Source organism: Myotis lucifugus, unplaced genomic scaffold (assembly GCF_000147115.1).
Source record: "Myotis lucifugus unplaced genomic scaffold, Myoluc2.0 scaffold_33, whole genome shotgun sequence".
Taxonomy (NCBI): domain Eukaryota; kingdom Metazoa; phylum Chordata; class Mammalia; order Chiroptera; family Vespertilionidae; genus Myotis; species Myotis lucifugus.
The window spans coordinates 4,760,712-4,904,890 of NW_005871081.1; the positions used below are offsets into that span (position 1 = coordinate 4,760,712).

The window sequence follows — 144,179 nt, forward strand, 5'->3', positions numbered from 1 at the left end:
TGTTGAAACCATAAATCCTCAAGGAGCATTAGCAATACAGAAAGAATGAACAGTTTCAATAGGAATGCATTTCTTCCTTCCGTTGCAGCTAGGAGTCAGAAACACCTAACATCAGCAAAGTTAGTGAGGCCCATGCAGCCCGTAACCTGCACATCTTTTCAACATATGAGAAGTGTGTGATGTGAAGAAAACGATAAAACTATAAAGAACTTTAGGGCTCTAAGCCCCTATTAATAAGCTCCATGCAGGCAGATATTTTCACCTGTGTCATCTACAGCTAAAACAGTCCCCGGCAGATAACTCAATAGACATTTCTTGAATGAAGAATGGGTGAATGAGTGAATGAATTAAAAAGTTAGTAAGTTCCAGACAATTTTCTAGGTACTTCATGTATAACAATTCACTTCATCCTGACATCCACCTTATAAGGTGGTAATTATCGCTATGCCTGTTCTCAGATGAAGAAACTATAGAGAGATTAAATAACTTATGTACGGCCACCAAGCTTGGCAGTCACCTTTCCGGGTAGCTTAATCCCCACTCTGCTCAGGCTCTCCCTGGGCAACAGCCCCCTGAATACATCGATGAGTGCCCACACTCAACGAAACGGTGCCTTCAAGTATACACTGCCACCAAAATTACCACTCAGCCCTATACATCTTCCCAGGTTTCTAGGCTTGGGGTATACCAGCCAGGCACATCTTATTATCACCCAATTAAATGAGATTTTTGTCTACTAATGTATTTTTAGCACTAAACTGAGTTGCCCATCAGTGAAGAATATTTATTAAGTAGAGCAAGTCATTGGTAAAAGCAACAAGTCCTTGAGACTGAAGGAGATTGTGCCTTGCTAATATGTTTTTTGCCTACATGGCTGGCTTCACTAGCTTCTGACTATGAAATTTTTAATACAGAACTATTTATGGCAAAGCCCCTGGGTCTACATGCCCACCTGGGTATGGTTTCTGCATCTGACTTCTTCCTGCAGCCATGCTGTTGCCTCTGCTCTTTTGGACATAGCATCTCCCAAAGATGACTGTTTCCTGACACTCTGCTCCTTCTTGAATAAGGACACTGCTCTCCTAATCTCCCTGCTCTCATTGTCTCCCTCAAATGACAGCAACTGTGACCTTTCACAAGAATGCATGGAGCAGAAAGACAGCATCTTATCACACAGACACCCCTAGCATAGGTACGATTAGCCTCCCCAGCCCAGGGCTCCCACCTGGGGGAAGCCATATCGATCACCATCAGTGGGAATCCAGACTGACTTTTCTCCTAGTCCCAGAGACAGTTCCCTCTCCCCAGTCTCAGGCTTACCTCACTGAGAGTAGCCACAGCTATTTCCTTCAGGGTGGATCCCAGGACCCACCCTCTGAAATCTAACTCAGAAGGCATGAACCAAACAATGACAATAATTCACAGAGCAATACCCAAAGTCTGGCTTATTCAGTTTTAAATAACAACATGTGTGGGAATCCAGCAGCCCAATTCCCAAAACTCTGCCCCGAGCCCAGTTTCATTGTCTCCCATCCCACACGAAGAAAGAAAACATCAGGCCTGCTTGTCCCTCGTGTCATGGTCCAGTTTTCAAACTTGCCATCTAAGGGCTTAGGCAAGAATTCACACACACACACCCTCTAGGAACAAGCAATAATTTCCAGACACAGAGACCTTAAATCATGATTCAAGAAAGAGAAAGAACATTGTATATGATTCCGCAGGAACACAATCTTGGTAAAGCCTACAATTTACATTACTCAACAAAACACCGATCAGCCCAGTGTGGCACATCTGCCTTTATGTTATAGTCTGGTATTCCGGGCTGTCCAATGGCTACCTTAGCCCTTCTAAGCCCACTCTCCCTCCCCACTCACCAGGTTCTCTGTTTGGAGTCCAGTGGGCTCCCTTGCCCTCTGAATTCCAGTCAGACTTGGCCAATGAGGAGACTGAGAAGAGAGTTAGAAACTTTATTCCTCCAGCTCCTTCTCTGTGGGGTCCCTCCATCCTCCAAAGGTGGTCCTCTCTACATGATTCTCCCAGGTCCTAGTAACTACCTCCTCCCCTTGTCCCTCTGGGTCCACAGGTGGTAACCGCTCTGTTTTATTAGCACTGGATATTGCACGATTATTTGGGGTTTCCCAACAGCCTGCCCACACCATTGTAAATAGCCCCTTTATTCACCCTCCTGAATCATCCTAACTTGAAACGCCAGCAGTTTCCTGGTGTGATGCTGATTGATACAAGGGCTTTGCCAGGAATAGAGTTGCATGACTGAAAGAGCTGGACATTACAGGCCCGTATTGGAACCCTAGAAGGTCTTCTGAAACTAAGGATTGTTTTAAGTGACTGTAGGGTAGTGTTCCTATGTCCAGTTCTTTCTTCTTCTATCTCCCTCCAGCACTCCCTTCCTCATGCTGTAGGCGGGCTTTTGTTCCCAAACACAATTAAGAGAAGTGTCTGAAAGTGAACAGTACAAGTCTTGGCACCTATAGACAAAATATATTATTATACTTGTTCTCCTAAGACCTGAAAAAGAAACAACATAAGAAGAAGAATTTTATTGAGCTGAACCCCTCCATCCTGGCCTTCCTAGGCTAATGTTTAGAACTTTTTGCTTTAGAGTCTATTTTATAAGGAACATTGGTTATAGGTGTGTGTTTTTGTCTTTACAACCACTTGCTTTTTATATGTTATTAAGCATTCAACCCTAGAGAGAAGTTCTATTGAGTTTTTAAAATTTAACATTTGTCAAATAATTTGAAAGCACCCACTTAGAGCAATGCAAATGGTATTCCAGGAAATGCCTACCACACCCTTAACAGACATTTGCTGATGTTTGGTCTCGAATGAAAGGATTAGAATAGAGCGCCCTATGTGGATACCCATACAGTTTCAATGGCCAGTGGCAGGGCTCCTGGGGACGGTTCCACTCTGTTCTCCAGCAAGCACCATGTTAAAAAAGGATGGAAATGTACTGGGCAAAACTACAATGACCAAGAAGATGTAGGAGCCCTAAACTACAAAATAGGAAAAAATAGATGAAGAATGGAGACAAATTGGCCTTAAGAAAAGAAAACTCTAGGGGAATTTACCAGGCACCTTCAGTAGTAATTATAATGACAATCTGTTACTGAGCAGCTACTATACACCAGGAACTGCGCTAAGTGCCTTATCCACATTTTCTGGAATCTTCCTAACCACCCCGTAAGTCCGGTTTTGTAATCACCATTTCATGGAAGAGGAGACCTCAGGTCAGAGAGAATAGGACCTTGTCTGCCTACAAATCTCTCTCGGTCTACCCACTGCCTCGCTTCTGGGAGCTGAATGGCTTCCACAGAATGGAAAACAGGCCTGTTTCTTTCTGGGTCTGAGACATAGAACTGGGAACAATGGGTGGAAATTACAGGAAGACAGATTTCAGTTTGATAGCAGGAAGAACTCTGTAACACGGGTTGTTCACAGACGGAAGGCGCTGCCTTTGGAGACTAAATTTCCCATCGCTGGAAATATTTGAGCATTGTTTGGGGGTGGGGGTGCGTTGAAGAGGAGAATCGAGTAGCAAAAGTACAACTGCATTAGATGATTTTTTAAAATATTTGTTACTGATTTTTAGAGAGAGAGAGAGAAAGAGAGGGAGAGAGAAACATCATTGTGCAGCTGCCTCAAGCCCACATCCCAGGAATGTGCGCTGACCAGGAATCAAAGAGGCAATTTTTCAGTGCTCAGGACGATGCCCAAACAACTGAGCCACACTGGCCAGGGCTGCATTAGATAATTTTTTAAGATTTCTTTTCACTCTCCTAAAACTTGTTCAGACTGTGAAACAATCACTTCCCAGATTCGGAGGAAAGAGGGATACTTTGCTTTCCCCTTTATGTTCTCCTCTAAGACAGCAAAAACCTCTGTAATGTTTGAGTGGTCTAGAAAAGAGCTTCCCCCATGTCCACTTTCAGCTCATCCTGCAAAGACTCTTAGCTTAGGAGTTTGGAAGAAGCCCTGAAACCATTCCTAGTGTCTTGGCATGTGTGTGATCTTAGCTTGGAAGCGTCCTGAGTCCTCACCCTCAAGCACAGTACCACGTCCCAGGCTCTTTAATCCTTATAATCGTGCATTTAGGAGTAGTTATTCAATATCTCACAAAACCTTAACAAAATGAAATGAAACAGAAAATGTAAAATAACACAACTTTCTTTCATACAAAGCTTTAAAGAGAAAGCCAGAAAACGTGTTTTAGACATCTCACAAAGTTCACATTGTATTGCGAAATTATTTTTAATGAAGCTGTTATTATGTTACAAGAATGCAATAAAACATCTGAAACCTGAAATTTCCTATTTTTATCACCTCCTGTAAATTTTTCAAAAAAGCCAAAATGATTTGTTTCAAAATGTGTACAGGAATAATTGGATTGAGAGTTTTCATGCCAACTTTCCATTTGGAATGAAATCTAGAGATTGTTACTTCATAAACCACTGAAAATATGAGCACAAAATGAAAAGGGTAAAATATTATGGAATATAAGTGTAATCAAACAAAACAGACCCGGGAAGGAACCACTGATTTACCATCTCCCAGTGTGTGGTTCAGCACAGGGACCTCTTTTATATAACAAAGCATTCACAAATAATTGGTTTTACCTGAATCCCCTAATTACTTCTGGAAAGAGAAATGCAATATACATGGAATTCTGTATGTTGAACACATAATGCAAAAATGCAAATCCTACACTGGTTAGTCGTTAAGCACAATATTATTCTGGATTGTTCACAAAGAGGACATACCAGCTCCCTTAATTTTCTCTTCGCAACACAAATCTTAGTCATTCCTTGTTACAAACTCTTTGCAAAACTCTAATCCTTGAGTGCTAAGCAAACGCATTTTTGCACACAAATCGAGTAGAAAAAGTTTATTTCAGATTGTGGTTTGTTTTAACAGTCCTGCCAAATGACCAGAAATGAATCATGCGCCCAAACGTGTAAGTATACAGGAAGATGTTACTTATCTCGTGATTTCAGATTTAATTTCAATTCACACCTTTCTTAAAGGTATTCTGGAAGCTCAGTCTCTTAGGAAACAGACAAACCCTCCTCAATTGCAAATCGAGTTTCTGTTTTTGGTGGAAGTCTTTTCCAAACCATTCATCTCTGTCAATGTATACAGAGCACACTCTTTCATGAACAGTTTCCAGAATTAAGTAGAGCAATTCTGTTGACCATCTGGCTCTGTGAGCAAAGAGTTTTTTCTATGTGAAAATATAAAACTGACCTGCCCTGTTATAGTCTAGACTTACAATCTTTCTAGGGATGTTGTCCATCTCCTCACCCATTCCAAATGAACGGAATTTTAGATGGACCAGTAAACAGAGGCCAAAAGGACTGGAATCTTATTTCATATGTTTACTTAAGTTACTCTTAAAGAACATAGAAAATAGAATCACTTTTTTAAGAGTACCACCATCCCTGGGAACCAGCCCAAAATATACTTTTTACTATGTGACAATTGAGCACATTTTCAAAAATACAGTAGGAAATGCTACTTAACAGAAGCAACATGGGTCTTATTTAGCTGTTGCAATGTCGGTGGTTAAAACTACCCAGCTTTCACTGGTTGATCTGAAATTAGATTTCCTATCCTTGTAATAATTCTAACCACACAAGTTTATGATAACATATTAGATAAAATCACAGTTGGGGGTTAGAGGGGTAGCAAAAACTATAAGAGTGAGTTTGGTCTCTCTTTAATTGTCCTTTTAATTCTATGAGTTGCCTGCATTTGCAATGTAAGTTTAGGTTTCAGTCATGGAATTGGTTTTTTTCCTCCACCTTTGGCCCCGCCGGAACAATATGCTGTACACTGACAAATACGGTCAAGGCCTCAGAGGATGAGTTCTCCAGCGTCTGTGGCTAAGAGCATTTTAAATTGTTTATTTTTCAAAACACTTAAACCACCATGACAAGATTTTCTTAAAGGAATCTTATTGTATTTGTTTTACAAAAAGCAATTAACGAAATTGGTGTCCTTTGTGGGGAAAAGAGTATTCTCATCTCTACCATGCAAACCCAGGGACGTTGAGGCCACCTGGATTCTGACCCATCAGTGCAAAATTCAGCTGAGAATCCAGAAGAATAAGACGTAATTCTGCATCCTAAATTAAGCATCAGTACCAGACTATCCTCTTTCAGACATAGTAGCACTGATAATCAGTCAGTGTTGTCTAAAAACTCTTGGTAGATCCACTGCATCAAGTCATCTGGATTCATGTCCTACAATCTGAAAAGCTCACAATCTGGAACCCCAGCCAAACCCTCCTCCTGTGGGCATGAGAGCCCCAGCTTGTGTGCCGACAAGATCAGGCTGGAATCTGCCCCTCACTTACTTGCTAAGGGACTCTAAGCATGTCTCTAAACTTCTGTGTGCCCCATTTACCTGTGCCGGGAACATTATAACAGCACCCACCTCATCATGTTGTTGGGAGGATTTAATGAGTTAACACTTAACAGGCAAAACAAAGGATGAATGTCTTTCTTTAAGCTCCTGACCTACACCACTGACATTCTGGGGGAGAAATTTTCATAAGGACTCATGGGTCATCCACTTTATAAAGCTGTGCCTGAGAAGAGCTGGAGGTAGAGCTATGAGCTCCGTATTCACACTCCTTTTCCACCTCTTAGAATGCTCCCCCATCCTCTCCTTTAACTTCTTTAACTTCCCCATGGCAGGAACAGCTCCTTACAGTACCATTTTTTCCCCCACCTCTTTCCAGTGCCTCAGAGTTAGGCTTTTCGAGGTTTAACCATGAAAAGAAAAAAGTGTTGATAATTAATTGGTTTGAATGACATCTGCCTATCAATATGAACATTTGTCTTCAGCCCAAGATATCATGTCAGGCCATGTGACACAGGGTAAAATTTTTAGCTGCAGCAGAGACTTCCTAGCCTTTCTCATATCATACAGATCAGTCCACCCTTGTTTTTTAAAATATTTTTTCATTGATTTCAGAGGGGAATGAAGAGGGAGAGATAGAAACATGAATGATGAGAGAGAATCACTGATGGGCTGCCACCTGCATGCCCCCCACTGGGAATTGAACCATGACCTCCTAGTTCACAGGTCAATGCTCAACCACTGAGCCACACTGGCCAGGCCAGCTCACCCTTCTTAAAACTATTATCAACCTCAGAAACACCGGCATAACCCTAGTGTTACACAGTTTTTTCAGTAAAGCATGTAGAGTCCTCTCAAAAGGTCAATTAAAGTGAATAATATCAACTTTACCGAACCAATTTCATTTACATTGCAATTCAGATATAAACATGCAGACAAATCATTTTTATTTTTCATAAGTTACATTTTACTGTATAATAGAAAAATACCTAAAAGGTTTGATTGTATAAGTTATAAAGTCTGATTTATACAGTTGTAATTTTGGGTGTGTATGTTGTAATCAAGTAATGAAAGATAAATATCTCATGATTTTTTATGGGACCATCTGTTGTGCTTAAAATAAAAGTTGAAACTCCCCTGAGTGACACATATTTGTCTTCTCTTGTTTTAACATCATTTCAGTCTGCATTAGAGCAAGTAAGCTGGAGCTGTTGTAAGCCACACTCCTATGGGTAATTTACCATACTTGCCGCTAGGGGGAAGTGAAGCTAAGATAGTGACTCAGGCCTGCAAAGAAGGGAGACACGTGGAAACAAAGTAATAAAGACAAAGCCCAAATAAAAGGGAAAAAGAGGTAGGGGGAGAGAGAAGAGCTCTGGCTGGGCGCCAGGGGTACTTAGGGAATCAGTCGTCAATATCTTCAGATTAATGATTAGGTGCCCTGATAAGTTGGCAAAGGTAGGGCCTGCCAAAGCAAGATTGCCAGGAGCTTCCATTTGTGAGAGAAGGGAGTGTCTGCTCCCCTTTTATCTGTGCAGGGAAATGAAGTCATGGTTCCTGATGAGAACCAGCACTTTTGAGGAATTAGTATCCGTGACACGAAACCTACTGATAACATGCTTGGTTCTGTTTTGCTTTTGTTTACTTTTCCTACTTAACACAAGCTCCTTCCATAAGCTCAGTGAGGTAGATTGTAGAGCGGCAGATGGGCTAGCGGGAACAATGCTAAGTGTGGGAGCTGCAAATCAAGGCCCAGTGACAAGCCCAGTAGCAATGATCATTGTGCCTCCAGGTTTAAAAACAATCTCTCCTCCCAAAAGTCATGTTCCATTCAGCAAGTCCAAAAATAATGGCAAAAGTCACCACTGAAATGGATTGTTAATTGTCTGGTTTCAGTCACTGACAAGAATAAACCTGCTGAGGCCAGCTGGTCTTTTGTCACTGTGGCTCATAACACTATTGTTCTAGCACTGGGGATCCTGAGAGGGTAAGAGAAGGAAGAGGAGAAGGGGAAGGAGGTACCCAGGGCAGATGCCTGGCCCTCTGGGAAAAGCCTACCACCCAAATGACCAAACCCAGGGGCCAGAAGAATCCCTACCCAGTTCTCTCCAGGGGCCCAGAACTCGTCTCCAGGGGAGCCTTTGTGCCATGCTAGAGTCTCCACTGTACCCAGAAGGCAATGGGAAGCCTATCATATTACTCTAATTCTTGGCATAGCATTTATCACTATCTACTATTTATCCATTCATTTCTTTATGGTAATTGCCTGTCTCTCTACACTAAAATGTAAGCTACATGAGAGCAGGGACTTTTCTGTATCATTTTCCATGGCATGCCCAGAAAATAATCCAGGCAGTCATGGCGCATATTCAATAACTATTATTGCATGGCTAAAGATTTGTATTTGAGAAAGTGTCCTCCAGCAGCAGGGTGGATGATGGACTAGGTTTGGGGGTGGAAGGAGAGAGCAAATCATGTGCCAAGACATTAAGTAGAAAATGTGCAGTAAGCTATCCATCCCATTTCCACTTCCATCCAGGCTGTGATATCAGTGCTGAGGATAGGAGAACCAAGGCCCAAGTCTACAGTGTGTGTGGTAGCAAGGTATTCAAGACACAAGGATAGAAGCAGTATTTAGGGGGTGAATAAGACAGGCAGGCAATGAGAAAGGTGGGCAGTCAAAAGGGTGGGTACAAATAGAAGCATGAACCAGCGAGCAGAAAATCATGATGATCCAGGTGCAGGGCGTAGTTAAAGCCATGGGAGAAGATATGATACATCCCTCCACCCCCCCCCCCCAAAAAATATGCATCAAAGAAAAGGCCTGAGAATGAAGCCTGGGTAGACTCCATCCTTACTGTGGAGCAGATGAGACAAGAGAGTTTAAAAAGGGACAGTAGTAGCTTTAGTGGTTCCCAGGACCCCTATACCATCCACCCCCCAGCTGCTGGGAGGGGTTGGTGGCTCCTGGCTGAATCCCTCTGTGAACTGCCCTCAGTGAAGAAAGCTGCCCTGCCCAAGTTCATGGCAGCTCACATCCAGTGAATGGTGGATGAAAGTGGGATATAGAGGCCTGGCCCTTCCCTCGTGGTCAGACAATTCTAAAAGGTCATCCCAGCTGAGACTCAAAGTGGGATTGACTGAAGCCCTTCAAACTCAACAACAGACTTCAGATCTCCCTCTGCCCAGGGTTACTTCTGCTATTTCTTTATGGGCATAGATATTAAGGTCATTCCTCAATAAATTTGTTTCACACAGATCTTTCTCCCCAGGTCTGTTTCCCAGAGAACCTTACCTAAGACAGATGATGGCAGAAGTGATCCAAGGAAAAAGACTCTGAAATGGAATCATAGAGCTGGATCATCCCCATGCCGGCTAGAAATGAAAACCCAACAACCTGGTGGGAGGTGAGGCCCTGACAACCTCCAGCTTGCTGGAAAGGTACAATTGTTAAAACTTTTATTGGTGATGAACTGGGATGGGATACGTGTGGAAGAGACTGCCTTGGTAGGTGCAATATCCAGGCTTTTGAGAGATTCCAAAAGGTACCTCCTCTGAGAACAATGGAAACTGGTGGCTCTTGCTGAATCACTGATCACTAAAGAAAGACAATGGGAGGCTTAGAGCTGTGATTCAGCAATTGAAAGTGAAGTGTGAAAGTTAGAAAGCCTCATTGGTGACATCTAAGACTTTCACCTCCTATGAATGGAGGGCAGAAAAAGCTAAGGCTTTTTTTTAATGCCCAGGACTTTTTTTTTTAATGACCAGGACTTCATTTATGAGAACAGCAGCACTTCCAACAATCTGACTCTTCATCCCTGGGAAATCTGCTATGACAATGTCAGTGGCTTCCTTGGTCTGACTGGGACCCTGCCACCTGAATGGAGACATCAGAGTTAATGCTGGTGGTTGGAATGTTAAAACTCCACTCGGAGCCATGTGGGCCTGCCAAAGGGGCCCTCTCTACCCTGTTGAAGCGGTACGTGTGCCTTGTTTGAACATGAAGCAGAAATCTCTGCATTGTAAGACAATACACAACCTATCCTTACTCTCACACCCATCAGATCAATAACTACAGTGCGGTGCAAACAGCGCATGGCAGGGAAGTGCTGGGCCTGCTGCCGAGTAAAAGGAACTAAACCCCCAGGGGCTTGCAGAATCCAGCCCATGTATACTGACCAAGACAGAGATTGTTTATGGGACTGCATCTTAAAGATGATGGATCAAAGGCAGCAAAAGATAAAGTTGGGTAGGGGTGAGTTGACCTATCTGAGTGCAGTCTATTGCACTATATGATTTAAATCCTGACAAGGACTCTGGGAGATCATTTCAAAATGCTGCTGGGATGACTCTTAGAACTTTGAACAAAATTATGGCACACATTAAACAAAACTGAAATGCCAGAACTGATGTCACAAATGAAAGGCGTGATAAAATTCAACCCCTGAGCCAGTTTTCTGACCCAGGCTCCACTTAATAGAGACCAGTTCCTCAGGAGTCCCTATGGCAGGTGAATACAGTAAGGATTCCTAGTTCTTTGACAAATGGATTTATAGTCATTTATTTAGGGAACAATACACTGGAAAAGTGGAATATTAAAGAATGGAAGTACATTTCTATTTTCTCTACTTTGTATATATTTGAAGTTTCCCATAATACAAAGTTAAAGAAAAATACAGAAAAGGAGTGTGTGTCAATGAATACTGTTTAGGTGGCAAGTATAGAAAACCAGGAAACCAAAACTTACCTTCCCCTCATGTCTCAGCAGCTGTTCTAGGCACTGGGGATGCAGCAGTGAGCAAAACAGGTGAAAAGTCTTGCCTTTATAAAGGTAAGTTTCTAGTGGGGGGAGACAGACAATAAACAAAATAATTAAGACTAGAAAAGTGTGTGTGTGCAGACCCTGCTTTTTCTTCCCTTCCCTGAGGGTAGAGGAAATAGCCTTTGAGAACATATAACTGATTCAGGGATGAAGGCAGTGCCATGAAAATATTCTATGAAGGCACTAGGATCACAGATTACATATACAAGTTCTCCCTGGATCCTATTTTTATGGTATAAACTATATTTCTACCATAAAAGGACTTACAGCATGGAAAGAATCACCTATAGGGAACCCAGAGTCAACTATGCACTCCACAAGGTTGATTTTTACTATGGGCTTCACGAGATGCAAAATGTCTATAGCAGATCCACGCCCTACACCCTCTGTCATTCAAGTTGGCTGGGAAGACCAGAGTCTCTTTCCCAAGATATTAAGCAAAAGCTGCATTATGTGTCATTGGCTCTGATTGGGTCATGAACCCTAAACCAACCATTGTCGCCCGATGAATGAACTGCATTGATTGACTCAGGACTGAGTCTCCTGTGCCTTTCCTGAGCTGAGGGCGGAGTCTTGCTCAAGGACTATTCACATATTACAAATGGCAGGATTTGTTTTGACAGTAGAGCCAACAGGACTTGATGATGAAGTTAAAAGAAATAATAGAGCAGTGATTTTCAATGGGGGTACCACCACTCAGAAGGAAGTTTTAAAAATTTATGGGAGTATTTCTGATTGTCACAATCAGTGAAGGGGAACTACTGACATTTAGTAGGCAGGAGTTAGAGACACCCTGAGGCTCAGCCAAGGAAGAAAAGGTATACAGAGCAATTTGAAAAGAGCAGATAGACCCGTGATGGCGAACCTATGGCACGCGTGTCAGAGGTGACACACGAACTCATTTTTTTTGGTTGATTTTTCTTTGTTAAATTGCATTTAAATATATAAAATAAATATCAAAAATATAAATCTTTTTTTTTACTATGGTTGCAAATATCAAAAAATTTCCATATGTGACACGGCACCAGAGTTAAGTTAGGGTTTTTCAAAATGCTGACATGCCAAGCTCAAAAGGTTCGCCATCACTGAGATAGACCTTAGTCCTGCACCATTTTCACATATCTTATCTAAAATTAAGCCTGAATGTCTGCTCTCAATGAGGTGGGCTACAGAGAGGAGATTTGTTTTCTATGATACTATCATCACCCCTGACCCATATCATAACAAAGAAAATTATTTTGTCCCCATATTTACAAATAATAAATAAAGCGGAGTTCATTTATGAGTACAGTAATTCCTCCTTTTTTTCTTTTTTTACTTTAAGAGTCTCAGTCTGTAAATTGTCTGGACACATTATCAACTTACACACTTTAATTAAGGATAGTTTCCTCGTCCTCTTATTTTATCGCCTTGGGGGGAAAGCACCATCAATTGTGAAGCCCTTCTGATTTTCCCGATGGTCATTAGGGAGGGAGGGGCCTCACATAATCAAATAGGGAAAAAGGGACATCCTGATGCTCAGCAGAGGAGGGGAAAGTGCAGCTGGAGTCAAAACTTAGTACACACGACACACAATACTGCGGGGAAGGCCTGGAGAGGGGGCGAGCAAGAGAGGGAGGAGGTCAAGGCGGGGGGAGCATTTGTAATACTTTCAACAATAAAGTTTAAAAAAAACTTAGTACACACTTAAGTGGAAAAGGCTATTCAAAAGAATATTAATAATATGCATTTTTAAAACATTAGAGCATTTGTCTAGGAAAACATTTGAATCCTATAAACCAATCACAGTGTTTGTCCAAGAAGTAGAGGCAACGAGAATTCATTTGTTGGTTACGTTTTTTTAACATATGAAGATTACTGGGCTATAGAAGGGCTGATTTTTTTTTTCAACATTGGAGTAACTGTCGTTTTCCTAAAACTAATTTCTAATAATCCAATATTGGTTTTCAATCAGGGTCCACTCAGATCTCTGCTCTTTCATGTCCCTGGGCTTTCTATTCAGAATGACTTCTGATCTTACTTCTCTTAAATCCAAATGATTCCCAGAAGCGGATGCAGGAATCTCATGACTTTATTGTGGATGGTTAGTTTCCACTGCTGAGTAACTCATCACCCTAAAATTTAGTGACTTAAAACAATGACATTCATTATCTCACAGTTTATCTGGGTCAGGAATCTAGGTACAGCTCAGCTGGTTCGTTTGGCTCAGGGTCTCTGATAAGGCTGCAACCAAGATAGCATCTGGAGCTGCACTCATGTGAAGGCTGAGCTAGGGATGGTCTGCTTCTAAACTGGCTCATGCGGGCGTTCCAGGATTCAGTTCCATGCAGGCTTTTGAAGGGAGGGCCTCAGTTCTTCACTGACAATGGGGCAGTGGTTGTACATAGTTTGTTTAAACATGAGCCTCTCTATATAGTAGCTTGATTCATCAGAAGAAGCAAGAGTCCTTTGGTTGCTCTCTAACCAAAGGACTTGTATGCATGCATATTAGCATAACCAATGGACACAGACACTGGTGGGGTGGGGGCTTGCCCAGGGTGGGAATGACTGGGGGCGGGGGGGGGAGGGCAGGGGGAGAGTCGTCAATTGGGGAAAAAGGAGACATACGTAAAACTTTAGACAACAGATTTTAAAATAAATAAATAAAAGAAGAAGCAAGAGTGAGAGTGGGCAGGAGTGGGGTTGTGGGTGGAGGGATGATGGAAGTCATAGTTTTTATCAAAAAATCTTGGAAGTGATTTCTCATTTATTGCTGTATTCTATTCTATTCTATTCTATTCTATTCTATTCTATTCTATTCTATTCTATTCTATTCTATTCTATTCTATACATAAAGCCACTAGGTCCACCTGCACTCAAGGAGAAAGGATGACACAAAGGTATAATTTAACTAGGAGCCTTTTAACAAGCTACTAACCATAAAGCCCAAGCATTTGCGTATTAAAATATATATTTAGAGGGAAACCAAGATAGCAGCATAGGTAATCACCTATACTTGCTGCCTCTCACAACCACATCAAAGTTATAACTAAACAGCAGAATAACTACCACCCAGAACCACGGGAAAGCTGGCTGAGTGGAAGTTCCACAACTAGAGAGGTGAAGAAAACTCATTGAGACTGGTAGGAGGTGCGGAGGCATGAAAAGTGCTGGAACCTGGATGTGCTGTTCTTTAAACTGGAGGAAGATACAAGCTCCTGCTTGCTCTGAACTCCAGTTCCGGGCGAGACTCTGGGGGACCCAGATACATATGGGGAGAAACTGGACTGAAGGCATCGGGACAGGAACGCGAGGGTGGCTTACTCTTAGAGGTGCTCCCAGCGAGCATTGTTTCTGCACGGGTGTGGGGGATGCGGAGAACCAGGGACTTCTCCAGTTCAGGGCAGCCATTACTGTTTGCTCCCCCTGGTGATTCCCAGAGACCCTGCCCCACCCAATTTACAACCCTACCCAAGCTGTGTGCATCAGCTTTTGCATATGAATGGCCTGTCCTTTCGCCTAAAACAAACAGCAGCTGGGTCAGAGAGCCCCAGAGATTTTAAAAGAAGGCCCACTACCTGGCAGCAGCAGCAGCCTTGCTTCACAGCTGGGCCTCATCTGGGCACTTCCAAACCCCATACAAAGAGGAGGAATCTGCAGATGTCTCTGTAGCTCCTGCTGGTCTGCCCCAGACAGTGGCTGACCTTGCATCGCCTTGGAGATCCAAGAGCCAGTGTACCCAGTGGTCAGCGTGAGACTATAATGGACTACAATTCTTCACACCTATAAAAGACACACTCAAGGGGCAGACTCAGTGAGCACCAAAGCCCTACTGAAGCAAGTCTTGCCCCATAAGGGTGTCTCCTGCGCAACAGATCTTCCAGTGTAGACACAGCTGGTCATCACAGCCAATTGGCCAGGAGGTCAAATCCTCCCAGTGATACCAACAGCAATCAAGGGTTAACTACAACAAGACTGTGCAAACAGCCCACAAAGGGGTGCACCAAGAGTGTCCACCTCAGGTGACTGGGGAGGCTGAGTCACTGGGCCCTATAGGACACCAACCACTCAAGGCCACTCTATCAACTCAAGGAGACCTACCAAGTACATAGAAACAAACACAGGGAAGCAGCCAAAATGCGGAGACAAAGAACATGTCACAAATGAAAGAAATGGATGAAAGCAAAGTACTGGATATAGAGTTCAAAACCACGGTTATAAGGTTACTCAAGAATCTTCTAGAAACCTCCGAGAAATTTAGTGAGACTTTCAAGGATATGAAAAAGGGCCAATCAGAAATTAAGCATACACTGACTGAAATAAAGAATAATATGCAGAGATCCAACAGCAGACTAGAGCAGTGATGGTGAATCTTTTGAACACGGCGTGTCAGCATTTTGAAAAACCCTAACTTAACTCTGGTGCCGTGTCACATATAGACATTTTTTGATATTTGCAACCATAGTAAAACAAAGACTTATATTTTTGATATTTATTTTATATATTTAAATGCCATTTAACAAAGAAAAATCAACCAAAAAAATGAGTTCGCGTGTCACCTCTGACAGGTGTGTCATAGGTTCGCCATCACTGGACTAGAGGATCCCAAGAATCAAGTCAAAGATTTGAAATACGAAGAAGCAAAAAACACCCAACCGGAAAAGAAAAAAGAATCCAAAAATATGAAGATAGTGTAAGGAGCCTCTGGGACAACTTCAAGCATACCAACATCCGAATTATGGGGGTGCCAGAAGAAGAGAGAGAGCAAGATATTGAAAACATATTTGAAAAGATAATCACAGAAAACTTCCCCTACTTGGTGAAAGAAATAGACTTACAAGTCCAGGAAGTGCAGAGAACCCCAAACAAGAGAAATCTAAAGAGGATCACACCAAGACACATCATAATTAAAATGCCAAGAGCAAAAGACAAAGAGATAATCTTAAAAGCAGCAAGAGAAAAACAGTCAGTTACCTACAAGGGAGTACCCATACGACTGTCAGCTGATTTCTCAACAGAAACTATACAGGCCAGAAGGGAGTGGCAAGAAATATACAAAGTGATGAATAGCAAGAATCTACAACCAAGATTACTCTACCCAGCAAAGCTATCATTCAGAACTGAAGGTCAGATAAAGAGCTTCATAGACAAGAAAAAACTAAAGGAGTTCATCACCACCAGACCAGTATTATATGAAATGCTGAAGGGTATTCTCTAAGAAGAGGAAGAAAAAGGTAAAGATAAAAATTATGAACAACAAAGTGACAACAAATACGTATCTATCAACAAGTGAATCTAAAAATCAAGTGCATAAAAAATCTGAAGAACAGAATAAACTGGTGAATATAATAGAATCAGGGGCATAGAAAGGGAGTGGACTGATAGGTCTCAGGGGAGAGGCGGGTGTGGGGGGTATGGGAAGAGATTGGACAAAAATCTTACACCTATGGACGAGGACAATGGGGGGCGGTAAGTGCATGGGGTGGGGTGGGAACCAGTGGAGGGGAGCTATGGGGGGAAAAAAGAGGAACAACTGTAATAATCTGAACAATAAAGATTTATTCAAAAAAATAAAATAAAAAATAAAAAAAGAATTTAAGTGAAAAAATATGTATTATATATTTATACAATATAAGCTCTATTATAAATTGCATTTCTTTTATTTCTCTATTTATGATGTTTAAGGTATTTTATTAATATTTTACTAGGTTTAAGTTATATTGTCAATGAACTTCATTTTAGAAGATAAAAGAGAGTACTGCAAAATATTTTTTATAAAAAAAAGAAGGACATTGAGTCTGACAGAGGGGGGGAATACTCTCCCAGATTATGTACAGTTCTAAAAAAAATGAAGCATTAGAGAGCTTGACATGGGGCAAAGAAAGGGAATAGAAATCCTTGAGAAGCCAGTGGAGATGGGAATCAGGGCACATTAGAGGGATGGAATTTCAATAAGGACAAAATAAGTATTAAAGAAACTCAGAGGAAACAGGATAATGATTTTCAAATATTTGAATGGCTATCTTGTGGAAGAGGAGTTATATTATATTCAATATTGCCCAAATCAGTAGAATTAGACCAATAACTGGTATTAGAAGTCATGATGATGCATGAATAGGAAAGAATAAATTTTTACCAATCAGAGCCATACAAAGATAAACAAGGCAGCAAGGAAATGGATTTAACAAACCTTATTGCATGCCTGTATAGGATACATACCTATGCTGCTTCATCAAATGATGGAAGATTAGAACAGGAAGTGACTGGAATAAATACCATTAAGATCCCTCCTAACCACAATGTCCTCTAATATTACAAACTGACAAATGAACTCACATTTGCTAAGAAGCTGTTTTATGAATACATCTATGTTAGACTTTTTTTGTATTCTTGAGGAGCTTGTCTTTTAGAAGAATAACTTTGTCTTTTTAGTTTATGTCCTGTTTGTGTGCAAGAAGTCAGCATCTACTCAAGGTTACAGATAGTAGAAGGCAGAAGATACAAACTAGAACAAGGAAAACAGAGACAAATGGATAAACTCCATTAGAGGGTTACATTAAATAATCCCTTCATTTAAAAATATTTATTGAACAACCTCTATGTGCCAGCTCTGTGTTAATTATTGGGAACTGTGCTAGAGGCTAGTTACAATTTCAATAGAAAGATATCCTGAGCTGAGTGAAAGTAGGACAGGGAGAGAGAAAGACTGAGCAGCACGTAACTACCTCTGAACATTTCAGACACATGATACACTGACAACTTGGTGGAGGTTAATTATGATAGCTAAGAACATTTTATGTTTGACACAGATGTGGAAAGTTTTTCTCAAACATCCAGTGATGAGGCAGAGAGGAACTGTCTTTCATTGGGCTTCTAGAGGCAGAGCCTGAGAGAGGATATTTGTTCAAGAGGTTTACTTAGAGAGTAATCTTAGGAGAAGAGGAGCACAGGAAGCAGGATAGAGCAGGAGGAAAAGCCAAGCAAGAACGTAATTTCAGTCTGATCCCACAGGGAGATTTGGAATGGTGATTGTGCACAGAGTTCACTCTACCTTGAGGCAACGGGTGGCCATTTAAAAGCCCTGTGTCATTCAGTTATTGGCCACAGTCCATGTGGATTTAGCAACATGAATATGATTTATGACCTTAATGGAAGCAGGTCCAGTGGTGAGGTAGGGGCACAAACCTACTGAGTATCCTCAAGGGAGAATGGAAAGGGAGAAATTGCAAACGGTGGGTATAGAGAGCTCTTCTGAGAAGTACTACTACAAACGGGAGCAAAGAAATGGCATCATGGCTGGATAGGTACATGGGGTCAAGTGGAGGATTTTTAAATAGAAAAAAGAGATATAATTTTATGCTGAGAGAAATATTCTAACAGAGTAGACAAAATGATGTTGCCAAGAGAAAGGCAAGATTTAAGGGAGCAAAGGGAATAGAAGCCAGTGAATAAGTGGAGGGTGTGGCCTTAATGAGGATAATTCATCTCTAGGAACACAAAAAAATATAGAGTATAAGGAAATATATTCATATAAATAAGACGGCAGGTATGGTGATGGGAGCATGCAGAAATTCTCTTCTGACTGTTTCGTTTTTCTCTGAAATAGAAAGCACAGTCAGGAGTGAAAAGTGACCAAGAAAGGGCACTGAAGACAATAGAAAAAATATAGGTTTAAGGAGAGAGGAGAAAGGGTTAAATAGTTACCTAGAAAGTGAGAAAGTAAATGGAGTAGGGAAAATTAAGGTTATAAATATCTTTACTAATTCAAATAACTTTTGAGTTGATGATTTGAGATTCCCTAAGCATATAGTCTGAAAATAATGGCATCTGATAGTCTATGTCATAAGATGTCCTTTATTTCTGTTTCCTTCTCATTGTACTAGCCAAAACTTCTAAAACACAAAGTTCTGTTGATTTTTGTCTCAAATATCTCATTCTACTCTTTTCTCCTAATTTCAACTATCACCACCTTAGGACACACTAACATCTTGCCTGAATACTATGATAACCTCTTGTCTGGCCATCTTCCAATCCATTCTCTATTCCAAAGGCCAAGTGAGTTTTTCAGTACATAAATCTGATCCTGTAACCATCACTCTGAATCCTGCAATGATTCTCACTGCTTTTTAGCTAAAGACCCTAAACAACCTGCTCCTGTGTACATCTCTGCTTCATCACATACCTCTTCCTTCTTGGTAAGTACCAGCCACACAATCCTTCTCTCAGCTTTTCTCAAGTAACTGCAAGCTTTCCCCTCTGAAATACACTGACACCTTCCCAACTTTGCTCAGTTAATGCCTATTGACCTTTAATTTCTTATAAAATATTAAAGAGAGGTAAAGAAAAATGGAAGGTACACTGAGAAGATTAATATATATTTAATTGGAGTTTCAGAAGTAATGGAGAGAGAAAGAATGAAGAACAAGCACTATTTGGGGATGTATTTACTGAGACATCAAGATGCTGTCAAAAATTTACCATTGCCTTAAAATTTCCAAAAAGACATCAGTATGTATACTCAAGTACTTAGTAAATACCAACCACAATAAATAAAAGGAAATTCATACCTGTACACAGTACAGAAAAATGAAAGAACTCTGGGATTAAAAATAGGAGCCAGAACAAAACAAAAAAACACACATACTAGTATTACATTTAATGGAGTGGCAATTAGAGTTTCAGATTATTTCTCAATAGTAACAATGGAGACCAGAAGGCAGAAGAACGATGCTGTCAAAAATTTACCATTGCTCTAAAATTGAAGACCAGTAGAAATATCTTTTAAGAACAAGGCAAAGTAAAAAAACATTTTCTGAGACTGAGAATTTTCCCCTGGCTGTACCTCACTATAGGAAAGCCTAAAGGAAACAGAAAGTTATCCAGGTGGAACATCTGAGATGGAAGAAGAAATGAAGAGCAAAATGGAGCAAATCAGTAAATAGGAAAAATGGCAATGTAGGACAACGATAGTGACACAGTTAGAAGAGTTTAAAAAATGAATTCAGCCCTAGCCGGTGTGGTTCAGTGGATAGAGTGTCAGCCTGCGGACTGAAGGGTCCCGGGTTCAATTCTGGTCAAGGGTACATGCCCGGGTTCCAGGCTCCATTCCCAGTAGGAGACGTGCAGAAGGCAGCCAGTCAATGATTCTCTTGCATCACTGATGTTTCTATCTCTCTCTCCCTCCACCTTCCTCTCTGAAATCAATAAAAATATATTTTTAAATGAATTCATCTTTTAAGTCCTTATATTTTTCTAGATGTAGGATAGATATTGATTAATTTTAGACTTTGACAATTTAAGCATATGATTGGACTTCCAAAATTCCAATCTTTTTATTTTAACTGGACCATTTGCCCCATTTGCATTTGATTGATAAATTAAAGCTTAGCTGTGAAAGGTAAAATTTGAAACATTATGAGAAGTATGGAAGATGTTAATGACCTCAAGGTAAGCAAGGATGTTTAAAAACAAGACAGAAAGATACTTTATTAAAGAGAGGACTGATACATTAGACTACATTTAAATTAAGAACATTTGTTCACCAAAAGACATCTTAAAGAAGGTAAAAATACAAGACATAAAGTATCTGAAGGTTTTATAATACATATAATATCATGAGTACCATAGGAAATAAAGAACTCCCATTACTCAATAAGAAAAAATAAATAATGGAAAAGATATAAATAGGAATTTTACAAAAGAGGAAACTCAAACGGTCAATAAACATTTGAAGAAATGATTAACCTTATTAGCAATATAGGAAATGCAAATTAGGACTTCAACTAACCAGCATTTTCATATCCAACGGCAGAAAAGGTTAAGAAGTCTGAAGTCTATACCCTAAGGTTGTCAAGGGTATAGAATGATGGAAACTGTGAAATGCTTGGGGCAGTGTAAATTTGTTTAACTACCTTAAAGAAAAATCTGCAATCTAGTTAGTCTGAACGTGTATAATTTTATTACCTGTCAACTCAATTCCTGGAGAATTTCTTGCATGTACCTATATATAATAATATTCATAGAGCATTATTTGTATTAGCAAATAAAAAGGGAAAATGGAAACAATATAAATATCCTTCAACTGTAGAAAAGAGAAAGAATCTTAACATATTCATATAATACCATACTACATTGAACATAATTCAGCTACCCACATGAACACAATAGAAATTCAATAATATTATGTAAAGCAAAGACAAAAAAGCAAAAACTAGTCTCAGAAACAATAATATGGTTTACATAACAGAAAGACTACAAAAATGTGTAGTTTATGGGGACATAAAAATGGTAAACTATAAAGAAAGATACTGTAATTATCACAAAGTTCAGGAAAGTGGTTACTTCTGTGAGGGGCAAAGTATGTGATTCAGGAACATCACATGGGGGACTTGTAAGTTGCTGCTGATGTTCTATTTTAGACACAGAGATTTCTAAATACATCTTCTATTTATATAAATAACAAATTAATATATGAAAACAAATACACTTATGGTTTACACACTCTTGAATGTGTGCTATATTTCACAATCTATCTCACATTTAAAAAATTAAAAATAAATAGTAATTGAGGAAGCTAGAGCAATAAATGTAAACAAGTTTTTCAAGTTTTTCTGTGATACAGAGTAAAGAAATAGCCTTGTAGGCAGAAAAGTATGACAGGTCAGTGAAAGATCCTTTTAAAGATGGAGAACAAAAGTGCCCATGTGAACAAGCTAGTAGAGAAAGAGAAATAGACAAAGCAGAGAAAAAGAAAGAGAAATTTCAGAAATAAAAGCCAGGAGCAGGATGGTGAGGGAGAATGCCATAGGTCAGAAGGGAAGGAGTTTGCTTTTAAGAAACAGCAGAGGTGTCTCACTCTTATAACAGAATGTAGGGGCAGATATGTGTAGCTTTGGTGAGGAAAAATGAGGGATTTCCTATCTGCTTGCTTGGAAGTCGAGGTTGACAGCTGACAGAGAGGGACGTGGAGAGGAGGGGATATATCAGTTTTGAAAAGAGTAGAAAAGTAGAGAATATTTTAAAGAACATAGCAGAACAATGAGGGAATGCTGAGTGTTCATATGGGCTTTGTGGTCATTAATTTTCATTGAAACCCTTCAACCTGGTGTACAATTTTTCCAGGTAACTTGTAACTTCCAACAGGTAAAGTTACAGAAGAGCTAGAGAGTTGGGTCTGTGGATTAACCAGGCTTGGAGATGGCTGTAATCAGAGCCAGAGTTTATAAATTATAATATGGGGGAAAGATCAAGAGATTGAGAATGTTACCAAGAGAGGAAGAAATTAAAAAGAGTGATGTTTCCAAGAGTCACAGAGTGATAAGGGAGTGTTCAAATCAAACAAATGCAGTTCATGTGTGGTTCAAAAATTGTTGGAGTAAGTGAGCTTGAAGAAGAAATGGCCATGAGATGACAATGAATGAATGAACTCATTGCAAACTGTTGCCTAGTTTGTACATTGTTAAGTGCCAGAGGCAAAGACCAACAGTAGTTAATATATAAATGTGAGAAGTCTGCTATAAGGCTAATGGACTTTGATATTCTATCAGCATTATATTACCCTGCTGTTGGCAAGATGGCTGAAGGCCATCCCCTAACCTGATAATCCTTTTATTGTTTACCAAACTTTACCATTGATATGCCTGTTTGCATTCCTAAAGGGCAAATGTATATTCAAGTAAATAAAAGCTGATGGGTCCAGGGTTTCAGAAAGCTTCTCCTCTAGAGGGAAGTTATCTGCCTGGCTCCCCTATGCCTTCTAAATTTATATTTCTTGTCTAGTGTATTCATTTGTGCATCAGCCCCTTTTCCAGATCCAGAATCCTTGCTGCAAAAGGTTGCAGCAGCTAAGTGGATGTCAAGAAGCCCCATGACTACCAGGTTAAGATCATCTTTAGGAATTACGTATCTAAACAGCTTCTGGGAGGCCAAGGAGGTTCCAGCAGGAGAGCTCCAGATGGGCTAAGTCAGACAGACAGACAGACAGGGGAGTTATCTGGGGCTCTGAGAAGCAGAGAGAGTCCAAGAGTAAATACAGAGTCTACTGAGGTTCAGGGCAGTGATAATGTCTGGATGGGGACTGGAAGAGGAGATGAAGCCTCAAGGGCAGGAGCTGAGTACACAAAGAAAGAAGCAGACGCTCTGAGGGAAGATGGCAACAGAATAAGAAATCCAAAACTTTTCACAAAAGTTGTCAAACACCTCTTATTGTAAGTGTCATCCTAGGTTCAAGGCCCAGGATCAGCATGAGAGCTCCTTCCCACAAAGCAATCATTATTGGGTTTTGAAGACACTAAGAAGCAACCTGGAAACGTAGGTTTGGAAAAGACAAACTGTAGTTCAAACGTGGGCCGGAGGGAACAATTCACATGAGCTGCTTCATGAAGGTCAGAAAGAATGTATGGCAAAGAAGAAAATACGTCCTAAGTTTTTCTTCTTATTTTTCAGATTAATAAAAAAATAAAGGAAGTTAGTATTTAAAATGTTGTAAAGTTTTAAAGCAATGAAACACTTTTTTTTCGGCACTGAAATGGATCTACATGAGCCAAACCCAATGGAGTAAGTCAAACAAGAAGCCAATTTAAGTGTCATTTTTGCTTCAAGGCGGATTTATTTACCTTCTTGTTCACCTTCTAATGTAAGAGATTTGAAGGTTTGAAGGCTAAGTGACTCCCTTTCCTGTCTTCTTCCACTATGCGCTCACTGTTCATCTCCTCAACCCTCTGCTCCTCCATTCCATAGCTATCTCTTGCTGATGACCTCGAAAACTTTGATCTTTGCTAATACTTGTGTGCTAATGATTCTTAACTCCTACCACCAGCCCCAAACTCACTCCTGAGCTCCAGTCTCCTGTGTTTTAAACTACCCATTGAAAATCTCCATTTGAATGTCCATGCAGACCCAAAAGAGGTTCTTCATTATGAATGTCTCCCAAAGTCTCCTCAAGCTATTTTCTATTACTGTTCCTTGAAATCCCAATTATCAGAGCCCTGAATGTTCCCAAACCCCTGGAGGTCATCCCATGCTGCTTTCCACACTGAACATCCTATCACTCATCAAAGCTTAAGAATTTCACTCATTTGACATCTGATATTCAATCATTGAACATTAAAACAAAAGTGTTCACTAGTAATCAGAAAATACAAATCAAGAGAAAAGGGGGAAAAAATTGTCAACCAGATGAAAAAGATACTACTGACTGCAGTTAGGAATCAAATGAAAGAAAGCTTTCAGTGTGCAGCTGGTGGGAAGGCAAAATCTTTGCAGGCCAGTCTTGCAATGAGCAACAGAAGTCTTTATAAATGCATTTCCTTTAACTCGGTCACTTCATGTCTAGAAATCTACACCAAGAAAATAAACCAGGAAATACATAAGTATTTAACTACACATAACCTCACTACACTTTTTTTAAATAGTAAAAAGTTATAAATTGCATAAGTGCGTAAACAGCCTAAGTAAAGGATTTGTTAAATTATGGTACATTTGTCATTTCTATGAAGGCTTAAGAATGATTATGTAGCCCTAGTCGGTTTGGCTCAGTGGATAGAGCATTGGCCTGTGGACTGAAAGGTACCAGCTTTGATTTCGGTCAAGGGCACATGCCCAGGTTATGGGCTCGGTCCCCAGTGAGGGGCATGCAGGAGGCAGTTGATCAGTGGTTCTATTTCTCATTGATGTTTCTCTCTCTCTCTCCCTCTCCCTTCCTCTCTGAAATCAATAAAAACAAAAAATAAAAAAGAATGATTATGTAGGTATGTATTTACTGACATAAATGATATCCACACATATTTTAATTTATTTTTTAAAAGTTATTATTTGAGAGAGAGAGAGAGACAGAAAGAGAGAGAGAGAAACATTGATTTGTTGTTCCACTTATTTATGCATTCATTGGTTGCTTCTAGTTAGTGCCCTGACGGGATTGAACCTGCAACCTTGTTGTATCGGGAAGACACTCTAACCAACTGAGCTCTCTGGTCAGGCCTTCCATATATTTTTAGACATAAAGAACGATTGTAAAGCAATATATCTTGTTTCCATTTTAGTTAAAAAATATTTATGTATGTATCTAAACAGAAAAGATATTCTAGGGACTACTACCTATATAATTCTTTTTTAAATATAACATTATTTCAAAATAAAACAACTAAAGGAAAAACACTGAAACACTGGTTGAGGATTTCTGTTTGCTAAAAAAAAAGCATATGAACTTCATTAAGTTAAATCTTAGATCAGCACATAAATATGCGGGAGTAAACTTTGAGACCATAAAAGGTAGGATGGATGTAAAACTGCAATACCTATGATCTGAGGTTAGGGACTGCCTACTAAAAAACAGAGAAAACTGCCTCCTGCTCTCTTTCTGCAGCCAAGTTGTTCCTAAATCAGGTAAAATAAATGTCTCACATTTTTATATAGAAATGAGATAAAATAAAACAAAAATTTAAAGTCACAAGTTCTAGTTGGACAGAAAATACATTTACTTAAAGTAAAACAACACCCTGAGGCAACATATGATAAGTACCAGAGAAACACAGGTTAAAGGTGTGGAAGACAAAGGACTGATGAGGTCAAGCAGGACGTCAAGAAGAAGGCAGGCTTGAGCCTGACTTAAAAAACAGGCAGCATAGTCCATGGACATGGGCAATAGGGTAGTGAAGATCAGGGGGGTAGGAGGGGCTGGAACGAGGGGAATAACGGGGGGTGGAAGGAATGGGAGATATCTATAATACTACCAACAATAAAAATATTTTACAAAAAGGTAAATATGAGAAAGAAAAATGAAAAATTCATTTCAATTAAGATATATATTAAGGAAATGAAATTGTGGATAATGTGTTTAGGAAAAAATAGATGACAAACTGAAATGAAAAGAATTCTCTTATAGTAGAACTGTGAGAGATAAAGGTGGCAAGAATTAGATGCAATACACAATCCACACACCCCACACTCAACATATACAACACACATACACAATATACACAGCACACACTCACAGACATACACAACACACAGCCACACCCAACATATACAATACACACACACATACAAACTTGCACACCCCATACCCACAACATATATAAGACATATCTCACACAACATGCACACACCACACACAATATATGCAATCACACAAACACAACACACACACACACAATATCCATCTAAATAAACCACAATACACAGATACATACAAAAACACACAGCACATATAAAACACATACACATACAATATATACACTACACACAAAACATACAATACACACACCACGCACACAGATACCACACATAACACACCCAATATATACATAAACATACCACAACACACACATACACCCTCCACATCCCCACACACAATACACACAAACACACCACAGCACACACCACGCATACATAAAACCCAAAAAATCACACACCACACACACCACAAACATCCCCCACACACAACACACAGCAAACATCAAACACAAAACACACGTCACAGATCATGTGCATAAAATGCGAATAAACATGTAATGCCTTATCTAAAATAAGTTGTATTATGGACAAAATTACATTCGGTTATAATATAACTGAATTTATTAATATTTTTGTCATAAAATATTTGTCTCCATCTGTCAAGTTCCCACTCTCCATCTCCCTCCCTGGCTTTGTCTCCAGCAGACATATGGGGAACTGGTCACCTGGTGGTGGATGGGAAGCAGCGACCAGCAATGTGACTGTTCTATATTCAGGTTTTCAATCATTCCTCCTTCCCCCCAGGCCTGTCCCCTGTCTGCTCCCACACCTGCTGCTTCCATTGGCTCAGTTCTTCTTGATACCGCCTTCCAGAATGTTGAGATTTGCCTTCTGCTCCTCTCCTAACTCAGCTAGTTACCATTTTGCTTCCACTTTCCAACTTGTAAAAATACTCTGAATTCATCTGCTATTGTCTCTTCTCCTTTTCTTTTTGTTTTTATGTTGATTGTTTATACCTTTGTATTACAATGATTTTTCGTAATTCTGTAATTACATGTGTTCACTCTGTGTTTAAACAAAAGTCCCTATATTAAATCCTAATTGTGGAAATGCGAAAGGGGTCTGGATAATAGTAATGGTTAAACCTATCCCCTCTCATTTGACTTAAAGTTTTTCTTGAATCCAATCTCTAAGTTTTTCAAAATAAATGCACACAAAAGCACACACATACATATCCACCCCCACATACTGCAGAGCATCTGAGACCAACCAAGAAACACCACATTTAAAATAAAATGATCTCAGACTCTTGGCAGTAGGAGTGCCCAGCATGATATATAGCCATTTTAAGCAAAAATAATAATAACTTTCCCCACAGATATAAATTGATTCTAAGCATGCATGGCTTTGCATTTTAATCCTGTCACTATCAGGTGGAACCACCTTTTATGAAACAAACTGAAACAATGGAAAGAAAAGTCAATTACTTAAAAATTAGCTGGAGTCCCTACTCACCCATACAACTAAGAAAATCATAAACTTAAATTTCTGGATAGTGTCTAGTTTGGCTCCAGCCTTCAGATATCATGCAGATGAATCTTCAAAACAGTATTTATTTATCTGTTTCATTCATTTACTCATTCAGCCAATCTTTATTGAGCAAATACTATGTTCTAAGCACTGTTTTAAACGCAAGGGATGTAGCACTGACTGAGATGGATAAGATTTCTCTTTTGTAGCTTTTGTTCAAGTTATAGGCAGGAACAATGAACACACTGTGATAATCAGGAAGAAGAAAAACAATGCAAAGTAAAGCAGGAGGATGATAGTGTGGAGAGGAGTACAGGAGAGCTCTTTTAGTAAAAGTGGTCAGAGTAGGCCTGCCTCTTTGAGGAATGGTATTTGAGCAGACATATAAAAGACGCAAAAGGCAGATGAATAATTCAAGGGAGTCCCAAATGTAGTGAGGAAATGAACTTCTGAAAGTCTGGGGGTAGAGAAACAGCTAAGTGCAAAGATCCTGGGGGAGAGATAAGTTTGGTATTTGTGAGGAAGACCTAGAACAGTGATGGCGAACCTATGACACGCGTGTCAGAGGTGACACGCGAACTCATTTTTTTGGTTGATTTTTCTTTGTTAAATGGCATTTAAATATATAAAATAAATATAAAAAATATACGTCTTTGTTTTACTATGGTTGCAAATATCAAAAAATGTCTATATGTGACACGGCACCAGAGTTAAGTTAGGGTTTTTCAAAATGCTGACACGCCGAGCTCAAAAGGTTCGCCATCACTGACCTAGAAGGTCAACATAGCTGAGCCAAAATGAATAAGCAGAAGTTCAGAGATTCAGACAGTGCTCTTTGTAGGCCACTAAAGAACATTTGAAGATTGTTCTAGCAAGGGAGTGTATGTGGTTTGATTTACATTGCTTAAATGAGCACATCTGTGCCTTTGCTTCCAGAATACTGACAGTGAAACAGAACCAGTACTAGGGAGGTCCGTTAAGGAGAACTGGGAGTCATTTAAGAGAGGCTAAGGTGGGCTCTACAAAGATGGTGAGAAGAGATCAGACTCAAGCTATGTACCTAAGTTAGAGCTTATAGGACTTGGTGATTTATTGGACATAGGGTAAGGATGGAATTTAGAGAAGGCCTGAAGGACTGAGTGGCAAAAACTTGGGATGCAGAAAGTTTGAATAAGGAACAATAAAAGTTTTGTTTTGGATATGGTAAGGTTAAAATTCTCACTGCCCATTCAAGTGGTGATAATAAGTGAGTGGGTGGATATACAAGTCTGGACCTCAGGATAAAGAACAGGGCTGGAAATACAAGTTTGGGAGGGTCATTAGCATTCAGGTGAAATGCAGGGCCTGGAGGATTCCCTGGGGAGGGAGTGTAAATCAGGGGAAGAGAAAGAGAATGCAGAGGAATGACCAGTGAAGGGGGGAAGTGTAGGATGCCCTGAGACCAAGAAAGAAGTGTTTTAAGAAGGAAGAAAGGATCTTCTCTAAGCTGCTGAGGGGTAAGTAAGATCAGGACTGCAAATGGATCATTGCTGAGCGGGAGGTCACTGGCAACAAGGACAAGAGCTGTGGCAGTAGAGAAGTAGGGATCCCACCTGAAGAGAGTAGAGGGTAAGGAGAATAGTGGTGAAGACATAGAAACAGTAAACACAAAAATAGGTGTTTGGAGAACTGCTTGAAGAAGTGTAGAATCAGGGACTTTTTTTTTTTTTAACATGGGAGTTAATTAAGCATGTTTGCAAATTGACGAACTAACTCAGGAGAAGGAAAAAAAAAATTAACCATGCAGATGAGAGGAGAACAAGCAGTAATGGGATCTGGACCCAATTCAGGGGTTGAGCTTTGGGACAAGGACAGTTCTTCCATTTCTATTCTGACCCATTCATCTGTGACTCTAACCTTGGCCTAAATCCACTTATATCTAGAAATCTATCGAACTTAATGTCTGTTAAAGCAAGGGACCTCTTGCTGACATTATTTTTCATCTTATTTTAAAAACTTATCATGAGTATTTCAGCATATATGTATTTCCAGCTGACCTAAGTTTTGTTTCAAGGTCATTTTATTTAAAGTAATCATACTTTCATATAGTTTGAAATTAAAAAGTTACAAAAAGCATACAATAAAAAAAAATCTCCCTTTTGCTAGTATCTCCCTAACATGCATTCTCCCACCTGGGGCCAACAATGTCACCATTTCAGAAATAGTTTATGCATATACAAACATTTCTATTTCTCCTTTCTTTTATACTATTAGTGACACATGACTCTGTCTGTTGCTTTATTCACTTAAACTTCACCAGATATTATTTGACATCAGTAACCAAGGAACACCGTCATTCTTAAAAAAAAAAAAGAAATCTAATAAGAAAAAAGTCTTTATTAAGGCCCCATAAGAGAAACACGAGAACACAAGTAAGAAATGTCAAAACAAAACAAAACAAAAAAACAAAAAAAGAAAAAATCATACAGAAATGAAGATAAATTGGAAGTCAAATAAGGGATAAGAGATACTATTGACGGCATAGTAAATAATAGAAGCTAGAGATAAGAGAAGTGAACAATGTCAATTAAAAATTTAACAGTATTAAAAGGAAGCTAGAAGCTGCCAAAGGCTGCAAAGGAAAACAATGTACACATGGTTAGAATCCCCTCACCTATAATAATAGTAATAGTAATAGCAATGATATAAAGCATATTTAAATACAGAATTAAAAACAAACTTTCCAAACATAAAAGCAAACATGTTTCTAAATAAGAAGAGCACACACTATGTTCGAGAAACTGTATTAGTATCATCAATGCAAATACATATGGTAGGAAAGTTATCCAACCTTAAAGAAAGACTCCTCTGGGTGGATAGACAAAAAGATCAGTTTGGTTTCTGATTTCCTCAGAGCAATGGTCAACACAAGAAGACAACAGAGCAGTCACTCTAAGATTAGAAACAAGCAAACAGCAACAAAAACAAGCAAACCCATGATTCAAGGATTTCATATCAAATGAAGGTATCCTTCAAATACACAGGGGACAGAGAGTTTTGCAGTTGCACAAACTCAGTGAGCACGACTCCCATTAGACATTCTTGAGGAATTCTCAGAGAATGAACTTTAGTCAACCAAAACCATCGCAGAAGGACTGGCTCCAAAGGTACTGCGGTGATGAAGGGGAAGGAGAAGAATGGATATGCCATGGTGCTGATGCTGTAGAGATGACACAATTAACAAACAGAAGCAGGGGAAGAGAATGGAAGATAGAGACAATCTGCTGAGCGCTGAGAGTGGGAGGATGTGATTCAAAGCTGACACACCAAGTAAGAGAAGTATAAGCAGATCACACTGTTCAAATGTAAATCCTAAGAAATATATTATTATTAATTAGAATCAAGTTAAGAAAAAGAGGAATGGGGATGATTCTAATGTCATCAATACTGTCTAAAAAAAATAAGTGAGTAAAAAGTATGTGTAGTATCTATACTAATAATAGAGAAATATGCAAATTGTCAGTGATGCCATCACAGTAACAGTAATGACCAAACAGCAGGCTGCATGGGGCGACAAGGCTGGCAGGGGGGTTAGTGAGAGATGACCAAACAACTGAACAGCAGGCTGCGTGGGGCAACCAGGCAGGCAGGGGGGGCAATTGGGGGTCACCAGGCTGGCAGGGGCCAGTTAGGGGCAACTAGGCCAGCAGGGGCAGTTGGGGGCAACCAGGCCAGCAGGGGGGTTAGTTAGGGGCGATCAGGCTGCAGGCAGAGGTGGTTAGGGGTGACAATCAGGCAGGCAGGCAGGTGAGCAGTTAGGAACCAGCAGTCCCTGATTGTGAGAGAGATGTCTGACAGGAGTCGGACATCCCCCAAGGGGTCTCAGATTAGAGAGGGTGCAGGCTGGGCTGAGGGGACCCCTCCTGTGCATGAATTTCGTGCACGGGGCCTCTAGTTATGTATATAAAAGTAGTCAATAAAATGTGAATACATACCTTTAATATAAAAATTCTGTACACAAAGCAAACAGATTATATCGTGAAAGACTTTTTAAAAATACCCTAAATACTGACATACAACATAAAATAATGTGACAGAGCTAATACAAAACATATCTGTTAATCATTAAATGAAAATAGGATTAAATCACCTATTAAAAAAGAAAGATTTTCAGATTTTATCACAAAGTAAAATCCAACACTATGTCATGCACAAGAGATATGCCCTATAAAAGTGATTCAGTTCAGATGAAAATAAAAAGATGGGTAAAGTACAACTAAGCGAATACAAACAAAAAGAAAGCTTTGGTCCTGATACTAAAATCAGACAGAGTAGAATTCTGGCCCCAAATCATTACAAGTGACATGAAGAGCACTTTGTAATGCACTAACTACCCACAAACAAACCAGGATACACAAGGAGAAATAGACACAGCCCACTCATGGGAAGAGGTTTTAATTCTCCTATAAGCATATGACAAATCCATAAGCCAAAAATAAATAAATATCAATAGTGAAAAGACATGATAATATCAATAAACTGAGGAAAAATATTTTCAGTCATATTCAAAACAAAGAATCAATCTTCCTGGTATAAAAGAGTTCCTAGAAATTGAGAGGGAAAAGAACTTAATGGGGAAAAAAAGAAAGAAAACATACACAAAGAATATAAACTATTCACAGAAAAGCCAATGTAAGCCTTAAACGTATGAAAAAATACTCAACGTCCATCCATAATAAGAAAAATAGTTATAGGTCTGGCCAATTGCTCAGTGGTTAGAGCATCAGCCTATAGAACAAAGGGTTGCAGGTTCGATTCCCTGCAATCGATGTGTCTCTCTCACGTACATGCTTCTCTCTCTCTCCCCCTCCTTCCTCTCTTCTACTCTCTAAAAATCAATGGAGCCCTAGCTGGTTTGGCTCAGTGGATAAAGCATTGGCCTGTGGACTAAAGGGTCCCGGGTTCAGTTCTGGTCAAGGGCACATGTCTGGGTTATGGGCTCAATTCCCAGTGCGGGGCATGCAGGAGGCAGCCAATCAATAATTCTCTCATCATTGATGTTTCTATCTCTCTCCCTCTCCCTTCCTCTCTGAAATGAATAAAAAATATATTTAAAAAAATAAAAATCAATGGAAAAAATATCCTAGGCTGAGGATAAAAAAAAATAGTTATTGAAACTACACTGGCAGGTGTAATAAGCAAGGGACCTTCTATATCAGGCTTGTCTTGCGTAAGACAAGTAGATCTCCACACCCACCTGCTGGAATCTTACAATTTACATAGAGGCTAGAGGCCTTAACCAGGGTTCATGTACATATTCGTTTCAGGTGATCTTAGAAATACATTACTATTTCAAGGCCACATCACTGAAATGACTGCTGGTGTGAGGAGTGGGCACAACATATATTTTAAGGACAAAGGAGTGGGTGGGGCCCTGATTGCACTGGGTTCAATTTGAGGGTCATTGGTGGCTGCATCCTCTATGACCTCTTCATACAGAGGGATTCTCTTATCTCAGAGTGCTCTACAGGCAAGAGCCTACCTTGGCAAATCTGAAGGGTTTGGAGGTTGTCCTTGAAATATATAATCAGCAGGTCTCAGCAATTCACAGGGTACAGCAAGAATTTTCTTGACAAAAAGAAAAATGGGAAGAATATGTTGTTCATGTTGTGAGATTTAGCAAATAAAAATACAGGTCACCCAGTTAAATTTCAGATAAACAATGCATTTTTGGTATAACTATGGCCCATGCAATAAGTAAGTTCAATGTGATATACTACCAACACATCTAGTTAGAGCAGTGATGGCGAACCTATGACACGCGTGTCAGAGGTGACACGTGAACTCATTTCTTTGGTTGATTTTTCTTTGTTAAATGGCATTTAAATATATAAAATAAATATAAAAAATATAAGTCTTTGTTTTACTATGGTTGCAAATATCAAAAAATGTCTGTATGTGACACGGCACCAGAGTTAAGTTAGGGTTTTTCAAAATGCTGACACGCCGAGCTCAAAAGGTTCGCCATCACTGAGTTAGAGTTTGGTGGCAATATCCTTCACATAAGACTTCAATTGGTCAGTTCAGACATTCCACCCCTACCCCCCACCCCTCCTACCTCCTGACCATTTTCTATTTTGATAACCACATCAACTTTGCTTTTGAAAGTCAACAGCCTTGACTCTTGGCTATTCTAATGGAAGCTGAGAAGCCATGTCCCCATGAGGGAGTGGGCCTGAGCAGATCCCCCAAAAGGTATCTAAAGAAATACCAAGGTTAGGGTTGCTATAAGGATGGAGAGAAAATAAGGCAAAGGAGGCAAAGAAACAGCATCTAGCACTTGCAATAGGTGGATGCTATGTTTACCAGTAATTACAATGGGCAGAACTAGAATTGGAGGGTGGTGATATGTGTTTCTGTTTCACTCTGCCCTAGAATGGCATGCTGCTCTCAGTGGCATCATAGCTTTCTCTCAGATAAAGGTCAGATATGAAATTCAAACTAGACTCTCTAAGGTTTTGATTATAGGAAGAGCCATAAAATCATAGCTCTGCAAAGAGCTGTGGAGCCCACCTAGTGCAGCCCTTCATCTTGCAGTTGAGGAAAGTGAGGGCTAGAGAGGTACAATATCTTACTCAAATCAAGCAGGAACTGGACATCTTCCAACTAGAATGCATTACCATTTTCATTACAGGTTATGTGAAACATTGACTTGTAAAGGATATTGTGATGATTTTTTGACACACTTGCACATTCTTTGAGTTCTCAAGAGGTGGTAAGTAAGTATTCTCCACTTAAATTTGGGCTAACCTTAGTATCTTACTTATAATCTATTGAATGTAGCAGAAATGAGCCACACAGCTTTTGAAATAACATGAGAAAAGGCTAGATAGCTTCTGTCTCACTTGTTCTCTTACTTAAGTCACTCACATCTGGAGCTGCCACAGGCCACCATGTTGTGAGGAAGCCCAGGCCACATGAAGAGACCACATGAAGAGGCCACATGTAGGCGATACAGCTGATAGTCTCAGCTAAGGTTCCAGACAATGGCTAGCATCAACTGTCATGTGAGTCCATGTGGCCCCAGGTTATTGAGTCACCCTCCTTCTTCTGAATTCCTGACCCCCAGAATCTTGGACCATAATGAAATGGTTGTTTTATGCCACTGAGTTTGGGGGTGGTTTGTTATGCAGCAGTTAAAATATAAACACTATTGTTTCCTTTCTAATGGGGCTTTTAAATGGGGAATGAAGAGGGAAAAATCATTTCTAGTCTATTTTATTTCACCTGAGGCTAACTAAAGCCAAAATACTGTATTTGATTTGAGGAGAAAAATGAATTAAAACCTGGTTTGGAAGTTTAACTTTCTGTAGCACAGATTCTTTGAGGAAAAAATATAAGGCAATCCCAAGAGGTTTTTCTTTTTTAAATGTCACAAGATTTTCAGATGATAAACAATTGCTTAGCAGTGTAGTTCCCAAGCAAGTATCTAGGCAATTAATCACACATATACAATACTGTTTCCTGTGGAGAAAAATTTTTTGTTGAAAAATACAGCTTTACTTTTAAAAGTATTTTAAAACAGCAAATGAGGGGCTTCTCTGCTCTAAAGTACTGCATTACTATATTGCTGATTTACTTTATAATGTAAATATTATTTTCTTTCTAATTTTGTTTTACTTTCTAGCCATGTTTAATCTTTTCTCTCTCTCTCTCTCTCTCTCTCTCTCTCTCTCTCTCTCTCTCTCTCTCTCTCTCTTTCTTTCTTTCTTTCTCTCTTTCTTTCTTTCCTTTCTAAAAGAAAACCCCTTTTTGCCTAACTCTGGAGACACTTGCAGATCTTATTGTCAGGACATTCTCCCTATTTCCATAGGTCTCCCCCTCCCTTTTGTGATAGTCTTCCAACCCCCACCCTAGCTCTGGCAATAATCCTTTTGAATAAAGTCTCTTCTGACTAAGTCAGGATTTGTTTCTTATTTGACACTAAATTTGGCCTCCCACTTTGGACTGGTTCCACGTCAGGGCCTGCCAAGTTCACACGCCCATCTCAGAGATCAGCTCTAGTCACCAGCCAGTCTCAACAAGTTTCCAGAGGGCTTCCTTTGCCTTTTTGCTGCCTTGCTCTTCAAGCATCTGAGCAGAAAAGATAGAGATCTCTGCATTTGTTGCTGCTAGAACTATTTGTGTTTCTCTCCGTCTGAAAACATTTTTTCCTGCTTTCTGAGTAAAGCATTTCCTTTCTGTTTCTTAGGCAAAGTTGGCTTTTGTCCCCCCTTTAATATTTGCATAGGGACATACATACAATTTTATAATTTACCTTGCCTAGCATAGAGCCTCCTGACAATAGTTTTAGATGAAGAATAAGAGTATCGTTTGTTTTGGGGGTGGGGGGTGGGGGTGGGGAAGCAGTATGTTGTATGTAGAACCAAATATTCTGAATTGAATCAAAAGATAGCTTTTCGGAAACTAGAGTTTTGCTGATTTTACTGCCAAAGCTGTGATGGCAATCAGTTTTTCTAGGTTCAAACTATGTAATATTCTGTAATCTTGAATTGTCTAAAGCAGTTTTAAAAGAAGCAATGTTTTAAGGTTTCTAAGGGAAAACAGGTAACTCATTCCATGTTTACCATTTCAAATTATGTTTTGTCGAATGCTTCCCATGTGCAAAGTTCTACATTCAAAATGGAAATACAAGTAACAAATCAGACATGGTCCCTCCCCTCCCCTTGAGAAGCTCACTTTTTCATAAGAGAGATGAATATTAAATAGCTAATTAACATTTTCTAAACATTACAAATATGAAAAGTGCTGCCAAGGAGAACTAACCTGCCAAAGGGCAAGGGACTGAGTGGGGTAGGGAAGGATGTGTATAAATGGGGTTTCAAATAGCTTAGGGAAAAGTTAGGAAGATGATCTAAGAAACAGCAAAGACTGATCAGTTGATAAGTGAGCTACCCAGAGATTGGTACTTGGTGCCAAGGGCTCTGCCTATTTCTTCAGCAAAGGTATAAATCTATTAACAACTAGCACAGTATTTTGCACGAACTAGGTACTTAGTATTTATGACCTGAATAAATGAAGCTTCATTAACACATTACAGGATAATCTCATATTCTGAGAAATTGACAAAAGGTGTTGAGAATTAGTAAAGAATTAGGGGGAAAAATAAATACAAGCATCTCCTTGGTAATTTCTTCATTGCAAGATTATTCTTTAGAATGATCTGTTTTTGAATAACATGGTACTTATATTTGGTTATAATTATTCAAAGATGAATGGAGGAAACACTTTTAATAGGAGTGAATGGGGGGGAGGAGGCAACAGGAAATTTAAAGAGAGTCTAAAAACAAAACAATAGAAATAGGACCATTGTCGGTGGAAGTGGAGTTCTTGCAATGTCATGAGGGAAAGAATTCCCTGAGATCTGCACTGGAGGGTGGGTAATAATTCGAGTGGAACTAAACTCCTGGGTTTCCAATGTCCTTCTCACCATGGAAACAGTCCAACCATGTCTTCAGCAGGGACAGAATAAAGGCCACTGCCCATAGTTTCTGCTCTATATTAAAGTACAGTCCAGTTCAGCATCCTGCATGTAGAGTCCCCACAGCCAGGGGCCATGTGGCTGCCAAGGCCACAAGGCTATGGTGAGGGAGCTTGCAAACCCACAGGTGAGTGAGTGCTGGTCAGGGAGAAAGAAAGATAAAGTTCCTTTGTTTCCTTCAAGAAAGAAGCTTGACCAATTAACTTTCCAAAATTTCATGTCACTCCACCCTCCTAGCCAATTATCTTTTTCCTAGGTTAGATTGATGGGCAACAACTCCCCTGAGCCATTTTCACTTTACTGAGTGTGTGAGTATGTGTGTCTGCCTCCCCCTCTGTTTTATCCCTTCACCTCCATAAACTCTGGTACTGACTTCCTTTTGCTCTCTTCCCTTTATTAATATAAATAACTAGCTAATTATGATAATAACAGAACCAAACACATATGCAAAGTAAAAGTCACTCAACTATTATTGTTGGGGTCCAACCCTAACAGGTCCAGGGGTTCCCAAAGGTGTGGATGGAGTTGGCAAAGAAACGACATGGAGACAGCATTCAGTTGATCAGCAGCCTAGCCAGGTTCTGTTCTTTATCCTCCTGTTACATCTGTATTTATACCAGTTGATTTTAATCCTATCCATTCTATTCCAAAGGTTAGGGCGTTTGTTATCTCCATTCCAAGGTCACTACTCTATTGTTCTGTTAAGCTACAAAGAAGCAACTGAAGGAGATTATCCTAAGTAAAGATTATGTAGCTTAAGCATGATTGTTCATAGTTAAGGTGATTAACTACCCGCCTGGCACTTAATTAAGGGGTTTTATTCCCTTCCTTAGTCCTGTTAATCCCTAACTCCAGGGAAAAATTCCCACCTGGGGAAACAGCCTTTCTCAGAGAGGTGACCTTGGTTAAAACACATAGTGCTAAGAAGGGGAGCAAACATATTAAGAACAGTATGCCATATACACCAGGTCCCTTGAAACATATGCTGTGCAGATATTTCTTCCCTGCAGCGACTATGTCAAGCAGCAAGGATGGACTGGCTTCTGGCATATTATTCATTCAACATGTATTCAGCATACATTTTTCAGGTTAATATGCTAACCCATGGGTTTCAATGAACATAAAACATTTTCTTCTTTACCATTTGTATTTTCAATTGTCTACCATTCAAACAATGCTGAGATAAATGTTCTTACATATCGTATGTCATATATAGTTCTGTTATACCTTTGGGACAAATTCTGGAAAATGAAAAGACTGAATCATGGAGTATAAAAACTTAAAATGCTTATAGACGTGTCCAAATTACACCCTAGAAAGGTTGTAATAAACTCCTACTAACAGTTGTGTTTTCTCTGTGATGGCTTGTTTATATCCTTTGTTCATTTTTCTATTGAATTATATTTCTCTTATTGATTATTAGAAACTCTTTATATACTAATGATATTAATATCTTGCTTGCTAAATATTGCAAATATTTTCTCCCAAAGTTGTCTTTTATCTATGTAGATATATATATTAACCTATTCATTTATACCAGTGTTTCTCAAACTATGGTTGGTGGAATGCCTGCAAGAGAATTATGTGGAATGCTTCTTTAAAAATTGAGATTCTGGGGCTCAAGCACTGTATGAAAATCTCTGGGAATAGGGTTTTGTATTTTTAAAAAAATCTCCAAGTTGTAGAACCATTGTTTCATATTTTTATGTTTTACATGATTATATTTAAAAATATTTTAAGCTTTTGAATATATTTAGATTTCAATCCATCTTATATTAGTTTTTTGTTCCTGTTATGATACAAAAATCTAAATTAATTGTACCTTATTTTTAAAATATATTTTATTGATTTTTTTTTACAGAGAGGAAGGGAGAGGGACAGAGAGTTAGACCATCAATGAGAGAGAAACATTGATCAGCTGCCTCCTGCACACCCCCTACTGGGGATGTGCCCGCAACCAAGGTACATGCCCTTGACCGGAATCAAACCCGGGACCCTTCAGTCCGCAGGCCAATGCTCTATCCACTAAGCCAAACTGGTTAGGGCTGTACATTATTTTTAATAACTTTAATTATGACAGCAACATTTATTAATAAACCATGTTTTCACTAAATTAAAGCATTATCCTTATCATATATTAGATTGTGACATTCTCACATTCCTGTACTACTTAAAATAAATATCTCCTATTCTTTTCATAGAATATCATGCACTTATAAAGAATTCATGACATGCAAAAAAATACTAAGAAAAAAGCTTTTTAAAATTCAACTATTGCCTGGCTGGTGTGGCTAAATGGTTGTGCATCCACCTAGGAACCTAGAGGTCATGCCCAGGTTGCATGTTTGATCCCCAGTAGGGGGCATGCAGGAGACAGCAGATCAATGATGTTTCTCTCTCATGGATATTTCTATCTGTCTATCCCTCTCCCTTCCCTCTATCTATCTTCCTTCCTCTCTCTCTAAAAACCAATATATTAAACAAAATTTTCAACTGTTCCCTGGCCAATGTGGCTCAGTGGCACATACTTGGGTTGTAGGTTTAATCCCAGGCCCTGATTGGATTGTGTGTAGAAGGCAATCAATGTGTCTCACATCGATGTTTCTTTCTCTCTCTCCCTCTCCCTTCCTCCCTTCCACTCTCCCTAAAAAATCAATGGAAAAGTTATCCTCTGGAGGGGATTAACCATATATATATAAATTGTAGCAGATTGAATAGTATGTCCCCCCAAAATTCATGTGACCTGATTTGGAAATAGAGTCTTTGCAGATGTAGTTAACATGAGGTCATAGTGGATTACAATGTGTCCTAACTTAATAATTTGCATTCTTGTAAGAAGAGGACACACAGTAAATAACATGTGAAGACAGAGACTAAAATGGAATGCTAAGGATTGTCAGCAACCACCAGAAACAAAGAGAGAGGCGTTGAACAGATTCTCTCTCAGAGCCTCCTAAAGAACCAGCCTTGTTGACATCCTGATTTTGGACTTCTGGACCCCAGAACTATAAGTGAATATGTTCCTGTTATTTTATACCATCAGTTTGCAGTGCTCTAGGAAAAACTGTCTTTAACATTTGATGGGCATCATTCCAAATGTATGTATATGCATGTGTGTGCATGTATATAATATAGATAATAGATTGACATAAATATTTCCAGTATAATGGGGGTAATTCTATACATTCTAAATTATTAAATGTTATTTTACTTAAATGTATCTGAAGAAAAAGAATTACATTATCCTTCTATTAAACTGATTATTTTCCTATTTATGTGCTAAAACCTTTGTGTTTAATTTTTTTTTATAGGGCAAACCCTTACTACTCTTTTCTTTCAAGGTTTTCTTTATAATTCATGACTGTGTGATTTTCCATATAACATTTAAAATTAGTTAGTTGTAATTAATCCTCAAGAGAATTTGGCGTTTTGATGGAAATTGTGCTAATTTTGTCATTTGACTTGGAAAGAACTGGCATATTTTTGATACTGATCTTTCACTCAAAAAAGGGGCATTGGTTTTTATTTACTCAGGTCTTGTTTCTGACTTTCAACAAAGGTTGAGGGATTTCATCATCAGGATCTTTTAACTTGTTAAATTTGATTCCAAAGTATTTTATAGTTTTTGCTGCCATTGTGGAGAAAATGTTTTTATTTCACTTTTCATAGGTTATTGCTTAAAAGTTTGTTGTACTATGTAGGATTACAGCTTACCTGGCTAGGGCTTGGTGGGGTTACTGGTTATGTGCAAGGATTTTGCACACTCCTGCTCTGCCACCTGCTAGCTGTGTGACCTGGGCAACTCTACCCTCTGGACATCAGCATACCCATCTCTAAAATGGGAATTAAACACCTGTTAATAAATTCAAAGCATTTAAAACAATGGCACATGGAGGCCTATATAAAGCATAGGCTCCCACTTATCAAAGCCTATTTTATCTCCTGTAAGCCTCACAACCACCTCATAGCGTGTGGTTCTCTCCACTGTACCAATGAGGAAGTTAGCTCAGAGAGGCAAGTCATCTGCGAAGGGTCACTCTGATGTAACTTAGGGCTGCCTGACAAAACCAAAGCCTAGAAAAATAAAGCCGTCAGTTCCTGCCAAGACATGATTTCGTTCGCACCACAGCGTATTAGGTTCATTCTTAAGGCGTTGGCATCTTACCAGAAAGCAAAAGTGTACTACGTATCCAGAAGCCAGGGACTTCGGGCTCCTGCGCGTTGGGAGGGGCGCGGGCGCTGGCGGAAGGAGCCGAGCGCACTCGGAAATGCTCGCCTCGCCTTCGGCAACAATCGTCCGGGGGCGGGGCTGGCGCGACAGCGCGTTCCGCGCGGGGCATTGTGGGAAGGGCGGCCGGTGCAGCAGCGGCTGCCATCTTAGTAACTCCGGGTGTTGCGGCCTTGTCTTTGGAGGTGGCCTTCGTGGCGGCCGTGCACCTGAGGGAGTGACGGAAAGTCAGCTGGCGGACAGTCTTCCTTCCCCCGGCTTCAGCGAGTCGCCAGCCGGCGTCCGGAGGCCCAGGCGAGAGCGTCCAGGCGCGTGGGGGCTGAGGCCAGCGGTTAGTTAGGCACAGCGCCGCCCGGAAGATGGGCCGGTCTCGGAGCCGCAGCTCGTCCCGCTCCAAACACACCAAGAGCAGCAAACACAACAAGAAGCGGAGCCGGTCCCGGTCGCGGTCCCGAGACAAGGAGCGCGTGCGGAAGCGCTCCAAGTCCCGGGAGAGTAAACGGAACCGGCGGCGGGAGTCGCGGTCCGCGTCTCGCTCCACCAACACGGCCGTGTCCCGGCGCGAGCGGGACCGGGAGCGCGCCTCGTCCCCGCCCGACCGCATCGACATCTTCGGGCGCACGGGTGAGCAAGCGCAGCAGCCTGGACGAGAAGCAGAAGCGAGAGGAGGAGGAGAAGAAAGCGGAGTTCGAGCGGCAGCGAAAAATATGAGCGCCCCCGGGATGGACCGGAAGTGGGGGGTGGGAATTCGGGATGAAGGCCGCGCCGGGGGCTGCGGGGGGTCGCGGGGACCCTCCGGGGAGCCTAGGGCAGGACATACCCGGGACTGGGCTGGGGAGGAAAATAGTGGGACTTTGAGCCGGATAGGCGTAGAGGGGAGCACGCGATTTTGGCGCGAGAGAGGGTGAAGAGCGCAGGAAGCAGGGGGTGGAGTTCCGCGTGGGGCCGGAGGGCTGCGTGGCCGCGATGAGCCAGCCCGGAGACGCGTGTGCAGGGCTGTTGCCGACCCGCAGGACGAGAGCAGGAAGGAGCCCACCCGTGGGATGCCGGTCGCCGCTGCCCAGAGCACTGTTGCATTGCCGCTTACACGTGGGACCGGGCTTCCCCGCAATAAGATACTTTTTAGGTCTATAGGTCCAACAGTACCCCCTCACCCCCAAATGCATTCTATTTTAATGTATTCCTAGTAGTTTAAAATGTCGCGGCTGCTGTTCCGTGTTTGGTTTTGTGATGTGAGGTGTAAAGACAGATTGTACACACCTTAAGTGTGCATGCAGTACCGTCCGTTTTGACGCCGGCATTCACCTGGGTAACACCATCCCTGTCAGTCTCTTTCTTCGAACTGCTTTGGATGAGCTGTGAATTATATGCTTCTGCGGCAAACTTCTACAGTCCTGACATTCGTTTCCCCTTGTAGTGTACTTGATGTTGAGACTTTGCTCGCGTGCAGGAAGTCTTGTTTGGGTGGAATGTATTTCTCAAGTATCTTTTGATTCAAGAGTAAGCGTAAATAATCGCAAACGGAGGGACTTTTGCGTTTAAAACGTAGCATTTAGTTTTGGTGCTCTGCTCTGGATAGTCCTTTCCCAAGGTTTGGTTGAAAGGTAGAGTTAGGTAGGTTCACTTCCGCTATTGAACTGGCTGTCTTCCTCCGTTCTTCAGTGCATGTTTAGAAAATGCTCATGAGGCAGGGAATTGACAATTTTCCTGAGACAGTTTTCCTTTAGCTTATGTGTACTAAATTGTCTGGGTTTTTTTTAATTTTTCTGCATTTAGGTTTTTTAGCAGAACCTGTTTCTAAGAACAAAGTTACTGAGAGGTAGGGGACTGGGAAACTAATATTACAGAGCATACAGTACCTGGAGAGGTATTTTGCTGCATTCATTTTAAAATGTAAGCAATGCTTTCATCTTTCCTTTATTTTTCAGAACTGTCAGCGATATATATGAAAACCAAGTACAAGGAATTGTTTCTCAACCAACCTTGATTATATAGAATCCAGTTTTTTTGGTCTGGAACAAGATTAACTGTAAAGATGTAGCTCTCAAATAACTATCAACAGATGAATATTTTTTAAAATTACCTAAGATATTGCATACATTTTTCATGTGAAAGCAAAGGAGACCTTCAATTCACTAGACATTTTACATTCACTAGAAAGCTAAGACTTGTAGGAAAAGTGAAAGGAAATGTGGTATGCAAAGAATAGTTAGAATCATTTAGCAGTAAGCAATACATAAATTGCAGAGAAATCCAAGGATGAAACTCAGAAAATAGAGCAGCTCTGTAGTTCCAAGTTGATAGGAAAAGCAAACTACCTTTAGCATTTATAAAGGAAGGAATGGGCAGAGCTAGCAACCACCTGCACACTGAATTCGTGTGTCATACTGTGGGCGCTACTTAATATGGTTTAGTAGTGCCTTTGAAATAATGCAAAGGAAATAAGGGAAAGACCCAGGTTTTGAAGCCACGGGAATGGGCAGAACTCTTCTGTTTGCAAATCCCTATTGGTTAGTTCATTCAACTACCCAATTTATGTGCCTGGTAGTGTGCTAGGTGCTGTTAATATAAAGATTGACCCCCATCCCCCCCTTGCCCTAACCGGTTTGGCTCAGTGGATAGAGCGTCTGCCTGTGGTCTAAAGTGTCCCAGGTTCCATTCCTGTCAAGGGCATGTACCTTGGTTGTGGGCACATTCCCAGTAGGAGGTGTGCAGGAGGCGGCTGATCGATGTTTCTCTCTCATTGATGTTTCTAACTCTCTATCCCTCTCCCTTCCTCTCTGTAAAAAATCAATAAAATGTATTAAAAAAAAAAAGATTGACCCCTCTCCAAGATCTTGATCTAACTGGAAGACATAGGTACAGATTCAGTGATAGTGATGTGACTGTAGAAAGGAAGAAGTATCTTGGATGGGTCAACACTTAAGTTCTACGGAATGAATGGTGGATAAAAATAGAGATTGTCAGAGTAGGCCTAGAAGGATACTTGAAGAGTAAAAAGGTGGATGTTAATTGGAACATGAAGTTCTATAAATACTAAAGTCATGGAGTAACTGGAAAGGTCAAGTAGAAGCTGGGAATCATGGGAAGGGTCTTGTATGCCATATTAAGGAGCTTGGATTTCACCCTAGAAACAGGAAAGGTTTTAAGCAGATAAATGACATAAGGCCTTTTATAAAAAAATAAATAAATAAATAAAAATTCCCTGATTGCTGTATAGGGTAGAAACTAGTTATGGTAAGTCCACACAGGAGTAGTGAGGGAGCAGTTGTGGGATTGCCAAAGAGAGATATTTAAACATTTAGAACAAATAAAATTGGATGTGAAACATAGGGAAAGAAAGCAGTAATAATGTTGGTTCATGTTTATATTGTGGCTATTACATCTCAGCCACCGAATGTTTAACTACTGTGTCTCAGACACTGGTTAAAATGTCAGAAACCCAGTGGAGAGGGATGAGGGAAAGGGAGTTTCCCTCAAAGGGAGTTTCTATCTCGCACTTTCACTGTGGGCACTAATTTTTGGATATAGTCAGTTTACACAACGTTGATATAGGGACAAACCTGGGGGAACCTTGAGAGTGGAATGACCCCTGGAGAGGGTGGAAAAGAGTTCCAGGGATTGAAAGAAACTAAGGGAATCTTTGTATTTTCAATTGGGTTGGGTGGAAGCTGAGAAAAGGTACCAGAAGAATGCCTAGTGTCAAGTGTACCTTCAAGAGGTCCAGTGTGCGATGGAGAGAGACAGCAAAATTAGAATCTTCTGCTGGGCTTAACTAAGAAAGTTTGTGGTAAGGATGGAAACCAGATTGCCTTGCCATTTTAACAATTCTGAGGCCTTGAATAAATCACCTACCTGTAAGTTTGATTTCTTATCTGAAACGAAGATACTTGACTTGCTTATTGTGAAGATTAGAAATTGTGCATTTAAATTATCAAAACAATGGCATATAATGGGCCTCAATAAGTAATGTTGTTTAATATAATTTATGTAAATGCAGCCATATTGAGCCTGGTGAATTTAAGAAGTGATCTTACAAGTTACAATCTTAATGCAATAAAAGGCAGACCTTTAAAATTTAAAAAGATTTTTTCCCCTTGTTTTTGCATAGCATACTATGCCATAGCTAATTCACCTGGTTCAAAAGCTCTGCCTCTCCTCCCCAAGTCCGGGCCATTTAGTGTGAATCCCTCTCTGCCCTCCCCTGCACCTTTATTGTTGTTTTCATATGGTTATCTTTTGAGATGCTGTATGCATGTTGTATTAACTGATGAAAAGTGGGCAGCTGAAAATGACTTGCAGCAAATCAGGAAAATGGTAATTGGCGATATCTAGATTCCAGTAGGCTTAGTGTTTAACTGCATGACCAATCGGGAGCCTGCTAAGTTAGAATATCTAAACTGAACATGGGATCTATATGAGTGATTATTTGAAGACTACTTGAACTTGTTGTGAGAGCAGCATTTGTAAGCAAATTTAGTAGATGGAACTATGTATTTTGGGGAGGTGAGGGCATCAGAACATACAATCTAGCTAGCTGGTAAGATTTTTATGAATTTTTAAAATAATTATTTTGGTATTTAGATCGTTGTGTATGCCTTTGTCTCTCACTTTTGTCAGAGAAGCCATGAGAATGGGCAGAACTCTTCTGTTTGCAAATCCCTATTGGTTACAATGATGGGTAGTATAGTGGTTAAGATCATTAGCTCTGGAGTCTGCCCAGATTGAGAATCACCTTTTAGCTCTTGCAGTGAGGTATAGCCGAGTTAGTAACCTGCTTAGCCTCAAGAACCATCAAAGATGTATGTAGATGACATGGTATATAAAGCTGTTGGCAGAGTATTTGGTACCTAGTCAATACTTAGTAAATGTTGTTTGGTAATATTATGAAAGTAGTTCTGAGAAGTAAGCTCCTAGGGTTGAGTTCATACATTTTAAAGACATTTTAAAATAATGTTTGAAGCTGCTATGTACAAATTCATGATCTCCTTTAACTGTTGTTTTTCTGGGCTCTTGATATTTTAATAGTTGCCATTTTAAAATCAATTGTGACTAGTGTTTTTAAAACACCTGAGATCAAGGAGACCTAATGTTACGCCATTTCCATTGAAAAACTTGAAGATTTTGATATCTCTTTCATCAGTGCCCCAAAATCTAGGCAAGGAAATGGACTCTGCAGAAGAGCCAGAGGAAAAGATTAGAGAGAGAAAAGGACATCAAGAGACTGACAATTCCTATGGCAAAAGTTTGAGGGAGTGGATAGGCAATGATATTAGATGATACATCTTTTATAAGGTAACAAAAGTGATTATTTGTTTTACGAAAGTTGCAATGCCTCTTATGAGTTGGTGTAATAGCTGCTTTATCATTGATTATGGTAAATTTGTCATCAATAAAGATTAACTCATGCTTAATTCAGTTGTACAAGTGCCCTTTGGTTTTCTGAATTCAGTGTAATGGGGAGGAGAATTACAGCAATATTAGATTTTAGCTTTTTCAGCACTAGATCTAAAAATTGATTAAAATTCTTTTTTCTGATTTACTAGAGTAGCAATTTTAACCTTACCAAGAATAACAGCAACAACAAAGATTATGTTCTTGATAATACTCTGTTGTAGGGGTGTAACCTTCCTAGCCTGTCTCCCAGTTGGACACAGCAGCAAGGCTTAATTATAGTCATGGTGGGCTGCTCTGTGGCTCCTCCAGGAACAAAGGGAGATAAGCAGCCTTGTGAGAAATTCTATAAGGCCATTTCTCATCCTCCCTGTTTTAGTTGAGCTTGGGACTTTCCACTTGCCCTCCCCTTCAGGCTATAAAACTGCTGAGCTATAGTTAGAATTTACTTCTTAGCAGCAGAGCAGCAACCCACCACCTGTGCTGGTACCTGTCACCCAGCCCCTGTGGTTTGGTATCCATCAGTGGGAGCAGAGACATGGGGGAGCTAACACCATGCTGATCTGGCTTTTGTTGTAAGTGATAAACTGAATTTATTTAGGCTCCTTTTCTCCTTGCTTGCTTGCTTACCTACTTACCTTTGGAAATGAGGCCCTATTAGCCCTTGTGCTATTGCTATTACTTAAGGACTGGTTGACAAAAACCCTGAATCTGTATCAGGTCTTTTTACCTTTACCAAATTTCTAAGTTAATTTGGCAACTTTTCTATTGATAAGCTAACCAAAGCTTTATCCTGTTCTTTTCCTTCTTTTTTACTTTACATGGAAAATTTTAATTGAAACTTTTTATTTTACATTGTCCTTCCTTTAAGAGTTGAATTGTACCATTATAAAGTTTCTTCTTAGGCTTTTCTAATTTATTAACTGCATTAGAACCAACTAACAAAATATGTATATATGAGTGTGTATACTTTTAAAACTTTGTGTTATGAAAACTTTCCAACTTAATGCAAAAGTAGAGAGAATATTATAAGCTTAATACATCCATCATCCAGATTTAGCAGCTGTCAGTCTTACTTGTTTTATCTTTTATTTATTTTTTTCTGGATGAAGTAGGTAAACAAAAATTTTCTATTTGAAATGTAGTTTAATTTCCATTGAAATTGCTGCCTAATTTCCTTTAGACATTCCTAGCTATTTATTTTTAATGTTGGGGTAGGTATCTGTTCTCTTACTAAGCTGCTATAAGGTTTATACCCTAATGCTGTATTTTTATTGGATATTAAAAAGGAGTAAAAGAAAATTCCAGTTAGAGCATGTTAGGCTTTTGTGCCTTTTAAAAATAAAATCACTAATGTGGTGGGGAGTAGTTATTTTTTTAAAAAAGCAACACAACAGTATGGTGATGGCCAGAGGGAAGGAAGGGCGGGGGCTGGGTAGAGGTGGGCAAAGTGGGGGGAAATGGAGGCATCTGTAATAGTGTCAGTAATAAAAATAAAGGTAAAAAAAGGAATTAAATATCTTCAAAATAGATATTTCAAATACGTAGAAATTTAAAAGAAGTTATCCTTTCTCAAGTAGCTGTTATCTTGACAGAAAAAAAATGTAGAGATTTTAAATGCAAAGATATCTTTCACATGAATCAGAATGTGAAAGGTAAGTCAGTATTAGGATGGTATCACTGTAGTAACAGGAATTGAGAATGAAAGCGCTAGAGTGGAAATTGAATCACCCCCCAAAATGTAGTTGAAGTGGATTTGGGTGTTTAATGCTCACTTTATTAAAGAAACCTTTGAAATTAATTTTAATATATTTCCAGTCTATCTCAAAATATTGTCATTTGGTGTAATCAAATCAAGATATGAGGTCTTTTTTTATGTTTTGGTTTTCAATTCAACCTAGATATGTGTGAGGCAGTCATTGGACACCAGTGGTATAAAACAAGGTTTCCACTATACTGATTTGATAAACGACAGTACTTTCAGTGCAGAATTTTATTTTAAGTAAGTTGATTCATAATATCTAAATGGAGTTAAATTAAAACAGTATTTGGTTCATTGGGCTTTTTAATAGAACTGATGATATATTTTTTATCCACTTTCCATCTCTAGAAGAACTTTTAATTGAAAACCAATTAAATAAAGAAAAGATACAGTAAAGTTCAGAATCTGAATAAGGTATATTTTCACTAAAAGTTATACAACTATTGCCTTGGCACTCTGAAACTCTTTGAGTCTGTCTTCTGACTTTGCCTGAAGGGTAGAAGAGGGGAATGAATTTTGCCGGTCTGAATTACTAGTAATTGCTACATAATGATTGTTCCTGACTTCTTTGCAGCTCAACCCTTAAACTGGGTGGATTGGCAAATGAGCAAGTCCATATACTAGTATTTACAGTTTGTCTTTTCATTGTAAAGTTGATAACAAAAGTGGATTTCCTGTTGCACATTTGCTCTACATTTCTAAATAAAAACTGGTGAATTAAGCTCTTGTATGTACTGTACTGCTTTTTTAATTTCAGAAAGTGATGGAAAAAACCATGCTTTTATGTTTATTTGAATTTCTGTATCACTTAACATCATGGTTTCTATTATATCCTTGAATGTTGCATGAAAATGAATTGCAAAATCATAGAAACCTAATATCAGGCTCAATGTTTTACAGATTTATAACTAGTTTCAAATTTTAGGTTTATTATATTATCTAAGTCATTTTTTCCATTTTGTTTGCTAGCCGGCAGCAGGAAATAGAAGAAAAACTCATCGAGGAAGAAACAGCACGAAGAGTGGAAGAATTGGTAGCAAAAAGGGTAGAGGAAGAATTGGAGAAAAGGAAGGATGAAATTGAGCGAGAAGTTCTCCGAAGGGTGGAGGAAGCCAAGCGCATCATGGAAAAGCAGTTGCTCGAAGAACTCGAGCGACAGAGACAAGCTGAGCTTGCAGCACAAAAAGCCAGAGAGGTAACGCTCGGTCGTTTGGAAAGTAGAGACAGTCCATGGCAAAACTTTCAGTTTTGGTTGTGCCTCCTGCTCAGTTCAGAAAGAGATGGAATACAGACTAATTCCTTTCTCATCTAAACTTAACATTGCTGCGAAAGTTAATTTTTTAGCTATTCAGAAGTGCTGACTGATATTTAAAAGTTATTTTCATAAAACATATTCAAGGAAACTTTTTGATTTAATGGAACTGGCTTACATATTTGAGAAGTGTTTGAAACTTTTGCCATGGCTGCAGGACTTATATTCTTTTTTTGGGAGGGTCGGGGACACAGGGAGTTTTAAAGGGAAAAGGTTAAAAATCCACCTGTGGTTATGTATTCTTTTCTGTTTATCATTCTTATTACCTAGACTGTGAGAGGCTTTTTGCCTTCAGTCAGATTAAAAAGAGCAGGGCCTAACATTGAGTGACGAGAGCACCTGCTTTTGATAAATAGGTTTTCTTGCTCTTTTTTTCCCTTCTTTTATCCCTCATCTCCTGCCCCAAATTCTGCCTCAACACCATGGACTAATTCTAGTGTTTTGATCATAAGGCCCTCCATTTTCCTAATGTGTTTCAAAGAATCTTTTTAGGAAAAATGTCCATATTATTCATCCACTTTTTAGTATCTACTAACAACTCCTTTTTTTCTCTAGAGAGTTATGAAGGAACAGGTTGTCCTTGTCTGGAGTCAAGCTAAACACATGATTTGTTTTATCAGCAGCTGGAGCAGAAGTTGAAAATGTCTTTCTGTGAGACAGTAATTTGCTACTGAAGCTTTATGGCTTATTTGCACTGATTACTCCAGGATCCTAAAACTTGTTGAAAGTCTCTGAAACACACTCAGAGCAAATTATTTTACAGCACTGAGTGTCCCTCAACATAGTTTCCATAGTGAATATGAATTCAATTGGTGTGTGCCACTGGAAATCCTATAGTTATATTTTCTTGAATTTAAATATTTGACTCAAAATATATGCCTCATTGTCATTTTTAGTCCTGGCATTATTGTGGACAAATTGACATTAATCTCTGTTTTCAGTAAGCTTAGCTTTTCAAATGTATTTTCCCTTGTGCTGTCTTTAACTGCATATATACATGTCTGTATTTGGTGGATATCACAGACTTGATGCAATTGAAAGTATGAAATTTTTGTATCAGGGCTTTTAATTATGAAGATATTTTTGGAGTAATGGTGCTGTGTTGTAGCGAGTTATTAATCATAGGAAGATTTTTTTCTCTTCATGTGCTTTTTGTTTCATATTAACAATATTTTTTTTTAACACGGACACAACCCTCTGCCAGTCTTTCCAAATATTAAAATCATTTGAATATGTCTGCTGTGATCTTAACACTGCCCAAACCATCGAGCAATCTTCATATAGTTTGCATTATAAAAATCTCATTAAATTCTCCAAGAAAAAATAAACTACAGAATTTTATTTCCTGACTATGCACCCCATGGATTCCTGAATTTCAGTTCAGACTGTAGATGACAAGATAAGCTGCCTTTAGAAATTGTCAACATCTGAATGTTAAGTCCATTTTCCCCATGGAAGAAGCCCTTAGTTCCATGAAGTATGGATTACCATTTGTATTTTTCACTAACAGTAAATGTATTTTTCTTATTAATTGTTTGCCTTAGGAATGATGAATTACATTTTTTGTTCCTTCTTACCATAAACATCTGCATTCCTCAGCTCAGCCTTCCTTGTATGTTGTTTATAAATGGTTGAGCTGCTGATGCAGGTATTGCCAAGCTAACAGTACAAATCATTTTAAAGAGGAAGCTGGCGTGTATGGCAGCCGAGGAGCACACTCTGCAGGACACTGGACAAGACAGTAAATATTCAACTTTTAATGCTGATTAAAGGAGTATAGGTAAAGAATACGTAGGTATACATAATTGGTGAGACAAATATTCACTTTATTTATATTTTATATTATTTTTTTTTAATTTGGTAAATACTATTCCAGTTTTGTTAGTTGTCCTTGTTGATTTGTGTGATATTAAAGTACTAGTAATAATTGCCAGGAAACTATCAATTAGGGAGGGTTTAGTCGGTTGCTGTTTGGACTGGGAGGGATGATTGAAATTTAGGGTTAGAAACAAATTTTAGTGGCTGCACAGTTTATCATTTGTCAGACAGAAGGTAGCTTTATATAAAGCTACCCTGTAAATCAGATCAAAAAAGTTCAGAGGAAGATTAGTAAATATTTATCAATAAAATTAAACATTTTATTTTTCTAACATCTTAACATGTCCTCCCCTTTAGGAGGAAGAACGTGCAAAACGTGAGGAGCTAGAGCGAATACTGGAAGAGAATACCCGAAAAATTGCCGAAGCACAAGCCAAACTGGTATGTATAAAGCATACATGAATAATATTTTTTTGTTTTTTCTGAATTTGTTGAATAATTTTGTGCTTTATGATTATTACTAGTGTCCTGGTGCACGAAATTCATGCGGGGGGGGGGGGGGATGTCCCTCAACCCAGCCTGTACCCTCTCCAATCTGGGACCCCTCGAAGGATGTCCTACTGCCAGTTTACAGGGATCAGGCCTAAACTGGCAGTCGGATATCCCTCTCACAATCCGGGACTGCTGGCTCTTAACCACTCACCCGCCTGCCTGATTGCCCCTAACTGCCCCCCGCTGCCAGCCTGCTTGGCCCCAAATGCCCCACCGCCAGCCTGATCACCCCCAACTGCCCCCCGTGTCAGTGTGCTCGCCCCCAACTGCCCCCCCTGCTGGCCTGCTTGCCCCCACCTGCCCTCCACACTGGCCTGCTCACCCCCAACTGGCCCCCTGCTGGTCTGCTTACCCCCAACGGCCCCACCCCCATCAGCCTGATTACCCATAACTGCCGTCCCATCCTGGCCTGATCACCCACAACTGCCCTCCCCTCTTGGCCTCTAACTGCCTCTACCTTGGCCCAGCCACCATGGCTTTGTCCAGAAGAACGTCTGGAAAGTCTCCTGGAAGGTCTCCCAGTCTAATTAGCATATTACCCTTTTATTAGTATAGATTAGTTCTCTGGGTCATTTTAAGGTATTTGAGGCAAGAGTGGAATAGTTGACTAGAATTTAGCTACTGTGTTCCACAGTAATCTATTTGGGGACCATCCAGATATTCTAATTAATCTGAAGAAAATTCCGAAATTTGCAGTTGTTTAAAACCAGTTTCCTGGAGAAAATTGTACTACCTTCATTCCCAATTTTTTTTTTTTTTTTATTCTACCCTCATTCACACTTCTGTGCCTGAAATAATGAAAACAGTCTTAAAAGTATTTAAACCAACTAATAAGCAACATTTCACTTTGCATTAGTTGCCTTGTTACCGATTGCTAGACAGAATAGATGGATCATATATATTCATATATATATATGATAAGTGTACCAGATTAGTAAATTCTTTTTCCTACTCCAAGTTTATAATCTAATAAGTATGGAGAATCAATTAATTATAACATGATACAGATATGGAAAAGGTGACATAAAGCAATTTTTAAATTTTAAAGAAGCCAACATAAGGATATTGAGGTAATTTTTTTCCACTTATTTATGCATTCATTGGTTGATTCTTATATGTGTCCTGACCGGGGATCAAACCCCCAACCTTTACATATCGGGACAACGTTCTAGCCAACTGAGCTATCTGGCGAGGATGAAATAATTTTTTAAAAATAGAAAAAAAATTGATGAAAAAGAATGCTAGAATTAAAAGTCTATGGACATAAATATTCCAAAAACCAAAGGATAATCAGACATTTCTGTATAGGGGAAAAAAGCCTTTTCATCATGAACATGGCATATGGGTGATTCTACTTCCAAGTAAAAATATAAGTCAGAGATGGAAGGGATTTTACTTTAGGATGAATGAGGGATTAGTGCTATTTAGTACCCAGAATGAAGACATGGCTCAAAAGAGACTCTTGGTTCTAGATGTCTAAAAAAGTTTTGTCTATTTAGAAATGTGTTGAAAATCATACAGCCATAGGAAGACATTTGCAGCTAAGTCATACTGCTGACTGGAGGGGGAAAAGCAAGTTGCAAGCTCTAGTTAAGTGGTTTAGAAAAAACAAATTCTGTGACTGTTTATAAGGGCACTGAAAAAGATCTGGGATGGTATTAGTAATTAACAGTGGATCTCATTGAAGGTGGAAGTGAAAGAGAACCATAGAAAATGTATCCATAGTTGATAAGAATATAAAAAAGTTAGAACCTTGGGGGTAGTTGGTTCTAAAGCAGGGGTGAGGAACATCCAGCCCACAGGCCATATAAGGCCTGCAAAATCATTTGGTCTGGCCTTGCCAAGGCATTAAGGGTTAAGTTAATTAAATGTTTGGCCGAATATAGCAGGCTAGTTTTTAAGTTGATAATTTTGTATGGCCCGCAAATGATGTTAATAGATATCCAAATAGCCCTTGGCAGAGAAAAGGTTCTCCACTCTTGTTTTGGAGCATGGTTTTTTAAAAAAGATATTGTGCCCCCGTATAAGAGCCAATGCTGGAAATACCTTAAGCAACTTAGTGAGCACAGTATAATGAATTCTTAGTTAATAGCACTGTCCTGGTTTTTTTGAAAGCCAGAATGGAAGGGGAAGACTTAATTCTGCTTTTTCAGTAAAAAGACCTTAAAATCTGCTTAAGTAGAAAAAGCAATACAAATGGATTGGAGAAGGAGTCACTATAAGATATATCGCTACTTATCAATAAGTAGCGGGTGGGGAAAAAGTAGGTTTATAGTTCATGTAAAAATAATACAATAATAATACAAGAATATATAAACTTGTGTACTCACTACTATAAACATACTTTTAAAAAAATGTTTTTATTGTTTAAAGTATTACATGTCTCATTTTCCCCCCAGTTGACCCCACCACCACCACCACTCCCACCCCAGAGGGCAAGCCCCACCACCACACTGTCTGTGTCAACTGGTTATGCTAATATGCATGCATACAAGTCCTTTGATTGATCTCTAACCACCCGCCTTTCTCCCCCCCCCTCCCCCCCTTCTCTCTGAGGTTGGACAGTCTGTTCAATGCTACCTTGTCTCTGGATCTATTTTTGTTCATTAGTTTATGTTGATCATTATATCCCACATATGAGTGAGATCATGTGATATTTATCTTTCTCCAACTGGCTTATTTCACTTAGCATAATGCTCTCCAGTACCATCCACGCTGTTGCAAATGGTAAAAGTTCCTTCTCTTTTATATCAGCGTAGTATTCCATTGTGTAGACATACCAATTTTTTAATCCACTCATCTGCTGATGGGCACTTAGGCTGTTTCCAAATCTTAGCTATTGTAAATTGTGCTGCTATGAACATAGGGGTGCATATATCCTTTCTGATTGTTGTTTCTGGTTTCTTGGGGTATAGTCCTAGAAGTGGGATGGATCACTGGGTCAAATGGGAGTTCCATTTTTACCTTTTTGAGGAAACTCCATACTGTTTTCCACAATGGCTGCACCAAGTATGCAGTCCCACCAGCAATGCACGAGGGTTCCTTTTTCTCCACATGCTCGCCAGCACTTGTCCTTGTTGATTTGTTGAAGATAGCTATTCTGACAGGTGTGAGATGGTACCTCATTGTTGTTTTGATTTGCATCTCTCGGATGATTAGTGACTTTGAGCATGTTTTCATATGTCTTTCATCCTTCTGTATGTCCTCTTTCGAAAAGTGTCTATTTAGGTCCTTTGCCCATTTTTTTATTGGAATGTTTATCTTCCTTTTGTTAAGTTGTATGTGTTCCCTGTAAATTTTGGAGATTAAGCCCTTATCTGAAATAGCATTGGCAAATATGTCTCCCAAGCAGTGGGCTTTCTTGTTTTGTTGATGGTTTCTTTTGCTGTGCAGAAGCTTTTTATTTTGATGTAGTTCCATTTGTTTATTTTCTCCTTAGTTTCCATTGTCCTAGAAGCTATATCGGTAAAGATATTGCTACGACATATGTCTGATATTTTGTTGCCTATGGAGTCTTCTAAGATTTTTATGGTTTCTTGTCTTACATTTAAGTCCTTTAACCATTTTGAGTTTGTTTTTGTGTATGGTGTAAGTTGCTGATCTAGTTTCTTTTTTTTTGCATGTATCTGACCAAATTTCCCAGCACCATTTATTAAAGAGACTGTTTTGACTCCATTGTATGCTCTTGCCTCCTTTGTCAAATATTAATTGAGCATAATGGCTTGGGTTAAACCTACTTTTGTACCACCCTGTATGTGATAATGTTTCTTAGTGATTACATGTAAGGAGAAAATCTCAGTGCAGTTAGGAGGAAGTAAGAAAGTGTGCATCTTAATTTGAGCTTTGAAGGTTGAACTTTGAAAGGTAAATACAGTATGGTTTGTAAGGCATGGATATTTCTAGAAGAGAGGGACTCTATAATTGGTATTTAAAACATTGATTGAAACAGAATTTCCATCAAGTAGAATAGAATTTCTCTTAGGACATAAGAGATTGGATAGTGTAGTGAGTTCTTTGTGGGTGGCCTGGAATGCCAGATTGTGACTTCTAGAGCAAAGCTTCTTAACTTAGTGTGCCCTGCCAAGATTTTGATTCCTTCTAACTCTGGGTTGGGTGTCTGGGTGCCTAGGTGTCTAGGGACAGTTTGGCCTCTTGATTTTCATCTAGTAGCCTTTTTGTTTACCCTCATGAACCGTATTTTCTGTGTGTCTGGGAAAAGATGAGCAAATACATTACAGAGCAGTATTGCTCAAGTGGTGGTAATTGTTCAGTTATTTTTTGTATTGTAATTTCAATATGCCTTAGAGTCCTACTTTTGCATAATACTGTTAAGACAAATAATAGAAAAATAAATTTTTTTAAAGCTTCTAAAACACTTTTATACCTGTGGATCTATTAGTTTGCAGACTGCCACTGGTCCATGGGCCTTTAGCACTAGTGGTTCTAGAATATTTGTGTTTGACACTATTCTGACTTCATGTTATCAATAAAACTTCAGTGAAAAGGTATCTTTTGGAAAAAGAAGTTTGAATTTGAGAAATTTTGGTAAGAATTTAGGCATAATTAACTAATTTACTTCTTGTGTTCAGTAAATTTGAAAGCATAAGAAATTATTATTGATGTTGGAGAAACTTTTATTTGGTTCTATATGCTTTCAAGGAAAGTAGAATATCCTTTGTGTAGGAGGACACACAAAAATGTTATTGTAGCCCGGCTGGTGTGGCTCAATGGTTGAATCTTGACCTATGAACCAGGTCACCGTTCCTCACTGTCCATTTCCTGGGTCAGGGTACATGCTGGGCTAGACCCCCGATGGGAGTGTACAGGGGGCAGCCAATTGGTGATTCTCGCTCATCATTGATGTTTCTATCCCTCCCTTTCTGAAATCAATAAAAATGTATTTTTTAAATGTTATTGTATAAAGATGCAAGACACATATTGAGATTTCTATTTTTGTTGTCCTTTCATCTTCCTATTGAAAGCCCCATTAAAATAATAAATATTTAAGGAAAGAAGGGAAATATGATAATGTTGTTGGCAGCATGGGACTTTAGGTCAGTAGTGCTAGTTTATCTTGTTGAACCAATAGTTTTGAGTTATTTCTTAGTGGCATTATTCCTAATTATAATATTTTTTTGTTTTTTTCCATCATTCCTATAACATATAAAATATTTCTATCTGTATTTTTTAAATTTAATACATGTTTCAGGTGGAGAGTAGTAGATTTCAGTATTCTTATTTGTTAGAGACTGCTGCAAAGGATTACCTTAATCTAAAATTAGACAGTATAAGAAGAACGCTTACGATAATTTTTTAAATGGCAGTAAGACCTCTAGGTAAAGGAAGTTGGAACAGAAGATACTGAGAGGGATAAATAGGCCTTCTATAATGGTATGTTTTGCTTTTGTGTATTTCATCTCGCCAATTTTTGGAGTGAGGTATAGAATTGAAAGCCATCTTTGTGAGACATAACAGGGCCCTGGGTGTAATGACTCTAATATTATGGGTGTTAGCTTTCTCTTTGGCCTCCATGATGCGTAACATGTAATTCTTATAGGAGAGCTTAGTATTGTTCATACTTACACACATGCACATACCTTCCTCCCTCCATCATTGCGAATAATGCCTTTTGCATAAATTTGAAACAAGAGGGGAAGGAACAATGTATATTCTCTATCAAATGGAGTCATCAGGAAGGATATAGCAAGTCAGGCAGTTACTGCAGAGAGAGGGTAGGGTTTAGAAGAGTACCAAACAAATAAGGTATAGGGTCGGACCATACAAATGGATGGGCAGGAAACCAGTTTTTCATCACTTGAGAGCCACTGTATTAAGATGAGAGATGGCTTTGGTTTTTACTAGACAAGTCTATTTTTTCTTTCTTGTTGTTTGTTTGTTTGTTTTTGCCAAGCTGTGATTGAATAATGTTTAAGCTTATTTTAAAGCTATAATAGAACAAAATACAAATATTTAATGTAAAGACAGGATAGTCACCTGTTTAATTTATTTATAAAAGTTATTCCATTATCAAGTACTTACTTGTAAGACACTAAGGGTACCCCTGTTACCTGTGGTAATACAGCTGCTGTACACACATACATACTTTTATCGCCTATATTTGTAGACCTAAGTGAAACTGAAACTTTTTCTTTATCCAATCTAAAAGTAATTTCAGTGTAGTAGAATTAGTATTGTTTGTCTATAAAAGAAAGTACTTTTAAAATCTTGTTTGTTTTTAATTTTTTGATTAGGTAATGTGATTGTATGATTCAAAAATTTGTTTTAGAAAAATAAGCAGTGAAATCTTCTACCTTTTTCCCCTGTCCATCCACTAACCATTCCCATTTCCAAAAGGTATATTCAATTATGTTTTTGTTTTTCCAGAGTTTATAATGCATTGTTAGGCAGATACAAATAGCATACATTTTTATTTTCCCCTTTTTGCACAAAAGTAACATATGATACATAGTATTTGGTACTTTGCTTTTCTCACTTAATAGTGTAACTTGGAGATTTTTTCTATTTTAGTATATAGGGGACACCTTTTCTAAAAAAACTTCACGATGTTTTGTTTTATAGATCTGTAATTTATTGATAGTTCCGTATTGGTGAATATTTGGGTTTTTCAGTCTTTTACAAACTATGTTTGCAATAAATAACTTTGTATAATTTTGCATGTGTGCAAGTTCACTTATGGAATAAAATTCCAGAAAATTAAATAGCTGGGTAAAAGTACTAAGAAGATGCAATTTTAGTAGATTACTGCCAATATACTCTTCATAAGCTAGCACTTCATACTATACTTTGGAATTTCTATCAATGTGACAGGGTAAAAAATGCTATTTGTAAATAGATTTCTCTTATGTCTTGAGGTTGTGATGTTCAAACCCTTTACTCCCCAAGGTTATAATCTACTTTCCTCGGGGCTGAATTAGAACCTTAGGGAAAAGTGAGTCTGGGTGTTGGTGAGGGTTTCCCAAGGATATGCGCACACACTAAAAATCTTTACTTTGATTCAGTTGCACATGCCAGCTCTTACCTCCAAATGTGTGATGATTTATTAAAACTGTGGGTAAAGTAATTGGCATATGATTTTACTAAAGATGGTCAGAAGCAGATAATTTTTTATTGTAATTACCAGTGAAAGTCTAAGCAAGAGAGTGGTGATTTGAAGTGGATTTTGGTGTACAGACTGGATTTCAATAGGAGGAAAAGTGGCATGAGCAAAGAAGGAGGAGGGGAAGCAAGATAGAAAGGACAATTTAAGAGAGAACAGTAGAAACAGTTGGGGCCGTATAAAAGGAAGTCCTAGGTAGTATGCTAATTTAGGAAATTAGCTATATTCTGTGCACATTGAAAATCATTGGAAGTTTGAGGGCAGGAGAGAGCAATGCTTAAGAAGGTTGAGACTTGCAGCATTGTGTAGGGTGGATCAAAGGGCAGGGACTAGAAACAGAAACGATTTTAAGTTTGTAAGAGATATGCCCTGAACAGTTACGGCAGTGATTCCCAAAGTGGGCGCTACCGCCCCCTGGTGGGCGCTGCAGCGATCCAGGAGGGCGGTGATGGCCACAGGTGCATTTGTTTTAACTTTTTTTGTATTACCTTTCTATTCTGAGTTCAATAGTTTCATAATTTCAAACTTCAATGTTTCTAATTTACACCTTTCTTTACTATATTTTACGAAAAAGGTAGAAACATTAATACATATATCTTTCTGTTTAATTGCTATTCAAATTTAAAAAAAATTAATTTCCAGGGGGCGCTGAGTAATATTTTTTCTGGAAAGGGGGCAGTAGGCCAAATAAGTTTGGGAACCACTGAGTTACGTAACAATTGGAAATGGAGAAAAAAACTCTAAGTGAGAGAACATAACTTTATGATTATTTGATGTTGTCAGGAAAAGAGGAAAAAGACAGAAAACTATAGTATGTGGATGGCAGTGGGAAACGTTGAAAGGGCTGGTGTATTTTAGGGTTAGGCTACTGGAATTTAAATCTTGAACATGTTGAAATTTGAAGGTGCCCAGAGCTTTCCCAGGTGGATGTTCATTAGCCAGCTGAAATGTAGCTTAGGAAAAAGATCTGAGAGGAAGAAGATAGATTTCAGTTCTGTGTTGGATTTTCCACCTTATGAGACTATGAAGACCTAGAAATACATGGAAATCTACTTTTCCATCTTGCCTACCCACCAGATTCCCCCTATTATAATTCTGATCTACCTCATCTCTGACCTTACTTGATCACAGTGGATTTGCCCCCCACTGTCTTACCTTTCACCTTTTAGCCTGTCACCACCACCACTCCCCATCTGAGATCAAAAAGTAAAATAAACCTCTTTGTGTTAATTATGTATTTAAAAAAATGGGCTTTTTCTTACCCGCAAGATAAAATTTCAACATTTTATCTTGCATTCTGAGTCCATTTCCTATCAGTGGAGATAAACAGGAGACTCAAGTTCAAGGGCAGGAGAATGACTGAAGAGAACGGGCACTAAACTTACTGTTAGTTTTTGACCATGTAAAAAATAATTTCAGTAGAATTAATGGAGATGATGGAAGTAATGACATTTTAATATTTGAGTTTGCGAATAGGTAGGCATTCAAAGGATTCTGTGAATGTTTTAAGATCAAGGTCAGATACAGAAAAAAGGACAACTCATTGATCATTGAGATTAAAAATCCAAGAGTTAGAAAATGTTTTTTCAACTTTGGCACTATTAACATTTGGGGTTAGATAATTCTTTGTTGTGGAGGGCTGTCCCATGCATTACTGTAGGATGTCTAGCAGCATACCTGTCCTCTATCTGCTAGATGCCAGGAGCCATTTCCCCCATTGTGACAACCAAAATCACCATCACACATTTGCCTGATGTCCCCTGAGAGAGGAGTAAAGTTGCACCTGGTTGTAAATTAATAAGGAAGAAGGCATGGTACCTTTGGGGTGCAAGGAGAGACTTGTTGAGGAAGAAGATCATGTGACTGGCCTGTATTTTTGGCAGAGGGGAAATCTATAGTGAATGCTTAAAGGAAGTGGTTGCTTTGAGACTGAAGGAGTTGAACACACTGCAGGAGTTAATTATACAAGTGTCCATTTGAAATTGACAGCATTTTATAGTCAGCCAGGTTAAAAAAGTTTTAACTTTTTTCTCTCCAAAGAAAGAGGCTTTTACTATTTTTTGGTTGTATATTGACAATGTAATGTAGTCCCAGTGAGGATTTCTCCTATAATTTTTTGTATGGCTTGCTAATTATGTATTTAGCTATCATAGTTGGGAGGTAAAATATTCTGAATAAATCCATACCATGGTTTGTAATTGACAATCTGTTAATCTAATGGTACTGAAGGTATCTATAAAAATATGTAACAGGACTAAAAGTATACTGACCTCAAGCATGGCTTGTAGAAATTTTCATTTTCAAAATATATAAATGCTTTTTTATAATTTCTTTATATTTTTTCTTTAAAAATTAGAAAATGTAGGAATAATTAATAAATTCGTTTCTAATTCTCAATATTTTTCTTCTCACTATTTGTGTGATGTTAGGCCAAGTTTTATTAAACATACTATTGTTTGCTTCTATTGATTAAAAATTCTCACCTAATTTCCCAAATACCACGAATGAAAGCCATGAAATTCACAGAATTTTCAACTTTTTACTTCTAACTTTCAGGCTGAAGAACAGTTGAGAATTGTTGAAGAACAAAGAAAGATTCATGAGGAAAGGATGAAACTAGAACAAGAGCGACAACGTCAACAAAAAGAAGAACAAAAAATTATCCTGGGCAAGGGGAAGTCCAGGCCCAAACTGTCCTTCTCCTTAAAAACCCAGGATTAAATTGCAAACTCTGAACTTTTTACAAAGAAAAATGGAAAAACTTTGTATTGTAGCTTCATGTTGAAGTGTTTTTTTTTTGTTTGTTTCATTTTGTTTTTGTTTTTTTAAATTGGAAAATCTGGAAAGTTAGCTTGTTCTAATAGGGGCTATGCTCTGCAGTTCCTTTTCTTCCCCCTTAACTTCTATTAAGTGAAATCCTTATCAGATCATTGTTATCTTCTAGAAAGTGATATATTTTTCACCTGTTTGGATTCTGTGTTAGTGATCTGAAGAAGAGCAGATCACTTTATAAATTGTGGATGGTCTGATAAGGTTTTTACTGACCCACAGACTTCGGAGTTATACTCTGTTTACTACATCGTCATGCTGGTTTTGCTGACTTTTTGTTTTTTTATATATTTATAAAAAAAGAAAAAGTTGGTAATTGCATTGGAAGCTCCTGGGGTGTTATTGGACCTATGTGGTATATTGTTAAATCAGTGTCCTCATGATACTGTTGCTCTTGATGTTCCTGATACAGGTAAGGAAACAGTTGGTCAGCTCTAACACAAAATATATACAGTTCAGTATTGTCTCTGTTCAAATTGTTTTTATTTCACTGACAAAATCAAACCAGCATTCCCCATTGTGTAAATAAATGATTTTGCTGAATAAAGTCGTCTTAAATTCATATGTTGAAGCAATTTTTTTTAAAGTTCTGTTAAGTCTTAAAGAGGGTGGTTTACTTTTTGATGGTCAGCAATTTAGAAATCCTAGAACTATGCTACATTTCTTCTCATACTTTTAACATAGGATTTATATGTATATTAAATATACTCATGGATTAGTATTTAATGGCTATTTTTACAAATATTTATGCTGATACAGCAATTATGACATCAGTATTACCTTTAAGAAGTACTAAGCACTCAGAAAAAGATTTAAATTCTCAATCCTGTACCTCTATTTTAGGATATAAATATCACCTCAATAAATTGTACTTAATGAAAACTAAAGAAAAATGCTTCTCAAATTTATAGATCTTAGATTATTTTCAAAGTGGGCCATCAGAAAGAACTTAGCTTTGTACTTTCACAAAAGGCTAAGGCAGTCAAATCATCTGCAATGTAGGGTACTTGCACGTTTATTTTGGGGACAAACACATTCAAACTTATTTCAAGTTTTTATTTTGTTTTTGCATGTGATGTGGATGACTCTTACAGAGTACAGTCTGCCTCATTTATCTTTCATATGTTCTTTTAAGTGTACTGATATTAAAACATTTATTAAAGAAAAGGATATGAATATAAAAATATTACCTGAGATGCATAAACATGTCATCAAAGTAGAGTAAATGTTCTCCAATATTTTGAGACAGTTTGATCAGTCCTTAAAAGTGAAAACATAAGTTAATGAAATGACTAAGTGGTAGATTACTTTGTGTGTGCATGCTAAGAAAAATGCTGTTGCTTTAGTTTGAGCTCTATAAGTCTAATTGTGGTACGGAACAATAAAATCAGTTTACACATCTTTAAAGATAGAATTTTAAATAGGCATGAACTGTAGTGAGAACTGACTTAATAAACATGATACTTATTCTAAACCATTCACTTTATTTAAAGTATATAGGTTGCTTACAAGTTATTTTTCAACTTCTAAATATAGGTTAACTAATTTCATGATTCTTACACTGTTTTTGTTTTTTGTTTTTTTGTACAGATCCATTGCTCCTAAGTTGTGTATTCAAGTTTTGGGAAATGTTTATTGAAAAATTGTTTTGCTATACAAGTGTTTTAAACATTGTATCTAAGTAACCCAGACTAAAAATATTTGACATTAGCTTACACGTGCCTTTAATTTTTAAAAAATATCTTACTGCCACATCTGGTGTGAAATCACATTGCAGTAAGTTGGTAATAACATATTGCAGTATCTGCTTGCTGTTGGAGACTCACATCAGATATTGAGATTGTTCCTGTGCCAGGCTATAGGAAAGAGGATGTAATTGTTAATAAAATACACCTGATTTCTTCTGTGCTGCAACAATGTGTAGTAATTTGTTTTCACTGCCTTTGTGTATCTATTATAAAAGTTCAGAGTCTCAGTCTATTAGTAGTTTGGATGTTCCCTAATTTATTAAATATGCCTTTATTTACAATTTTGTTTTTTAGGTTATTTCTTAGTGCATTATAGAATTAACTAATGACTTTTTATTACAGTATTTAAAATAAATGGTTATTGCCATTTATATTGTGGAGTTTGCAGAATTTAACTCATTTGTATAAACTAAACCTTTAAATTAGTTTGGTATGAGGACTGGTTAGTGTTTGCAAAGAGGGGAAAGGGTTTATATTTAAAGATTTACTGCTTCAGTTTTCCTTATAAAGATGTAGCCATTTAGGCCATTTCTGTCCTCAGTTTAATATTGAGTCATTTACTTGTGCTAATATATGCACATAGCCTTTTTTGTATGGCCACCAGCAACTTAAGAATTTTCAGTGGTTTTGTACGTGTTTATTTTATGAAGTAAAATAACATAGAATCTTGGCTAATTGAACTCTATATATCATTTAAAATGCTTCATTTTATATTAAGGATCCTCCATTTGTCACTTAAAATTTCTCCAAAGCTTTACTATTAACTAGAGCTTCTGTTTTTAGTTCTCAATTTTCTCTTTGTTTATACCCAGAACCGTTTGTTTTATATTACTGGCCATGAGAAATTTTGAAGATGGGCTATCTTAATTTTTGAGACCTGTCACTCCCTCCAGTATTCTATGTAAATATATATATTACTTCAGAGAGGCAGGGGGAGAGAGAAAAACATCAATGATGAGAGAGAATCATTGATTGGCTGCCTTCTGCAGGCCCCACACTGGGGATCAAGTCAGCAACCCGGGCATGTGCCCTTGATGAATCGAACCTGGGACCCTTCAGTCCACAAGCCAACACTCAGCCATTGAGCCAAACCAGCTAGAGCCCTCCAGTATTCTTTTTAAAGAGCACTATTTTTTTTTAAATATTTTATTGATGTTTTTTACAGAGAGGAAGGGAGAGAGTTAGAAACATCGATGAGAGAGAAACATCGATCAGCTGCCTCCTGCACACCTCCTACTGGGGATGTGCCCACAACCAAGGTACATGCCCTTGACCGGAATCAAACCTGGGACCCTTCAGCCCGCAGGCCGACGCTCTATCCACTGAGCAAACCGGTTATGGCCCCTCCAATATTCTTATGAACACTCAATTATCACAGTGTTATTAACTAGTGAAAGGACTTAAGAGGACCACTGAAGGTAAAAGAATTAAGGGCCTCAACCTAGAAATCAGGAATGTGTGTTGAAAGCCCAAGCAGTAGACCTAACTTTTTCATTTGTTGAATTGCCACTAATGGTGGTCTTGATTCCTTTGCTATTAACTTCGTTATTCATGTTGTTTACTCATGTTTAAAAAAAAACACACAACTGAGATAATTGTCCATAATCTTGGAGTAGTTATTACACTGCACTATACATTTTGTAGCAGATTTGCCATTGATTTTCAGATTATTAGATCTCATTGCCTGATTTTATATATTTAGTATCTGTAGTTACTAGAATATCTGATTTGCAGCTGGGAAACACTGGAATGGGATACAGAGGACCCACTATCAAAATTGTGTGTGTGATTGAACATCATTAGAAGTCTTGGAAAGGTGGTTCTTTTCCTGGGTCTTCAATGGTTGATTAGGCAGCGGTTGCCAAACATTCGGACCTCAGGGACCAATGGTCCGAGGACCACTGGTTGGCTATCACTGGACTAGAGGATGTTCAAATGGTTGTATTTTTTATACATATTTTAGTCTTTCTATACCTGAAAGCCAGTAAGTTGAAAATTACTTCACTGACCCAGCAGTTTCACTATCAGGCAAGAGTGAGCCTGTGTGTTCAATAGTGTCAGTATATTTTCTATTGTTACTGACTAAACATGACTTTATTTACATCAGAATAAAATGGGTTTGTACTTTGTATACATTTTGATAATGACTGCTTTCTTCACTTTAAAGGTTTTAACTATGGATCAAATAAATGACGACAAAGAATTAAAGGAATATATAATTGCGGCCATTTCTAAACGCTGTTAAATGTCTTACTATAAAGTGGGTTAAAGAGGGAGCAAAAATGATTTTATCAACCCATTTTAGGAGACCTTTTATCAAATGACTGCTGTCAGTAATATCCCTTATATGTTTAGGGCAGAATTTAACTTTATAATCTGCAGTATATATATCAGTCCATAAAGTGGGAATGCTACTTAAGAGAATTTAAATTATTACAATTGAGTGACAAAATCAGAACTGCACAGCTAGATATTATCTGTGACTGTATCTTCACCAAACTACCAGTTCCACTCGGAATAGTGACTGGTTGGTCCTCTTAACCTGTTCTTCATTTGCAAATAGGGAAATGAGGTTTCTTCCAGGCCAGGTGCACAAGATAGTTGGAGCCATAACCGTATTCTTTCCACTTGTGCTGCCTTTTTTTGCATTAATGTAAAAGCAATGGTAGATTGAGCTAGAGATTTAGATGACTACTATAGTGGAAAATGGTATTTTGGTTTCATAAGGAATATGTTGTATGGTCTATAATGTATGATTTGTCACTAAATTTCCCAATGGGAAAATTTTTCTTTTGACCAAGAACCCACTGTAATTAATACTTTTCTACCAAACTCATACATAAGTAGATTTAAGAAGCTTTAATGTGTGATCTTAATTTTAGGAGCTTTATTGATGGGGCAGGAGTGTATGACAAAGTTGATCTAAGGAAGGGTTTTATTTTCTACTTGTTTCAAAGTTTTCCCCAGTAAATTGAGCATTTGCATAAGAGTTCTAAAAACTTAAGTGACTTGTATGAAATAAATTGCAAGCAATGCCAGGAAACAAAGGTACAGTTTTAGTAGAAATATAGAGCTCCATAGAAAGTTCATGGCTTGGACAACATTTAAGTACATAAAGTTTCAGTAATTTTTCAGTAATGTTAAATTTAGATAAGGCTTTTTTCTTTGTTTTTACAGAAGTTATGTTAAAGATGTCTTTTGAAGTACTTATTAGAATTGGTAGGTTACCATGCAAGGAATATATAAGAAACTTAAGTTCTAAAGATAAATGCATGGTCAGGAATTCAAAGGGGGCAGAAACATAACTAGTAAGAATTTACTTGGGCAAAATTGATTGCCCTCTTGTTTTTTTAAACTTGCATTAAGCATTTGCCACCTCATTTGCCATTCAAATTTATATCTATTTTTGTAATTGACTAAATTCTATTTTTTTAAATTTGATTTTTAGAAATTTCTTCCTTAACTCTAGAAATAGTTTAAAGTAACTTTTTATGCTAAAATAAAATTTATTTTTGATGGGTTAATAATGTGCTGGTAAATTAGATTTTCAAAAAATATCATGTTTCTCCAAGAATTTAATTGTAAAATGAAGTCCTTTAAATGCAAAGAAGTATTAAATAACTGATGTGATTGGTTCTTCTTGGGTTCCCATACTTAAAAATTCAGCTTTGTCTTTTGTACATACGACTTTTTTTTTTTTGCCTGGCATGACATATGATTTGAGGTGATGCTTTTAATTGCTGAAATTACTGTCTAAGCAGCAGTGAAACATTAGCATGTTGAAGTTGCTGCTGATGCTTTTCATGTAGTATATATAGTTAATTATTCATATTTACTGAAAGTTGATAAATGTTCACACAATCCAAAGTTATACAACAGGAATCTTGTGTAGGATTTTAATTTTTTGTCAAAAATAAGTGAGTTTATACGTACATTTATATTTTTCTCAAGGTAAAATGCTGTGGACGTGAGAATATCTGATTTACTAAAAATGGAAGCTATGGTTATTTTCAGACAATGCAAATTTCCTTTATTTCCTCTAGTTAACTTGAAGAGAGGATGTAGGAGCTAAGAGGTCACAACTTAAACTTCACAATGTACGTTTGCTAAATAAAAACGTACTAAAATACTTTTAGTTCCTTTAAAAGATCTTAAAGCTAGTAGCTTTTAAATAAAATTTTAAGAAATTTAAGAACATTTTAAAGGAAATATTTAAGAAATTTAAGAAATATATTGAATGCTTTAAGCTTATTAAAAACGACTTATTTTTACCCTTGTGAATTTATGAATAATACTGCCTGTCCTTTCCTGTGTTTTTTTAGCCCTTCTGGAAATCTGCTGATTCCCTGGAATCGGTTTTACCGCCTTTGAGTCTTTTAAAAATTATTTCCTTGAGTTGAGGCTTGTTTAAAACTAGCATTGAATATAAAGTTTTCTCGAGTAAAGATCAACTTGGAATAATATGTTTTCACAACCTCACGTATCCTAAATAACGTTTTCGATCTTAAACTAGCCTTTACTATTTTTTTACATGCCCTGTTGAAATATACATTAATTTATGGCTAATATTTCAAAAAAAAAAACCGAATACTTAATGCATCATAAAAATCTTCAAATGTTAAAAACAAGGGTGAAAGCAAACTAGTATCTAAACACGATGTTTCTAACATTTTCTGTTTTAAATTTAGCTTTGCGGATAAGTTGGATAAAGAACTACAACTGTAGGAATACTGCTCAGTTCTTTGCATCTGAAACATTAAATTCTGGAGTAAACGGGGGCGGGGGGGGTTGAAAGCATATTGTGGATATACGGCATAATTTTTTTTTCCAAACAACTGTACATCTGTACTGTGCCTAATTTCCTCCGTGTTCGTCAGCTCTTGGTCATTTAAGAAAGGTTGTCTTTTGGACTTTTTCTGCGCGATTAGATGGAGGGGAAAAGTGGGGGTGGGGATGCTGTACTGGGTCGGGGTGGGTAAACAGACTATTGTGCTATCGCACGCAAAGATGTCAAGCTGGCCGCTAGTGGGCGCTGTGGGTCCGTGGAAGTAGTCGACAGGGTGGCGCATGTCCAAGTGGTTCTTTGGAAAAGCACTTCGCCAAGAACCCAAGTGAATTCCTGCCACCTCTCCTTTTGGGCGCTATTTGATACCGTCACCCCTAAATTCCCAGCCACCTTGGGGAGGCGTGTGTCCCGGAGGCTAATTAGGGAAAAGTCCCGCGGCCGGCGACACTTCCTAGAAGCGCTGCCTTCGATGCTAAGCGAGGCGCGGAGGATGCAGGGCCAGGACGTCCACGCCCTCCATGTCTGCTGCCCCACCGCGCCCGGTCCCTGGGAATCATTTGGCAACTCAAGATTCCATTGACTTAGTCTGGGCCCCTGCTCACGTTTGGTACCAAAATCAGGTCTGAAACGCATCACTGAGAGGCCTGGTAGAGGAAGGGATGCGCGTGCGGGGTGGAGTCAGACCATACAGAGGGATCACTTCATTTAAAGAAGGAAGACGCACGGGGAAAAGCACTGCCTTCGACTCTGTCGGTAAAGTTTCGCCCTCTACGTTGTCCCTCTTTCAAAGTTAGGACACTTGCCAGGCAATGAAGTCGCGACCTGGGAACTGGGACAGGTGACTCCGTGCAGTCGCCGCTTCCCACTCGCCCGGCCCGGCCCTGCCCGCGTCCCTGCCCCGCCTCTCCGGGGCTGCGCGGCGAGCAGCCGGCTCCTCTTCTTCGCAGACTTCCCTGCGCTCAGCTCGCGCTGCCGCCCCGGGCCGGGGGGCGGGGCTCACCTGTCAGCCGGCGCCCCGCCTGGCGGGGCCCAATGTCGGACGGGGGCGGATGACCGACGGGCCAGCAGCCCAACCAACAGGCACGGCGTGCGGAGGACCAATGGGCTGCGCTGTGCGGGGCGGGGCCCCGCGTTTATAGCGCTCTGACAGCGCGCCGGCCGCGCTGACTCTCCTCGGCAGGGGCAGCGGCGCCGTCCGGATCTAGGAGCTGCGCGCAGAGCGGGTCCCAGCGCCCTCCCCGCACACAAAGGCCCGCGCGCGTCCGGCGCCCGCGGCTGGGACCGAGCCCCTCCTGCCTGCTCTGCAGGCTGCGAGCCGCGAGGAGTGGGGAGGCCCCCGCGCTCTGGAGACATTCCTCGCCGCTCCGCGCTCCGGGACATGGAATCGCGTCGTCGCGGCGCCCGCGCGCTCGGGCCACTGCCCGTCCTCCTGGATCTATAGTGCGAGGCAGCCCCGCTCGGGACGCACCGCCCGCCACCCGCGCCCCGTCGTTTCTCCGCCTTTGTGTCCCGGCCGCGCGCCCTCCCTGCCGTCCCGCGCCCGACACCCTGGAGTCGCACGGGAGCCGGCGGTTCGAGCTGGGTCCGGCGCGGCGACCCGGAGCCCCGAGCCCGGCGCGCCGCCGCGCCCCGCGTGTGCGCTCCAGCCTCTCGCCGTGAGGGCCCCCAGGGGAGCGCTCCTGGCGTCGGTGACCGCTGGAGCAGCTCAGCGCGCCCCAGATCTGCCTGCCGTCTCCCCTTTTCTGCCTGGAGAATTAGGGCTTCCGGCCCGCACCCCACACCTCCGCGGTCCCGAGTGCGCGGAGCTGGGAGCGGCTTGGCCATGGCCGCGAGGAGGGACTCCGTGTGGAAGTACTGCTGGGGAGTTTTGATGGTTTTATGCAGAAGTGCGATTTCCAGATCGATAGTTTTAGAGCCCATCTATTGGAATTCCTCGAACTCCAAGTAAGTGGCGTCCGCGATCACCCTCGCCACCCCGGGTCTGGCGCGCCGCGCGGTCCGTACGAGAGAAAAGAGTCGGGCCGCGGAGCCTCCAGAGCCTATTTCTGAACCCTCGAGTCTCCCCCCGCCCCCCACCCCTTAGCCCCCCCGATTCCCGTCTCCCATCCATGCCACATTACACTGAGGTAGAAGTCTCCTCGCTCGGCTTTCCAGTCGGAGCGCCAGCGCTCAGATGCTCCCTCCCCGCCTTCCTTCCCCCGGGAGCTCCGGGGGGTTACAAAGCTCCTGGCGGCTCTGTACCACGTCCGCAAAGGTGTCCGATGGCAATTGGACCCCTTCTTTTCGAGGTTGGAGAACAGGGCCACAGACAGGGCTGGGCAGGCGCACAGAGGCTGGCGAGCTCTGGAGAGAGGCGGGGACGCCGCGCCCCCGACGAGCGCCCGAGCACGGTGCGGGCCCGCGGGCGGGCCCCTGGCAGTGGGGCGCACCCCGGAGAAGGGAGCCTGTGGTCCCCGGGCCGCCCGTAGCGCCCCGGAGCCTGAGCGCCTCGGAGGCGCGCCGCCTGCCCGAGAGCGCAGGGGGAGCTCGCCAGCTCCGCGGGAGAACTCCAGGGGCGAGCTCACTGCTCCCGTCCCATAGAGGGGCCTTAGGGTTTTCCTGGAGATCCCTGCACGCCGGCCTCTCTCTTCTGTTCTAAACCAGTGGCCACGGACTCAGTGCGGTCCGATAGCTGGCTAGATTTTAAGGACGCTCGCTCCAAAAGCTTAAGGCCCTGCCCAGCCGACCTAGCTGAAGCCTTCACGCCTGGGGAGCCTGGGCTGGAATGGGGTCCTTAGACCCGACTTGCTGTTACCCAAACGGTGCAGCCAGGAGAAAGCCAGGCCTCGTGGAGATTAACTTTCAGTGTGAGCTACTGGAGTACGTTTAGAATTTAGAAAAGGCGATCCATCGCTAAATATCTCGCAACTACTCGTCTGTGCGCTCAGTCTTGCATATTACCTCATTCTCGGGATGCATTCTGAATCTTAGCCAAACCTATTTTATAGAACCATGGAATTTCAGCCTTGGGAAAACGATGGAGGCATTGGCTGGTTCCTGGAGTTAGCGTTTGAGATCAGAAGCAAAATCAATGGCCTAATTGAAGTTGAGCAAGTTGGCCGTGGATTTAGGAGTAAAGGGATGGTTGATTGATTTAGAACTCACATCTTAATTAAAGAATCATATCCACTCTTTTAAAAGTGGTCAACTTCAAATTCACCAACACGCTAACCCAGAAATTCCCAAAGACAAGGGCGAGGAACGTCACAGCACTGAATCAGATCAAACACATTCATGCACGATGCTGGCCGGCACTTCACAACACTGCTCACATCTAAAAGTTACTTAATGCAACCCCCTTCCCTGTAGCCTCATCTTATATGGGCGTCTTTTTGTTGTTGTTCCTTAATGGAAGATACCGTATTTGCTGAGAAATTAGTGGCAGTAACATCTTTACGCCGATACGGAAGGGTGAGGCACCAGGTGGTGCCAGAAAGCGCCGGGCTCAGACCTGCTCACAGCAGCGGGTGTCCTCCGGCCCGGCGGGCGGGGAGCCCGGATGAGGCCAGCCAGTGCTCGCTTTGTGCCTACAGAGGTCACTCTTCCATGCGCAATGCTCGGCGCCAGACCTTACCTCTTCCCCAGGCTGCCTGCGCCGCTCCGCTGTGCACTTTCACTGATGTACAATCTTTGGGGGTTGATCCCCCCCCCCCATCCTCATCGGGATTTAATATTTGTACTTAAATCTAGTTTAAAGAAATCCCCATTAACCCCTCCAGCGTTCAGCTCTCTCTCTCTCCCTCTCCCCTCTCTCCCTCTCCATATATATATATATATATCTTTGCATTATTAGCTACTAGTTTGTGTGTATCTGGGAGGAGAAATACCTACTTGGAAAAAAAAACGTAGAGCAATAATTATTTCAATGTAAGGTAGACATTAATAGTTCTTTTCCTAATGTGTGTGGGGGTGACTGCTATTTACTCACAGTCCTGGTGATTATTAGCATTAGTCTGTTTTTCCTAGCTGTGGTCACAGATTCAGAGACCTACTGGAGGCCTGCATTTTAGAGAAAGAAGCCCGCCTCCTTGCACTGCTGATGTTGCTGTTGGCTTGATTGCTCCAGTCCTCAAGAGTAGAATTTCTTTCATAGTTCTCATGATAATGGCTTGCCTGGGAGGACTGGGTAATTTGTCCCTGGAAAAGGTCTACTTAACAAAGTATGTAGCTCAATGCTAGCGTGAAAGGTCAGAAAGATTTCTTCCTGGAGGAATGAATAAAAACCCCTCATGTCACGGGTTCATTTTATTTGGGGAAGTTGCATATTTATTTCCAGAGAAAAGTTGGTCGGTCAGTGTGATGTGTAAGGAGGCAATCAAATGCAGTGAAGTTTCACATCAGTTCATATGAACTGGGGAACAACTCATTTGTAATGAAGCAACCATCAGTAATTAGATTTGTTTCATCCGGGGGTCAGCTTCTTTAGCAGGTGGTGGACATAGGGAGCATGCAGCAGCTGTTTGGAAGCAGAGTCCAGAAAATCCTTTGTAAATTCACTGTCTCCATAACTACTTGAATCACACTGTCTGCTGCTCCCGTCCCTGAAAGTGTATGCAGTAATTGAAAGAAGTTCTATATACTGAAACACTAGCCCTGTTTGATTATTAGCATTGCATCCATGTGCTCTAGTAAAGTTGGTTTAGTTCTAGACATTTAGGTTGTTTAAGCAGTTTGTGTGTGTGTGTGTGTGTGTTAACCTTGGGAGAGAATAGCAAAACCTGGCTTTTTCATTCATTTCTAGTTAACATTTCAATAGGACATTTTTTTTCCAAACATGATGTTCTTGCCAAAATAAAAAATAGTGTTGTCTCTTTTTTAAAAGAATAAAAATATTGATTTCACTTGCGAGGAAGCAAGTCTGTTTTGGTATGGTATTCTAGAATGAATTACACCGACTTTGTTGAAAATTTCAGTTGAGCATTAATTTCTTATGTCTAGGGTGCTATTGCCTATGCACCACATACTAGTTAGTTGACAAAGCATTTTGCTTTTCCCATGTCGTTTTTCCTTACATAATACTAAATTCCTGATATTGATTGACTTGATAGAAAAGAATGGCCGGATAATATCCAGATAACCTATAATACATGGACTCCATCACAGTCAGGCTCCGAATAAATACGGACCTGTCAGAGATTGATAAAATAAACTACAATGGATAGTGCTGTTTAAACAGCCCATTCAATACCATATATAAGCCAGCCTGCCTTCCATTGTGCCTGAAATTCTTATTTTTGTAGATAAACAAATGCACATTCAGCACTGATTGAATAGCCCCTTGAACTATGCTCCACAGTTTGCGTTTGGGTTAATCTTGTCGGTTTTAATATAGAGAGAAAAAAGCACAAAGCGCCAGGGGTGGAATTGTTAGTGCTTTCACATCCACATTCCTCACGTTTTGTCAGGATGATAAACTGTAGGTAATGGACTGTCGTCGTTCCACCGGACAACTGAGCCAGAGAGAGCACAAAGACAGAGCTAAAGCGATATCTCACAACATGCTTGGTAGCCTTCTTTCAGACGAGAAGAGAATTTATTTGGGAATCGGGTGTCTAGGGACTGCACTTTCTAACCTCAGCAATTACAGCTTCAGCCTCAGAAATGGGAGCTGGGGGTTAAGATGATTTGTTAAGCACTTGGTTCTAAATCTTCCACAAAGCATAGCTGTTGACACTTGTCCAACCAATGCAAAGAAATGCAAATGACTTCAACATCCCTAAATGTTTCTGACTCCTAGACTGAAAGATGAGGACAGGTGAATTAGGCATCTTTCCCAGGTCAGCTAAAAAATAAAAAAAATAAAATAAAAAATACTACAGATTGGTATGGCTTCTCCACATGGAGTCAGCTGAAGAATTATAATAATGGGTGTATTTCAATTAATTACTATAAAACCTCTTCTCTGTAAATTTACTGAGATAAATCCTTTAGTTGGTGGATCACCACCATAATTTCCTTCAAATGGAGCAACTAAATCTTTGTACCTTGCCTTCCGCTGAAATGCACCAGGTAGCTCCCAGGAGGCTGATTCTGAACATCTACCTTAGAGCAGCATTTCCCAGCGTGTTCTCCTAAGAGGAAAAGATTTGAGACCCCAACCTGACTGCAGTGATGCGTCATAGGAATGGGAGTGGCGGGGGAGGGAAAGACTAGACCCTCACCAGAAGAGAAAAAAAGTCTTAAAGAGGGATATTCCTTTAGCACTTTATGAAAACTTTATTCTTAAACTCTCCCATTGCAAATTGGACAAAAAAGGAAGCGCTCTTCTTTAAGAAATAATGATGAAAATGGTACTCCTGCCTGCCTAATCGCTGCCTTCATTTGCTGCTGACATAAAGAGCCTGTTTTTCAGGTCACTTATCATACATCTACATAGATTTGCTTATGAGCTCACCCTTTGTGTGGAGGAGTAGAGCCTTAAATAGGAGTGTTCGACTGTTTAAAATATTTTGATTAAAATATGCAGAACCCATAGAACTATAAGCATCTAGTTAGGAATTGGGTCTTTCAGGGAAGAGCCCCCCCTCCACCTTTTTTTTTTTTTTAAGGGGAGGAATTAGAATGGGGCTGGGAGAGAAATATAAGAAAAGCAAAGAAGGAAGGATAGCGAATGGGACAGTGTTCCGAACAGCTTGGAAAAACTCCTGTGGCTTCATTGTCTCTCTCAAGCCAAATAATACAAAGACATCAGCAATTCAGCCCTTCTCCCATGATGGAAAATGTAAACCGTTGACATGGCTCCCCTGTTTAACTTGTTTAATTCTCATTTTAAATTCAGTACTATACTGGCCGTGTGAACTCTGAAGATTTCTTTAGTAATCCATTTTGTAGTTCCGAATCAAAAACAAAGTGAAAGGGTCTGACACAATTTGCTTTTATTTTTAGGCAAATCAACCCTGGTCATAGTTAATAAGGGGATTACAACCCAGACTAGGTCTTTACAGATGTAATGTAAATCAAGGGCAGAGTATAAAGAAACTGATCCCCTTTGATTGAAGTATGGTAAAAAGGCATAGAGAAACTAGCAGCAGTAATCTGATTGTATGGCAATAAAACCACCATTTTCTGTCTTTCAGATAAAAATAATGTGGTAAATCCATGCAGTTCATAAGATGTAAAGGCAGATAAAGGGTGAAGCCATGGCAACATATAGATTAGCTTGATGTTGGAAATGACACGTCTCTGAAAAGGGTGTAGAAACGGAGGCCCTTGCTCCAGGCTGTTGCCTATTATGTGAGAACCACACAGACTTGGAAACTCGGATTAGAAAGTATGAAAGCCCTACTTGTGGCCTGGGACGGTGAAAGCAGGAAAGAAAAGCTGCTCAGTTCTTGCTCATTGGTGGCAGATAATATGGCAAAGGTAGATTTCATTGACTGCCTTTTTGAGAGATTGAGATTGGGGCTGATTAAAACTTCAGATCACTGCAGTTGTGAAGGCCTGCAAGATTTTCCTTTTTAACTCCTGGCCTAACAGCGGCAGCCATTCTGTAGGATTAACTGCACTTGGCGGTCCCTGCCTTAATCTATTTGGGCTTCAGGCAGGGGCATGCTGGCAGGGAACAGAGACCAGAGGGGAGAGGTAGGGCTGGAGTTATCGCAAAAGAAAACAGAGACCTTTTGATTTCAGCCTTCTCCCAGACCCTGAGCCATCAAGCGCAGAGCGGGAGAAGAAAAGGTAAACATTATGTATTGTCCCTCTCCCTTAGCCAGAGGGCTCTTCTCTGAGTTTTGTCCTTCCCACCCTAGAAAAATAAATAAATAAATAAATTGTATATATATATATATATATATATATCAATAAAAGGGGGAATTTAGTTTTCATTCCAGTCAGTAGTAATCCGATGGGCTCTCTCTAGATGATATTTTACTCATAAATGCGAGTTTTAACCTTTGAGTCCAATGGGATAGGCACCCTTCATGTAAATAAAAGGCTTGTAAACATGTTAGCGCTGCCCAGCTTTAACGTTAAATACAGTAACAACAAAATCGTCATGCTGTTGCATCTTAATTGCCCCCTGTACCGAGCAACCTTGTAAATAAGCTGGACTTTTGTGTTTGCCTTCCACACTTTCCATTTTGGTCATTAAACAAAATAAGCCATTGAAGCCGTGATTGGGTTACATGCAGAGTGACATCTGCAATTGGGTCAAGCCAGAAAGGAAATATTTGCTTTATTGCCTCCTCTTTGGCGTTGAAGAAAAGTTTCAGCAGTTCCTTAGGAGAGTCTGAACTCTTAAGACATTGACAATACTGAACGCTACAAACGCCCCCAGGGCCTTTCCTGATGGAGTGGCTGGCTCAAGGGGATTCGGCGCTGTTTTCCTTACAGCTACATGGGGCCTTTCTAGACTAACACATTCTGTGAGTAGAAGATCTGTGAAGATCTTCATTAATCCCAAATATTCTATTTCAGACCCATTTCATTGATTTTATTCCTAATTCTCAGACAGCTGACTTGACCATCTGTCTTGGGCTGTAGATTTATTGCATTTGTTGCCTGTTTTTCTGTTCATTATTATGTGCCTGTTATAGATTACTAGTAAAACCATTTTTTTAAATGATTGCACATAGACCTGCCAAAGCCAAGGCCTACTGCTTTACCTTCCTCTCTAACTTAATTCAGTAATCCATATCCAAAGATCCATTGCGCTTGTCTGGATTCATCACACAGAAGGGACACCCCCTAATTTACAAGCTGGTCACATCCAAGCACCTTGCATTCTACATTTGACAATGATTGCTAATGGCCCATTCAGCTAAAGTATTTGCTTGTTAACAGGGAACAGAGCATGATAAATGTCCAGCAAGCTTGCGGCCTCCTTCAGCTTTTCAGTTGCAGACTGGTGCATATTTATGGCAGGCAGATGACAAAAGAAGAAGCTGAATTGCCCTGGCCCCCAGCTTTCTATGAGGACCAGGGTTAAAGTGATTAGAGAAATGATGCAGGAAAAAGCCCTGCCACTTGTTTAGTAACTAACCATCATCCGACGGTTAGGTTTGTTCTACCTGCTCTGAACATATTTCAGAAGTGTTACACATAAGAATGGTCGAATCTGGCTCACCAGTAAAAAGAATAGGTGATCAATTATGAAATGTTTTCCGTGCCCACTGAATGCCAGGTAAACCTATTTCTGTTGCTCCCGCAGCAAATCAGCAGTGGCGCTTTATTTTCCTTTTCACGTATAAACTCAAACATGTAATTCTAGTCCAAAGCATTTTGTGACAGGTGAGTGCATGCTTGCTGTTTTCAAATAAATAACATAGTAGGAGAATGCTCCATTAAAGAAAAACAAGTTGTTTCTGCCCTTAGTAACTCTCTAAAGAAAACATAGAGAAACTTGGCAGTAGTGAAGTATTAATAGTTCGCTATTTTCTTTCTCTAAAGCATGGAGGGATAAACGCACTGACTATACCCAGTAGTGGGCAGACATTCTGAACGCTGGGAATGGAACACTGGTGCTCTGCCTTGCTCTGAAAACTTTGCAGGCGCGGGAGATGCTGCATGCTTTCTGTATGAAACTATTAAACAGTTCAGTTCATTTTCTCCATTTAAGTTTGGTTGCATCCGATTTTGACTACAGGCCTTGTGTCATTCATCCAATTCTTGCCAGTTCAGCACCTATAGCATTACTAGTACTCTGTTTTTTTGTTTGTTTGTTTTTTATGGATGTATTACTCCTGTATCACCCCAGAATAGGTACGAGTGCTACCTACCTTTTTTGAAACCGGAGTGTCAGTGTGTGTTTGTGTTGGACAAAACCAGACAGTCCTGGGCTTCTGCTTGTTTGGTAGGGGTGTACATTGTGGTGAGGGGGGTGCAACTCCCTACCTTCTGCTTATTCCACTGTAGCTCCGCAGCCTGCACTCCCTGCAGGATACTAAGCTCTACGCATCTCAGACTCTCTGACCTACAGGGCCAGGGTGTCTGAAATGTCTCCTCCAGCTTCTCGTCAGCCTCTTGTGTTCCAGCCTGGGAACCTGAGGCCCGGCGTGGTTTCACCACCGGATGAAATGCTTCTGAATCTGGCCTGAAAACGTTTGCCCTGAATACGAACTGCCATAATAGTGAGTGAGGCTGGGCCAATTATGTTCAAGGCCAGCTTAGAATGTTTATCAACCTGCAGAAGAGATTAGAATATGTCAGTTTTCAGTTAACTACCAGAACTATATTTGGGGTACATCTTGGATGAAAACAAATATTCCCAAACGCCCCTTTGTCTGTAGGAAAATGGATCTTTATTATAAAAACCTGTCCATAAAGTTCACAGTTTCCCCTGGGTGAGTGTCCTCTCTTTATGATGTAGCAGATCAAACATCATTTCTTTAAATGTTTTCTCTGTAATCCCACAGCAATTTAGTTAAATACCCAGGGCATAGGAAGATCGGTATACGCTGCACTGTCATGATTCACATGCAAGTCTTAATCCCCTTTATCACCACCCTCCCCATCCCTACAAGGCAGGGACAAGAATGGTTTAATTTCATCATTATCTATGGGCTAGCATTGACATCCAGTAAGTATTGGTTGAATGAACAGACACAATCCAAATGTATGTTTATGGCTGCCTACTTTGTATTAACATATCACCTGCTACTGGAGCTCTATCTTTAGACCGAGGGCTCTAGAACGTTAAGGCTTCAGAATCACCTGGAGGGCTTGTTAAAACAGGACTGCTGCCCCCCCCCCCCCCCCCCCCGAGTTCCAGATTCCTGAGGTCTGGATGGGACTTGAAACTTACATTTCTAACCAGCTCTCAGTTGATGCTGATGCTGGTCTGAGACCACACCTTGAGAACCTTTGCTTTTCAGCAATTTTTTTGGAAAACTATTCAACATTAGGTCATCGTCCTCTGAAAGGCTGTTTTAGGATCTCTGAAGAAATCTGTGGCCCTGCCTCACTGGGGTGGGGAGCCTTTTTTCTAGCAAGGGGCCATTTGGGTATTTATAACATCATTCGAGGGCCATACAGAATTATCAACTTGAAAATTAGCCTGCTATATTTGCTCAAACATTTCATTAACTCACCCCTAAGGTCTTAGCAGGGCCAGACCAAATGATCTAGAATCATTGACGGTGGATAATTCCTTGATTTATTCAACAAGTATTTATGAACTGTGAGGTCTATTACTACACTCTGAGAATACAAAGAACAATCTCTACCCTCAAAAGATTTACATCCTAAGGGGAGTGGAGGGAATCCTGGAGGGAGCAAAGGCATTTTGTGCTGTGATGCCTGGGACTGTGTGCATTGGGGACACAGAGAAAGGCAATGGTGTTCATTCTGGAGGGGTGTCCAGAAAAGCAGCCCCGGGGAAGGGAAACTGAGTCTAGAGAGAAAGCCGGCATCTGAAAGCAAAATACACAGTAGATGTCTGCAATAAGCAACTCAAAGTAATAACATTTAAGCTAAGGGAGCTGTGTATCTCTAAAGTGTACATCTGCAAACACCTACATTATTTTATCAGAGCATAACTCAAAGACAGAACCCACAAACGAAACAAATCGACCGTGTGGGATAGTGAACCCAATGCTTTTTCAGCTACCTTATTAATATGATAATTAGCAGTATCCTATTTCAAAAGGCTTGTGTTGATCATGGAAAGGTCAGGCAATTCGATTTAGCAAAGACAACCCGGTAAGTGCTCTTTTAGTTTAGATCAGAGTACTTGCTTTTGGAATCTGGCTGTCTGAGCCCAATCCCAGTTTAGTTCATTTTTAGCTGTGAAACTTTGGAAGCAGTATCCCCTATGTGTCTCTCGGTTGTCCTGTCTCTAAAATGGGAATAATTATCTAATAGTACTGAATAAAAGAGTAATAAAGTTGTGGTCAGGATTTAAAGAGCTTATTTAGCTTTGTGCTTGCCACAATGAGCCAATATATGTCAGCTATTGTTAATTAAAATTAATTGAATATCTACTGTGTGCCTAGCTCTGGTTCAATTTGCCTTTCACATACCAACGCAGAATAAATAAAAGTAAAATGTTAATAAAAATTTTCACATGGCACTTGCACCTTTTATAGGCTCTGATGTTCCATTGTGGCTTTTTAGCTGCCAGACTTTTAAACATTCTTTAAGACTTTTCTGTTCTATGAAGCACCTTTAATTTCCCTTCTACTACCAAAATTGGTTACTCTCTTTTGTGCTTTCTACCCCTGATGCTTTGTTGTGACATTCATAGCGCTGGCCCCGCTCCTTCAACTTCACCGGAGAGGGAGGAGGGTCTGGGCAGAATTCACTTTGTGTTTTACTGCATGTACAGTAAGAGATTGGGTTGTTGAATAAAAACACATTCAGCCTGTAGGGAGGGCAGTGTAGCATTTAATATTAAAATGGTATTTCTTATTTAGAAACCTACTTACCTGGTGGGCATAGTATATTTTATTGAACAGGGTTGCATATAGCTTACTGTGTGCCCGCTGCTGTTCTAATTGCTTGACCAGTGCATTCAGCTGTCATAGTAACCATCTGAGTGGTGCTTTTATGATTCCCATAGTACCAGTGGGGAAACTGAGGCACAGATTGGTTAATTATCTTGCCCAAAGTCCTATAGCTAATAAGTGCTACAGTGTGCACTTGAACTTGATTACTCCAGTTCCAGAACCCCTCCTACTTCCCTGCCTCTCTTTCTTATGCTGTGGCATGGAATAAGTAGAAATTGTGTACTAAATTATGTGTTTGCTCCAAGCAGTACACACAAGGTACATAAAAGGAAAGTTTTGGGTACAACTCTTTCCTTGTCCATCTTGACGTGTAGTCTCTCTCTGGTGGGCATGCGATTCTAAAGGGTATGCGATTCTAAATTGATCCTTTAAGTCTTTGACATAACAAGGTTGTGGCCAGTGGGGACTAGTTATGAAAGTGTATAATATTAATGCACTTAGTGGGTATCACTCCTTTAATATCTGCTTGTTTGTTGTTTGTTTGCTGGGAGAAAAAGTCAGATTTCCTAGGAGAGTTGCATTTGGTTCTACGCGGAGTGTGTGTCAAGCTAAGGAGATAGTATGACATCTTTTTTAGAGTCTAGTCACAATTAAATGCCATTTTATTTTGGATTTTGGGAGCGGTGCCAGCTTCCAGCTTGTCAGAGCTGAGAAGACTCAAATCAAGTCCAGGCCTATTTCTACAGCAAACTGGGATTCTGGCGTCTTGCCTGTGGATTCATTCAGTATAGCCCATCTGGCTTTTGATGTTCGGCAAGTTTGGAGCAGTTTGTTTCAGGAAGCCGGGCGGCAAGTATTGGTGGGCCTGGGGTTCTCTTGACTCCGGATTGAGCCTCCCCGGATGGCATTTCCCTGGGACTTATCATCTGCTTATACCTATAGACCGAGCAGCCGGCAGGAGGGCCAAATCACCAGATCTTTATTTCTTTTAGAGAGCCCCAGGGCATCCTCTTATCTCCTCCTGTCCGATTGCCTTCCTTTTAGTTCAGGAGCAGCTGAATACCTTAGTGGATTTAACTTTGAGGTTGTTTTGTTTTTTTGGTCAAGGTAATGCCAGGCCGTTTGTGGTGACTGAGCAGGAAATATATTGTCCACAGGATTACAATGGCACATCATTCACATGCTTCTAAGATACACAATTTTGGGGTAATCTTTAGGGAAGTCAGTAGTAACCCGATTGGTTTTATTCTTTTCACACATTAGCAGCGCAGACCTGGCTGTTGTGTAACCTGTCTGGCTTCTCTTCCCTCTTTCCCACTCTCTGGGTTGTCACCAGGCTATAGAAGGTGCAGGAAAATGTCTCCTGTCATATGCCCACCTCCCACCTATCCCTGACCCTGCTCTGGAGCCGGGAAGAAGGAAGTATTCAGGAGGCGGCTATAAAGCAATTATGCACAGCCTTATAAATTGTGTTGCTAGCCTTATTATGCTTGGCTGGCAAGAAGAATCTCATCTTACATCAAGAGAAAACGAAAAGAATTTTGTCTCTTCTTAAACCTTACTTATCAAAGTATTCATTCTTTATTTACACTGACACCTATTGGCCTCCCTTTCTATACCAGGCACTGGGAGGACAGGGGGCGGAGGTCCAAGGGTAAATGCAACAGGCTGAGTCCCAGAGGCACACTTCAGCTTGGAGAGCAGGCACTGGTCGCCTTTGGTGTGCCCACTCTTTCTTTCAGAGCCTTTTGCCCCACCAAAGTTTCATTCACCCATAAAACATGGGTGAACTGTTTTTCTAAATAGGCAAGATTATTTAAAATAAAAATAAAAAAGTGATGATGGGAATGAAAGGGATGGGAGGGATTGATAGAAAAGATAAACCCAAATTCTAGGCTGTGATATGGCTATGTGCTAAGACCTTAATTCCATTCCTTTGAGTTCTTAACATGCCAACCCATCCCTGGAACGATTTACGCGTGCCTTTCATCTCTGTGATTTTCCCACTCGGGTAGATGATCACATAGATCTCCACGCTTCTGTCTAAACCAACAGAGAACCGGCTGGAAATGCCCTTTAAATTTCTTTCTCTATGAAAGGCATTTTTCTTTCTGGGGCCTCACCTATAAATAACGCGAGTTCCACCTTCCTTTATAGACTCCGGCTAAAAGCATGGTTTGGAACAAGACCGTGCAGGTGCAAACAGCTTACAGTTGGGAAAGAAGCTTGCACTGTCTCTTGCCCTCTCAGGGTTGTGAAACACTTGTTTCGATAATGGAGCCAGCGTGGTCAAGCCAGCATGACAAAGGTTGGCCTTAGTGATTCACGCTCTCCTTCGTTTTCCCACTGCACAGCGTTGCATCCCAGGCATTGCATTCAAGTTCCTCAGTGTGACTTTACCTGCCAGTCAGTGCAGCATTCATGGCATGATTTTCTTTTTCGGGAAGTTTTGAAGGAGGGGGTGTTTTAGAGCCACGGGTCTCTGTGAACTGTGAAAAGAAAACAATGATATCTGTGTATCACACGCTTAAAGTTTGACTCATAGATGAAGGTACCTTTTTTAACCTCAGCTTTCGATAGGCTGTCCTATCGTGAATGGCAGGTTTTTATGACAGTGAAAATCGTGGTGTGGATAAAAGTGAAGTAATGACTTGGGTTATTTTCCTGCAAGAAAATTTAAGCTATGAGAATATTACCTTTGAGGATTTAAAAATAAAATTTATTCTAGCCACCAGTGTTTTGAGCATTATATCACAAATAAAAGACAAGATTAACATCAGAAGGAGTCAGTTTTCATTCAATTGTGCAGCATTGTAGGCTGTGAAATTTAATCTTATTTTGACTTGTATGGTAATTGCAGAATGACAGAGGGAAATGGATTAAGTTTAAATAAAAGTATACACATCAGCACGCACAGACTGTTAAATGCAAGTGGAGGTCACTGGGCCAAGAATGTATTGCAGATTAGAATTTTATAAGTAAAACTTTCCTGTGGACTAGTTGAATGCTTTTTTCGAGTACATGCACAGATGAAGAGGCACAAGTACTGTAGCGCCTCACCTTGAAGAGTTGCTAAACTGGTTTACGGGCCTATAGGCTCACAGTGCACTTGAATTCCTGTGCTTCTCATCTTTCCCTTTCTTGAAAAGATTTTGCTTGTCATTGGTGTGAAGTCTGAAATGCACACCCCTCCTCTTAGTTCTCGGATTTATAACACATTAATGGTCCCAAATTGTATAGCCTGCTTTTATGCCCCTTTTCTTTTCCTTGAATACATCAGGTTCATGTTGCAGATAATATTTGTTTCAGAAAAGTGTGAAAGAAGGGGCACCTGTGAAAACAGACAATTGTTCCAGCACACATACACATTCGAATTAAAGCAGAAAATGTCCATTACAGCCTCCAGTTACTACCTTGTTTCTTGGAGGTTTAAAGCCACGGAGGTGGTAGTGGTACACTCGCTGGAAGTTTTAAGGTAATTATTTGTGGGATCTGGTAACCTAACTATTTGTGGGATCCCAAGCAGTGGGATCTGGTAACCTAATTCCGTATAAACCTGACACCCAGTAGCTACACCGCACTATCTCTCTGGTTTCAGAATATGTTTGTAAAGAAAATTGTCCTGATGTTAAAGTGCAAAAGGGGGCAGTAAAGTGCTATGCACAAAAAAGGAAAAAAATTTCCCCAAGTATTTCTTATGGCCAATATTGCCTAAGTCTTTTGGGGGGCCCTGTTTTTATTTATTCATTTATTTATTTTATAACAAACTCTCCTGTTTGGGGCTTTTAGAAAAATATCTTATTAAGCAGTAGCAGCAATCTAGCATTAAATGAAAGTAATACAAGACTGAATATCCTGCCTGTTTATGAAATGTGCCATCAAATTCACACACTCATGAATGTGTCCTTCTGCCACGGTGTTTCTATTCCCCAAGTGCATAGAGCATTTCTGAGAGGAATCTTGGGCTTCTGTGTTAATCCTATTCTATCTCCCTATAGACTGCAAGGCCCAAGTGCATGGTGAAGTTACGGGTCAAGGGCTTGGGCTTATCTAGAGCAGCGTGCATCTTTTGTCAGCAGGTAACTGGAAAGACCAGCCAGTTACAGCAAAGCAGCAGAGTGCTTTTCCTCATTCGGAATCTCAGACTCACCCAGTTTATGAACTGACTGCTCTTCCTCCCTGCAGCCTTTGACATTTAAGTAAAATGAAAATCGAAAGCATTTTATGGGAAACGTGCGTGTTTTCTAAAATGTGGTAAAAAGACAGAACCTTGATTTGTGAATAATTCTACTTTATGATACGCTGTGATTTTTGGTACGTCAACTGCTAAGGTAAACCTGTCCCTAAAGTTCCTGAAGCTGGCATTCCACGTCCCTACACTGTTAGCCAACTCCCAGATTGGTGCAGTTCAGTGATGAAGCTTAAATTCTGTCTATCCCATATGTTTTTTTGTGTGTGTTTGAATGAACTAGTACATTGCATAGTAGCTGTTACAACAGCTTTTGTGGACTCAAAAATGGATTGGTTAAATAGATCCCAATTCAGACTATAATAACTTTTTTAAAAAATTGATTTTAGAGAGGGAGGAAGGGAGAGAGAGAGAGAGAGAGAGAGAGAGAGAGAGAGAAAAATATATCAATCGGTTGCTTCCTGGCAGGGAATTGAACCCGCAACCTTCCAGTGCACAGGATGACGCTTCAACCAACTGCCAGGTCTATAATGACTTTTTTCAGTTAAGCTTTCTAAAGAATTGCGTCAAAAAAGTGAAAAGTCTACAGGCTTTAAATATTTTTAATGCTTATTTTAAAAGCCAGAGTTATGAAAGCTTGCTCAAGAAATGATAGAGTTTGTTCTTTGAAACTGTACAAAAATAATGTTCCAATCTGATCACAAAATCACGTAGTGTTTATTGCAGAAACTTTTGAAAAAAATACCCAGACAGCTAACCATTAGCGTATAAAGCATATACTCTGATGATATAATTTTGAAATGAGAGGAAAACTAAAAGCAATGCTCCACGAAAGAAGTAATTATTTACTTATGATTCCAGTTCTGCTTGGCAGTTCGCTCCAGAGACAGATCGTCCCGAGTAGATCTCCTGTCCCCACAACGTGCACGTTGGCAGGACTGGCACTGGTCCTGTTACATGATGGCTCTGGGTCTGAGCTGACACTTTTTAAATTAGAAACTCCGTTGTCATGTCTGGTTGGAGGGGCTTTGCCTGATCCGATCATTTGTTAGGCCGCAGACACTGGTCATTCTGGTCAATATGTCTTTATTTTCATCTCTTTTATTCTGCATCGGCTTTATATTTTTGCATTTGTTACGGCATTTTGATTTGCCCTTGCTCATATGGTAGTTTGGCATATTTATTGCTTTCTTTAAAAAGACCCAGCTCTTTCATATTTCATGTCTATTTTCACAGACTTAGTATCAGGATCAAAGGGGCCATTCAGTCATTTGGCTGTTCTTCTAGGTGAACCTCGAAGAAAAGTGGAAGAAGTCTTTGGATGGTTGTCCTGAGGTGAATGTGTTATGGTCAGGGCAAGGCAGGAGAGGGTAGGCGAGAAAAGAGAAAGGGAAAGGGGGCACCCACAGGTGGCTGGGAAGTGCACTTGTGGTTCCACTACAGAGCTATCCCCAAGCATCTCAGCTCCTGGCTTCCCAGGCATCCTCTGGTTCCATCCAGCCAGGTTCAGAAGTCAATTGGGCAATCATGGCCTCTATCTGACTTATACTGCGAGACCTGATAATGCAATACTGGTCAATAGAAGAACCCAGACTTGAGATCACAACTTGTGATGTTCTGCTCTATCCTGGAAAATTGCGTGTCATGATCCCTAAACTCCTAAGTGGCTGGTTTATGCTTTAAATGCATTGTGCTAGCTTTTTAAACAAGCACGGGTTCCTAGAGTGGATTTAAACTTTAAAGAATACCATGTCACATAATGTCTGTATTGTAAAAATAATTTCTCCAAAGATGAAGTTGAAATGTGTAATTTAGATTATTAGAGATCTAATTTAGATTATTAAATATTAATGTCTAATTTAGGTTATTAGATTGATTCAAAGTATTCCCCAGGGAAGAATTACAGTCTGGTTTTCAGAGTAACTTTTAAAAACTTGGATTAAGTTCAATAGGGAATCAGAAGATAAAAACATACATGGAATCATTTCATTTCGGGCAGGTTACATGTGGAACCCTACTTCGGGTGTCCATTTTATTCCACATTATACTGTCTCTATACTCTGTTTGATCCGAAGTCATCACATTTATTGTCTTGCTTGGGAATGATTCACTGGGGGGGAAAACACAGGAGTTGCCTATTTCTGCTCAGCCAGCCTCACTCTCATAGCATGGAAGCCCTTCCATGAGAAGCCATAGCACCAATGTCCGGGAAAAAGTGCTGAGCCCCAGGTCTCCTGATGCGAAGGCAAATCCGGCTTCCCCCTCTCAGGAAGGCAGCAAGGTGACTGCTCTGCCCTTACATAGCCTGGCTCAGAGAAGAAACTGGCCTGACAGTGTTCTCTCTCCTATGTAGGACATGAAGCACTATTGATCTTCTTTGTCCTTTGGCTTAATAAAAACAACCTCACCTGTGTGATACGTATTATAATATGGGGCTTTTCCTCTGTGCTCCTTCTGGTTACAAGATGAACATTATTTCATCACACAAAAAGAAATCTATATTTGACTTCCACTCTGGATAGCCAGTTTAGTCACTTAAAATGAGCCAGTTGTCACCATCATAGTTGTTTTTGACATATCCTAGGTCAACAGAAGTGTATTATTGAATATTGCAAAATATTTGGGGAAGTTTCTTTTGGTTCTTGGTCACCTTTTGGCTCGTGGCCTCCTAGGAGAAGGCAGGGATACCAGATTGCTGCTCTCATGAGCTGTGGTTTCTGGTTCTCTTACCTCAGAAGCAGCCTCGGCTTTGGGCACAACCAAGGTGATTGGCATGGAGCTAGACCAGTGGTTCTCAACCTTCCTAATGCCGCGACCCTTTAATACAGTTCCTCATGTTGTGGTGACCCCCAACCATAAAATTATTTTCGTTGCTACTTCATAACTGTAATTTTGCTACTGTTATGAATTGTAATGTAAATATCTGATATGCAGGATGTATTTTCATTGTTACAAGTTGAACATAATTAAAGCATAGTGATTAATCACAAAAACAATATGTAATTATATATGTGTTTTCCGATGGTCTTAGGCGACCCCTGTGAAAGGGTCGTTCGACCCCCAGAGGGGTCGCAATCCAAGGTTGAGAACCGCTGAGCTAGACAGAGGTGCTCGCAAGCTTGTGTGCAGACTGATTTTCTCTTGATTTCTTTTAACTTTATGGCTTGGCTGTGAAAAGCTCAATTTAAGAAAAAAATTCATTTCACAAACCAGATTTATGCTTTCATGTAATGCAGTAAGAACCGAAAAGTGTGCAGAGAAAGGGGGCTTTTCCTGTTGTGCCTGGTGTTTGGCACAGGTGTATCCTCACCTGTTTTGCGTGTTGGGTACGTGTGCAGTGATTACATGAAGAGAATGTGATGTAAGGTGCTTTGATCAGTGCTTAGCACAGGGTAAGTGCTCAAAAGCAGCAGTGTTTTTGTTATTAGTGGTTCTGGAGGTGTTTAATTGCCTGGCAGTTTTAATAGAAAGCGATTGTAGAAGACTGCTCATGCCCATAAATCCTTCCAGAGAGAACAGCTCTGAAACTCCATCTTCACGGCTCCTTGTTCTCCAGAAACATCACGCCTAGGATGCTGTCTTCTGGAAATCTCATCTCTGCTCGAAGCACAGCCTTGTCCCAACTCTAGGTGGTCTGAACTCGGGAATTCCTTCCATGCCTGTAATTGCAAATAGTTTGTGGCACCTAATTTGACTTAACTTTATTTGTGTATATTTTGGCTCCCATTTGTTCTTCCATATTTTTTTTTCAACGAATACATTACTTATTGAGCATTTACCATATGTCAGCCCTTGGGCATTCGCTATTGAATCAGACACACCTGGGACCCGCTGGCCCTCAGGGAGATAGATTGTAAATTCCTGATGATCAGGATCTTCTACTTTTTCTTGTCGCTGAGAGTCTGGCATGAAATACGGCGCTTTCGTTGTTATACTCACATTCCTCCTGTTTGTTCCCCTGTTGCCTTAGAAACAGCGAGGGTTCCTGGGAGGGAAGAAAGTGGCTGCAGGGGCTCGAAGGCATATAGTGGTGACGTGTACAAGAAATCTGTGATTCAGGCTCAAACTCAGCCTCGCCCTTTGTCTATGGGGAAACCATAACCTCATCAATTAAAGCCACTGCTATGCTGACCAGTTTATATATATACATGCTTACAAAGCAAACCTCTAAAGCACTCAATTATTGGGTCTTTTTCTATGGATTTGCATAAAGAAGCAATAATATTTTTAAGGAACATTTGAAACAATTACTTTTTCAGGGGAAAGGGTAACATTCTTGCTTTACTTTTTGCTACAATATATTCTGAAAAGTGAACGGACTCTTTTCAAGAATTAGAAATAGTGAGTTTTATCGAGATTTACTTTCCCTGAGCATATTAGGTGTGCTTATTGAAATCTGAGGTTCTTCCCCTTCCCTTTATGGGTTATGGCTCCCCCATCACTGGCTGTTACCGCTTTTCATGGGGGTCTAGAACGTGAAGATCTTTGTTGGCACATCAGCCCATGTGTCACGTCTTCTAGGCCTCACCCATCAGCACCAGCAAAAGCTGTAACTCCGAGTTGGTGAGTGAAGAGAGAGTCATGAGGAGTTACTTACATGGGTGGGAGGACATCTCCGATGAGTCCTTGGTTAAGCAAGAAGAAAATGTATCTCATGAAGGAAACAAGATCTTGGGAGCATTTTGAATGAAGGAAGAGCTCAGTGAGCCAAACCTTAGACATAGGGTGTGATGTGGGAGAGTTCTAAGATATGCAGAGATGATATACAGCTTGCGGGGGTGGGGGAGCTGATGCATATTTTGAAAAGAATTGACTGGATGGACAAGAAAATGGGTCCATCTGGCTGCTAAGGATGCTGATGTCTGAGGCCCGGGCAAGGCCCGGGGGCACTGGTCCAGGGTGAAAACTGATGGGTGTGAAGATCAAGGCTGTGAGAGGAGGCAGGATACCGATATCCTGGTGCGGGCCATGGCTGTGATTTATGAATACTTCTAACAACAGCCTACATGTGGTGGTCGCTCTGTGTCAGCTACTAAAAGAGAAGATTTAGGGTAGAAAATATTTGACATGAGGTGGGAACCCCAGGCAGGAATTGGCCTCTGGTTCTTGGTTGCAGTGAAGGTTTCCTAAGAAGGTTAAGGAATAAAACTGAGAAAAGGGATGAGTCAGGCAGGTGAGTGAGATAAGGCTCACACGATTTCATGGGTAGTGATTGCCAGGCCTCCTGCCCCCACTTCTTGACTACAGGGACATATCAGAAGCACGTAAGGGGCAGGGGTAGAGACTAAAAAGGCTCTTCCACAGACATTCTGATTCCATCCCTCCACCAGAACCTAGAGTCTTTGTTTTCTTACTCACAAAGATGGACTTGCCTAGAGAGACCACACTGGCGCTCAGGAGGTTGAGGGAGTACCCAGGAGTCCTTCAGTCCTTTGGAGTTGAATTTCTAAACCATCTCCCCAGGAAACTGGAAAAATGGTCAAGACAATCAAAGAGAGACCCTTACTAACTGGTAATCTTCATTTGTCCAAAGTTCTAGAGAATTCTTCAAGTATGCACACATGTTTGTATGAAATTCGTCATTGTTATGAAAAATATTCATTCTGATATTATGTTAGGTGATTTTTGCTCTCCTTCCCTTCCTCCCTTCCTTTCATTCTTTCTTTCTTTTTCTTTTTGTTAATGAATAAATGTCATATGTCCTGGCTATAAAAGCTTAATAACAAAAATAAAGTGTGTGTAGGGGGGACTCCTCTCTCTTTGGGATTGTAAAGTAGCGTTTCCAAGGAAAATGACAAACCACTGTCGGCAACATGCATTTTTCCTGCCATAAAAACTATTGGATTTTAATATAAATCCAATAATGTAATTTCTGTTATGTTCTGTGATGCTTCATAACCACCCTCATGCAATTTTCAGAAAATTAATACCATTCATTAGCATAAATCATAACCTGTTTCCTCAGTACGATTTGACATTGGGGGTGCCTCACCATCCTGGCTTTCTCTCTCAGTGAATTACAACCCATTAATTGTTATGGCTGGTGGGCTTCCCTGCTTAAATAAAGGGTCGGATTGGCGGGATTCAGACATGACGCTTTGTTCTCGGGCTTTAATATTTTAATGAGCCTGAAGGCTTGGCTGCATACAGAGGAAAGAGCTGGGATTTCTAAGTGTGTTGTTGGTGTTAGCACTTGTAGAAGGATGTTCATTAGGAAGCTCTTGTTTCAGTTTCTCAGAGAAACTCCCCATTAAGAACGATCTTTCAGCAGCATGGCTAGCAAGAAAGAGATAGGGGAGGGGGGGAAAGCTTTTAGCTGTAAGCATTAAGGGGATATTGTATCAGTTGTCTTAGTTCTAAAGATTTGCTTCTGAGAATTAATTGGAGCAAATACATCTCCAGGGAAGGGAAGAAAGGGTTGGTGGAGCAAGGACAGTAGCTGCTGTCCTTGCAAGTCAGGGACTCTTCATCTTGCAGCTGAATCAATACTACAACTAATTATTTCTAGTTATCTTTTATGGGTTTGTAAGACATTTCTTTTGTTCACTGTAATAAAAAACCCATTGTTTGATCAGTGACTGACTAATTATGATAAGTAATTTGAAGCATTCTTGATGAAACTTGTCTGTTAATTAACATCAACAGCCAATGGAAACTAACAAGACAACAAAGTATTAGTGCACCCACTGTTCCCTGGCGCTGATGCCATCTTTCTGTGGCATGCCCAATAAACGAAAGCTGCCAATGGTTAAAAAATAACAAACAGGTGGGGAGGGCTGACTCACCAGCAGGAAAAGTTACTGTAAAGTTACACAAAGGAGTACTGAGCTAGTAAAGCGAGGGGGTAGTAAAGAAACGCCAGCAGGCTGATTGGTCCTGTTGTGCAGGGCAGCGATTTTCAGCCAGTGTGTCAAAAGAGGCACACGGATGTGCCACAAGAATTAAAAACATAAAAAGAAAACATGCAGTGCCTGACTATTTAGTCAGAGGCACTGACCACTTTTCCCTTGAATTATCAGGTAAAAAATGACAATAGCCAACACACAATAGCCGTCCGTGTGAATGAATCAAAATTATGCCTTTTTGGGGTCAGATCGGCAAAAAATATATTTTTTTGGTGTGACACAGAATTTTAGTAATTAGTTTGTGTGTGCCATGAGATGGAAAAGGTTGAAAATTGCTGGTGTCGAGTAAGGAGAGTGGTTCTTTCTTTTCTCTAAAGTTTAATCCCTAAATACATTCATCCCATGCTGATCTGAACTAAGATACTTTTGGCAAATAAAAGTTTGGATTTATAAAATTGTAATTTGGAGTGATTGGCGTCGTCTGGCTATTTTGTGATAATTATTAATACTGTTAACTTTTGTCAACTCAATTTTTTTTTATTTTTATGCTTTTAGATTTCTACCTGGACAAGGACTGGTACTATACCCACAGATAGGAGACAAATTGGATATTATTTGCCCCAAAATGGACTCTAAAACTATTGGCCAGTATGAATATTATAAAGTTTATATGGTTGATAAAGACCAAGCAGAAAGATGCACTATTAAAAAGGAAAATACCCCTCTCCTCAACTGTGCCAGACCAGACCAAGATGTAAAATTCACTATCAAGTTTCAAGAATTCAGCCCTAACCTTTGGGGTCTAGAATTTCAGAAGAACAAAGATTATTACATTATATGTAAGTATAATTCTATTTATTTATTTATAGAAATTAGGATAAGCTAAATAGGTTTGTATCTAGTTTTGCTTCCTTAAAAGTATTATTGTGGCAAATATTTGGTGATAATCCATTTTTGGGAAAGAAACTTTAATTGAACGTGGGACCCTATACTAATAGTACTCATTAAATATAAATACCTAAAGAGAAAAAAAACATCCTAGAGTTTTTATAGCATTGAAATAAATGAATATATATATGAATATACTCAGCATCTCTACTAACAAAAGCATTTTTAAGGACCATTGGTGAGATTTTGCTGGGTAACTCTTGTGCTGTGACATTTCTCTTCATGCATTCATCCATCTATCCATTCACTCATTCATTTATATTTCCTCTGTGCCAGAAACGGTACCTAAGTACTATGGATTCAACAGTAATAAGGGTATAAAAGTACCTTTTCCGCATGAAGGCATCAGTGAGATGGAGCATATAGGTTCGAAGGATGGGTGTTACAAACCACAGTTGTACATGGGCACGTCAAAACCAGATTTAGAAGAATAAGATAAAAGTTGGAGTTGCTCAACCAATTACTTTTTAAAAATCTATCTAGCAATTTGATACATTGCGTCAGGAACAGATATTATGTACCCTTTGAGTCATATCTGAACCATTGTCCTCTCATAAGGCTGTGAAGTCACATGGTGCACCCCCTGGAGCACATGCCTACTCAGTGCAAATCCCATCCTCGCACAAAGCCAGGGTCGTTCTAGGGCTAGGGTTTTGTCAGTGCAGTCTGGGTGACTGAGACAGCTCTTCACGTCACTAAAGCAATGAAGTATTTTTTTCTTAATTTCTTTTGTTTAAATTTTGCTCACTTACCTGTGACCATAGTCTTCAGTTCCTTAGGGAACACTGAACTGCTGTCCATTGGCTGCACCCTCCCATCTCTGGGTGACCAGGTTAAAACTCTGCTTTCTCAGCCTATTAGCTGCTCTTTTTTAAAGCTCAGGATCAATAATTCACTGGATAGTGACTTAGTGCTCAATAACATATTATTTTTACTACATTAGCAATGAAAACAAAAGTGGTCACAGCCGTCCAATTCTCTTGTTGTCCTTTGCTGTAAACCTTAAATGCCACAGAGACTGAAACCCTATGTGTAGGTGAACCTGATACACAGAGAGTGGCTGAGCAAGAATAAGTAACAACAACAACAACAACACACAAAAAGGAAAAGTGGCAAATTATATAAAGAAATAATTATTGTAAAATGAAAATGGAAGCATTCTAAGGGATGAAACAAGTAGATTGGGTGGTAAAGTGTACAAAATAATAGAGAAATCTTTGAGAATCTAAAATAGTTATTAGGTAAAAATAAATGGAAACTTTAAGCTTTTGGAAGCCTAGTGGCTTTTTTTTTTTTTAAAGACAATTTAAGTAAGACTTTACCAAGGACACTAATGTTTAGCATACCATTTATAGGGAACTGGAAGTGACTTTAGATAAATTCATTAAGAAGGTCAGTTCCCCTCAGTAGGGTGGAAGAAAGAAAGAATATGGAGGTGGCGGGGATGCCTGAAGAGCGGATGCCGTAGAGTATCAGATGTGCCTGTGGTGTTAGATGTATGTCATTAGAGCTGTACCTGCAGCCCAAGCCCATGCAGACCAGTCAACAGACCCAGATTCTCTCCTCCGTGTACTTTAGTTTATGACTTCCTGAAGACGGCTTTTCATTTCTAAGTTCCCAGTGAGTGCAAGTGGGATTTCAGCAAGCATGGGGCTCGTCTTTAGTCTGAATATGCAGGAAATAAATATAAATACTAAATAAGCAACATCTTTTTGTTTAATGTAGTGAGCATTTAATAATAAATGACTTACCAACACATGATAGGTTTGTGTTTAGAACCACGGTTTACTTTGTAATTAATTATAATACTAATCTACACAATGATGACATCTCTTATTTTTCTTTCCCGAAAAACTCATTATTAAATTCATTGCAGGTAGCTGAGCTCTGCTGGCCCCCAGAACTCTCGTAGAGTTCTGATTTACAGTGCAAAAGCCTGGGGTAAAGGAATTGTTCTTAAAATAGAGTTGAGCATTTCAAGGTTGAAACAATGAGAGGCGGTTTGAATGCTGCTGGTTGGGTGATTGTCTCGGGGCTGGGTGAGGGGCCCAGAGCTCAGAAGTGTGCCGGGAAGTCCACGCAGGCTTTCTGCAGAGAGTTGAAAGGCTTCCGCCATGTCACAGACATAGGAAGACCTTTCAGAAGTTGGGAAAGTGCAGAAACCGATTTCTCACCCAGCCTATAGCAAAGCTCACTGATACACAGCTTTCCCTGGGAAAGAGACTAATGATGAGAAGAACACATTTTAAAATAGTTTAAAAAGTTAATGTTAACTTTTTTTGCTTCTTCAAGAATCCCAAGGCACCAAAACAATTAAGAGATTTTAAAAAGTGACTACTTTTCACATCAATCTTTTAACAATGTATATGTAAATAAACATATATATATATTGATTGATTTCAGAGAGGAAGGGAGAGGGAGAGATAGAAACATTAATGATGAGAGAGTCATTCATTGGCTGCCTCCTGCACAACCCCACTGGGGATGGAGCCAGCAACCCAGGAATGTGCCCCAACCACCGAGAATCGAACCTTAACCTGGTTCATAGGTCAATGCTCAACCACTGAGCCACGCCAGTTGGGCACACATCAAACAATCTTAATCTCTCTCTCTCTCTCTCTCTCTCTCTCTCGTCACATTCTATTTAAAATAGTACTATACTAGGTAGTATAAGAAAAAAACCTAAAATTTACAAGTATATGTTTAACACTTCAAATCATCGATTCATTTTGAGATAGTCAATAAATAATACTGGTGTCTTTGAGTTGCTACAATATATGCTGCATATGCTTAATTTCAGATCTTAGTGTCTACTTAGCACCTTCATAACTAAGAAAATCATCAATATGATTTTCATCATCAGTATTAAAATCATCAATATTGTGTGCTGCTTTCTTTCCATGGCGAGAAAGAAGAGAATTGATAGTTAGGAGTAGTACTGCATTACCCTGCAGGGGAACAGTCCAAATTGCTAATGGACTGAATTGGTGCCCTAGATTTCCTGATTCCAGAGCACTGGGCCCAGGGATGTGGGTTCTAGTCCTGCTGCCTGAGCTTAATAAGAAAGTAGTTTTATTTCTTTGAATTTTAATTTCTTCTCTAGAAACTGCTGTTGTTGTTGTAGTTCTGGCTGGTGATGGAAGTCTCCAGTTCCCAACTATGATTGTACATACACATCCAATATAGGATCTCTTGTTAGTGTAGCTTTTCTCCCGTTGAAATAGACAGGATCTGCTGTAAATTATTTAAAGATGTTTAATTTGACTTGTAGTATTACCATATTTAAAATACAGGCATCATACTTTTGAGTTTGAGAAGTAAATATTAATTTTTAATTGGAAGTATATTTTAAGCCTACTGAGTATATACTCATCACATGACAAAATGCTATGAATCCTCATTAAATCTCATAGTTGGTTATTTGCTTTGACATGTGGCAAAATGATATATGCAGGTTTTCTGAATGTTTAGAATTGACTTTTTCAAGTGACCTATTTTTGTAATTAGCCTCAGGCCTAATTTGCATAATAAAATCTCTTAATCTTAAATGATCCAAAGGTAGGGATGTTAAGGTCATTTGGTCTGAAAAAGCCCCATTTTATACTGCATTCAGATTCTTAATTACCTTAAAATCATAGTAAGCATTTTACATAACCTATAGTTACTTTTATTATGTCCTTAAAATTTAAAAAGAGCTTATGAAATAACTATCTCTGAAGTTGCCTGTTGTCAAGGGCAGTTCTTAGTAAACGCTTCAGTTAATACTAGGAAAGCATTTCTAACTGTTCTCAGCCTTCATATTTGTGTCTTAAAGTTTTCTTATAGACACTCTTGGTGCTTGGTTTGAATTTCTTTTTAGAGGTGATAGAGTTGAATGAGTCAACAATTTTGGTGTGTTGACCCTTTGCAACATCCAACATTATGAAGGTTCTGTGGGTTAGTTAACCAGCCTTCGCTTAAAATCTTGCAAAATAGCCACGAAGAGGTTTTCATCACAGGACAAAATGATGTGAGTCAGAAGATAGACAAAAATGAGTGTCATTGGATGAATACTGTGTCAGGAAACAGTGGCCAGGACAGAGGTGCTAATAAAAGAACACTACATGCTCAGAGCACCTTCCAGTTTAGCTTATGTGGCTTTTATGTTATTTTACTTCAAATCTGTAGCCAAGACATGGATTTGTGGGAAATTGTCTGATTGTTTCCATTAAAAGTTGTTCTCGAAGGTACACCCTGCCATTCTTCCGAAAGCCATCCCTCACTTTCCTTGCCTTGGGAAACTCTTCCCTGAGAAACACTGGATGAGTTAGAATGAGTCACCATTCTTTGGCCCTTTATTGGCTTAGTTCTCCAAAGCATTTTTTTTTTTTATCAGAGCATATAAAATGGGAAGGCTCCACAGTCAGCTATGCTATTTTTAGGCATAAACTCCACTGCTGAGCAAAATTGCAAAATAAATTAAAACACTTGCACACAAATATCATGAAACACTATTTTTAAAGAATCAAAACAGAAGAACAGATTTCATTTCTGTATTTTTGTTGAATGTGTCTATATATTTGTTTTTTTATTTCCTTGTATTTGGGGAGTAGATGGGGCAAATGGCACTAAAATATACTGAATGTACTGTATTTTCCCCAGGAAAATAGTTAAAAATAGTTATGGGAGCTTTCAAATATTCTTTTACACCTAGCTTTTTTGAAGAATGTATAAGAACTAGAGGCCCGGTGCACAAAATTTATGCCCTCAGGGGGCAGGGGCAAGGAGAGTCCCCTCAGCCCGGCCTGAGCCTTCTCGAAATTCAGGAGCCCTTGGGGCATGTCCGACTGACGGCTTAGGCCCCGCTCCCCAGGCCTAATCCTAAGCCACATTCTTAGCACTGCTTTGGCAGGAGAGGCTCCCACCACCGCCGCTGCACTTGCCAGCCCTGAGCCTGGCTTCTGGCTGAGCAGTGCTCCCCCTATGAGAGCGCACTGACCATCAGGTGGCAGCTCCTGCATTGAGTGTCTGCCCCCTGGTGGTCAGTGCATGCCATAGCGACCAGTTGTTCTGCCGTTCGGTCAATTTTCATATTAGCCTTTTATTATATAGGATGTGTGGTGTCTGTGAAGTGATTATATGCTTTCGTTGGTTAATTATTTATATGATAAATGTAATAAAAGCTACATTTCCATCAAGTTTAGTGATATGGCTACATCAGCCTATCACTTATGTCCTCTGACTTTGGGGTGAGGATTTATGTTTGATGCCTTGCATATAATTGCTGAATTCAAGCATGTTAACACCTTTTTATTTTTAACCTATAACTGTCATCTTTGTGATAGGATGTTCATCAGAATCTTGGTGTTTGGGGGAATCACATACACACGATTAACATAGCAGTTGAGAGTCTGGATGTGCACAGACCTGACTTCTTGAATGCCCCTCAACAAGTAACTTAACCAATCTCTGCCTCAACTCTTCATCTGTAAATTGGGGGTAACAGTACCTGCCTTCTCGGGATGATGTGTGTTTAAATGGGGGGTAATATGTGTAAAGTGCTTACCTCCGTGGTTGGCACCAAACGCGGATGGCTAAGGGTCTCTTTGGCATGGGGGAGGTTGTATGAAGCAGAAGACCAGACAAACCGACTAGTATGCTTTCCTGCAAGCTAAGGGCGGGGAAGATGCGCTCAGAAAGTATCATTTATTTGAAAGCCATCCATACAATGAAACTCCAGAAAGTTTACAAGTTTCAGGAATGCTGCATAGCTTAATTATAAGATCTTCCCTCTCTGCCTTCCTAGAGTGTTATAAAAGTTCCTTTGTCCTGGGCTTCCCTTGCCAGGAAACATGCATTTATGTATGTTTTAGTTGGTGGAATGGCCCAGGCATGGTAGCATATCCTCTGTAAGACCCAAAGGAGATGCACCGGGAGGACTCTTCCAATTGCCTAATCATTTTCCCCACTTGCCTTTAACCATTTGCCAGGCGTTTTCTCAGTTCCCTGTTCCACAAAGGCAATGCTGTGTTTTTATTGGTAATTTTAGCAGCATCCTAATGTAGTATAGAGGTTCTTCTAGAAAAGAAATGTGTCAGAGTTGCCTTGTCACCGAGACTAGCTGGGAAAGTACATCATTTCATTAGTCTGATAATGAGAAGCTTGTTTTTATTATTTTTTAACATAATGTGAAATCCTTTTCTGCCTGCAGTGAAGGCTCTCCCAGAGTATCTCAGGAAGACTCCTTGGTGAATTTAGTATGAATAGAGCCTCAGTTCTTTGCACTTAGGGAGTGAAGCCTGGGATTCTGCTTAACTGGAGACTGTGCTGAGACGTAGGGTGCATGGGTCTGATGGAGTCGTGGCCATTGGGATATTCATCCCAGCTCACTCAGGGTTTAGGCGGGGAAGGCTGTGGTAGAGTGAGATTGTTCATGGTCCATGGCCTCACCAGGCAGTAGGGACAGCTTATCTCATTTAGAGGTAGACAGAGAGAGTCCTGTGAGCACTATTCCTAATTCCCAAACAGCAAACGGAAGAATAAGGTGACCCTGATTCTCAAAGTGATGGGAGAAACCAATGCCTCATGCAGAATAAGAGCAAAGCAAGAGCAGGTGAGAAATGAAGGAGATTAATTAGGGGGGAAAAAGAAATTATTTAGGAATTGCTCAGAATAAAACCGCCTTTACTATTTCATAAAATACATCTTAATATCTGTAGCACCTGTATTTATAGCTTTTTAAAGGTTCACTTAGACTTTTTAAATAATTGAACAATACCAGAGACTTAGTACAAGCATGAGAGGGAACAAGTTTCTTTCTTAATAGCCTTTAAATATTCATCATGATGATCCAAATTGAAAGCAAAATAAAGAAGGTTAGGAAATAGCCAGGAGGCATAGACAGACACACAAAAAAGATTACTTTGAAAAAAACTGATTTATATTGTCCTTAAGAGTCGCACATTTGTTCCTAACATTCTGAAGTCTCAGGCTGGGTGTTTGCTCACTCGGGGGGAGGTGTTGCGGCCTCACAGACTCTGTCCCTTTGAAGTCTTGAAACACAGGTGACGGAGAAATTTTTATCACTGAGAGAAAACCGAAACTTCGAAAGTGTGAGTTGTTTAATACAGTTCACACAGCCGTGAAATGTCAGAGCCAAAACTCAAACCAGACCCTTAGACCAATGTCACTTATGTGACAGTGCCCCCTGCGTCACTAAGCATATGAATGTATACACAGTGAGAGGGACGTTAGTATTTGCATATATCACATCACAAACATAGTGCAGGAAAGAGTATATGTCTATACACTCATAACACATCCATAGCAATAGCAAAGACCCTCGCGTGATAGGGATACCCAATGGACTCTATGCTTCTATCAAACATGTTGGGCCTGATGCCCTGCCCTACATTGTGGAGCTAACTTCAATAATAACTAATTGCAATCATATGCCCCAAAGTTGAATGAAGAAGAGAGAGCCATTGGGTCAAGGTGGTTGTAATAGCAATTTGTCAGATCTTCTGAATTTTCTTTTCTTTTTAGATCTACTACCTATCAATTCAGTTTCTTCAATAAGACTATGCTACTTTTTTTTTTTAATGTGACCAAGCACTTTAAGGCCCTCAATAGAAAGTTGCTAAATAGGGAAATTATACAATAAAAATCTCTCAGAGTAAAGGGATTAAGAAACTAGGTACAGGTGCTGCAATTTGTATGAATGAATGGATGGATGGATGGATGGATGGATGGATGGATGGATGGATTGGCAGAACCTCTGTCAGTTGCATAATTGATCACTTGGCAGAGGAACCCGGCTGTGTGTTGCTAAAAGACAGCTGTGCTTAGCAAGTGGTTCTTTGCATTAGTGAGGTAGCCTTGTTTCATTGTCCCTGATATTAAACCAGGAGATGAAGGTATTCCTTTATCGAAGCAAACGTGTGGAAAATTGCTCTGGATTCTTAGAGCACAGAGCATGTTGCCCTGAACAAAATAAGGTTCATGTGTAGGGCAGATTCAGACAGGGCCCTTTATTGGGGTTACCACTGGTGTCTAGATGGTCAACGCAAATAAAATCATGTCCATCTAAACTATTATGCCATGAGAGTGGCACATTTTCTCATCTGCAGTGTTGTATTCTCAACTGTCAGCAAACATTAATTCAGTCACTGGTGACGTCCCAGCTCCCAGCGCTGTGCTCGGCCTCAGATGGATGTTTTCCACTTCAGTGCTGGGGTCTGGCGATTACGGGGTCATTAATATCATTGCCTGCAATTAGTGACCGTAGAATGAGCAAGAGGTTTGTGGGATGTGCACCCCTCCCCACCAGGAACTTTTTACTCTGGCCCTTTGCTATCTAGACATTTCTATAGTTCCACAAAGATATGTTAGTGATTAAGACTGTTAAAAACTCAGGAGTGAGCAATGGAGTGTGTGCTAGAAAGAATCACTCACTCAAACACGTGCTTCTTCATGTGTCAGAATATTTTCATTGGATAGTATCAGTATCTTTTGACCGGAAAGTTTCATTTTTAAAAATCTGAATACTTAAATTAAACTAATATAGACAATAGGGAATTATGTTTTATCTTTAGAACTCTTACATCATTCTCTCTTTTTTTTTTAAATGTGAGTGTGGTTATTATATTGAAATAGTCATCTGGGCACCTATTTTTAAAACACAATTCGTCTTTTTTAGTAGGTTTTGGCCCATGGTAAGGTTCACTTTTATGGATAAAAGTAATTATCCTTTTATTGTTGATTATCACATTCTCATGATGTTAATTTTGTCTGAATCACTGTGATGATAAGACAAACTCCCCTAAAGCATGTTAGATAAAAAGCGCTTTTTTTTTTTATGGACTCATGTTGAATTTTTTTTTTTTTTTTACCTAATGAGAGATTCCACCTGCATAAAATCATTATCATTTTTTAGCAATAAAATCTTAGACTTAGCAAGGGATTTTTTTTCTCAGCAGAATTCATTAAAAATCAAGACAACATGTATTGCAAGCAATATTTTAAGGGGAAATAAAGTAAACCAGTCAGAAATGATCTCATGTGTTTAATCAGGCCTCTCGTAAAAAAGTGGGAGGACATATAATTTATTGCCAAGACTATTTGATCTTTCTCACAAAAGTGTTAATACTTGGTGGGTATTTTCTTCAGTGATATATACCCCTGAGGTGTGCATACACTTACATTCACACACATACACATACACACACATTCTCTACTTCTCTTCCCATCTTTTTCACTTGGATGGCATGTAATCAGTGACTTTTCAGGACTATTTATCGAAGATAACTGTGGGTCTTCGCATCTTCAATGGTCCTCACTTGATCTTTGTATACAGTTTTTAATAGTGAAAAGATTGTATGAGTATCCTGGACAGTGTGGCTCAGTTGGCTGGAGCATCATCCCATACACCTAAGGGTCCCAGGTTCAATTCCTGGTCAGGGAACATACCTAGGCTGTGGGTTCGGCCTGGTTGGGACACATACAAGGGGCAACTAATTGATGTTTCTCCCTCACATTGATGCCTCCCTCTCTCTTGTTCTCCCTTCCACTCTCTAAACTCAATAAACATATCCTTGATGAGGATAAAAATTTTTTATGAGCAAGCTATGACAGAATTTCTTATGTTCTAAATGTGGTATTTATTACTTTATATTGTTACTATTCTCTCAGTAGGTTGACCCTCAATGTCCAAGTCTCATCTGATGTATGAGATATGAGCTATAATAATATCTATCATATTGGTACCTTTGGACTTACCATTGGTGTCTAGATTGTCAAAGCAAATAAAATCATGTCCATCTAAACTATTATGCCACGAGAGGGGCACATTTTCTCATCTACAATGTCTTGTCTCCTGTCTTCCCAAAAAAGTAATGTAAAATGGCAAAGTAATATATGTCATTAAATCTTTCAGTGAACTCAAAAAGACAGTTTACTAAGCTGTTTTAAGGCTGTTACATTTTATAAAACTCTTTTTTCTGAGCTGTCAATATAACATCCTAATCCTATCATTCATGATGAACATTTGAAATTGTGGAAATAAAATTATACCATTTTATTAAGACCATCCACTTATACTCAATACCTGGTATCTCTATTCATATTTTAATGCTAGAATCCAAGAGGGAAGGTCTAAATTGTGACTTTATTTTTAAATTCATTTTTCCAAATCGTTCTGTCTAGTGGAGAAACATAAGTAATTGTGTTGTATGGAAGTCACTGGTGCTGAGACAGTTATTACTTCTTAATGCCTGATTTACTGCTTTAAAATTTCCCAGCACAACCATAGCGATGTGATTCCAATTTAAATGATTCTTCCTCTCACACTGGAACATGGTTTTCTTGGGTGAGAAACACACACACCCTGCCTCACGAGGAGCTTATCCAGTGTTTTAACTGGGAACTATTCCCCACACACTAAAATCAGGTAATCAAATGCCACTGAGCGCTATCTCATCAAGTGGAGAACTTAAAAAAAAAAAAAGAAGCTTTTGTGGGTATACAGTTTCTTTTGAAAATATGTGCCTTTGTATTTTTCTCCTGTGTGAGGCCATTTAAGAAGTATTCATAAAACTTTTACCCTAAGAGCAGGCATTATAGGATAAACTGCCATGTTATTTGAAAGAATGTGGAGCTTTTTTTTTTTTTTTTTAATAATATGCCAAGCAAAAATAACAGGGCTGTTGGAAAGTGGTGGTGTATTCCTCGTTTCTTTCACAGTAAATCAAACAAAGAAAAACACAAAAAGGGGGAGAAGTTAAAAAAAGTGAAAAAGTAATGCCATGGTACCCAAGGCATTAAACTGCCTTCATTTGAGCTATAGAAAATGGGATCTCTGTTTCTTTAGTACATATTTTGAATTTGCATCACACATTTGAATTTGAACTGATGTCGGGGTGTTAAGTAGACAGAGCTTAGCTTCCTGGGTTGTATGTTGGCATTAAGTAATTATATTTTTATCAGCCTCCTTGTTTTTCAACTTACATATCTCATTTCCATTTTTTTTTTCTTTTAGACACTCAGAGTCGTTAGCCCTGGTAGAGGAAAACAGTAGCCTTGTCTCAGTGCCATGTTTATTTTAATGTCTTGGCTTTACTTTCCATATTCCTCACTTGATTCTGCTTCTTTTAGTTCCTATGTTTGCCAGGTAATAGGCTTCTGGTTTTCAGAAGACTGTGTTGAGCTTAAGGAGACTAGTGTGTAGGAAGGCTGGTCTAAGAAATCAAAATTAGCAGGGCCAGCATATGATGACGTGGTAGAAAGGAGAGTAAGGGCAAAGAGGGTGATTTTGAGAATGCTCATAAAATGCTGTTTCATACTCAAATAAGAGTGACTATGTTATGCATAAGCTTTATAGAAAGACAAGGTGTTCATTCTTGCTAGAAAACTGAACTCAGATTTTCCTGACCCTGTATACATATTCTCTCTCTCTCTCTCTCTCTTTGGTGGACTTCTTTGGTGAAATTAATAAACATATTTGCTTTTGAGTGTCCACCCATCTCCCTAACCCACCCAGCCCCATCGCAATAAGCTACATTTTAGAGTAGTTTGAAATATTCTCCGTTGATGATTCATCCTTTCCATTATAACCTAAGAATTTTCCTTCAGAGTGAAGCTATGATTCTGTAGGATTTTTTTTGTGCTGCCCTCATTTCTAACCTTTTTGTGAATGCGACCCATATGTCAGCACCAATCCAGCAGTTGAATTCTCCATCTGATTAACACAACATTATGGATACGATGGACTAAAAAACAGCCAAGATCCAGTGCAGCAACTTAGCCTCCTGGGTGCAGAGCAATAACAGCCTAATGAAGACATGTTTTAAGTGCAATATTACTTCCTCTCCCTGGTCACAGTCTAAAAAACACGGCCAGGAATATTCTTGCCCCTTCAGTCTGCTTTACTCACTGGTGCTCTGTTTTTCTACTCAGATAACCAGTGTACTATTCCCAGTGAGCAGGAACTGCAGATAAGTTCATGTGCAAATTAATGGGAAACCACAGACATTGGCTGTGTAGTTTTAAAATATGAAGAAGACTTTTAGGCAGTGTGAACTCAGGGTACTTTTTTTGCTGAGCAATGATCTCCACCCACTGAAAACCAGGCCCTGGGGGAACAATATAGTGCTTTCAGTATACTCAGTACATGCAATTAGATCCCCGAAGCAAAAGCTTTTAAAAGCAGGCTATAAAATGCCCATGTATTTTTATTAAACCGATTTGCTAACTGCATGGAGAAATTTTTCTAGTAATTTTTAATTTTATAAAGTCTTTTTTTTTTTTTTACCCTGGGCCAAGGAACAAAAATGTCTGGGGCCTAAAAAGCTTAGGTATAACCATGTTATTCTTCTGTCTCTAAATGATTCAGTGCAATTTTATCCATTTAGTAATTCTGATGGTGGTGGGATTAGATCATGCTTGTAGAGAGATACAAAGAAAAACAATGTAGAATGAGGTAACAATTTATTTTTACTTCCTTTATGTTAAAAATTCCCCCAATACATTCCAATCAATAATAAAAATAATTGCAATAAAAATAATTCCATTTCCTCTGAAATGGAAATAGATTTTATTCCCACGCGTAAGCAGTTTCTTGTTGTTTTTCAAAGTCAGCCACTCAACCTTTTAAAGCTTCTTGGTAACTGGCTGTTGCAGGAGAAAGCCGATGATGGGGCTTGTGGCTTTATTTCAGCATTCTCTGCCAGCCAAGGGGCACGCACAATCAGGGCAGGCCACTTGGCTTTGCAATTTCTCAAGGTGGGGGCAGGGAGTCCCCTAGAATGAGAACCACACCCCCTCCCCTCCCCATGAGGAAGTAGTAGAGAGGAAGTAGGTCAATTTGGACTGTGGGATCCAACATAAAATAAGTAGAGGTTACTCTGAATTATTTTATGCTTGCTATAAAGTTTACCTGCTGAAATTTCAGTTGGTAGTAACATCTTAAAGCAGGGTTTTCTGTGACAATTTAGGTCATTCCTAATTTAGGGCAAAAATATTTTCATGGCAGAATATCTAACTGTATTTTAAAAGTTAGCCCCTTTTTTATTTTTTTTTAGTCTTTTTTTTTATTGTCAAGTTTTACATATGTCTCCTTTTCCCCCAATAGTTAGCCCCTTTTTAAATAGCCAAGTGTTCCTGTGCTGTTTTAACATTGGTAATGAATTTTTCAATGTCTTCCAGTAGCTTTTGCAACTTCCAAGTTGACTTAAAGTGGAATGAAGCAGAATGTAGGAGAAAAACTGTTCTCACTCACAGTGTTTTGCCTCTTGGCCAGCTCTCCCCTTCGGCCCCACTCTCCCCACTGACCCCCACCCTCCACCATCAGCAGTAGCTTCAATTGTGTAAGACCTCTGCCAGGGTAGCATCCATGGGTTCCCCTCTCTGCAACAACAGGGCTTAGAGGCTTCTTTCTCCCCAAGGAATACACAAAATTTCAACTGTTCAGGGCACAACCCAGTGTCATTCTCACAGTGTTCTTCCTGCCATCTTATAGTCTGTGGATGCTAAATTATAGATCGCAATTTAATTTGAATACTTTTAGCGTTCTTTATGTTTGGGGGTTATCTGGACCCAAGGGAGCTCTGCACAGAGTCTTTGGTATTGAGGAAAGGCATTGAGCTACAAATAAAATCTAAAGAAAAAATCACTGCAATTATGGGCATCTCTTGTGCTCCCAGGGTGACAGAGTAGAAGTAGTTACCTTGTTTCTACCTCTGCAGATGTCGTTTTTAATTGTATTTGCCAGTGACTCTTCTGCGCCCTGCCTTGTCTTACCCTTTCTGCTGTTCATTTTTTTTCTTTGAGACCTAAATTTTTGACCTTTCCTTCTCAAGATTGAAATAAATCTATATTTTTCCTTTTTTTTTTTCTGCACAGCACCCTTCAGCTCCTATTTTTATCACTTGCCAGCTTAGTGTTAAACAAGAAAAAGTCATTTATCTTTGAGTTTGGGTAAATTAGCCTGTGGGTGCATTTATGTGTGTATGCATTTGAAAACAGAGATTTTACTTGAACTAAGTAAACTCAGCAGCCAGAAAAAAGATATTAGTTTTTTAGTTTCTTTCTGTATGAAAACATATTTTAATTTTTGAGGAAGATCAAATGAGAAAGCTCTATATAATTAAGAAAAAACTATAACACTGCTTTATACTTATCCAAAATTGTGCCTGCTCATAGATATCCATACTGTTCTAGGTCTTTTAAGATAAAAAGGAACTTTGAAATTTAGGCACCGTTTTGGAGAAGGGAAAGGGGAAAGAGAAAAATGAAGAAATGGGGGGGGGGAGATGATTTATTTAGATTCATATTTTTTAGTTTTTAAGTATTTATTTTAGCTTTGCTGCCACACATTTTCTTAACAATCTGCAAGAGGCTACTACCTACTTTCTACCCCCTAAAATTATTATGGCAACTTTTGCCCAGTTTCCCAGGAGAAAATCAGAATCAGCAATAGCAGAAGAGTGAGATATGATTGTGAGACTGAGAACTTTAAGGAAACACTCAGATAAGCAAAGAGATATTTATACATACAAGAGGTGGCCATTGTTTTTAAGGAAAACCATGAAAGTAAAAGTCGATAACTCAAGAATACAGAGACAAGTAAATAAGTGTCTTATTGTCCAGTTCATATAATTATCCATGACACGCATATTTCTATACACGCATCCAGAATTTGTTTGCTGGCCCACCCACCATTTGGAAAACAAACAGCCTATTTAAAAAATGTCTTTTGGGTTTATTTTTATCAGAAGTCTGTCCCCTTTTCTGTGCCTTTAAATATATAATGTTAGTAGAGAAGACTTTCATTATCAAAGTAGAGAATGATTTACATTGCAGAAGTGTATTATGAAACACTTCTGTTCCTTGCCCCTTGAACTGTGGAGGAATGAAATGTCTAGCACTCCCCACCTTCTTTTCTCTTCTGGAACTTGACCTGTAATTTAAATCCTGTTCCTCAGCAAAGTACCTGGCAGCCTATCTTTTTACAGCTTTAGTTACAAAGCAATTCAGAGAACTCACCGTCCTAAAAGGACAGAACAAGAACATGTCCAAATGGAGTAGAGCAGGGATTGTTTAAAAGGAAATTCTGAATGTGGTCAGATGTTCTTGTCCCTCCTCCTTCGGTTCCTCTTGAAATAGAAAGGGAACGAGATAGGTGGCTGCTAGAACCCTCGCCCTCTATCCAGGACCAAACAGAGCAGTGGGTTGTGTGGATCCCCCTCTCTCCATCCAGAGTTGTCCCAAAACAGGGAGCGTGGTTGAATCTTTGACCAAGGTTGACATCAGTTAATAACAACACACTCGTTCTTTGTAGTTGACTACAAAATGAGGGGAGCAAACTTCAGAATTTGAAAAGCTGAATTCTAGGACATATACAGTACTTTTTAAGCTCGAGGAAGGCTGTGGAAAGAAAAAGGGGGTGTGGGAATCTTTTCGTGTTTACAGAACTTGGATGCTTGACAAACAGGGCGCATCAAGCTAATTGTTCTTGAAGCAGGAAATCTGTAGTAGAGGAAGCAGGTGTTGTGTGATGATTACCACGTTTTGAAATTACCGTAGTAACTACTTTGCTCTTTTGAGTCTGACCCCGAAATAGTCAGTAAGCTTTTTTGGAAGATGCTGTGCCTTTTATCTGTGTACTCTTAACTAAACCACTTGGTCATGAAGGAAGGAGAAAGTGCTTAAGTAAATGTGAAATCAGATAGCATACATGCGGCAGTGTTGACAGTATCCATTTTTCTTTCTTTCTTTTTTATTTTTATTTTTGACTTTCAGCATCCCATACTTTCAGAAAACTTATGACTAAGAGTGAATTCTTATTTTTCAAATTGTTTTCAGACATTTCATGTTCATGTAAAGTTGGCTTATTGATTTCCTGATTTTTCTTTATTTTTTTGTTTTGTCCATTTTATTTTCAATCAGCTACATCAAATGGGTCTTTGGAGGGCCTGGATAACCAGGAGGGAGGGGTGTGCCAGACAAGAGCCATGAAGATCCTCATGAAAGTTGGACAAGGTAAAGACCATCTGCTGCTTCATGAAGCCACTGTAATCTGGTTGAGCCCCCCAGCTAGCGTGGCACCAGTATTGCTAACACTCGCCTTCAGTCACTCTTCAGTTTAGTTTTGAAAGCAAACCTTTCTCTGTACCTTGAGCCACTGAGATTTCCTCAAGTTACTGTAACAGATTTCTTTTATTGGAGGGAAAAGTTAAGGTCAGCCAGGTAGAATGTCTATTGCCATATACGTGTATGTATATTTTTCTTCTCAAAAGCAAACCACCTCTATGGTTCAAAATTAAAATATCCAGAAAGAAAACTAAGTTTCTGCTGTTTTGCCCATTTTTGCATCTTGACTACAGAGGACTATTGTTTGTTGAGCCTTTTCACATATAGATAACCTATTGTGCAGAACGAATTACTCTTCTAATTAGAAATTGGTATAGTAGTCAATCAACTTGCTCAGTTAAATTGAAATGTCATCTGCAATGCTCTGCCTGCCAAATGCAAGAATCCCTATAGTTTCCACAGATGGCCTCCCAATCTAAACCTCTGAAATAACTAGTATAACCGTTTTGTTTTAAAAGGAACATTATATTCTTGTACCTCGTAGTCCTTTGCATAAAGAATCTTATGTTCATTGCTATTCATGCCTCTTGAGATATATATCCAGATCCTAAAGCTAGATCTTATCAGATGTCTGTGCGGTAAGTAATCATTTGTTTTTCATATAGATGCGAGTTCTGCTGGGTCAACCAGGCATAATGATCCAACAAGACGTACAGAACTAGAAGCTGGTACAAATGGAAGAAGCTCAACAACAAGTCCCTTTGTCAAACCAAATCCAGGTATAGCAGCATGACTGTGTGTGTAGTCTGTGTGCACCGTACACTTAGTATCTCAAGAGGTAGAGCAGAGTCAAAGCACTTCTACACCAGTAGGATTACCTCGTAGTTACTGAAGTCAGTAATCTTTGCTCTCAGTTAGCTGTTGTTAATTGCTCAGTAAGAACAAAATAATTCATTCCTGCAAAAGTCCTCCAATCGGAAGAGTGGAATTCATCAGATGTAAGTGCCAATTATTAGCACTATTTTCTCAGAACAAAGTTATTTTCATTGGCCGGCACTTTATTGTGCTGGTTGCAACACTAGCTTAAAGCCGATGCTAATGTATATATAATTAATGTCCTAATCCCTCATCTAATTATATCTAATCCACAAAGAGCCTAAATGATCCTCTTCTACATTTTAGATGGCAACATCTTAAAATATTACATAATGCTGTGTTTTTCAGGTGATTATCATCAAAAAACTTTTTTTACATAGTGTAATATAAAATATTAAACAGATCCCTGGCAAAAGTTTACAATACCAGATAAAATTGGCTGTCATTTAACTTCATTTTCTTAACAGTCTGAACAAACAGCTATGTATTTGTTACCATGTTAATGAGTGTTTTTTTTTTTATATGGAAGTTGTTGAGCAGACCTCAGCAGTTTTGTATTAGGGATCCGTACGCCTGGTTGGTAGTCGTGTGAATTTAGCATCTGTAGCAATATTCCGTCTCTTTCCAAGCGTCAAGGAGGGAAGTTGTTATTTCTAACTTTCAGTGACAAGATGTGTCAAATTCTTGTGACAAACTGATAAATGGGTAATATAATGATGCCAGGCAATTTTTTAGTGCTTCACATTTGGGTTGGCAGTCTGTTCAGCATGAGAGTTTCTGCTGCCTTCCAAATATATTTTAAGTGTAAATCAAATAATACAAACGAGTGAGGAGTTGAACATTTTCCCAGGCCCCATCACTGCCGGGGCTGCCTGCGCGGCTCTGCCAGTGGGCGGGGCTTGTCTGGAGAAGGCAGGCGGCTTGGATCCCGGGCTTGGATTCCCGGGAACCCACGTTTCCTGGAGGAAAGCAGGCAGTGCAGCGTGGGCAGCAGACACTGACAGCCAGGCGCCGGCTGTGGCCGCAGGCTGGCTGACGTGGGTTCAGGCGTGAAGCAAGAGCAAGGGCTGGCTGTCACGGCCCATCCCGGCAGCGGACGGATGATGATGTATGAAAAGGGAACGATGTGGTTTGAGAGCAGCATGAAAATCCGACCTCGAGTCACATCTCCTTTCACATCGATTGCTGACTTCTGCCTTTTCCGTTTAGCTATTAACCGAGGTAATTGGTTTGTCAAAGCCTAGCCGCCCGTTAAAGCTCCTGCCCCGCTTCATGTCCTCGCTTCCCAGGGTCCTACGAGCAGCAGCTGGGGCAGCGCTAACGGTTGTGGTGCTTTCTCCGCCTTTGCAGGTTCCAGCACCGACGGCAACAGCGCCGGGCATTCCGGGAACAATATCCTCGGTTCCGAAGTGGCCTTATTCGCGGGGATTGCTTCAGGATGCATCATCTTCATCGTCATCATCATCACGCTGGTGGTCCTGCTGCTCAAGTACCGGCGGAGGCACCGCAAGCACTCGCCGCAGCACACGGCCACGCTGTCGCTCAGCACGCTGGCCACCCCCAAGCGCGGCGGCAACAACAACGGCTCGGAGCCCAGTGACATTATCATCCCGCTGAGGACTGCGGACAGTGTCTTCTGCCCCCACTACGAGAAGGTCAGCGGGGACTACGGGCACCCCGTGTACATAGTCCAGGAGATGCCCCCCCAGAGCCCCGCGAACATTTACTACAAGGTCTGAGACGTGGCGGTGCCTTCGCTTTCCCGGAGGAAACTGACTGTCCCGCTGCCGCCCGCCCGCCCGCCCGCCCGCGGGGGCGCGGCTGACCCCTTGTGTCTCGAGTGGACTGAAGCACAGCGGGGGCGGAGGGGACACTCCTTCTCCGAAGGGCCCCGTTGAGCTGGACAGCTTACCTAGTCTGTAGCGTTTCGGCCGTGGTGAATCCAGATGCGCACCGACAGCTGGAAGACTTGTGTAGAAGGCGCCCGTGGGGACCGGCGCTCGCCTCACCCCTGTCCTCCTCGAAGCCATGTGCCGCGGTCACTCGGGCCTGCACCGCAGCCAAGGGAAGACCGTGGCGGGTGGACGCGAGAGAGCCCTTGAGCGTCCCAGGCTTAGATGCCCTGGGATGCCCCGCCTGGAAACGCCGTCTTCTGCCTCGGGTGTGCCCCTCGACGTGTGTCGCATAGACCTCTGGCTCGGCGGGGCTTGCAGAGAGCGCTAGCGTTTAGGCCTCACGGTTGCACACGCCCGTTATCCAGGGCTCTGCCGTACTTCCCATGTGATTTCCCCTCACGCCACGTTCTGCATCACTAATGGAACATTCACGTTGGGGGTCTCCTACTCCATCCGTTTGCAACAAACAGCTACAGTCGAATGGATAATAATATGATACATTTCTAGAAATTGTGTTTGCTAAGAAGGAGCCTTCCAGCCAGACGCTAGGCTGCCAGCGAGGAAGACTGGGAGCTGGTGGAAGCGGGGGGAAGGGGGAAAGGGCTGTCTGCGAACACAGTTCAACGCTGCTGCCTCTGAAACAGAAAGTTGGGAAAGGGGGGTGCGGGGGACCCAATTAGGTAGCACAGCACTTTGGTTTCACTACGATTTTAAGAGGCAAGTAGGAGACACAACAACACACACACAGTGGATTAGGGTGCATTGGAAGGAATTCACTCTTATCAAATAGCAACTTGCAGGAAAAGAAGAGTCCCTCTTCACTGGGTGGAACAAAGGGTCATTGTTGGTAGAGGAACAGGCCTGGCGAGGGAAGGGAGAAGGCGGGGCGGGGAGAGATCCCGCAGGACTGTTGTGGTACTGGCAATAAGATGTACAGCTCCGAGGCTGTAGGAAAGTCGGTCTGCTTTGGATGATGTCTAAAGCAGACTCAGCTGCTATACTTATCACATTTTATTAAACACAGGGAAAGCATTTAGAAGAAGAGCAGAGAGCCAAATCTGACCTAGAAGTTTAAAAGCCAAAGGTCAAACAGGCTGTAATTCCATCATCATTAACATTATTAAAGAATTCTCATGTAAAAGGTAGGTCAGATTCCCCTGTCCCCCCCAAAGCCCCTTCCCCACCCCTCCTCCCGATCGAGCCTTATAACACTTTGGTTTATGGCGGTGCTGTCCGGGCTGCGGGGACCGCGGCGTAGGTACTGAGCAAGGCCAAGTGCAGGTGCTCTGGGTCAAGGTGAAGCACATATGGCAAACCTCTTAGAGTCCTTAAGACGGAAATAAATTATGATATCGAGGGGGAGAAGGAGGATAGGATGTATTTATAATAGGTGTATAGAACACAAGGGATATAAAGTGAAAGATTTTTACTAATATATATTTTAAGATTGCACACAATGTACACCAGAAGATGTGAAATTCACTTGTGGCAATTAAGTGGTCCCAATGCTCAGTGCTTTACAAAAGGAAAAAAAAAAAAATTGGACAGCTACTTCTGGGAAAAACAACATCACTCCAAAAATAACAATAATGAGAGCAAATACAAAAATAACCAAGTCCTCTGAAGGCGTCTCACGTAACTGTAGACTAGGAAATGCAAGCCCCGAACACCAGGAAATCGATGTTACTGCATCATATATTTAACAATGACAAGATGTTCCGGCATTTATTTTCTGTGTTGTGTTTTCCCTTGCCTTATGGCTGAAGTGTTCACTAGAATCCACCGGGTCACATCCAGGGGGGGGCGGTTCAGCCGAAAGTTTGGCTTTAGCTCCCTCCTCCCTCCTCCTACCCCCAAACCCTCCCTTTTGGGAAACAAAACGAGTAAACAGGAAACCTACTTTTTATGTGCTATGCAAAATAGACATCTTTAACATAGTCCTGTTTCTATGGTAACACGTTGCTTTCTGAATTGGGAGAAAAAAAAAACAAAAACTAGCAACAGCATTTTAAGGTTCTCGAACCTTCAGTGAATACCTGCAAAAATGAGTTGCAGCAGAAATTATTCTTCTCTATTTTCTGAACCTGAAAATGATGTTGGTCCAAAGTGCGTGTGTGTATGTATGAGTGGGTGTGTGGTATACATGTGTACATATATGTATAATATATATCTGCAATATATATTATATATATCTATATCATATTTCTGTGGAAGGTTGCCATGGTGACCAGCCACAGTACATATGTAATTCTTTCCATCACCCCAACCTTCTCCTTTATGTGCATTCATACAAGATTTTCTTGTAAGCCATCAAAAATTACCTTTAGTATGGGGGAGAGGGGCAAGAAGGGGAAAAATGGGAAATAGTCTGATTGTAATGAAATCAAATGTGTGTATCATCAGTTGGCTACATTTTGGTTACATGCTAAACTGTGAAAAATCAGATGAATTGATGAAGAGTTACCTGCGACCAATTGAAAAGTGTTCCGTGCGTCTGTTTTGTGTCTGGTGCAGAATATGACAATCTACCAACTGTCCCTTTATTTGAAGTTGGTTCAGCTTTGGAAAGTTACTGTAAATGCCTTGCTTGTATTATCATCTGTAGTCACCCGACTTTGGAATTTGCACCATAATGTTTAAGTGAAGATGCTGTATATAGGTCCAGATTTTACTGTATATGGATTTGGGGTGTTACAGTAGCCTTATTCACCTTTTTAATAAAAATACACATGCAAACAAGACAGAAATGGCTTTTCTTACCCAGATTGTGTACATAGAGCAATGTTGGTTTTTTATAAAGTCTAAGCAAGATGTTTTGTATAAAATCTGAATTTTGCAATGTATTTAGCTACAGCTTGTTAAACGGCAGTGTCATTCCCCTTTGCACTGTAATGAGGAAAAAAAATGGTATAAAAGGTTGCCAAATTGCTGCATATTTGTGCCGTAATTATGTACCATGAATATTTATTTAAAATTTCGTTGTCCAATTTGTAAGTAACACAGTATTATGCTTGAGTTATAAATATTTTTTTCTTTCTTTGTTTTATTTTCATAGCCTGTCATAGGTTTTCAGTCTGCTTTAGTTCCACATTGCAGTTAGCCCCAGACAATGAAATCCGTGAGTCACGTTCCACGTCTGTTTCAAACCGAATTTGTTCTTAAAAAAATAAAATATTTTTTTCCTATGGAAAAAGCGCTTTCAACGTATTTTTCCTTTTCTTCTTTTTCATTTTCCTTTTTGTTTGTTTGTTTGTTTGTTTGCTTGTTATTTTAATTTACCTTCTGCCCTTTCTCTATGGTGACTGTTAACTGGGGCCTTCTGCCCGCGGGCATTTCTGTTGCCCGTTTTTAAAGCAGGCGATGCACATGATGGGAGTGCTAATCCTGCCAAAAGCCATGAGCCCTTTGGTTTCCCCGTAAAACTATTGAACGCACACTTGGCAAGCATTGTTTTGCCATGAAGTTTTATAAAGTCCTAGTCCTCCCAAACAGAAAGTAGCTCGAGTTTCACTTGGTGGTACAGTCTGCACAGTGACCTACAAAGTGAGCTGTGAGAGGAAAAGGAGGGACACACACTCTTGTTATCTCAACCTCGAATCCGCATTGATCTAGTTTCCATTCAAGCAAAGCAGTTTGCTATCGGCAGCTTCATTTTCCTTCAGGGACTAATCCCAGAGGAAGGAAAACGTCAAATGTTCTTTGTGAAATTGTAATGTTGATAAAAGCATGTTTTGTGATCCTGAATTGAGGCAAGTCAGAGGCCAGCAGTGAATTCCACCGCATTTCAAGGCCGGCCTTCCTGGGGAAGGTGACCAAGGTGACTGACACTCTGACAGTTTACAGGTTTTCTTTGCTCTTGTGGGCTTGGAGGTGCAAAGACTGGTCACCAGGCTTCCCTCCCTCAGGGGACATCTCCATCACCCGCAGGCAGCTACTAGTTGGGGAAAAGTGCTCAGATCTCTATACTATTTCAGGTTAATCCTTCCCACAAGGGGTGAGGTGTTTTAGGTGTGTGTGTGTTTGGGGTGGGGGGGGGGGGGCGGAGAAAGTAAACTGAAATGAGGACATGATCCAGGCACAATTGTCTTGCCCAAGATCGTAGTGCTAGTCGTGAATATTTATGTTTCAAAAGCTCCCCGGGAGATTCTCCTGAAAGGCTAGTTTTAGAAGCAGGGATCTTGCCGTGTCTGCCTAGTGCAGTACTTGTACCAAAGAAATGCTTATCGAGTGCTCTCCTTGCTAAAAACAAATAAAACTCCAGAGGGCCCTAGCCCGTTTGGCTCAGTGGATAGAGCATCAACCTGTGGACTGAAGGGTCCCTGGTTCGATTCCAGTCAAGGGCACAGGTTTGATCCCCAGTAGGGGGGTTGCAGGAGGCAGCCGATCAATGATTCTCTCTCATTGATGTTTCTAAATCTCCCTCTTCCTTTCTGAAGTCAATAAAAATATATATGGGGGGGGGGGAGAACAAAAGCACTGCGTTTTCAAATGTACTTTGGGACTCTCTTTCTATTTAAATGACCAAATACAGCATGTTGTTGTTTCCACTTTGTTTTTGAAACCACATTTTTCAAATGGAGTAAGTCAGACTCAGTGAAGAGAGGACGGAATGGGCCCAGTGGTTTTTCCTTTTAACTGGCGAGGAGTCTCCCACACAGGAACTGCCCTCAGAGGTTGTATAACCAGATTCCCTGGGTGCTTCTGAGAGGTGGGCCCGCTGTGGCAACAGCGCTGCACTGCATCACCCAGTGCGGTCCTGGCCAGCTGGCCGTGCTTCAGAACAGCTCTCGCTGTTGTCAATTCCCTTTTTGGGAAAACAGTTGCCCATTCAAACGCTGTGATAAAGATTCACGATGGAAATGAGGAAAAAAAAATCTCTAAAATCTCAGTCCCTGGACTGTGCGGCTTACTGTCAGTCTCTACACCTAGCCCAGAGAAGAATCAGCGAAAGCAACAAAGTAAAATCCAGGGGAGTAAAACTCAGTTTCCTAATGCGTGTAGAAAAGGATGGTTAGCCTACTCTTTGGTTGTAGCAAATAGGCCTTCAGGTGGCTCAGGAGGAGACAGAATTACTACAGTAGTGCAAAGGACACTAACCTGGGTTCTGCTTTTGTTTTTGTTTTCAGTGGATTGGAGATTATGTTTGTGATGTTTACAGTACATACATACTTGAAGGCAAATTTTCAGTGTTGTAATGGAAAAGAATATTTCCTACCCCTCACTTCAGTACAGAAGCATTGATTGGGGAATATTAAAGTACTATACTTAGTTGTAATAAAGTATAGCATACCAGGTAGATGAAACAATTTTTAGTGATTAAACTGTGCACCAAAAACTAAAGATATGCCCTGGTGGGTGGCTCAGTTGGTTGGAACATCATCCCATACCCTGAAAGTTTGTGGGTTCGATTGCCAGTCAGGGTACGTACCTAGGTTGCGGGTTCAATCCCTGGTTATGGTGCATATGGGAGGCAAACGATCAATGTTTTTCTCTCACATCGATGTTTCTCTTTCTCCCTTCCTCTCTCTTTCAAATTAATTTTAAAAAAGAAAAACATGCTAAGGATGCATTCATTCATCTCAAGATTTTTATACTGTGTTAAATTGATTAATAGAATCCCCTAAAAATAGTCATATGAAGTTAATTACATTTTAAAAACACAACTAACGCCCTCAAAAACATATATATATATATATATATATATATATATATATATATATATATATATATATATAAAACAAAGCATTAGTTGATAAAATGTCTTAAATGAATGGAAGGTGAGACCTGGCTTCTAGCTCTATTTCTGCTACTGATTGCCCCATGGCCTTTGAGCAAATCCCTTCATGTTTTGTGCCGTTCAGTCTTACCTGGGAAGTAGAGGGTGGGACTCTAACACATTAAGGTCGCTTTTAACTTTGCCCAGGATTTGAAGCAAAGCCATCAGCATTCTCAGCTGTACAAAAGCATTTTGATGCAAGCTTCAATTTATCCCACAGGCGAAGCTCTGAAGACCACTGGAGTGGCTCATAATTAACGTGCCACCTTCCCCACACCGTTGACTGCACTTGACCGTTCACCTACTACTGCCTCCATCAAAACCCACATCAGGGCTCGGAGTTCTACTGTTGGTTCTCTATTCTTCCTAGCATCAAAATTCAAAAAATCCAATAACAATGTATATATTGATTAAATTGGGAGCCATGCTCTTGTGTTTTCAGCTTTTTATGCATAATTATTAAATAGATCTTTTTTCTTTATTTTAAAAGCATTTTCAGGTCTGTGCAAACAGGCCTCCATCTTCTATTTAAATATTTCATAAGGGCTCACCATGGACCAGGAAACCTGTTAGGTGTTGGCGGTTGTCTCTGCGCTCAGTTAACTTAGCTCAATTTCACGTTGTCGTCCTTGTAGACTTGAGCTTAATTTACTTACTTGATAATTTTTTTTCACTCTGGTATCTGGAACACATCCTTATTATTTATACCTCCTTTATTATTTATACCTCTGATTCTGTATTCTGTGGCAAGGAACTGTATGACTAAAAAACATCTTTTAGTTGATAATAGTGCTATTATTTCCTAAGTGCCATTCGTGCTTAATGAAAAGATTAGCGTTTGTGTGTGTGTTTTGTTTTTAGAGCTATGGTGACTATCTTAAAAAGTCCAAGAACAGTAGGGGAGATAAAAGTCATCAAAGAAAAATCCTTATAATCAATTGGAGCCAAACACTGCAAGATTCTTCTTCAGTTATATCATTTTTGTTAAGTGGCTTCATTAACACAACATTAAAAGACAAAAAAAAAGTGGTACAAATGAATGTCTAACTCTAGGGTCCATCAAGTGAAGAAAGAAAATAAAAAAGACAGCTATAGGAATTGCTCAAGGCTCATCTTTCATTCAGATCTGTAAGTATTTGGCCTCTTAGGTCTTTACCAACCTTGGTAATCTGCATATCACTCAAGATAAACATAACTCTAAATTTCTTTGTCTTATATGTGTCATTTAGTGTAGTTTGGATTCCTGTCCATCCTTGCGATGACGTGTCAGTTGACTCAGAGAAAAAGCATGCAACTCTCAGCATCTGGTACACCTCTGTCTGGAACTTCTGGCTCCTTCTGTGACCCCAGGCAAACTGCACAGCTGCTCCTCCACCGAGGCCAGCCATGCGAATGTGGGCTCTTTGCGATATTCATGGAGATTTCCTAAGGTTTAAGTTGACTGCATGCATCTCACTCTGAAGTGTTGCTTATAAAACATGACAGATCCAAACATATTATCTCTGAAACTGTAGATTATTAGCAGTGAAGACTTCCAGGTTAGTAGAGAGCAAGAGCAGTGATGTAGAGGCAGAAACGCTGGTTTCAGCCATTCCCACCTAGAGCCCTTTCATTAGACGGGTCCACAAAGCTCACAACCAGCCCACCCACGCAGACTCATGCTTATCTACAAGTCTAGAAGCTTCCGTACGGTGAACACGCACACATTAATGTGTTCACTTAACTGATGTGCATCTATTTAGTGCTTAACATGCGCCAGGCAGTGTAGCGTACTAAGCATCAGAGATGCCATGAAAGACAGAATTCCTCCTATTAGGGAGCTCACAGTTCAGTCAGCAACTTACAAACTTTCATGAATAACAATCAGGCAACTGAGATGCATGTATGAGAAGGAGTAACAATGTTATAACCAATCTGTTTTATTCCTGGAGTAGCCCTTTTTTAAAAAAAAAAAGCATTTGTTTATTAGGAGCCTTGTTTTCTCATCCACTTACATCTTCTGTTACTGTGGGTTGAATTTTTTCCCTTTTAAATCTTTCATTACATATATGCCAACTGCTGGTTAGATGCTAAATTTAGTCCGGCTGCTCTTCAGAACATCCTAGGACTTTGCCTTAAGTGCCTGCCTCTGGCCTTAAAGGGCAAATCAAAATGTTTCCAATTGGTTTCCAGCCCGCATTACAGTGGTATGTGTATTTGAAAGGCTGTTTCTTGGCTATAATTGGTAGTTTTCTTGTAGCTGGTTCTGAGGGGAGAATTGCAGAGAGCTCTATGTCTGCTAACAGTAGTCAGCCCTGAGCTCACAAACAGCAGGGAAAAAAGGAGTCGGAGCCTCTGGACCTTGGCCAGAGCGCCCTGCACATTACAGGCATTTCAGACGCAGGGCAGACGCGGGGCTCCTCCTGCAGAAACGCCTTTTAACTCTCCTCCTTGTAAAGGGGGAGAGAGGAGATAAGGGCCTCCTACCAACTCCCTTAAATATTTCCGATAAAAATAATGACGGTGTTAATCTCACTGTAACGTGCATGCATTTATGTCTCCGTACCGTTGGCTGCCTGTCAGGCGGACCGGGCCACAGCACTTTCCAGGAGCGGGAGTGTCATGAGTTCAGACTGCATGGAGCAGTCACAGACGTGTTTGTAAAAAATGTCTCCTGCACGCGGCAGAAGCACTATTTCCCTTTTCCAAAGAGGAGGCTACGGTTTATTTTGTCAAATGATGAAAAATACGCCTTGGATGGTTCCTTCTCTCAGGCTCCCTCGCCACACGCTGTGGGGACGGGGTTGTGGCTGCAGAGAACTGCCGAGAGTGGGAAGCGTTGGAGTTTGTGTGAATCGCAATAAACCTCTGTGCGCAGTGACCCCGAAAGACACAGGGGGAGGTAGCCGTCCTCTGGACTGGCAGCAGAACGCGCCCCCTGAAGAATGCCCTGCGGGGACATACTTTCTTCTGCAGTCACCGCCACCTCCAGGGCCTGGAGAGAATGATAAAGTCACCTGGCTTTTCATCCCCCTGTGCGTTGTTTTTAAGAGTCTCACTTATGCTAACTGGAAGAACAGATTCCAGAAAAGCGTTTGAAATAGGTTACAGAGTTTTTTAAACGGCATTACCAGCCAAGCAGGCACTGTGATTACAACAGTGATTAAGCAGTTTAAATAGTCTGGTTACGCTTAATAGGGTTGCCCTCGCCTTTTGTAGGCCGGGGCAGAAATGCTTTCAGAGAACGGGTTCTACTACAGACCAGCAGCACCACTGCTTTCTCTGGTGTGTCTTAAAATTCAGATTTTGATGGCTGTTTCAGACATCTTAATGTGGCTACTCCTGAACTCTATCCACATCAACCCCTGACGTGGAAAGACGGGAGATCTGTAAAGCTCTTTGTTTTATGGTGGGATGCTTTTGATCATTTAGTTTCATTTGATTTTCATTCGCGTTTTACTTTGAAATTTTTCAGATATACAGAAAAAGGTGACAGACCAGGGCAATGAACTCCCATGTATCTACAATGTGGATTCAACAGTTAACATTTTGTACATACATGCATGCTCTGTGTTTCTACACACACACACACACATGCATGCACACACACCACACTTCTTTAGCAGAAGCATTTGAAAGTAGTTGTAGGCCTCATGAAACTTTTTGCCCACATTTTAACATCTGAAAAGAAGGAATCCCCTGCAAATAAGCATACTATCATTGTTGATCTTGAGAAAATTAATGAGAATGTCATGATATATCAACTAGTCTGTTAAATTTAGCTTTTTATCTTTTAAGATGTTGGATAAAAATAGTACTGTGGCTGCATTGGTAGAAAAGTATGTTTCCTTTCCCATCCCCTCCTCCATTCCTCAAAATAACCATCATAAATAGAATCTTGTCCAGTGGTTCAGAAAAATGTTGTGTGCATATATTTGCATGTGAATTCACACTTCTTTAAAAACGATCTTTATAGAGATCACCCTGAGATACATTGTTCTATATCAGCGATGGCGAACCTTTTGAGCTTGGCGTGTCAGCATTTTGAAAAACCCTAACTTAACTCTGGTGCCGTGTCACATATAGAAATTTTTTGATATTTGCAACCATAGTAAAACAAAGATTTATATTTTTGATATTTATTTTATATATTTAAATGCCATTTAACAAAGAAAAATCAACCAAAAAAATGAGTTCGCGTGTCACCTCTGACACGCGTGTCATAGGTTCACCATCACTGTTCTATGTCATGCTTCTTTTGGTAAATAATACGTCTTGGAAATCTTTCCTCATTGGTACATTCAGATCTACATTTTTTTAAAAAGCAACAACCACATAATATACCACAGTTTATTTAAATTAACCCCCACTAGCAACATTCGATTTTTCAGCTTCTACACACAATACCTCATGGTTAGCGGCAGAGACAGTGGGGCTCCTCAGATAATTTATGTACTCCCCTAGTGCTCCCAGCATCCCTTGCAATTAAGTTAAGGGCAATGGGCCAGTACCAGGATGATGTGTGAAGAATAAAAGAGAAGGTATAGGCTCCCCATGCTCCACTCCTCTCCTGCTGTTGTGACTGAGGATGTCACAAGTTCCAAAGGGTGTAGCTCAAAGATGGTGGAGGCTTGGCCAGCCTGGGTCCTTGAGTGACCGTGTAGAGCAGAGCCTTCTGCTGGCAGACCTGTGTTACATGAAAAATCAAATTTACATGGTAAGCCACCTCTCTTATCACATACATGATTAACTTCCAGAGCTACTTTTCCAAGTAATATCCTTCAGGTAAATTCCTAGTGGTGGAATTACTGTACTAAAGGGAATGCAGATTTGAAATTTTTATAGATACTGCCAGATTGCCTTCCAATTTCCTCCTTTTTATTTTTCTGGTGTAAATATGTAACTTCGGCTCCACTCCATTGCCTCCCTTCTCCAGTGTGTTTACATTTTTACTCTGTGATAGACTGTAAAACCTACAAGAGGCAAAGATGAAAAAAGATTAATACTAACAGGAGCTTTTTGTTTGTCTGTGTGTTGTACTTAAAGTACCACCTCTGTACAGAGCAGCTGTTAAGGCAGCGTGCATCACTTTGATATCAAGTTCTGGGAAGGAATAAATCACATCCATAAATATGTATGAATGTTCATTTTTGTGTTCTCTACTAACGCAGGACCAGTGTGTCCAGAACTGGATCTCCTGAGCTGTGGACCTGTGATCACAATGCACAGACATAGATTTCTGCTTCTAGTAGAGAAGATGCCCAAGCATAAGCCACTCAGTCACAGTCAGTTACCTCGCTAATGCAAACCACAGTGTGTATCCAGGATCTAATAGAAATTTCATCTAGTAAGATTGAGGCACTAATTCTCTCATGAATTTCATATACTTTACTTCTGTCTCTGTTTTTACTATATGCACATGGACTGGGATCGGGAAGCAGTAAGAGGATGTGTTAATCGTTCTGTATAAACATCGTGAGACATGGACTTTTTTTGTTCACCTCAGATTTACTGAGTGTCTCCCCAAACGACTGCTCATTTGCCAAAAATTGTGCTGGAAGTTTGCAGGAGAACTAGAAAGCATCTAAGATAAAGCTGCTGTTAAAAGTAGCAACCACAGCCCAGTGCTTTAATCTTAGTTTTCAGGAGGAACATATTCTTTTTATGGAAATAAATTTTGTTTATTAAGAAAAAGATTTTTTGGGGGGAAATAAAACATTGTTCTAAATATGATGGCTCTCCACTAACCTAGTTCTGTAAACTTTGATGCCCCATTTTAACACAGAGCTTCCCGGCAGACAAAGACAAATACTGTATGGCATCACCTACATGTGGAATATATTTTAAAAAGTCAAACTCATAGAAACAGAGTAGAAAGGGGGCTGGGAGGTGGGAAAATATGGAAAGGTTGGTAAAAGGATACAAACTTTCAGCTCTAAGATGAATAAGTTCTGCGGATCTAACCTATAATAATAAAAGAGTAATATGCAAATAGACCGAACAATAGAACAGCAGAACAACATCTGGATGACCTTCCAGACGACCTTCCAGATGACCACGCTATGGCACGCACTGGCGTCAGGCCAGCCAAGACAGATGCGATGCGATTGGTCGGGGGCCCCTGCCATTGCCCCATGATCATCCCGCAGAGGGAGGCCCAGGCCACCCTCTGCATGGCGATTGATCACGGAGCCGGTGATTGATCTCTCCAAAGAGGGAGGCCCAGACTACCTGGCTGGTGGCCTGTGGCGGGTTGGCGGGGCCTCCCTCTGCAGGGTGATCAATCTGGGAGTCCCCCACGATCGATTGCCTCACAGAGTGGAGGCTCAGGCCACCAGCCAGCGATGCTGTGGCAGGTGTGCGGGGCTGGCCAGCAATCACCCCGCAGAGGGAGGCCCAGGCCAGCCAAGGGATCGCACCCCACGCCTGTCGCCCACAGAGGGAGATAGCAAGCAGTGGCAGCAGCGGGGGCGGGGCTAGCTGCCGGCAGCTGGGGGAAGGAAAGCCCGGATAGGCCCTGATCGCTGGCCAGGCCTAGGGACCCTTCCCAAGGGGTTACAGATTGTGAGAGGGAACAGGCTGGGCTGAGGGACACCCCCTCTCATGCACGAATTTTGTGCGTTGGGCCTCTAGTGTGTAATATGATGACTATAGTTGATAACACTGTACTTTAATTGAAATTTACTAAGAGTAGAACTTAAAAGTTCTTACCAGAAAAAAGAGAGAGATGTGTGAAGTGATAGATATGTTAATTAACTCAATAAGGGGAATCCTTTCATAATCTATACATACATCAAATCATCACAATGTACATTTTAAACATGTTACATTTTTTGGGGGGGTCAATTATACCTCAATGAAGCTGGGGGTGGGGGAGTGGGAGACCCAGAAAAATAAAATAGAGCTTTCTGTATCCAAAGCCAGAGGTTCAGATTCAAAAGGACTAGAGTGTGACTAAGAATCCGGGTTTTTTTTGCCCTGGCTGGTGTTGCTCAGCTGCTTCAGCGTTGTCCCATGCCCCAACAGGTTGCCGGTTTGATTCTTAGTCAGAGCACACGCCTGGGTTTCCAGCTCTATCTCTTGCAGGGGGCGTGCAGGAGGCAGCCGATTGATGTCCCGCTCTCACATGGATCTTTCTCTTTCTCTCTCCCTTCCTCTCTCCCTAAAAATCAATAAAAAAATTTTCTTTAAAGGAATCCTTTTATCCCAACAAGCATCAACGGTTGCTGACATATAAATGGCTGATAACAGCTTGACCGTTTCTCTTTTGTGGGGGCATTTCCTTTTAAACAGTGCTCAGTCTCTTCAATGAAAGGACATAAACTCTCTCACATAATTCCAGTTATCAGATAAGAAGGAGGAAAGGGGATGAGGAGGTATATGTGTATATATATTTCTCCCTGGACAGTAACTCAGAACTGCTTAGAGTTAGAACTAGACTTAGCTCTCTATCACCCTAGATCACACTGCCTGTGTGGTTGTCCCCTTTGCCTTGGGTAAGTCTGTCCTAGTCGTACTCTCTAGGCCTCCCCAATGCCCATTTGGGCCTCGCTTACCTGCATATATTACAGATATTGTAGAATAGAGATTAAGCCAACAGATAAGAGACTTTAAACGGAGGGACTGGTGAGAGAATCAGGCCTTAGAGAAATAGTTATGTTAGTTCTGAATGCGTTTTATGCTCCTCTGCTCTATTCTTTCTTCCTCCTAACCATGCAGGCCACATGTTGTGGGCCTCCTGCCTGTGCCCTCCTGGCCTTGTATCCTCCTGGCGGGCCCTCTTCAGCCCTTCACTAAACTGCCAAGTGTGCGTTGGTATGAACCACACCCACCAAAGTCTCCCTGTTTAGTATCTCAGCTCCTCCACCCCCGAATTTCAACTGTCTAATCTGATGAACAGTTTCTAAAGGTTAGAAGGCCTTGCTCAGGAAACACATGGTTTATTTAACTCAGGCCTTCTGAAGACAATGCCCGTTTTTCTTGTTTTTCTTAATAAAACGTCAGCTCAGAGCAAGTCGATATGGAAATATTTTTTTGGCAACAAAAGCTTCTCTGTAACATTCAAATTATGCCTTCTCTGTCCAGATGTAGAATTGTCTTTGGCTGTAGTTCCTTAAAACAGTAAGGACCATGAACGCTCTCAGTTTTTGCTCAGAGGCTTTGAAAAACTGGGCGAGGCTTTTAATTATTTCAGCAAATACAATCAATAGCGAATGGTGATAACCAAGGAGAGGGAAAATGGAATCCATTTGTTTTCTTCTAGGCTCTTTCCCTCTCTTTTTGCCAATTTCCACATTCAGGGAAATAACTCACACGGCTTGCACTCTGTGGACCTGAGCTACGGGAGGTCTAATTGGAGCATTAGAAAAACACATTAGACAAAGATCTTGTTGCCAGGAAGAGCAGGCTGGACCGGCCAGTGATGTCTCCCTCTGCGTTTGGAATCCAGTGGTTTGCTACTCAGTGCAATGTTGCTCATCACCACGTCTTTCCTACTTCCTGCACTGTGTGAAATCTGCAGGTGGTGGCTTCCTGTTCAAAGCAAATTATGCAGAATTTGGTATGCAAAGGGGCTCTTTCAATAATACAGTCCTATCATAGTCACAGCTTTCATGAAAGAGCTGAAAGTGCATATCCACTGGCGATGGATGGCGGTGCGACTCCAGTGCCTACTGCTTATTCGCTACCAGTTCTTTAAAAAAAATATTTTTATTGAATTGAGAGAGGAAGGGAGAGAGAGAGAGAGATAAAACATCAGTGATAAGGGAGAATCATCGATCGGCTGCCTCCTGCATGCCCCTACTGGGGATTGACTTAAAATTGAACTGTGACCTCCTGGTTCATAGGTCGATGCTCAACCACTGAGCCACAACAGGCCGAGCTCGCTACCAGTTCATGAGGAAGTTACTTAACCTCCTAGGACCTCCGTTTCCTCATCAATGAAAAGAGGCCTATTAACCCCCACCTTGATGAGCTGTTGTGAAGATTAGTGGAAGTAACATATCAAAATGGACCTAGAAGATAATAGCCACTCAATAATGATCTTTGAACACAGTTTCTATATTTCAAATAGCTGGTCTCAAGATTGGGCTTTGTGATGGATTTTACTCTTGACCGCAAGTAATGCCATGTTGCTGATTTTTTTTGTAAAAAGCTATACTTCTTTTAATGGACATGAAAATATTAATAGTAACAACATTCCAGTACATATACAGCATCTTTAAATGTCTCTAAATGAAGGGGAAATCGTTAGGAATTTTTTCCAGAGTAAGAAAAGAACACACTGTTTTGCACCTCACTGTTCTGCCTTTATTGTTTAAATCAATGGCAAAATACACTTTATATAAGGTGCTACTGATTCAGACCCAAAGTAAGACCTTGTTTTTCCTGTTTTATTATAATAAACCAAGATACATGGTAGCTGTAAAATATAAAGGAATACATAGAATGCATTGCTGCTAAGGTTCCTGCTCATATGTCAGTGTTCCACACTTGCTAGCTGCAGCCAGAGAGCAAAACTTTTCAAACACAGGCAAGTACAATTGTAGAGATGTTCTCGAATAGTTGCTGAGTTCCAGAAGCAGTGGGATGGGAAAGGCTCTGTGTCTGGACAGGCTGCAATAGTGCAGCTCTCACAAATTGGTAGAGAATCTGACCATCTTCACAGTACAGCTAATGGGTGTACAAATTCCCCTCTAACCAAATGTTATGGGCTGCATTGTGTCCCCTCCCAAATTCATGTGCTGACGTCCTAATCCACAGTAGCTTAGAAGGTGACCATATTTGAAGACAGAGTCTTTACAGAGTCATCAAGTTAGAGTGAAGCCATTGGGATGGGCCCTAATCCAACATGACTGGTATCCTTATAAAAAGGGGAAATTAGGACACAGACACAGAGGGAAGAGGTTGCGGAGACAGAGGGAGAAGACAGCCATCTACAAGTCAAGGAGAGAGGCCTGGAAAAGATTCTCCCTCATAGCCTCAGAAGGAACCTACACCTTGCCCTCAGGCTTCCAGACTCCAGAGTGGTGTGAAAACACATACCTATTGTTTAAGCCACCTGGTCTCTGGATTTTTGTTATATCAGCTCTAGCCAACTCATACATCAAATACCTCCCTCAATTAGTTATTGTTCCTTGTCACCTGCCTTCCAAAGCCTATTGAGCCATGCGCTTTAGCTGGTATGAGGAAAAAAGATGCTTCAGGGAAAAACTAGACATTATCTGGAGGAGGAGTTGGCAAATCTTTTGTGTGAGGGGCCAGATGGTCAACCTCTTAGGCACTGGGGGCCACAAGAAGTCTCTTGTGACTACTCCCTCCTGCTGTGGTGGTGTGAAGGCAGCTCTGGACCATAAGTAAACAAAGGGGGAAGCTGTGTTCCAATGAATCTTCACAGGTAGAGTGGTGGCTGGATTTGCAGTTCCCTGGACCAGAGTGTACTACCAGGCTATCCGATTCATGCTTTTCTCTGCCTTTGAACTGATGCAGAACTCCATGAGTTACGGATAACTGACAGCAAGGCAACGCTGTCTAAAGACACAGAGATCCATTCTATCCAGCGGTAGGAGCTCTGCGGACTTGTTTGCTCCATTGTGGAAGAAGCTGGTTTTGCCTTCATCTGCACATCCATTTTAATATTCCTGATCTGTAAGAATGACTCTGTTCTTTGTGTTCTCTTTTAAATGGCATCTTATTAGTTGCCTCATTAATGTGTTAAGTAAAATCTTTAATGCATGTTTGTTTTCATATCAGTATGAGAGCCATGATTCTCTTCTACCTAGTTTTGAAAAATTACACTTTAAATCTGGGTGAAGGGATTATGTTATCTAGGTAGACTAAAGTGTTGGCTATATTGTCTTAAAACAACACAACAACAACAACAAAACACACTGAGAAGCTCAAGTGTATAAGGCAGTGACTAATGAAGTTTTAGGGAAGCAGGCTGTTTCTTTGTACTGGGCTGACAGATGCCAACCAGGAACCTGGGCATCCAAACAGAGAGATGCACAGCTTGGATCAGGGGCCTGGAATTCAACAGATCTCGGTCTGCATTCATTGTGTGTGACCTTGGGAATCTCTCATAACTCTGTAGTCCAAAGTTTTCTCACCATAAAATGGGTATAGTAGTTGTACCTACCACATGAGGTGTGGTAGAAATCAAACGAGACAGTGAATATAAAAGATTTGTCATAAAGTAAAGCACATTCTAAGAGCGTGATAAATAACATTAGGTAATTAACCACAGGCAGTTATTACCATAAAGTCAAGAATGAGGACACAGAGAGAGTTCGACAGGATATGGAATACAGCAAGAAAAAAAATGTTTGCCCTATCCTTAATTTTATCTATGTGGCAGCATTACATTTTTCGAGAGAACTGTGAGCAGCAAGTGGTGCCATGGCCAAGAGTATAACTTTTTCATATCTCCCAAACTGACAATAGTCAGGAGTTCCCTTGGGAATTTTCTGCCAATGATTCATACTTGCAAAGTTTATGATAAGTTGGTAACAAAAACGCGCAGTTCCACAGCTATTCCCACAAAGGGTTGGGGTGGGGACGGCCAGTGCTGCGGCTGAACCCAGCACAGCCAGGGAAGTTTCGGAGTCTGACAGCAACATTGGGCTAAAATAATATGGCCCGAGAGACCAGAAGGTCGCTCTTCAGGGCTGCTTTTCATTTCCTTTCCTAGTTTACAACTATGCTGACTATGAATACATCAAGTCTCAAAATATGTTACATATTGGTTACTTACTTGTGCATTTATTGAAGTAATTCTTATTTTTTAAATGGTTCTGTTCAAATTATATTTCAAAATGAACGCACACACCAAAAGAAAACCCCCTCAAATTCACTCAGTATACAGTGAATGGCAGCTTCTCATCAGGGATACAGGATGAAGATGGCTTAGCCAATCACCAGGAGGCTTTCACACCTCAGAGAATATAGGCAAGGATGCTCCTTATTATAACCCCAGGGAGGATGAGGCTGGGCTTCTATAGGGGCTGTCGCTTCTGGGGTAACATCCACCAGGGGCTCCTGTACAGGGCTCTCTGGTTGCCGGGTTTGTTACGGTTACCCTCAGTGGGATGACAATGCAGATTTGTTCAGGACTGGCAGTCTCGGGGGAGGGGCAAGGAAGCCTTCTTGTCATCGTTCCCTTGTGATTATCATCCTACGTGAATCATGCTGTGTGTGTGGCTCCATTTCTTGGGGTTCTGCGATTAACTCATGCCATGAAGATAATATGCTACTTTTGATCTCACCATGAAAGAAATAGACAGATAGCTGTTATTGTGTGCCAAAGGCAAGGGCATCTGATACCTTAGCTGTGATTGGGACAAGGAACCAGCTAAGCATTTTCAGACAGGTCCAGTTAACTCAGCATGAGCTCTAACCCACACAGTCCTGCCCCTGCCAGGCACAGGCTGGAGACCCTGCGAATTTCTTTTGACTGTAACCCAGTTATATGTGACCTAGCACAGACAAACAGACAAACACACACACACATACACACAATATACAATTAAAAGTTTCATGAAACATTTACCATTATCATATGTGTTGTAATCTGATATTTTGTATACTTTTTTTGTTCTATTTCAGTATTTATTTATTTTCTTTTAATCTTTAGTGTTGAAAGTATTACATAGGTCTTCCATTAACCTCTTCTATTTCAGTTTTTTTTTTTAAACCAATGTAACCACATTTATATCTCAACTTCTTCCAACTTCCTATGGGTCAAATCCACACTTTGGAAATTACTGGTAGAGGAGTTTCATGATTCTACAAAGGAATTCAGGGTAATATGGGCATGAAGTTACAATCCTTGAAGCAGTTGACAAAGTGAGAAATATTCTTACATCCACATGGTTTTACTTCTTAAAATCTTGCCTAATAATGAGTACAGGTTTCTAACTGAGTCTGTGCCTCAGTTTCCTCATTTGTAAAGTGGGAAAAGTAACACTACCAATCATAGTGTTGCTGCAATGGTTAGGTGGGTTAATAACAGTATAGTGCTTGAAACAATAGTGTCTATCTACACTAATAAAAGAGAAAGATGCAAATTGACTGTACCTTCACGATGCCCACCAGCCAATCAGGAGTGAGTATGCAAATCAACACAGCCCAGGTTAATTTGCATATGCAGGTGCCAAGCTGCTGGGGTGGTGCGCTCTGCCCCAGCCACTCCGGGCCTCTGGGCTGTGTGGGAAGGTGGAAAGGCAGCTCTGGGCCGGAATGAAGGCAGTGTTGGCAGCCAGGGGAAGGAAGGCCCATTCTTGCACGAATCTTCGCATCGGGCCTCTAATAGTCAAATTATTAGTGTTTATTGCGATTATTGTTGTGATGGTTATGTACAGCAGATTTAGTGAATGGGTAAAGATAAAAATAATTTTTTAAATGGTTATTTAACTTTTTAAAAAACCATAACTGACGATTTGGCTTCCTTTCACTTCTCATTTTAAAGCATCAATAAGAATGGCAATTAACATACATTTTCAAATTATCAGCTCCCATGGGGTTCATCTTAATAATCTTTACCACATTACAACTGACAGTTTCCACTAATACATTAATGGCACAATAGGCCAATGAAAAGAACATTGGCAATCCTTTATTTTACAGAAGTCACAAGTCCCATCTCTGCTACGAAGACCTCCCCCAGAGGCTCAGCTAATGCGTGGCTTACTTAATTGAACTTTAGGACAGCTGGACGTGCAGTTGCAGAACTGGGCTTTGTCCTCCCCTGTGGTTTGGGATCTCCGCCTGTGCTTGAACTCTATCACCCAGATGCATTTCCATCTAGGGCTGCTGAGGGCCAGGGTGTTGCCTGCCCAAGATTTGCATTGATAAGGAGCTGAGTGGTTTCCTGGGAAAGGATCAGTGGGAAACCAGAAAGAGATGGGCTTGTCAATTTGACTCAAGGCCATGTGCCAAGGTCCGAGGGAAAGGCTGATTCAGAACCTCACACTCTGCCCCCTCCACAGCCCCTGCCTAGCCCTCAGATGTTCACATTAGAGGCCTGGGCAAGGGGCTGAGGTCAAAGCAACCCACAAGTTAAAAGAGCAGTTTTACCCAAATCCACATTGCCTAGTGAGAACACAAGGCCTCACTTCAATGCAGAGAACACCTAAGCACGCTGACCACTGCCAGGCACTTTGTTAAGTTGAAGGCACAGGTGGCACAAGCAGCAGGGTTTTCCATGATGACAGCACCATGAGGGACATCTCATGTAGTCAGCACAGCGGCACTGCCCTGGGCAGGAGTGCCACAGGGTGAGACTTCAGTGTGCACTTCTGCCTCGGCAGCGACGGGCCTCGGAGGGAAGCAGTGGCATCTCCAGGCAGGCCTGGGGAATCTGTGGAGTGGGCATCCGGCCCTCCCAGGGAACCCCTATGCTCACTGAGGGGAATTTAAGAAGCTTACAAGGTAGGTGGACGTGCGAGAGAAATACTGAGTCATGAGTGGAATGGAGAGCGCTGTACCCCTAGATTAGTATGTTTCCAGAAACACGAATTACCTTTCTAGTCATCCATGGCTGGTGTTTGACTAGAAACTCGGCTGATGGACGGGTTAGTGGATATTACTCAGGGATCTGTAAACCCAGACAGAGAAACAAACCAAACCAAACCTACCTGCATCTTTATTTGCACGAAGCTTTAATTGAAACTTGGCATTTTATGAAATAAGTCAGACAGAGAAAGACAAGTACTGAATGTGGAATCTAAAACACACACACACACACACACACACACACACACACACACACACAAAACCTCAACAAGGTTAGATACACAGAACAGATTGGTGGTAGCCAGAATGTGGGACCTGGAGGTGGGTGTGGAGAAATGGATGAAGGAGACCAAAAAAGAGAAGAAAGGATTTCCTCCCATTGTGGATAGAAGCATTTCCATGGTCAAGTAGAGCTTCGTTCTTCCACCTCTCTGTTATATCAGGGCAAGGGGTCAGCTTGGTCAGACGGGGAATTTCCAGAGACATGGGCTTCATCAGGGAGAAGGCGGGGAGCAGGAGCTCTGGCAGCCAGGAGCCAGGCCCCTGAAGATGAGTCAAAGCAGAGATGGAAACTCCAGACAGAAGAAATGGGGCCCAAATGGGGAGAGTCCAACAGAGTCTGGGAAACCAGAAGTCAGAACTAGAGAGAAGTGCCAATGCCGAGGAGCCTGGGGTGGCACTGCTCCTTACCTGGCCGGTTCCCACAGCCTAGGGTACAGCTGCCTCGCCTCCCGCTGACTCAGCCCTGGTGGGGCCGCCCTCCCAGGTGAGACCTAAGTGACTGCAGATCCGCAGGCCTCACCCTCCGTCTGCAAAGACTTACTTACCTCATCCATGTGACATGCACTCCTCTCAGTGAGGAAGCTAGTTGACCATTTTTAAGTCGATTGCTTCACAGCTGAGGAGGAATGATTTCTGAACATAAAGGAGGTGGCAGCAACCCGCAGGCAGCACCCAGCAGGGCCTGCTGGGCGACCCGCGAGCAGGCAATGGAGGCCTGCAGGCAGCACCCAGCAGGGCCTGCTTACCCATCCCCGTGGTGTGGAGCAGGCAGGCCCCGCAGATAGCAGAGAACCACGGGGAGTGGGCCCAAGCCGTCAGTAGCACATCCCCTGAGGGGTCCCAAATTGGAGAGGGTGCAGGTTGGTCTGAGGGACCTCCCCGCCTGCCCTCCCCCCGCCCCCGTGCACGAATTTCGTGCACCAGTCCTCTAGTATTAGAATAATTGTGATAGAGTAGTACCCTCTTTATTAGCTTATCAAGTAGCAAGATCTGCATGTAATTCAGAAGTGGCAATGCATTTCAAGTGGTGTTTGCCAAAACTGCAATGTGCTGTGAAAATATAGACACTTCCTGTTGGTGATATAGCGACACTTTCTGTCACATTCTTTTAGGGAAAGAAGGGTGTGTTTCCCTGCTTCTCATAGAATAGCATGGGGCTTACTGGGGGGATTTCATGAAAAAGTGGCATTTATGAATACTGCTGATTCACTTCGGAGAGTCAAACATCCCATTTCTCAGTTGACAACTACAGGAGGAGAGTTGCTGTAGAACAACATTCAAAATGGCTTGGCCTGGCTGGCATGACTCCATGGTTGAGCGTCAATCTATGAACCAGGAGGTCTTGTTTTGGTTCTCGGGTGGGGCACATGCCTGGGTTGCAGGTTTGATCCCCAGTGGGGGGCATGCAGGAGGCAGACAATCAATGATTCTCTCTCATCATTGATGTTTCTATCTCTCTCTCCCTTTTCCTTCTTCTCTGAAATCAATAAAAAATATATATATAAAAATAAATAAAAATGGCTTGAACACACTGTTCTGGTTAAGAGTAGGGGCTCTGCAGTCAGACCGCCTACTGCAGTCCTAGCTCGGCTCGGTCATCTACTTCCTCTGCCATCAGAGGTAAGTTTCTTTAACCCCAGTAGCCTCAGACCACACTCCAAGGCACTTGGCACATAGCCAAGCACATGCTATACACTTAATACATCTTATTATTTTATCTTCTATTATTCAGACCCTAAGCATACAGGCTCAAATGAACAGGAATTTAAGGGGTGTAATTTGCGTATAAACTCCTATGTTGGTGTTATACACAAATGCCTTAGCCGAATGCTATGTTAGAGTGTTGATAACAAGAACATCAGTCAGGGTGAGTGTTCTTTAGAAACAGGGAGAGAGTTCAAGGAAGGAAATGGGCTGGTGCGGAAGAAGCCTCAGTACCCAGCCGAGAGCCGAGGGGACTGGTTTTGCCCCAAATCCTGGAAGAATGGGGAAATACTTGGGCCAGAGCACAACCAAGCAACACAGAGGAGGAACTGTGATGGTCACTGGCATAACTGGAAATATGAGAATTTTATTTTTCAATGAAAATATTTTCTCTGGAAATAGGAAAAGGGATGTTTGTAAAGATAATGCATTAACCATTTCCTCTTTTATCCACTTTAACATATTCAAAGCAGAAAGTGTTTTTATTTAACTTTCCTCAAAACAATTCATAAAATTAGGAAAAGTTGGGCATAAACAGTAGAGAATTTACTGAATAAGCCCTTCCTGCATTGCAGACCTTCCAATTCCTGATATTCCTAAGGCGAAGCCATCTACAGACATAAATGGCATTAACATAGGGTGAGGCATAGTGGGGTTTTTTGTTTGTTTATTTTTATTTTTGGTGTAATCAATAGGATTTTATTTGGACTGAAAATAAACTGGAGATTAATTAATTCTGGAGATTTGGTCTAAAGAGTTCTTTTCAAACCGAACTTATATGAAGAGACAATAGACCCAGAATAGTCAACATGATATTGAAGAGAAGAACAAAGTTGGAGAACTGACACTACTACCCAACTTCAAGACTTAAAGCCACAGTAATCAAGACTCCTGGTTTTGGTGAAAGAATAGACAAAATGGCCAATGGTACAGAGTAGAGAACCCAGGCTTAGACCCACATCAAAACCACAATATAATGGAGGAAAGACAGTCTTTTCAACAAATGTTGTTGGAAAAACTGGGCATCCACATGCAAAAATATTATTCTAGACACAGACCTCACACCCTTCACAATAATGAACTCAAATGGATCTCAGATATAAATGTAAAATGCAAAACTATAAAACTTCTAGAAGATAACATAGGAGAAAACCTTGATGACTTTGACGATGGTGTTTTAGATACAGAACCAAAGGCGCAGTTGTCTAAAGAAATAAACAATAAGCTAGACTTTAATAAAATGTTAAAAATTCGCTTGGTAAAACAAACTGTCAAGAGAATGAAAAGACAAGACACAGATTGGAAGAAAATATTTGTAAAAGCCATATCTGAACAAGGACTGTTCAGAGGAGGAACTGTGATGGTCACTGGCATAACTGGAAACATGAGGATTTTATTTTTCAATGAAACTATTTTTTTCTTTGCAAAATATGCAAAGACCACTTGAAACTCAACACTAAGAAAATAAACAACCCAATTAAAAAATGGTCCAATGACTTTAACGAACACCTCCAAAGAAGATGTACAGATGGCAAATAAGCACATGAAAAGATGTCAGGGGTTATCAGGAAAATGCAGATTAAAACAAGGAGATACCACTACATGAATGGTCAAAATCTAGAACATAGACAACACCAAATGCTGTCGAGGATGTGGAGCAACAGGGACTCTCATTCATTGCTGGTAGGAATGCAAAATGATACAGCCACTTTGGAAGACAGTTTGGTAGTTACTTTACAAAACTAAGCATACTCTTACCATACGATCCAGCACATGTGTTCCTTGATATTTACCCAAAGCACTTGAAAAGTTATGTCCACACAAAACACTGCACACAGATGTTTATAGAAGTTTTATAATTGACAAAACTTGGAAGCTACGAAAATGTCCTTCAGTAGGTGACTGGAAAAATAAACTGAGATACACCAAACAAGGGAATAATATTCAGTGCTAAAAGCAAATAAGCTTTCAAGCCAGGGAAGGACATGGAGGAAACTTAAATGCATATATCACTAAGTGAAAGAAACCAATCTGAAAAGGCTACATACTATATGATTCCAACTATATGACATTCTGGAAAAGGCCAAACTGTGGGAACAATAAAAAAGATCAGCCCTAACTGGTTTGGCTCAGTGAATAGAGCATCAGCCTGCAGACTCAAGGGTCCCAGGTTCGATTCTGATCAAGGGCATGTACCTTGGTTGCGGGCACATCCCCAGTAGGGAGTGTGCAGGAGGCAACTGATCGATGTTTCTTTCTCATCGATGTTTCTAACTCTCTATCCCACTCCCTTCCTCTCTGTAAAAAATCAATAAAATATATATATTTTTAAAAAGATCAGTGGTTGCCAGGGGAGGAAAGAGAGGGATGAACATGTGGAGCACAGGGGCTTTTTAGGGCAGTGAAAACAGTCTGTATGACACCATGATGTTGGACATGCATCATTACACATTTGTCCAAACCCACAGAATGTACAACACTAAGAGTGAACCCTAATTCAAACTATGGACTCTGGGTCATAATGATGTATCAGGGCAGGTTCATTGAATGTAACAAATGTACCATCCTGAATGTTGATAGTGGGGTAGGCTATGCATGTGTGTGGACAGGGGTTATATGGGAGCTCTGTACCTTTCTCTCAAATTTGCTGTCCTGAAACTACTCTAAAAATAAAACTTATTTTTTCAAAAGCAACACAACCTACCTTTCTTCTAGACTAGACCATTCTCCTTGAGATTTCCCTATTTCTGCCAGTGATTTCAATATTCTTGTAATCATCCAGGCTCAAAATTATAGTAAAAATAAATAGTACAAGGGCCCTGGCTAATGTGGCTCAGTTGGTTGGGGTATCATCCTATACACCAAAAGGTCATGGGCTCTATTCCCAGGGCACATATCCAGGTTGTAGGTTCCATCCCCAGGACAAGGTATATTCAGAAGGCAACAAATCAAATCTATGTCTCAGTCTCACCTCTCTCTCTCTCTCTCTCTCTTCTCTCCCCGCCCCCTTCCTGTCTCTCAAAAACCAATAAAAGCATGTCCTCTGAGGATTAAAAAGGAAAAATAGCACAAGGAAACAAACACACAGCTCCAAAATGTGGGACCTTCTACAGCCAAGAGATGGGATTTCCTCAAAGTCAATGATACGGACAAACATAAAAACCAGGGGAGATAACTCTAGATGACACATGACTTACAAGTCATAGCAAGCAAATACACTATATTGACCTGTTTGGGCCCTGATTTAAACCCAAATGTAAAAGGACATTTTAAAGGCAGTTGGGGAAACACTTTATGGATTGGTCTTTAGATGACTCAAGAGACTATTGTTAATTTTGTGGGGTGTGATAATGGCCATACAGTCCTGTAAGGGAATCAGCGTGCTTGTCAGATATTTGAAAGTGTAGTGATATGCTCTTCAGGATTTCCTATAAAATACTTGAGCAAAAAACAAACAAAACACACACAACACACACACACACACACACACACACACAACAAGCAGATAAAGGAAATATGACAAAACTCTCAATAATTATTAAATTTGTAAGATGAGAATGGGAGTTCCTTACACTATTTTGTTTTTGAGTATTATAACAATTACATAACAAAAATGGTTTAAATTCTTTTATTTCTCTTCTCTGTTCAACCACTCCCCATATTCTATCAAATTTGATGCCCCGGACATTTGGCAAACTGCCCTCCCCTTCCCTCGTTCACTCCTGCGCCCCAGTTCCGCCCTTCCTAACCTGTCTGGGCTACTGCAGGCCCAGGCCCAACTGGTGTCCCTCCTCCGCCAGGGGCCTCTGCTGGAGGACCCAGCAAGGCCCAGCTATGATCTCCTCCCTCTCCCGTTCAAAAGAATAAACACAAACTAAAAGTCAGACAAACAGAAACTTACTTTCTACTTGTGCTGGGTTTCTGAAAGATAAAAGAAGTCTGTAGTTGTATGTAGAATCTGGTCCTTATTGAAGTGAAAGATGAAGTAGACAGATGGGCATGAGCAGAGAAGGAATGATGGGCCAGGTGCAGAGTCACCAGCACAGAGAACCCTCCCTCCCCCACAACCCCGTGCCTAGCAACGGGCTTAAACTAAAAGCACTTGCACCATCACTCTCTTTCAGTATTAACCCCTGGAGATGACATCTAGGCCTCAGTTGTGTTTCAGCTCTAGGCCCAGAAAAGCAGCAAAAAACCAGCCCAGCAATGCCATGGGTGACATCAGGACCAGCTGCAATGACTAATGACCCCTCCCCTGGCGCCAACCAGGCAGTGGAGACCCTGAGGACCTAAGGAGACACACTGGGAAAGCTGATGAGCATTCTATTGAGAGCCTCCCCTGAGACCTCAGATAAAAGCCCTCAGGATGGAGCACCCAGCCTGGCTCTCTCTATGGCGCATATTGGCACATCCCCTACCCCTGCTTTTCCTAGGTCCCCTCTCCCGCCCCCCTGCACTGCATGCCCAAACCTCTCCTCCTTCTTTGGTCCCTCTCTCTACTAAGCTCCAAGGGCCCTTCTTTTGCTGGAACTTGTTTCCTGAGCCCATTTCTTCTACTGCTCACTTCTACCTCTGTGACTTTCTAAATAAACTTTCTCTTATAATCTGAGTCTTGGCTCTGAATTCTTCTCGTAGTCAGAACTCAAGAACCGAGGTTAACACCTGGTGCCGCTTTCCCACCGCTAACAAAATATGCTGCCTTCACCTCAAAAAGCAATATGTCTCTTTGAACTTTCTGTTTTTCACCTCTGAATCCTTCAGTTTGCTGGCGAAATGAAGAGCTGAATAATCATGCTTGGATCAATGTCAGAGTCACCCCACAGGCCGAGCCCTCTCTCAGGCTTTTAGTGGCAGCTTCTTATGCACTCCCAATTATTGATGGGAATTCTCCACGCCTCGCTGGCCCTGTATCTTTGCAGTCACCTTGAGAGGGGGAGGGAGGGTTTCAAAGGCTCGCTCTATATCAAGTCAGAGACGTGTGTTTCTCCACATATTTTTCTAGGACCGGCTTCCACGCCATCATGGTCAGTAATTGTTATCAAAGTGATGGTTTCTCCGCTGTAAAAATCACCTCGTGTTGTGGAGGTGCCCCAACCGCGGCTGGTGCCAAGGGCTGGACTGTTGTGTGCAGGTGGATTTCCGAGGGTCCCAGGCCTTTCATGTGCTGGCGAGGGGAAAGCCCTGTGCCCAGATGAGATTTCCAGGAGCACCTGTGCCTGCTGCCCACACACCTGCAAGGAATTAATGTTTTCCATATGGACTCCTGAGGATTACCTGCTTCTGCCACGTGTGTTGATAAAAGTGGCAGAAGTGCTCCCCGCACCCACTGTGGTTTCCTGAAGAGAGAGAGCTTTACCTGCACGAGGCTGCGTCTCCAAGGCAACACAGAAAGAGAAAATTGAGAAGAATCATGTCAATCGTTGTTAGGACAACTTTTTTTTCCTTTTTAAACCATTTGTCAACATTTTGTAGTCTAAAATATACTTTGTCTTGGATTCCTAACTATCAAGGTGTCGGCATGATTATTCTAGAAACAGATACACAGGGCAAGTAAGGGAACCATATTTAAGATCAGGGCTCAGAATGCTGAGTTTCCAACTTGCGGGGAAAAGTCAGGTCTGAGCTCGCCCTCCTATCCTTGCTGCATTCCACCTGTCCCCGGAGGCAGGCGTTTCGTGGCTGGCCCTGTCACAGCCCCCGCCCCGCCCATCTTCCGGCTCCTTTCTCTGATTCACTTTTTGTTGCTTGCCCGTGCTAACTGCTGTCTCCTTTTCACAGATCTGGCTGTGTCGCCCCGTCTGAGGTAGCTGATGGGTGGGAGGCCTCTGTGCCAACGGACAGGCCGGCCAGCTCGGCAGAGCAAAGTGCTAATTGAAAGGCGCTGTCATCACCCTGTGCTCTCAGTCTCTTGCTCCAGCGGCTGAAGCTTCTGACAATGTTATCAGCCAAGGCTGCAGGCCTAGATTGGAGAATTGGGGACATGCAAACCCCCATCTTCACGTTGGCGAGGGGGTCTGGCAGTCATTGAAAAGCCAGGAGGCTGGCACATGCCCGAGGCCACACTCACAAAACAGTAACAACTGGCATTTTCGCTTGTGATCCGATTCTGATAGCTTCCTGGGAGGAGGAAAACACTTTGATGGTCACCTGTATCTTTCTGCTGAATCCTTTACCGAGGGGTCTGGGTGTGTCTGCTTAGATCATTTAGGAGAAAGTTAAAAGAAGCTCTTTGTGCATTACTCGTGGGCTCCCAACTCTTGTTTGGTCTCTAAAAGAATAGCTTTGAAAAAGGCCCTAAAAGAGAAAGGTTTAGGGTAGCCCCCCTACCCGAAGAGGGGAGATGCCAGCTAAGCAAAGGGCAGGTCAGAGGGGTCACTGGAGATAATGGAATTTCAAAACCATTGTAAAGGAGCTGTCAGGCCCAGACAGGCTGAGAGGGGAATGAGCTGCAGCTCCCAACAATTTGATGTCCTGCAGTAATGAAATGATGAGTCTATTTCACACAATGAACCTGTCAAGAAAAATAGTGTCACTTCAGAGGAACTTTGGAAAGCTCCCCTTCGTTGCCCACAAAGTATCCATTTTCAGGTGCTAAGTGCTAATTAAAGTTAGGAAGTCAGAGCAGCATTCAGTGAAATTAGATCATGTCAAAGACGACAGCAGGATCAGGATTAGCGTTCACTCCCGTGGATGGAGCATTCCAACCAAGCTGATGTTTACAATACTGGCAAACGCTTTTAGGTTGCAAAGTTGCAAAGAGGAATGCATCTTCTTATTTCATCAAAATGTTCCGTTCTTGCGGATTGAAAAATTCTTCTTTGAAGGCAGTGTCCGCTTTATTTATCTTCTAACTCTGAGAAATAGTTCATTGTTGCTAAAAAGTATTAACTCATTAAGTCTTTGATTTTTTTTCTTGGAGTTCAATTGCAGAAATTTTTTTCTCCAGATGCACTGGTATGTTTGTTTTATTTGATAAAGTCACATAACTTATATCAATTTAGAGTATCTCTCCTTTTTGTTTCTTTTATGCCATGGTTTCTATGAAGTTAAGAACTGTTAAATATAAGCACCATTGGAATAGCGCAATGATATCTCACCCTCTTTATTCATTGAATTTTACTCTATTGTTCTTATTTTAATCATTTAACGTACCTGTGTGCATTTCTTCTGAAGATTTTTTTCAGAAAATAATTGGAAGTAGGTGAACTAAACTAATCAATAAGTAAAAATGAAATGGTAATAAACCAATGCAAATTAAACTGTGGCAAGAAAGTGTGTTAGGCCAGGTCCTGCCCATGAGGCTCTGCTCATGGGAGAATGGGTCCCCGGGGCCAGTGGCCCAGGATGGGTGTTGACGGGAAGGTTGTTTGTTTTATCAGAGTCAGAGAGATGAAAGCCAGAGGCAGGAGGAGAGCTGAGGTCACAGACTAAGGGAAGGTGGATCATGCATCAAATTGGAATGACAAGGAAAGACATAAACAGAGATTAGGCCAAGAGAGCAGTAGCAAAGGAGGTCGGAAAAATGGAACAAGAAGCCAGGTGCAGGCTAAGTGACATTTGACAGTTTGGGAACTAAATCTTCCAATGTTAGGCATCCAGTTGGGTATTTCTTTTATATAAACCAGGACAGATAACATCTGTATAATATCCTTATGCCGGCCGGTCTGAGGATGGGGCTGACTGGGGGATAAACTAAGGGCTGGAATGGCTGCACGTGCCTCTGTCCTGTGAGCAGACTGACTAGGTGGACTGGGCAGGGCGCACTCCATGCACTGGAACCATCAGTTAGCTCCAGCCTGGGATGCCGTGGAAATGGGACGCTCAGAGTTGCCAAGAATATAAGTTTCATAGGAATGCTCTGAATTATTATCAGATGTTGCCTTGATTTTATGAAACCGTGAAAGCCAAAAAGGAAGAAAGACAGAAAAAGAAAAGAAGAAAGAAAAAAAGATAAAAACATGTTTGCAGGCCACCAGTTTGCATCTCTAAATGATAGAGCTGTGTTTCAGGGTTGGAAGAAGCCTGGTCTCTGCCACTTGCTAGCTATTGACCTTGGGCAAGAACCATGGGGGGCCCAAGGCCACCTTGGAATCCTCTTTATCTGTATCTATCACTTGTTTTTTATCAGCACCGCTGGGCGCTTTTCCATATGTTTATGTCCCATTTGCCCAAGTGTGTTTTGAGGTCAGGAAGGTCAAGTACTGGGGTTTACATTTCTTTGAGCCTCCAGTTCACACAACATTATAACTAACACATAATAAAAGCTTAACAAATATTTTTTGCTTAATGGATATCTGTTTGAATTGCCAAAGAGTGTAGTGCTATTTATTTTAATATCCTTTATAACTTATCTTCTCCCACGCTATAGCACCAGAACTCAGAATTTTGAACAAATGGCCTCTGTAATTTTTAATTTCTCATGTTCTAATTAGGTTATTTTCTTAAATAAATACAAGCTGTGCATTTTGCTACTTTAAAAAATATATTTTTATTGGTTTCAGAGAGGAAGGGAGAGGGAGAGAGAGCTAGAAACATCAATGATGAGAGAGAATCATTGATCGGCTGCCCCCTGCATGCCCCCTACTGGGTATCTAGCCCACAACTCAGGCATGTGCCCTGACTGGGACTGGAACCATAACCTCTGGTACATAGGTCGAGGTTCAACCACTGAACCACACCAGGGCCATTTTGCTAGTTTGTAAATGATAGCAAATAAAATACTGAATTGTAAAACCCTGTCTTATTTTTTAATAGAAATAAATAGATACAACCTAATGTGTTGTGATATTCAAGGATGATAGATCTATTATATATCTCTCAAGATCCAATCCAAGGCTTAAGATAAAGAATCTTCAGATGGCAAGTTTTTTCAGGTATACAGCTGACTTCTTATTTTTCTCCTAATTTAGAAAGTTGGATTTCTCCTGATTCTGTCTGCTATGTATGATGACAAAAGGAATTACAGAGATTCTAATGTTCTGACAAAAGATGTTCTAAATACCAATACAACATAGCATTTCAGTATTGATTTAAAAATCAATCTGCAAGCCCTAAAAAACATTTTCCCTTAGTGTGCAAAGTCATTCATTCATTTAATTTGTCTACAGTTGCTGCCACCACTGCTTCTCTTCATTCTGAAAATGTCTGTAGCAGTTTGGAGAGGCACAGTTATGCTGCAACAATAGTGACCACACCATCTAAGTGGATTCCAACAACACAAGTTTATCTTTTATTCCTGCTTTGTGTCCTTTTGGGGTTGATTGAAGCTCTGCTCCCTGTTGTCTTTACAGTAAATCCTCACTTAACGTCTTCGTCGATAGGTTCTGCAAAATTTAAGCACAACGATGGCTAGGGAAACCAATTTTACCATAAGTTAATTGACATAAACAAGGGTAAAGCTCCTTAGGCAACTCATCAGTGCTATAATGAAACGATGTTGAATAAAACAAAGTTATTTGAGGACCCGCTGTACTTTGGGACCTGCATTGAAGAAGTGATCCCTATATGGAAAATTGCTGGCAAAAGAAAGAGAGAAACATCATGAGCTTTGGGCTGGCTCTTAAAACTTCTGCTCAGAAGTGAGCACTTCTAACTTTCTATTCGTATTTTTGGCCAAAGCACACAGGGCCAGAGAAGCATGGTTCTCTCACAGTGAGTTCTACTGCCAGGAGGGCCCCTGTAGAGAGGGCCACCGGAATTTCTGACAAACAGTAATACACTCAGCCAAATGCCCTCTGTGCTTTGTGAGGCCTCCCTTATTCTAACCCACCCTCATACACATCCTGGTCTAAATTGTCAGGCTTCCATAAGGTATGGCCAACTGCATGGCCAACTCTCATTTTGATAAGACTCTCCCCCAAAATACCAATGTATGTTGTGGGGAAGATAGAATGATCTGGTATCTTTAGAGAGCAAATCGGCAATTGTTATTAAAGTTTCAGCTATGCTATT

At 40.6% G+C, this 144,179-nt stretch overlaps 2 protein-coding genes across 2 annotated transcripts; both read left to right on the forward strand.

The window, feature by feature from the left end:
* The first annotated feature begins 41,555 nt into the window (after positions 1-41,555).
* ARGLU1 (arginine and glutamate rich 1) lies at positions 41,556-62,764 on the forward strand. Its single transcript, XM_014454196.2, is given in 5 exon segments — positions 41,556-42,041; positions 42,043-42,125; positions 49,544-49,769; positions 52,062-52,145; positions 61,930-62,764. Coding segments are annotated over 5 exon segments (822 nt in total). The 5' UTR covers positions 41,556-41,777; the 3' UTR covers positions 62,095-62,764.
* A 7,434-nt stretch (positions 62,765-70,198) lies between these two features.
* On the forward strand, positions 70,199-115,169 carry EFNB2 (ephrin B2). Its single transcript, XM_006086916.3, has 5 exons — positions 70,199-70,680; positions 92,748-93,031; positions 109,062-109,154; positions 109,871-109,984; positions 111,432-115,169. Exons 1-5 carry the CDS (start codon positions 70,559-70,561, stop codon positions 111,818-111,820), a joined length of 1,002 nt encoding a protein of 333 aa, XP_006086978.1. The 5' UTR covers positions 70,199-70,558; the 3' UTR covers positions 111,821-115,169.
* The last annotated feature ends 29,010 nt before the right edge of the window (positions 115,170-144,179 follow it).

Bases quoted from the DNA above. Each gene is read 5' to 3' on its own strand.
- EFNB2 (XM_006086916.3), top strand. From the start codon at position 70,559: ATGGCCGCGAGGAGGGACTCCGTGTGGAAGTACTGCTGGGGAGTTTTG. The intron at 93,032-109,061 runs GTAAGTATAATT...ATTTTCAATCAG, and splicing joins CAAAGATTATTACATTATAT to CTACATCAAATGGGTCTTTG. The intron at 109,985-111,431 runs GTATAGCAGCAT...CCGCCTTTGCAG, and splicing joins CTTTGTCAAACCAAATCCAG to GTTCCAGCACCGACGGCAAC.